Consider the following 121,896-nt stretch of genomic DNA (forward strand, 5'->3'; position numbering starts at 1 on the left):
GACACGGATTGGCCCAGATCCACATCTCTTAATCTTTAGGCCCAGGCATATATCTCTCTTTTGGGCACTTATTTCTTCAGAATTATAGACATGCCCCCATCCCTTCTCTGGGCCCAGGTCCCAACATAGTTAGGGATTGGCTCAGTCCCACACCTCTTCTTCTTTGGGGCCATACCTCTCCAGGTTTAGGGATTGGCCTAGGCCCACATCTCTTCAGGGTTAGGGATTGGCCCAAGGCCTCACCACTTCTTTGGTCCCAGGCCTCCTCAATGTTGGGGATAGGCCAATTCAGGGTAAGGGATAGACCCTTGCCAAAACTCTTCTTTTTTGGGCCCAGGCCTCTTCATGGTTAGGCATAGTCCAAGGCATACATACTTTCTTCCTTGGGCCCAGGTTTTGGATAAAAAAGAAAGAGAAACAGTAGATGTAATGGAAGGTTTGGTGTCTCTGTATGTTATGTTACTATGCTTTTGTTTTAATCTGAAGTGTGAGATTTCAGTTGGGCTATAGTTTGTCCATACCTTTTAATTGTCATGTGTGGGGCATCATCTTTGTCAGTTGCTAATAGCCTTCTTTGTGGGGCACAGACAGGAGTGTGGTCTAGGACTCTGAGTATAAATGAGGTTAAAAAAGAGACAGTGTGATGTTTGATATTGGCATGTGGCTTGTAGCCATTTGGTGAGAAAAAAAGACCAGAGACAGTGTCACAGTTTGGAGCAGACAGACTGAGAGAAATGCTTTGGCATACAACAGCATGGAGGATACTGCTAGCTGTGTCTGCAGGTTTCTATAGAGCCCTAAGATTTCTATAGAGTCCTAAAAGTACTCCTTCACACTAACTATCAGGGAGAAGTAATGGGGTCTGGACCCCCTCTCCCTACTCACCTCTTTTCTCTCTTTGTAGGAGTTAGTGGAAGGGAGGTAGAAGTCTAAGCATGCCACATCAGGGAGAGTTTTTAAAGACTGCTGCAGGGGGCATTCTACCACAGGTGGTGACCCACATGGTTTAGGATAAAATGGGCTAACAAGTGACACCCAGACATGGCTTAACAATGATGGGGAACTTGGTTGTGGAGCTGTAAACAGGAGATGGCAAGTTCTGAAAGAGTGAATGTGAGGTTTCAAGATGTCACTAAAAGGTTTATAGCAGTGGCTGTTGTGTAGTTCTTTCCTATAATGCCCCCAGACAGAATTTTCTGTTGCTGCTTTGTTTTCTTCCTATATTCTGTTTTTTAAAAGATTTAAAGAATGACAGATGAGATAGGAAGACTAGAGGTGTAACAACTCAATTGTGTTGTTATGGAAAGGATTATAGAGCTGGTTGTTCAACGGGAAAGTTTATGGGTAGAGATTGAAGCTCTTGGAAAGCAAAAAGCGCTACTGCAAAACGGGATTTTACCCTCTCTTGCTGCTCTGCACTGCTCCATGAGCCAGGTGTTCAGAGTACCTGCAAGGGGGCAAGAGTCCCGTAAGAACAAGAAGCCCAGCAGGCCAAAACAGCTCTGGAGCCAAGGGCTCCACTAGTGGAAGTGCCTGTGACTACACAGGTAGCATGAGCTTTCCCAGGCTTTGTGCAACATATGCCTGCTAATGATGGTGTTGAGGCTGAGAATGAGATGACATGGAGTCCAATAGAAATGTTAGATCAAAAGCAATTTAAAAAGTCTATCATATGGTATGGAATGCATTCAAATTTGGTTAAACATATGTTAAATAATGAGACTATGAAATATAAACTTATTCCCCAAGACTGGAAAGGGTTGGTGTCAGCTGTGTTAGAAGCTGGTCAGCAATTATAATCATTATTGTGGTGAAAGAATGATGCCATGAAAATAGAACAACAAAATATAACAAGGGGATAAATGTTGGCAAAGATCAACAGCTTGGTGAAGGGCATTATGCTGACTTGTGAGAACAAATCCCATCTGATGAGGTAGTGATTGAACAATGTTGTGTTGCAGCATGAAGAGCATGGCATTTGGTTGAGGAGCCTGGTAAAAGAACCACCTCATTTAATAATTTGCAAGGAAATTATTAGGTTAGAAGCTTCAAGGCTCAAAATTGCAGAATGTTTTTTATTTTTTTAATTTTTTTATTATTATTAATTACACTTTATTCATTTTGTATCCCCCCATAAGCCCCTCCCTCCTCCCCTCACGATCCCATCCTTCCTCCCCTTTCTGCATGCATGCCCCTCCTCAAGTCCACTGATAGGGGAAGTCTTCCTCTCCTTCTTTCTGATTTTAGACTATCAGTTCTCATCAGAAGTGGCTGCATTGTCATCTTCTGTGGCCTGGTAAGGCTGCTCTCAAATCAGGGGGAGGTGATCAAAGAGCAGGCCAATCAGATTATGTCAGAGGCAGTCCCTCTTCACATTACTATGTAACCCACTTGGACACTGAACTGCCATGGGCTACATCTGTGCAGGGGTTCTGGGTTATCTCTATGAATAGTCCTTGGTTGGAGTATGAGTCTCTGTGAAGTTCCCTGTGTTCAAATTTTCTTGTTTTGTTGCTCTCCTTGTGGAGTTCCTGTCCTCTCCAGCTCTTGCTATTTCCCACTTTTTACATAAAATTCCATTGACTCTGCCGACAGTTGGCCATCAGGCTCAGCATCTGCTTTGATAGTCTGCAGGGAAGAGGCTTTCAGAGGCCCTCTGTGGCAGGTTCCTAGGTTGTTTCCTGTTTTCTTCTTCTGGCTTTCAGAGGCCCTCTGTAACAGGTTCGTACGTTGTTTCCTGTTTTCTTCTTCTTCTGATATCCAGTATATACAAAGAACTAAAGAAGATGAACAAGCAGCAAACCAAGTAATCCACTTAAAAAATGGGGAACAGAGCTAAACAGAGAACTCTCTGTAGAGGAATATCAAATGGCAGAATAGCACTTAAAGAAATGATCAACCTCATTAGCATTAGGGATATGCAAATCAAAACAACCCTAATATTTCACCTTACACCCATCAGAATGGCCAAGATCAAAAACTCAAGAGACAACATATGCTGGAGAAGTTGTGGAGAAAGGGGAACCCTTCTCCACTGCTGGTGGGAATGTAAACTTGTACAACCATTCTGGAAATCAATCTGGTGCTTTCTCAGACAACTAGGAATACAGCTTCCTCAAGATCCAGCCATACAACTCCTAGGCATATATCCAAAAGACGCTCAAGTACACAAAAAGGACATTTGCTCAACCATGTTTGTAGCAGCTTTATTTGTAATAGCCAGAAGCTGGAAACAGCCCAGATACCCATCAACTGAAGAATGGATGCAGAAATTGTGGTACATCTATACAATGGAGTATTACTCAGCAATGAAAAATAAGGAAATCATGAAATTTGCAGGTAAATGGTGGGACCTGGAAAGGATCATCCTGAGTGAGTTGTCCCAGAAACAAAAAGACAGACACGGTATATACTCACTCATATAAACATACAACATAGGATAAACCCACTAAAATCGGTACATCTAAACAAACTAAGCAAAAGAGAGGAACCTATCTAAAACCCTCAATCCCCATCCTGAAAGGCAAAGAGGATGGACATCAGAGGCAGAATTTTCTTAACTCAGAAAAATACAGTTATTTCACTCCTAGTGAAGAAGCTGCGTCTGGCTACAATGTTCAATTGCCAGATTCCCCGGAATTTGTAGGCATTGTAAGAAGGGAAAGCATTGGAGTAATGAATATATATCTAAATGGGATTCAGAAGGTCACCTCTTGCCATCATTAAACAGGCAGAGGGGGCTTTCATCTCGAGGCCCAACAGCAAAAAATAGGAGCTGTCCTGCTTTGGTCAGACAGGAGATGATAAGCAGGAGGAAGATCAAAGTGAAAAATTGCTACCCAAGGTCTCTGAGAAGATTTGGGCACAATGACAGATGACAAGCACTCTGCATTGTGGTATGCCAACCACTGGGCAAGATTGTCCCAACTGTTCCACTGCTAGGGCCCGGCCTAAACTGTGGACAAAGCTGTGGACACCTGAAGAGTCATTGTTTCACTTTGCTGAGGATGAGGTGAGGTCAATCTCATTCTTCACTGAAATAGTCTCTCATCCTCTTTCCCTGATGGCTGGACTGCCTCTGCTTTTGGTGCCATGAGACCACAGGAACTAGGAACAGTGCCTAGGTGATGGACTAACTAGTCATCTTTGTCATTTTGATTGGTACATTTATTTAGTTCATATTTTATCCTTCTCAGGTCTTTGATCACATTGACGGCTAAGTTAAGCTATTGGTAGCTTTGCAGCTAAAGAACAGAAAATTAGATCCATTCATTGGATGTTATGCCAGGTTCACGGGACCCTCAGAGACCACCAGGAGACGACTCGATGCAATTGCAAGAGAGCTTTATTACGAGAGCGATTGAACTCGGGACCCAAGTCTCACTGGTGCAGCAGTAGAGAAGTGGGACCCCGAGTTCTAAGTGAACAGAATTTTTAAAGGGAAATTCTGTGAGCAGGGGTTTCCATGGTAGCAAGCAGGGGGGCACAAGCCGTGGCATTACAGAATTGGGTGAAGTTTAGCAGGGCAGGGTGACCTTTTCTGAGGCACACAATCACAATGGCTAAGGCACACAATCACAATGGCTATTTTTCTAAACCATATCTGAAACATTGGGGAGAATTTTCCTATCCGATTCTCAACGAATTCCCAATTATTATTGCCAGGGAGTTTGTCTCTATTTTCTATGAAGCATTTATTCTGTTATATTTCCTGCAGGCTGTTGCTAGGAGAATTAACTTTGTTTTCTGCCAGGTGTACACTCTGTGATATTTCTTGGTACCTGAATTCAGTTCCCAGTCAAAATCTTTATTTCAAAATGGAGTTATATTCTGGCTAATTTAAACTCTTCATGTTCAGTTCTTTAGCTAGTTAGAACTAGTAGAGGTACTAGATCCTTTATTTAGAAAGGCAAACAGGTTTGCCTTGCTCACAGGCTTCATGTTAGTAGTCTGTGTCTTATGGTGAATATCTGGATAGAAAGATATGGAATTTATGTAGGGTCTGAGGATATAGGAGTTTAGGTTGTGAGAATCTAGAGTGTGATGGTCTGGAAAAATGTTTCCAAGTTGGTAAATGCAAGAAAGATTGGAAGGCCTAAGTAGGTGTCTTAAGGTATGTGAATGTGAGTTATAAAGATATAGAAAAGTGATTTAAGGCATATTAGAAATGGGAAATATTTCAGATTTCTCCCTCCTGTCTGCTATGGTTATGCTTGTGTTGCTATAAGATTTCAGTAGTTCAGAGTTTGACATTGAACAACAGAGTTGATAAGTTGTTGGAACTTATTATCCAGTCATAAGCTTGAGCTTTTAATTTCCTTTGGTTGTCTTCTGAGATAGACTTAAAGGTGCATCTCATCATGTTAAAAATATCTGTCTAATGTGTATATCTGACCCAAAAGCCATAGCGTTTACTATGGTATTTTCAATATCTGCTATTTCTGAGATGGACTTTGACATAGCATTTAGGAATGTCTTAAACCTATTCCTTCTAGTTGCTTTGTTAAGGGAAGTTCAAGCGTCCAGGGTTTATCACCAAAGCCCTTAATGCATTTCTGCCTAACTTTCCAGTATGGGGTGGAGGGAGGGGCTAAAGTAGATGCTGAGTGTATAGAAAGTGGCTTAGCTCCACTTGTGGCTGATTACCAACATCTGTGCCCACAGAAAAAGTGTTAATTTCAGACCTTGGACACATATGTTCATAAAAGTTACAAAAAAAAAAAAAACAATTAAGAAGAATTGGTACACATTCTGTTAGATGCAGTTTTATCTGTTACTCTCAGAATATTGTTACATTAGATTTAAAAAAAATATTTCTTTTGTAAACTAAAAATTCATATGAGTTTCAGGAAATCAAAAAGTCATGAGACTTGGATCTGTCATAGCTCAATGGACCCCAGATGAGTCTTCCCCCTGGACTTGGGATTCCTCACTTTTCCCATTTAATAGGAAAAAAAAATTAACTTCTGACTCTAATCTGAATTTGTCCCAGCAGATTTTTCCTGGTTGACTCTATTCCATGATCAGCTACTGACTGCCAGCTGAACTCTGAACCTGCTGGAGGCTGAAGTAAACCAGTCCAGTCAATGTGATGGCTCCATGTTTTTTCATATGGATCAACTAACCAGATGCTTCTTAGGACTGCTCCATTGCCCAGCCTTTGACTGGCATTTCAGCTGTCCTAGCCCCTGATGGCCATCCTCTTGTCAGCACTGAAGCAACTGAAGAAGAGTCTTCAGTCCAAAATCCCACCTAACAGGCTGAAATGCTAAGTCAAAAGGGACTCCCTGGCAGTATTGCAGCCTTTAGAGACACTAAAGAGAAAAGATTCCTTAGGATGGTTTAAATCCTGGCATAATAGTTCTCCTTGGCTTCCTTCCTCTATATCTACCCTGAAGTGACCCCCCTACTCACTTTGATTTTTATCTTTGGGCCTTGTCTTTTAAATCACTTGAAGGCTTTAATAAAGTAATGTTTGGGAGCAAGGCAGTAATGGTAATGAGATCCCATTGTGGAAAGGTAAATCTCCAGGGGTCATATCTGAAAGACTGAAGACTGGGTCTTCAAATGATCATGGGAAGGGGGGAAATGAGAGACCAAAGAATTAAGAGTCAGTGGGTATTGTTTTAAAGTTTAAAGTTCCAGTCACCTGGGTAAAACAAAACAGAAACAAAAACAACTAGATTTAGTGCATTTTCCCCCTCCCACTAATAGAGTTACTAGGAAACCAGCCCATATGACTAGGCCACAACTGTTTGTGGTCTTGGAGCCTAAAGTGGACCAATCATTTCAAAAGTCAATTTCCCTTACCCAATCATGTAATGCCAAAGCATGTAAGTACCTGCATGTAGTTTTGCCCTTTAAAAATCTTGTTCCCCTAGATCGTGGTGCCGCATTTCTAACCTGTTTCCACAGGGGTTTGTGTCCCATGTTTGAACACATATACAATTAAAAATCCTCATGTATTTTCAGTGGAGTCTATTCCTGGTGTTTGGGGGTTTAAGAACTGGGAAAAACATGCTTACCTCCTGGGATTTACCACCATCCAAACAACTGTGACTTTCTGCTCCCAACCTCACAGTGTTGCTGACATGTAGGGCTCAGTGAAGGGTTGTCATCCAGTCATCCATAATGCCCTCCCCAGGCCAGAGCTCAGGCTGATCCAGGCCTGAAACCTCAGTGAATTTCACAAACAAAAACTGAACTGGGTCAACAGAGGCTGGGCTACACCTGCTGCTTCTGTCATGGTAGCTGTGGAAACAGAGGAAGAGGAAGAGGGGCCCTGCTGTCACCTTTAGGTTAGGCAATGTGAAAAGAACACACCAACCTTGCCTAGTGCACTCCTCACCCCTCACCCTAGTGCCAAGCACCAAAGACAATTGCCCAGAGTGACTTCCTTGGTTAATGACAGGTGGGTTGGGGCCATACCCTACATGCTAATGAGGCCTGATGGGGCTTTTGTGTGTCTGTAGGTGTCACCACCTGAATCAAGGTGCTGTCAAGCACTTACACTAGAGATGTGGCCAGTGACAGTCTTCACCTTAGGGCAAGGATGGAGTTGAGGCTCTGCTCTGAATTTGAATCAATTATATATGACATGTTCATTCTCACCACATTTCTCTGAGGACAGAGAGCAGGGTCTGTGGGGGTTACAGTCAAAAGACATGTGACTGGCCCAGTTTTTCACTGGAGATGGCTCACCTTGGAGGCTAAACCCCTGAATCAAATCTTGGTGGCCCACTGTTGTGGGCTGAAACAAGTTTTTTAATTGATCCCAGGAGTGGGATATGGGACTATTTCCAACTGTCCACAGCAGAAACTATTGGTCTGGTGCAGGTTGAGAGGGCTCTTTGCCAGCTGCAGACAGTTTCAATCTGAGGACTGTAGAGATGGAATAAATGCCAGGGCCCAGACAGAGAAGAGAGCTCAGGGAAAGAAGAAGGCTGTTGGTGCTCCCCCTGCTGCTCCTGGATGCTTTGGATGCAGTTGGATGAGATAAGTTGAAGAAATCCTGAAACAAAGATTGGAATGCCCTAAGGAACCCAATGACCCTAACTGGCAGGAAATAGCTAAGGAGAACTCCACCCCCTCTCCCCATTATTATTCTTTCTCTTCTACCTCGTGTTGGGGTGTTGGAAGAGATTGGAGTGAAGGGAGGAAGAGGCATAAGAAACCAAAATAAAATAGTATAAAAAGCTATGCTAAAACCCCTCCTCTTGGATCCAAGTGAGAATCACCTCAAAGCTTCTGAGCAAGTGATGTCCAGTTTGGGCAGAAACTGTGATCTTTTTGCTAGACCCAAAGAGCAGTGACTATCTGGACAAGGAGGCCTGAGCTAACCTTGCTGTTGCTTGTGATCTGCTTTCTGTAGCCTTTGGCTACTGTGCCACTTTTAAAACAAGTACATGTAGCTGTGCAGGGCCTTTAATCCCAACACTAGTGGCGTAGGTAGATCTATGTGAGTTTGAGGCCAACCTGCTCTACAAAGAAAGTCCAGAGCAGCCGGGCTGTTACACAGAGAAATTGTGTCTTGGAAAAAAAAAAAAAAAAAAAAGAACAAAGTAATTAAAACCAAATTCATGTGACCTTGAATAAAATACTCTCCAGAAGTGATGGAGGCTAAGATATATACTGAGATATAAGCCAGGACCCTCCCACAGCCTTGTCTCTTAAGGGCTGCTCCAAATAGCAACTGTTGAAGAGAACATTTATTTGAGTCACATTTTTTTTTCAACTTATCAGATATCTTGTAGACAAAAATGGCAAGAAGTGGTATTTTTCACAGTTATGAAAGTACTTTTGGCTAACAACAACAGCAAAACACCAGGTTTTCATGATGATTGTTCTTTTGTCTTTGATGAAATACACCCAGCCATCTCTCTCTATTTTTTGTGCCCATGTTAGATGCTGTCCTCCTGTCCAGAATAGATAATTTGTGCATCGTAGCTGTGTTTCTGTGGAGTTTACCATTCACTTAGCAATTAGCCTTTTTTTTTTCAATGCAGTTTATTCACGAACCTTGAACAATCATCTGACCCTGGGGAAAGCCAGCCCACAGCTTAAATAGCCTCTGGGTAGCCAACCCTAGCATGCCACGTGGGCAATGCAGATAGGTCCACATACATGGAAGCAGGCCAGATCCTCAGCCTTAGCCAAATGTGGAATTGCTCGTGACAGAGAGAACTCACCATCGGGAAGGTGTAAGGCAGAAACCAGCTCCATCTTTAAGGCATAGCATTCCGCAGCTCTCTACAGTTCCCCCTTTTGGTTTTAGACGCATCAGGCAAGAGTAGAGGTCTGATCTCTGATAGTAGAAATAAATTGGGACTTTGTACCGATGTTCATTTAGGTGTCATCCACCCAAAGAGCATCAGACCCATCTGATACCTTTTTCTCAGAGGCGGGACCTGGGGCATCAACCCGCATGCAATCAGACATGCTCTTCTCTGGGTCCAAAGTGGCTGACCCTGAGTGCAGTGCTTAGCCTTGCATCCTGAGTGTAACATTTTAGCTTTTTATAGTATCCAACCATGCTTGGGGAGAATGTCCTGCTTCAATGGCTGTAAAGGCCTGAATGATCATGGCTGCATCACACTGTTGTGAGACTCTAATCTTGCATATATACCACAGGCAAACCAAGGAGACCAACACCAGATGGCCTGCTAACGCTCCCATGCCTGCCCATTCCTTCAGATGATTCATGGCTGCAGCAATCCATGATGATAATCCTGTGGCTAGTCCTGCGTCCACTCTGGTAGAATTTACTGTGACAGTGGCCACTCTCAGCTGCTCCATCGTAGTATCAAATTCTCCAGTCCAATTACCTAAAATATAGCTAGACAATTGTTTAGACAGATTTGCAGCCCAGGAAAAATTCTCATGTTATATGCTAGTGACTCAAAGTCCAGCATATTTTCATTGACAGCCAAGTTGAGCGATTTGCCATAGGGTATCAATTTGCTCCTGCACGAGGTCAATCCTCTGATTGAACACCATCAAGCTTCCTTTTAGTTGAGCATTAATTCCTTTTACAACTAAGGCATGAGCTACATTGGCTAAATGATTATTCAGGGTCTGAGCAGTCTGTCCAGTATGACTCATGGCTAATGCCCCGGTGGTAGCTCCAACAGCCACCAATGAAATGGCCGTAACAATGGTGGCTGTAGTACCAAGATACCTTTTCTGTATGAAGAGAGTCATAGCGTGAGGGGCATCAATGGGCACAGGCACCCAGCGAGGCATGCGAGTAACCAGGGCATACCTAAATTTACTAGCATTCCAGCATTGGGCATAAAAGCAAGTATCATTACCACAATTACTTGGCTCTATCTGGCTAATAATGCATAAAAATGCGGGATATAAACAAACAGGTGTGGGCTTATAGGAAATATTATGAGAAGCCTTAACCCCCTCATTGGAACATCCTGCATCAGTTATAGAACTAGCAGTGGTGGTGTCCAAGGTCTGAGTAGGTTCAGGAGACCATTGCCCCCGGGGGCAAGACGTGCTCCATGCCAATTGACTAACTCCATGTTTTCCTCCACTTTTGAAAGTCCTTTAAGGTTCTTAAATTATTTTTTCCCTTTATTTTTAAATTTTTCATCAATTACACTTTATTCACTCTGCATCCCCCCATAAGCCCCTCCCTCCTCCCCTCCCAATCAGACCCTCCCTCCTCCCTCTGCTTGCATGCCACTCCCCAAGTCCACTGATAGGGGAGGTTCTCCTCTCCTTTCTGATCTTAGTCCATCAGTTCACATCAAAAGTGGTTGCATTGTCCTCTACTATGGCCTGGTAAGGCTGCTCCCCCCCAGGGGGAGATGAAAAAAGAGCAGGCCAATCAGATTATATCAGAGGCAGTCCCTCTTCACATTGCTATGTAACCCAATTGGACTCTGAACTGCCCTGGGCTACATCTGTGCAGGGGTTCTGGGTTATCTCCATGAATAGTCCTTGGTTGGAGTATGAGTCTCTGGGAAGTTCCCTGTGTTCAAATTTTCTTGTTCTGTTGCTCTCCTTGTGGAGACCCTGTCCTCTCCAGCTCTTACTATTTCCCAGTTCTTACCTAAAATTCCATTCACTCTGCCCAACAGTTGCCCATCAGGCTCAGCATCTGCTTTGATAGTCTGCAGGGCAGAGGCTTTCAGAGGCCCTCTGTGGTAGGTTCCTAGGTTGTTTCCTGTTTTCTTCTTCTTCTGATGTCCATCCTCTTTGCCTTTCCGGATGGGGATTGGACATTTTAGTTAGGGTCCTCTCTCTTGCTTAGTTTCTTTAGATGCACAGGTTTTAGTGGGTTTGTCCTATGTTCTATGTTTATATGAGTGAGTATATACCGTGTGTGTCTTTTTATTTCTGGGACAACTCACATTTTTTTTATGTCAGGGGTCCCTAGGAACATCCAACCTGGACGTCCACTCATGTGCACTCCTGTGTAGCCATAATGTTTGTGTTGTGTCTGGTAGGGTGTCCCTCCTGCTATTACCAACTCCAATATGCAAGGAACAGAGGCCTTGAGCAACCATTATGGATCCAGGGAGTCAGCTCACATCCTTACTCAACCTAGCTAACCCGTGTGTACTCTTCCCTTGCACACAATCTACAACCCCCCCCCCCCGACAAACTCCAGCATTTGTTTCATCAGCCTGTTGACAACTGTCTTCTTGAGAGCTGGGATCCCATCCCTGTGCTGGACTCAATAAGGGGTGAAGAAAAAATGACAGCCCCTTGTCCTCATGGAGCTCACAGTCTAGTTGGGGACTCAAGGTGCACATGAGTACACACAGCACATATACACACACATACAGAAGAGAGAAGCAGAGGAGTAAACAGCACATAACAATCTAGGGAGACACTGTGTGTTAACTTAGGTACTCCTGCAAAGGAGCCTGGGCCTGGAGTCTAGCCCTGGTGAATAAGGGAGGGTTGAGGATGGGGAAGAACAATTCAGAGCAGTACAGGGGAAGGCATGGTCCAGTTACAGTAGGGAAGAGACAAGCTGGGCAATTGCCTGAGGGCCATGGTAAGGGATTCAGTAAGTTAGCCAAGGAAAGGAGGAGCATGGAAGCTCCTGGGGATGGGGGGGCACCTCCCCTTTCTCAGATCTATTTGAATACTTGGTGACCCCAGAATAAGGCATAGGGGTTCAGTAAGAATCAATAACCCCAAATTCATGGGGGATACCGACAGTTAGACCACAGGTCAGGAATCCACAGGTTCCTCTCAAGCCCAGGTAGGGAAGAGCAATCTCTATTCCTAACGAGTGGTTCACTGTAGGGAAGGAGGAGAACATTTGTGGGCTCTCAAATGACCTGCTCTCATGTGAAGATATGAGTCCTTGATCAGCAATGGGCCATGCCTACTTGTACCCCTGCTCATTTAGGGACACACATAACTCCTCTGCTGTCATCTCCCACTGCCTAGACCTACAGGCACCATGTGCTGGGCTCTGTTGCCTCTCTCCCCTCACTGTCCCAGGTAACACCTGCCTGGAGCTGATCACCTGGCCAGCATGTGGCTAATGGCAGCAGGATTCTTTCTCTCTGGGATAGACAGAGAAAATGATTTACCATCCCTTCAGCAGTCCAACCTCCCATTGAGACTCCACAGTGAAGTAGAGCCATGACTAAGCTGAGGGCTCCATCACAAAAAGGAAAACAGGAATCAAGCGCAGGAGCCTTGGAAATGTCTGGGGACGAAAGCCAGGTTCCACAAATCAGGTGTACCTTTAAGACTTCGAAGAAGGGATGGATGGACTAAAAGGGGTTCAGCCTCAGCATTCTTTATCACAAACAAGAGGAGATCAGGAGGAGAGAGACACACTTGTATGGAATAAGGACAGGATGGCACATGAAATCCCAGGGCTGAAGTCTTTAATCTCGAGTCCAGAGGCTCCTGAAACTGCTTGGGATTGTGAAAGCTACACAGGTATGTGAATTCTCCAAGGAGAAGGTCCATAGCCTCCATCAGGTTGTAAAGGGACACTTGCCCGTCAAGTGTTAACTTTTCTAGTTCAGAAAGGGCACGGTGCCCTGGCTCTGGGGACAGTGTGGGAGAACAAGACTTAGGTTTTTCTCACCTGGGTAGACCTTGTCTCCACAGAACCCATGGAACTAGCTAGCCAAACAATGGGAAGACTTAGGCAAAGCCACAGCACTTAGTGGAACCTGGGTGCCCTCTGCATCTGCATGCTGCCCTGCTGGGTTCAGGATGGGAGGGATGAGCCAGGTCTCCTCTCTGAAGAGCCCTTCACTTGCCCCGTGTACTCATGTGCTTGACTTCAGATAATTCTTTTTTTTTATTCATTTGTTTTTATTTTCTCTTTGTGAGTGTTTTGACTCCATGTGTGGATGCGAGCTTTGAAAAAGCCTGGGGCTTACAGAAGCAGGAGAGGTTGGTGGATACCCTGGAACTGGAACTATGACAGTTGTAAGGCTCTCTTAACAAATGAGCCAGCCTTCTAGTCCCAAGTTCAGATGCCTTTTACAATGAAAGCCTAAGCAGAAAACTGGAGTATGAGTCACACCCCTCTCTCCCTGAGACTGTGGCTGAGTGTGGAGACCAGAGCAGTTCCTGTGCACTAACATACAGAGGAAACAGTTTGCAGGGAAAGTCAGGCCTGATGTCTATAAATCTTCCATATTATAGCTTTATCTTTTAAGATGATAGTGGCTATAATTTTGAGTGAGGTAGTGGCTTTGACCAAGAGAAGAAATCTCCCCTTTTAGATGCAAACCATGTTCTAGTCTCTTATTTTTTAAATTTATTCATAATTTTATAAATTACAGTTTATTCACTTTGTATCCCTGCTGTAGCCACCTCCCTCATCTCTTCCCATGCCCATCTCCAAGTCCACTGATAGGGGAGGTCCTCCTCCCCTTCCTTCTGACCCTAGCCTATCAAGTCTCATGGCTGCACTGTCATCCTCTGTGGCCTGGTTAGGCTAATCCCTCATCAGGGGTAGGTGATCAAAGAGTCAGCCACTGAGTTCATGTCAAAGAGAGTTCCTATTCCCATCACTAGGGAACCCATTTGGAAACTGAGCTGCCATTGGCTACATCTGTGCAGATGTTATCTCCATTCATGGTCCTAGGTTGGATTATCAGTCTCAGAAAAGACCCCCGTGCCGAGAATTTTTTGATCTTTTGCTGTCCTTGTAGAGTTCCAGTCCCCTCAAGGTCTTCTTATCTTCCTGTTCTTTCATAAGATTCCCTGAACTCTGCCCAAAGTTTGGCTATGAGTCTCAGCAAACTCAAGTGAGAACACATTTTGGAGAGGATGTGGAGAAAAAGGAATCCTCCTTCATTGCTGGTGGGGATGTAAACTTGTACAACCACTTTGGAAATCTATCTGGTGCTTTCTTAGACAATTAGGAATTCTGCTTCCGAAAGATCCAGCACCATGTGCTCACCAGGTTTACTGCCCTGAAAATCTATGCTCCCCTTAGGCACTCCTCTTCCCCTGTCCCCAGCCCACAGCTAATCCTTTTTTCTGTTTTCATAGTTTTGTCCTTTACAAGCTCAGGACTTGAAGTCTAACAAATCCATACTCTGGACATCCCTGCCCTAGAAAGCCCCATCCCAGAATGAATCCTATACAAAGGCTATGTTTGCCCAGTTCCTTTCTGCCTTCTCACAGGAGCAAAGGCAGCCACTGCTGGTCTCATCCATCCAATAAATTTCTTTTAACACAGGTGCTATTGTAACTGTCTTGTTGGAAGAAGAGAAGGAAAAAGAATCAGAAAAGGAGCAGCACTCAGGCTACAAAACTCCTCAGCTCATAAGGGTTGGGGCAACCCTGTCCTGGGAGCTGCAGTGTCTCTGTTGAGGATGCCTCCTCTCAGAGAGGTTCCTGGGCTCCTGTGCCTCAGGATTCCCTTGGCATACTGTCCTACCTCAGAGCTGGGATACCTTCCCAGGCCTCTGAGTTGTGAGTGTCCTGGACACCCCCATCTGAGTTCATTCCAGGAAGGCCACCACTACCACCACCACCATCACCACTTTTCCCTCTAATACCCAGGTTCATGGACATGCCAGGTAATGAATAGCTAATAACCCACAGCCTAACTCAAGTTGAGATTAATGGTGCACAGAGGTAAGGTAGGAAACAAGATATGATTACTATTGGAGTCAGATACAAGGGAAAGATGATGGCATCCTGCAGGCTAAGGGGCAGCAATAAACCACAATGACAACAGAGAATCAGAGATGGTGAGGCAGAGTGTGAGGTTCAGACATTTGAGCTGAGGAAGAAGCATGTCCACCCTGTTCCTCCTCTCAAGGATAATTGTACCTATGGGAAGATGGGTGTGGGGTGGGGCTGACAGGAGATACATGATTCCTGGGAGGTGTCTCTGAGAAACACTTCTAGCTACTGTTTCTAATGATGCTTGTAACAGGCTGGTAGACAACAAGGCTGGATCAAGCTGGGAGTTAGCAGAGGCCTGGATGCCCTTTGTGATTCTCAGAATGAAGTGAGGTGAGGTGTCTGTGACCTCACAGGGTACATCCCTGCCACAGGAGCAGTTGTGGTCTTAGCCTGAGGACAACTTGGAGTCCACCAAGGAGGGCTGAGATTCATAGCAAGCCCCTGTGTCTGCATAGATGTGGGCCTTTTCCTAGGAAGGACCCTACCTGAAATTCATCAGATGAGTTACACTCTCAGTACCAGCCTCTTCTTCACTGGGGTCTTTGTGAGTTGGGGGGACTAAACATGGTGTGGGACATGAATAAATAGGGACATGATTGTGAGGGAACTGAATTGTGAGGGATGATTCTCAGCATAGGAAGAGCAGGAAACAGCTGGGATCAGAGGTTCCATAGCAGTGGACTGGCCTCTAAAGACCACAGGGAGAGGAATCATTTGATTCCTCTCTGAGGAAGAGAGGCTTCAGAATGATGCCACACAGGTATATATCTGGATTGGGATTCAATGCTATAGTCTAGGTGAGGAAGGATAATAAACTGAGGTTGTCATGTTCACATCTGTCCAGAACACATTGCTTGTCCAGGGAAAATAAACCAAGCACCCTAGCACTGAACTGTGATACTTCAGTCCTGGCCAGTAGCAAATTTTTCATTTCTATTCAGATACCTGATACAATATGGAAATAAACATCACTGTTAGTATCACAGGTAATAGCATGGCAATCCTCTCCCCTCTCATTCTGTACTGACAGACATATTTTCACTTTGTATGTGTGCTCATGGCTGCAGGTCCACATCCATATGTGTGAAAGTGCATCAATGTCACATAACTTCCCCTGCAAATATTTACATGGTTACATGAAAGAGTAATCTATGTTGAGGCTGTGTTAATAAATAATGATCTCACCACAGGTACAGCCTCCCACTTTGCTGTGTGCTCAGCAGAGTGTGGGAAAGCATGTTCGTTCCACACACTACACTCAGGCACATAGGAAGAAGCAGGAGAGAGGTGTGTTCAGGCCTCTGTTGCCTCATAGCATAGCTATTGACAAGGTAAAGGCTGTGATGTTGGTGTGAAGGAACTCTGTGTACAAATGTGGGCTGAAAATCAGAATGAATTGCAGGTGTACAAGAAAGTTTGGGGTGTATCATGGGACAAATACATAGAGATTCCTGGGATGAAGTCCTGATTTAAACTCAGTGTGCTATAGTGGGGAGTGGAGGGTGATAGTGTATGAGGCCCAATGTCCCAAAGTGACATTGAACTGCACCTGTGCTATAGCACAGACAGGTAGAGGATGAAGCTCTGCTGTTGTGCACCAAGACAGGGGCAACTGTCAGCTCTGGCAGCCATAGTGTGCAGGGCAGGTGGGAGATGCTACACAGAGTCCTCCTGCCTGGGGTTCTGGAGAGAGTTAGCTTCTTCCCAGCAGGACTCTTGTATTTGCCCCCTGAGTTGTCCCCAGCATGACTGATGGCAGGCACTCTATAGGACTCTGCACTCTAGCACTCTACGTAACTGTACATTATATACATTTCATTTCTTGTTTGTTTTCTTAGATAAGTTTTCTCTGTGTAGCCATGGCTGCCCTGGAAATCTCTTTGTCCCCTAAATTATTCTCATGCTCAGAGACCCACCTGCTACTGCCTCTCAAGTGCTGCATTTGAAGGTGTGTACAATCACTGAGTACCAACACTCTCCCAAACTCTGTATACTATGAGCAGTCGACCTTAACCAGCACACTCTACACATTTCCATTTAAGTTGTACATTACTTACAGTGCATATATCTAGGTGCAATTGTGTGTGTGTGTGCATGTGTGTACCTTCAGGTACATAGGCACGCTAGGAATAGTAGGAGCAAAACCAGAAATGCTGTGACTCAGTCTCAAGGGAGTTGTTGAGGTGTTCCTTATGTAACACAACAGGAGAGCTTGTAAGAAGCTGAAACCTCAGTGGGCACAAGCAAGTCTGCAGAGTGCCATGTATATACTGTCTCGGGGTGAGGCCACTATACACAAACCATCAAGACAGTCCTGTGGAAGAAACTGTCAAGTGAGTACCTGGTCTAAGACTCAAGGCTGGAGTCCACAGAAAGTTCAAGACCAACTACTTCCACCACCCACCCTCAGCCAACACCTGCATCTCAAAATGAGAGGGAAGTGCTTCCTGGGACCTTCTCCCAGGCTGCCCTACACATGAACTTTCCTGGAAACAGCCATTGACATTCAGCTCACAGACCCTACCCTGCCCAACCATACACACTGATTTCCCTCTCTCTTCATCTAACTTCATCCTTATAACTTCATTAGGAAACAAGCATTAATGTATTTGTGGATGAATCTGTGTGTCCATGTGTGGGAGAGAAATTGTGTCAGGTGTGTTTTTCTAGTAGTCTCCACCTTTACTTGTGAGAATAGGTGACAGCAGCTGAGGCAGAGCCAGCACCTATCACAGGACTCCAGTTTGCAAAGTGGGACAGGATGAAGCTCTCTGTCATGCTGTTCTCCAGGGAATGACATCCTCAGAAGTCACAAGCTACCTCTATAGGGTCAGGGAGGGAAACTTCATGACATCCTACTACCTGGCGAAGCCTACTTCAAGCTGTGTTTAATGGTGGTGAGTGGACAGTGTGCAGACCAAATTTTCAATCATTTTGGTACCCAGAATGCTGCAGATAGTACACTTCATGCCTCATGACAAGAGAAAGTTGCTGATAAACTGAAGAGCAGAAATGATAGATCAAGTCTTAAGTGTTGCTCACTAGAGTGACTATGACCCTTCGCTTTGACCTTGCTTGACCCAAAAGTAAAGTTACTAGGAGGAACAAGAGGACTGGGTGTGAGTCTCTTAATAGGAAATGATCATAAGAGAAGCCTTCAGCTATTGTCCTCAAATACTAGTCCAAAAAGACACTGTGTGCCTGGACAGCCTTTCAGGTTTCCCAAACAGAGATAGCCTTGGCCTCTGTGACCTCAGAAGAAAGTCAATATCATGATTGTGGGTGTGTCCCAGGTATGTAAGCATCAGAGCCTCCTAGAGTGGGCTAGGGCTTGGAGTGGAACCAGGACAAGGTTGGCAGGGATGCCTTTCAGGTAAGTCAGTGCAGAAAAATTCTGTGGGTGAAGAAGTGACTCAAATAAGTGTATGAACTTGTCAAACACCTTTAAAGAAGGGTGAGAACAGCATAGTTCAAGGTCTGAGGGTTTCTAATATACAGGACAGATGTGAACCTGAGAAGAGGGTCAGTGGCAAGGACCACAGCGACTCCCTGGTAGAGCGTGGTCACACATAACTGGAGAAAAGGGACAGCATGCCCACACAGCAGAAAGAGGTCATGTGAAGATGGACACAGCCTCCAGTTCTTTAGCAAGGCATCCTCTAGACATTGGAGGACTAACATCTATTGTTTCTCTAACTAGCTGTGATATTCCATCATGGTATCTCAAAGAAGGAAGGAAATGCCTCATGGTGCTACCTTGTGGAGACTCTCTCATGGGACTCACAACTTAGAATCATCAGTCTTTACACATGTGCCATGGGCCCAACCATCCCATGTACAGTCACATGAGGAATGAGAGGATCTTTCCCAACTTTCTCTCCCCTAAATATTGGATGTATGACTTGTTTCATCTGGACTCTCAGTAGTAAGTGTCTGTGATGCTCTGAGAACATTTGAGATGACAGAAAAGGATAGCCATGTTTTCCTGTATGCACAGCCACAGGTCTAACTGTAGTGGAATGCCACCTGTGGTGCTCTATATTAAAACTCTATTTTATTTGGGTTGTTAGGCCCCTTCCTTCCTTCTTTCAACCAACCAAACTTAAGTAGCAGATAGAAATGTTTCATGTGTAGAGGAGACCAAGACTTCTTATTTTCTCCCAGATATTTAGGGTAAAGGGGTTCATTAAGGGATACGTACCAATCTCTGCCAACCACAGGCACAGCAGTCTCCTTCATGCTGCTGCACCCTGAAGGGTTTCTCTCCCTCTCTCTGCTTCAAACCGCTACAGCATCGCTAGTCTCCAGTTTCTGGTTTCCAGCCTCTGGTCTCTCCAAACTGCTACACTGCACACACCAACACTCAATGCCACACAATGCGACACCCTTTGTTTCTCTGCTGCATATTTATACTCACAGAGTTCTAGACCTTTAAGTCTTACTGTTAACATGGCTTTCCTTTTCCATGAAATTTTGAAGCTTCTTATACATTTCCTATCCGTAACTAGTCAATTTCTTCATTTCCTTGTACTAATGGACCTAGCAAACCTGTGGAAGACAGAATATGAGTAATCAATATTGGATAGTTTCTGCTTCTGATGGCTTGGGGCAATTGCATAAATAACAGTTAACTATGAGTTAGCAGGAACAAATTCATCCATTTCTATATGTAAAACAACTCTGCATATTGAGAGTCAGTAAATATATTAAGAGGTTTAGGAAAATCTAATAATACCATTATATTACATACAATTCTGATTTTTGAAATGAAGAATATGGGATTTTGATTACCTTGCTTATTTTGTGTGATTTATAACCTGCCATTCACATCCTGTTTGCATCAGTATACAATGTTGGTGGCTCTGGAATTGGTGTTCCCTTAACAATACATGGAAGAATCCAATTAGTTATTTTCAGAAACTGTAAATGTTTGCTTTTAGGATATTTGTTATTAATTTCGAACACCTTTACAATACATGGAAAAATTCAATTAGTTGTTTTTATAAACTGTATATGTTTGTTTTTAGACTTCGAGCTGACAGGCCCTTCTGTCTGTTTAATGGTGGCAAGAGGGATGACCTTCTGAATCCCATTTAGATATACACTCATTACTCCAGTGCTTTCCATTCTTACAACGCCAAAAAGTTCCAGGAAATCTGGGCATTTGAACATTGCAGCCAGAATCAGCCTGTTTGCTCTGAGTTAATACTCTTGCTTTTTTGAACTTTGAATTTTCCAGCCTTAAAATTTCCTTGGAAATTGACCAAATTTACCACAATTAAAGTACTGGGCATTTTGATATTTGAGACTTTTAGGTTCAGCTCTCATGTGATATTGGCATGATGTTGCTGAGAGCAATGCCAGTGGTCTGTCTTATCCATTTGTCTATTTGGGCTCAAAGTATAGCCGAACGGAAATCTCACACTTCCGATTAAAAACAAAAGCATAGTTACATAACATACAAGGAAAACAAAGCTTTTAATCATCTAATGTCTCTTTCTTTTATTTTTCCCCAAAATATAGACAATATATGAAGGTGAAATATGTTTACATCTATATGAGGATTCATAAGGATGCAGAACCTCAATCATTAGGAAAAACAAGTATTCTGTCTGAAAGGATGACAGGATGCAAAAATACAAATATAAGAAGCTACATGGGTGAATCTAAGTAAAGAAACAATTTAGGAAAATGAAGAAAAGGGTATGCCTAGAAAAATTTGTGACTTTAAGAAGTGAAGACTTAAAAAAAATGCAGGCATGAAATTATCCACAAAGCTGAAAAACACAGGGCTCTAACAAGAAGAGATGTGGACTTGGCTTTATTACTAATACTAATGAGGCATGGGCTAAGAAGGAAAGATATGGGCCTGGGTCTTTCCCTAACCCTGAAGAGGCCTGGGCCCAAAGGAGAAGAGAGAAGGGCCTGTGCCTGTCCTTAACCCTGAAGAGGCCTGGGCCCAAAAGTGAAGAGACAAGGGCCTGGGCCTATCCCTAATCCTGAAGAAGCCTGGGCCCAAAAGTGAAGAGACAAGGGCCTGGGCCTATCCCTAACCCTGAAGAGGCCTGGGCCCAAAGGGGAAGAGAAATGGGCCAGAGCCTATCCCTAACCTAGAACTGTCTTAGGCCAAAATAAGCCTTGGTATGGACCTCGGGCCTCTCTGAATTTCTGAAGAACCATGGGCTCATTCTTGTTCTTGTTCCAATGAACTGACATCTGGAAACATTTTATCCTCCAAGAAGCAAGACCTTGATAATGACCTGATTATGAACACATGTGTAGTACCATGCATGACCTCCAAGGAAACCTGGCAGCTCCTTGAACACCAAGTAGCCTCATTCTATATTGTCAACAAGGGTGTGCGGGCTGACTCTTTCTATCCTACGCAGGATGCATTTCACCACTAAGGAGGCAGGCCTTAAAGAGACTACCCTCATCTGAATGACCAGTTGAAATGGACAAAACCATGACCCTGACCTGGTGTAAAGCCAGGCATTATCTTTATGTTAATTGATTTTCTTAAACCAACCACAGCCTAATTACTGACCAATTTCATGCAATGTTAACAGAAATCTGGACTCACCATTGATGAGTGCCATCGGACCATGGCCATGAATGCCAATCATTAGTAATCTAGATGATCCTTTTGGTACAGTGTGGTTTGTGGGCTGTACCTGCCATTCTAACAACACAGACAACATTCTCACCTCAAGTGTGTCAAAACAACAGCATGGCTTTTAAGTATTCTGGACCACATATAAACATCAGAGAACATGGGACACTGTGGGAGCAAGGGTGTGTGGGCCGCACCCAGGAAACCCTCTGTGTTCTCTTCTTATCTGGAACACTACAAATGAAGGAAAACAAATTGACCTCAACTCTGACTTAGGTAACACACCACTCCGGAGCGGATGGACACACTTTAACTTCATGAGGTGGATGTCTGAAGAATGACACAAAGACAAAGGCCATAAAGTGACATCAAATGAGTCCTGCCAACTCCTTGTTTACCGAGTCCACAGGGTCCAGCTTAACTTCAATGGTTCTCTTCATCCAACCCAGGAGTTGTGCTCCAGTTTAGAACCACAAGCAGAATACATGGTCTTCATCATGTCTGGACCACAGCAGAGAAACCATGTGGGCAACTTTGGCATGCTGGGTGTGTGGACCCCACCCAGATATGTTATAGGCTCCAGCTGTTTTCAAGAGATCCAAGAGAAGAGATCTTCTCTGTGTTAGTGAACAACAAGATCTCAAAGGAAACTGTAGACAGAACAACCAAATCTGTTGTCTGATGTGTGACATCACCCTCACAGATTTCCAGACTATGGTTCAAACCCTCATGTCCTGACACCTTCGGTACTCATTGTTGACTTTGGTCCTCAACCTGACCTGACCAGAAACATCAAATCATCTGTGGATTAACAAAGTGATGACCCAGACACAACTTCAGTGCAGATGTGTAATGAACAACCCTGAAATCTTCCTCTGAAGCCATGTTTGTGGACAGGCTCACCAACAGAATTGCCAAAGATTCCTTAAGCCCTTGCAGGGCCTACCTAGAAGTGTCCAAATTTATATATCGATTTCTATGCCACTCTTAAAATTTCTGAAGACTTGTAATCTTCTATCATTCTTTCTTGGAAATGTCCTAGCACTGTGTATATAATATAAATATAAGTTTCATATGCTAACATGATCATCCTGAAATGTTTAATTTGGCTCTTTTCCTATGTTTAAAAATGATCCTTTCAATCTTTGAATTACTTAAGAAGAGGCTGAGATGGTTGCTCACAAATATAGGAGGCTCCACGAGTAAGACAAATATCTGTATGCTCAGACCTCATTCTCAAGATCAATGGATCCGCTTGGGGGTTTTATCTTTGCCCTTCTTAAGAAACAACAACAACCAATAGTACAAAGGGTGAAATAGGCAGGAACCCTCATCTACTCTTACATTCACTGAGATAAGATTTCCTTGTTGGATGGGCTGCTATCTACCCCTTCCAGTGCAGATATCAGATGAGCACCAACTTTCAGAGAATGCTGATGAAGGGCTTGGGAGTTAGAGGAGGAGCAGAAGGTTCAATGCATGTCACAGGGCACTGCCTCCACTCCTGGAAAGCAGCTTGCAGACCCTGAATGCAATGCACTTGGACCAGCATCAGAGGGCTGTTGTTTTAAAAACAAGAGTCCCAATCATTAGATTCTACCCCTAAAGACTCAGGAGCCAGATGCTGAGGTAAAAGTCTACTAACCTTGGGAAAGAACCCCACTGACTAGTCATTATCCCAGAAGGAAGAAGCCTTTCTACTCAACTCAAGTCCCAGAGGAAAAAGCCAAAAGCCAAAAGCACCTTCTCCACCTTCTTCTCCATACTGCTTTAAACAGCCTTGAAATCAAAAGGCCCTCTTTTCTGTTAGTCTATGACTGCTGGTTACTGGAATGGAAATTTTGGTTTCTTTGCAATCTCATATTTTTGTTTTAATTAAATGTGTGGGATTTTAGTTGGGCCATAGTGGCCAGCTGCTAAGGGTCTTTCACTTGCTGCCCAGAGAGGGGAGTGTTCCAGGACTCAGTATAAATATGAGGCTGTGAAAGAGAAGAAGTGCTGTTTTTGGTGATGGTCAGTCTGGGCATTTGGCATGGAGCAGTTTGGAGAGACCAGAGGCCAGAGATGGTGTGCTGGTTTGGATCAGACAGAAAGAAACTCTCCAGGGCACAGCAGCATGGAGGTGATTGCTAGCTGTGTCTGTAGTTGACAGAGATAGGTATACAGTCCTAAAAGAAACCCTTGACCCTAAATTGCTGGGAGGAGTAAGGTTGTCTGGGCACCCTCTACCCACTAACACTTTCTCTATCCTACTTAATTTTGGGGTGTTGGTGGAAGAAAGGTAGAGGTCTAAATACCCCAAATAAAGTAGAGTTTTAAAGAGATCTCTACAGGTGGCCTTCTGCTATAGGTGAATTGCTCCAGAGTTAACTTTCTTTAATCCTGCTTAGAGAAAGGTTTTGGATTAAAGGTACATGATAGGGTGAACCACACCACAGCTATCTGTTCATAATAAACAGAAAGTTCTTAGATTAAAGGTGGGTGCCATGCCTGAACCACTCCACACCTGAAAAAAAAAAGGTTTTCACAGTTCACAATCTCAGGGTTCACAATGAAATCCTATAATCCTGAAGCCTCCTCTAGAAGCAGCCAAACTGTCAACAACTTCTCACTTTGGGGTGTGGTCAGTGAGACCCTTTCTATAGTCACTGCCTTGATCTCAGAGTGTGTTCCTGAGTTCAGTACTGCAGATACAGGAGACACTGCTTTATTCAAAACTCTCTGATTTCTGGATCTTAAAATTTTTCTACCCCTCTTCCAGATGGTCTCTGAGACTCATGGATGGTGAAAAATAGTCTCACATATATCCCTGGGGTATATGAGTTGGTTGCTTGAGAAAATCAGAAGAATGACAAACCATTACGAAGTTTCACTAAAAAATTGAGATTCAGGATAAAAATTAACAAAATTGGAGATGAGAATGGGCACATAACCACAGACAGCATGGAAACCCATCGAATCCTAAGACATGGTTTTAAAACCTTTCACCAAATTGGAGAATCTAAAAAGAAATCATTTTCTGGATAAATAGCACTTAACAAAGTAAAATAAAGGCACGTTAAACAGTTGAAATAGACCAATACCTTGTTAGGAAATAGAAGCAGTAAATAAATTTCTCAAAACCTCTCTGAACTCAAATCCATGCTGGTGTACAATTTGATTCCAGAGCAACACAAATCTAGGCAGAAAAACCCTATTTTGAAAAATAGGTTTCTAAACAACAATAACAAAAACTCCAGAAAAGTTTATTTTGGCACAGAAGTCTACTATCCTTTCAAACTGATCATGGCAACACTCCTCAATATATCTCAGAATTAGAAACAGAAGGAACACTGTGCAATTCCTTTTATGAGGCCAAGGTATCAATTTACCCAAACCACAAATATCTCAAACAATGTAAATTACAAAATATTTTCCCATATGAACATAGATGCAAAAGACTCAACATACCTGTCAACTACATCAGAGAATGCATAAAATGGTCATTCACTATGATCAAGTAGGCTTCATCCCTGAGATTAAGGATAGCTCAATAAAAAAAATCAAAACATGGAATCCACTATGTAAGCAAAGCAAAAAAAGGAAAACACATGATCATCTCATCACATTAGATTCAGAAAAGGCCTTTTGACCAAATGCAGCACCTATTCAGGGAATAAGAATTGGGAATTTTAGGGATAAGAGCGATGTACCTCAGCACAATAAACCTTCCCACATGTGTGCACATACACCCCTGTAAAACTCCCCACATGTGTGTGCATTCACAGTAAACGCCCACACTTTTGCACATACACCACATGCACATCACAAACCAAATTCAACTTTTAAATTAGAAAACTTACAACCTGAAGATGTAGTCAGTTGTGTTTACCTGCCATGCAGGAGGCTTCAGTTTAATCCTCAACACTGTCAACCTTCGTCAACCTTTGCATAAAACAGAAATATTACAAATGTTGCCTTCTGGGATGACTTGATGACTGGATGAAATGGAGCAGAGGTTTCCTTTTGACATGAAGATGTTTAAATCTTAGTCCTTTCAGTTTCAAAACCCTAACCTAAACCCAAAGACAAATCAATGATTTTAATAAGATCCTCTCACTGAGCCATTTAAAATTTCCTTAGCCTGCAATGCTTTTTCTTCTTACATCTTTAAAAAAAGCACAATTTTATTGTGCTTCTCCCATGAAGCATGATGTCTTTCCTCACCCTCCTGGTCATATCTCATGCCTCCTCTCCCAGTGACCTTACTGAGGTGGATTGCAGGCCTCTCAACTCAGAGACTGCCCTCTTGACAGTGAGCACATATGCCTACCTGTGCACTGACAGTCAAGAGACACACATGACTTCAATAGATGACTTTCCACTACTCACTAATATGCCATTTTAAAACACACGACTAAGGACTACAATTTGCATCACAAAAATGTGTTGTGATTTCAGAGGGATAAATGACTGAAACAATGTGGGGAAAGTCACATTTTGGGCAAGCCTGAGCTAAATCAAATTAAACCAGCTTTTCTCCTGTCCAACTTTTAAGCACCTTCCCTTTCTGATGCTCAGTCTCAAATCAGCATTCATTATTTTATGTTTAACCAAATGTTTCTGTGTTGTGCATTCCAGGGCACTAGGGTTCATCAAAACACACTGCAGAAGTATTGGTCTAATTCTTTAAGTAATGTGGACACATTAAATGTCATATTCTTGTTCCATTAATTATACAACCTTGCTTTAAGCCTATCTTTAGTACCATTTGTGACAAATCCACTAAACTTACCTTCTACATAAAAACAGCCAAAGGGATAAATGGCTTGAGTATGTGCCTGTTCATCTTCTAAGTATTTTAACCGACACCTAAAATGTTTACATATTTATAGATGTGGTATTTTGAAATAAAAACACATTGTATACCCTCCATTGCATTGATTGCTGGTATACAATATTTATGAAGAACTCAAAAAACTAAACATCGATACACCAAGTAACCCAATAAAAAATGAAGAACAATATAAACATAGAATTAAACAGAGGAATCTCTAATGGCTGAAAAGCAGTTAATGAAATGTTCAATATCCTTAGTTATCGGGAAAACACAAATTATAACAACTGAGATTTCATGTTAAACCCTTCAGGATGTCTACGATCAAGAACTCAAGCCATAGCTCATGCAGGTGGGGATGTGGAACACTGGGAACACTCCCCCTTTGCTGGTGGTTGTGCAAACTTGTAGAACCCCTTTGAAAACGAATGTGGTAGTTTTTTCAGAATTGGTAACAATTAGATCTCACAACCCAGTTCTATCGTTCCTAGACATATATCCAAAGGATGCTCCACCAAACCATAAGGAGACGTGTTCAACTATGTCCAAAACAGCTTTACTTGTAATAGCCCCAAACTGGAAACATCCTAGAAGTTCCTCAACCGAAGAATGAATAAAGAAAAGGTGGTTCATTTCTGCAATGAATACTATTTACCTATTAAGAACAAAAACCACATGGAATTCACAGATAATGAATAGAATTAGAAAAGATGATCCTGAGTGAGGTAACCCAGACCCAGAAAGACAACAGGGTATAAGCTCATAAGCAGATATTAGCCATCAAATATAGGATAATCATGCTACAATTGACAGATCAACAAAGCTAACTAAGAGGACCCAAGGGGGAAGCTTGAATCTCACTCAGAAGAGGAAATAGAATAGACATCAGGAGTAGATAAAGGGCTGAGACCGGGTAGGAAAGGGTTGGGGAGGAGAGCAGGAGGAATTAGGTTTGGGGAGGACAGAGGAAAAGAGTACTGGGTAAGAGAACTGGTGGAACCTGGTGGGTGGCATCTATGGGACAAGCTAGAAAATGGGGACAATGGAAGCACCCTGGAATCTGTGAGGGTGACCCTAGCTAAGACTTCTAGTAATATGGATATGGAACCTGAAATTGCCATCTTCTGTAACCGCACAAGACTTCTAGTAGGGGGAAACCTATCCATGATTTGTCCTGCCTGTTAGATGTGCAGGGGTAAATATGAAGCAGAAATTGAGGGAATGGACAAGGTTGAGACCTATGCTATGAGAAAGAGCCCACCCCTTTCACTATTAATGATATTTGACTTTTTACAGGCAGGCACCTAGCATATCTGTTTTATAAGAGGCTTCACTCAGCAACTGTTGGAAACAGATGCAATGACCCATAGCCAAACATTAGGATGAACTTGGGGAATCCTTAGGAAGAGGAGGAGGAAGGATTGAAGAGCTCAAGGACAGTACAAGAAAACCTACAGAATCAACTAACCTGGGCTCATAGGGGCTCACAGGGACTGAACCTCCTAACAGAGAGCATGTATGGGATAGACCTATCCCCTCTGCACATATGCAGAATTTATGCAGCTGGGTCTTCATGTTGGATTTCTAACAGCTCAAGGATGGTCTGTCTCTCACTGTTGCCTGCCTTGGATCCCTTTCCCCTAACAGGGTTGCTTTGTTTATCCACAATAGCACAAGATGCCCTAGTCCTACTGCAACTTGATATGCCAAGGCTGGTTGATATCAATGTGAAGCCTCCCATTTTCTTGGAAAAAGGGATGATGGAGGATGGGTGAGAATTTTGATGAGAAGGAGGTACTTGGAAGAAAGGAGGGAAGGAAAACTTTGAGTATGATGTAAAAATAATAAAATAATAAATGATTCTGTTGCTCTCCTCTTGGAGCTCCTGTCCTTTTCCCACTTCTTTCATAAGATTCCCTGCACTCTGCCCAAAGATTGGCTATAGGTCTGAGCATCTGCTTTGATACCCTGCAGGGTAGAGACCTTCAGAGTCCCTCTGTGGTAGGCTCCTGTCCTGTTCCCTGTTTTCTCCTCTTCTGATGTCCATCCTCTTTGCCTTTCTGAATGAGGATTTACATCTTACCCAGATGCTCCTACTTGATTAGATACCTCCTTCTTGATTAGTTTCTGTTGTTTTACTGATTTTAGTATGTTTATCCTATATTATATGTCTAATATCCACTTACGAGTGAGTATAGACCCTGTGTGTCTTCCTGTTTCTGGGATACCTCACGCAGGATGATCTTTTCCAGTTCCCACCATTTGCCTGCAGATTTCATGATTTCCTTGTTTTTAATTGCTCCATAAGGAGAGCAACAGAACCAAAAAATCTGGGCACAGGTTTTTTTTTTTTTTTTCTGAGACTGATACCCCAACCCAGGACCATTCATGGAGGTAATCTTGATCCCCTGTCCTGATGTACCCCATGGCACTTTGGTGTCCAAGTGGGTTCCATAGATATGGGACAGTGAATGTCTCTGACATGAACTGATTGGCCTGCTCTTTGATCACCTACTCCTCAGCGGGGTGCAGCCTTACCAGGCCACAGAGCAAGACAATGCAGCCACACCTGATGATATCTGATAGACTGGGATCAGAAGAAAGGGGAGGAAGACCTCTCCTATTTGTGGACTGAGGAAGGGGTATGAATGGGATAGAGGGAGGTGGGATACAAAGTGAGTAAAATGTAATTAATAAAAAAAATAAAAATAAAAAATGAGCCTACATATTTAAAAATTAATAAATGAAGGCAAAAGAAATAAAATACTGAATATATGCTTTAAAAAGGAACATATTGTGTAATGTTTAAATGTAAGTGTATCCCATCAAATATTTATTATTTTTTTCAGCAAACATTCCAAATGCACTTTAAACAAGTTCTGTATAGTTTATAATTAATAAAACCTACAATCATTTGGGAAGAAAGAAACTCAATTGAGAAACTGCCTCAATGCCTATAGACATGCCTGAAGCAGTACTTTCTTAGTTGATGATTGATGTGGGAGGGCACAGCACACTGGGGGTGGTGCCACCCCTATGAAATGGCCCTGGGTTGTAGAAAATGCAAGCTGTGCAAGCCAGTGTGCCACTTTTCTCCATGGTTCCTTCCGCTGCCATGTCCAGGTATAGGCCTTTTAATTAGCCCAACAGGAATAATGACTTAGGCAGGTTGACACAAAGGGCCAGTAACTAGCATCAGACCAATCTCCAACACCTGGGGGTCCCCCCAACCCTGCCCTACATGGTAACCAGAAGCTGACCAGGGGATGCTGGGAGCTCTGTGGTGTGTCTTGTGCTCAGAGTTTCCAGGGAACTGAGTGGAAGGGGGTCTACCGTGAGACATACTGAGTTGTCCTGGGTCTGTCCTGGGCTGTTTACAGACACTCTCTTTCTCAGCAACCTTCCTAATAACTGTCATCCTGTCAAGTGAGAGCCATTTCAGGTTCTGCCTCCTGGAAGCCTCATTGTGTGGGACAAGGTCTCTGGAGAGTAGGACCCAAGCTCTTGTCCACAGAAGATGGCTAGGTCTGTGTGATACTGGTCACCCATGGATCTTCAGTGAGGAACTGTCACAAGGTTCATAGGTCGTATGTGTGACAGTTGGAGAAGGGATCCAAATGATTGCTGGGTAAGCCCCAGTGGAGGCACAGAAGTTCCTCTCACCTGGAAACAAGGGCTGAAAGTTGAGTTTGGACGTCAGGCCAGGGACCCATATGATTCTATGTCTTTCGCCTAGGTCTTTACAGTTCTGAAACTTTCTTCTTCTTTAGGCTTGGCATCCTGCCTAAAGGGACAGGCCCAGGCCCACAACTCTTCTTATTATCCAGGCTTATTCTGTGTTAGGGAAAGACCCAGGCCAACATCTCTATTTTTTAGGCCCAGGCCTCTTGAGGGGTGGTGATAGGCCAAGTGCCACAATTCTTCTCCTTTGGGCCCAGGCCTTTTCAGTGTTAGGATAGGTCCAGGTACACACCTCTTCTACTTTGGGCCTAGGCCACTTTATGGTTAGGGATAGTCTCAGGACCACATCTTTTTTTCTTTAGGCCCGGGCTTCTTGGTTTAGGGAGAGGCTAAGCCCTGAATCTCTTCTTTGCGGCCATGCCTCTTCAGAGTTAAGGATAGGCCCAGGCCAATACCTCTTGTTTGGCCCCAGGCCTCTTCATGGTTAGTGATAGGCCTAGGACTACATCACTTTTTTTTTCTCACATACTTCTTCAAGGATAGGATAGGCCCAGGCATATAACTCTCTTTGGGCACAGACTTCTTCAGGTTTAGGGACAGACCTAGCAACTCATCTCTTCTTTGTGCCCAGGCCTCTTAATTCTTAGAGATAGACCTAGGCCAACATCTCTTCTTCCTTAGGCACAAGCCTCTCCAGGGATAGGGACAGGCCCAGGCCCAGGTACACATCTCTTCAACTTGAGGCCCGGGCCCCTTCAGGTATTGAGAGCCCCAGGCTCTCATCCCTTCATAGCGCCCAGGCCTATTTGGTGTTAGGGATAGGCCTGGCCCTCACCACTTCTTCTTCTTTGGGCCCAGGCCTGTTCAGGGTATGAAATAGGCCCAGGTCCACACACATTCTTCTTTGGTTCTAAGCATCTTTAGAGTTAAGGTTAGGCCAAAGCTAACATCTCCTCTTCGTAGGGCCCAGTTCTCTTCAGGATTATGGAATGGACCAAGCACACAGTTCTACTTTGGACCCAGGCTTCTTCAATGTTAAGAATTAGCCCAATCCCATACCTCTTAATCATGGGCCCAGGCCAATATATGGTTAGGGGTAGGCCCAGGCCCACACCTCTTCTTCTTTGGCCTCAGGCCTCTTCAGGTTTAGGGATAGGCCAGGGCCCACATCTCTTATTCCAGAGGCCCAGGCTTCTTCACAGTTAGAGAGAGGACCAGGCCCATGTCACTTCTTCTTTATTCCCGGGCCCATTCAGGTTTAGAGACAGCTCAAGTTCTCCATTGCTTTTTTGTGCCTAGGACTCTTCAGGGTTTGTGATGGGCCCAGGCCCACACTTCTTCTTTGTGCCTAGGCCTATACAGGGTTATGGATAGGCCCAGGCACACATATCTTCCTCCTTGGGCCCATGACTCTTCAGGGTTACAGATTGGCCCAGATCCATACTTCTTAAACTTTGGGACCAGTCCAATTTAGAGCTAGGGGTAGGCCCAATACCACATCTCTTCTTCCTTGGGCCCTGCTTTCTTCAAGGAAGATAAGCCCAGGAATTTATCTCTCTTTTGGGCACAGATTTCTTCAGGTTTAGGGACATGTCCAGGCCTCCATCCATTCTCTGGGCCCAGGTCTCAACATAGTTAGGAATTGGCTCGGTTCCACAACTCTTCTTTTTGGGGCCCAGGACTCTTCGGGTTTAGGGATTGGTCTAGGCCCACATCTCTTCTTCATTAGGTCCAGGTCTATTCAGGGATAGGGAAAGGCCCAGGGCCTCACCACTTCTTCTTTGGTCACAGGCTTCCTCAGTTGGGGATAGTCCACTCCAGGTTTAGGAATAAGCTCTTGCCAAAACTCTTCTTTTTTGGGCACAGGCTTCTTCAGGGTTAGGGATAGTCCAAGGCATACATCCTTTCGTCCTTTGGCCCAGGTTTTGGAAAAAAAGAAAAAGAGTGAAACAGTAGTTGTAATGGAAGTTTTGGTGTCTTTGTATGTTATGTTACTATACTTTTGTTTTAATCTGAAGTGTGAGATTTCAGTTGGGCTATACTTTTTCCATACCTTTTATATGTCATGGGTAGGGCACCGTCTTTGCCATTTGCTAATAGCCTTCCTTGTGGGCCATAAAAAGGGGCATGGTCTAGGACTCTGAGTATAACTGAGGCTAAAAAAGAGACAGTGCGACATTTAGTATTGGCATGTGGCTTGTAGCCATTTGGTGAGACCAGAGATGGTGTCGCAATTTGGAGCAGACAGACTGAGAAAAATCTTCGGGGCACAGCAGAATGGAAGAGCCTGTAGCTGTGTCTACAGTTGACAAAGATTTCTACAGAGCCCTAAAAGAACTCCTTGATTCTATCAGGGAAAAGTAAAGGGGTCTGGACCCCTGCTCCTCACTAACCTCTCCTCTCTTTTACATAGAGTTGGGGGGTTAGTGGAAGGGAGGTAGAGGCCTAAGCACCCAAAATAAAGTAGAGTTTTGAAAAGACTTGTACAGGTGGCATTTTGTCACAGGTGGTGCCCAACATCATTTAAGATAAAAAGGGCTAACAAGTGACACCCAGACATGGCTTAAGAATAATGGGGAACTTGATAATGGAGCTGTACACAGGAGATGGCAAGTTATGAAAGAGTGAATGTAATGTTTCAAGATGGCACTAAAATTTTATAGCAGTGGCTGATGCCAGGTTCTCTCCTGAAATGTTCCCAGGTGAAATTTTCTGTTGTTGCTTTGTTTTCTTCCTATATTCTGTTTTTTAGAAGATTAAAAAATTACGGATGATATAGGAAGAACAAAGGTGTCATTCAGTTCTCTTGTTCTGGAAAGAATTACAGGCTTGTTGGTTCAATAGGAAAGTTTATGGGTAGAGACTGAAGCTCTTGGAAAGCAAAAAGTGCTACTGAAAAATGGGAGTTTACCCTCTATTGCTGTTCTGCCATGCTCCATGAGGCAGGTGTTCAGAGTACTCCAAGGGGGAAGGGAAGAACTGGAAGCCCAGCAAGCCAAAGAGCTCTGGTCCCAAGGGCTCCACTACAGGAAGTATCTGTGGCTACAAAGGCAGCTTCAGCTTTCCCAGTCTTTGTGCAACATTTGCCTGATAATGATGGTCGTGGGGTTGACAATGACATGACATGGAGTCCAGTAGAAATGTTAAATGAAAAGAAACTTTAAAAGTCTATCATATGGAATGGAATGCATTCATATTTGGTTAAATAAATGTTAAATAACTAGACTATGAAAAATAGACTTATTCACCAAAAGTGGAAAGGGTTGGTTTTAGCTCTATTAAAAGCTGGTCAGTAGATAAAATCATAATTGTGGTGAAGGAATGAAGCCACAGAAATAGAACAAGAAAATGTAAGAAAGGGGACAAATGTTGGTAAAGATCAACTGTTTGTCGAAGGGCATTATGCTGACTTAGGAAAACAATCAAATCTGAAGATGGAGTGATTGAACAATGTCATTTTGCAGCCGTAAGAGCATGGGATATGCTAGAGGAGCCTGGCAAAAGAACCTCCTTTTTTACTAAGGTAATTGAAGGCCATGAAAAAGCCTTTACCAACTTCTTACAGAGATTGGGTTCAGCTTGAAATTGAGCCAAACCAGACCCTGAGACCAGACAGGTGTTGACACAGATCATGGCTTATGAGAATGCAGATACTAAATGTAACAGAGAACTTAGACCATTAAAAGAATGAGGGGCCCAAAGAGACAGATGTTAAGAGAGACCACTGGCATTGCCTCTCAGGAGCATCATGCCAGTATCATAGGACAAGCCTGAGCTAAAAGTCTCCAAAATCAAAATGACTGGTGCTTTAATTGTGGTGAATTTGGTGACTTTGCAAAGAAATCATGAGGCTAGAAGCTTCACTCATAAGGGGAAGAAGCTGCTTCTGGCTACAAAGTTCAATTGCCAGATTCGCTGGAATTTGTAGGTATTGTAAGAAGGGAAAGCATTGGAGTAATGAGTGTATATCTAAATGGCATTCAGAAGGTCACCTCTTGCCACCATTAAACAGTCAGAGGGGCCTGTCAGCTCGAGGCCCCGCAGCAAAATATAGGAGCTCTCCTGCTATGGTCAGCCAGGAGATGACAAGTAGGAAGAAGATCAAAATGGAAAATTGCTGATCTCACCCATGCTGAATCCAGCAGGGCTTTGGTTCTGGGCACAAATACCCTTCTTACCCTTTCAGCAAGATTGGCATGTTACAAAATAACCATTGGTGTTTATGGTCCTTTTCTTTCAGGGACAGAAAGGATGTTCTTGGGAAGAAGTGGATTAACTTCTCAAGGATTTATTGTGCATCCAGTTCTTGTAGATGGGGAGTGTAAGGAAGAATATACAATCATGACATGTAAAACAGGAGGTGCCAATTAATGCAGGGGGTAGAATTGCTCAGCTGTTACTATATCTTTATGTCAAGGGCAAAGTCGATCCCATAGAAAGAACAGGTGCCTTTGGGAATACTTAAAAGACATGTGCTCTGGCATCAGTGGTTAATAGTACAAATGAATGATGTTGAGATGTAAGGTTTGATAGATACAAGAGCTGACATCAAAAGTCTTGGAAACAAGAATGGCCACTTCAGAAGATTTCTACACCATTTATAGGAATTGGTAAATTGTCTCAAGTAAGACAAAGTGTTGTACAGTAGATTAAATGTGTGGGACCAGAATGGCAACCAGGGAATTGAGACCTTATGTGGCTGACATACCCATACATTTGTGGGGAAGAGATCTTTTACAAGAATGGGGTACTCAAATCAATATACCTGTAATCCCAGAGACAGCCAATGCTCAAATAATGGGCGAAATGTTAGAGGCTTCTGTGGAAGGTATTGATATGTGTAATCAAGAACAATCACAGGCTGTGCCCACTGTCCAAGTACAGGACATCACAGGGATTGAGTTTCCAATTTTATAAGAGGGGCCACTGCTGAACTACCAACAGCCTTGCCCCCAAAGTAGTTATCAAACAGACCAGTGTGGCTAGAGCAGTGGCCAATAATGAAAGAAAAGTTACAGATTTTACTCCCATCTTTGTTTAGGGTTACCAGCTATGTTTAGTTCTCTGATTAGTGCTAACTGCAACTTTTGTCCTTCAAGGTTTTTGATGTTCAGTTTTAATGCAATATGGTAGGATCAACAAGATTAGCTAGCCCTTTTATGAACTATTTCTAATTTTGCTTTGATTTTAGTTCAGAAAAAAGAGATTTAAAGTTATGCTAAGGACTGCAGTTGAGTACAAGATTGAGCTTTACCTATTCTCATTGGTTATGGTTTTTTAAGGTTAAGCCTAGGGTGGGTAAGTATGAAGTTTGCCTATGTATATCTACTTGAAATATAGTCCTAAAACATGCATCTAAGGAATAGGCCAGAATTAGAGATTATAGCATTCTGTTTTATAGGATACAATTTAGAGCAGATGATAAAAATAGACAAAGAGTAACTCAAATATGCTGGCCCTTAAACTTGTCAGAGATCTGATGAATATGATACTTTAATATGTTTAAATTTATTGTGACAAAAGATCCCAAAATCCAGGCAGAAGCTACTCCATGGTCTCTGAGAAGATTTGAGCACAACGACAGATGACTGCGTCTCTGGATTGTGGTATGTTAACCACTGGACAAGACTTCCCCAACTAGCCCACTGCTAGGGCCCAGCCTAAACTGTGGACAAAGCTGTGGACAGCTGGAGAGTCATTGTTTCACTTAGCTGAGGACAAGGTGAGGTCAATCTCTTACTCCACAGCAATAGTCTCTCATCCTATGTTTCTGATGGCTGGACTGCCTCTGCTCATGGTGCCATGATAACACAGGAGCCAGGGACATCACCTAGGTGATGGACTAACTAGTCATCTCTCTCATTTCCGTTGGTACATGGATTGGTACATTTATTTAGCTCATAATTTATCCTTCTCAAGTCTCTGATCACACTGATGGCTAAGCTAGCTAATGGTAGCTTTGCAGCTAAAGAACAATTAGATCTACTGTTAGTTCATTGGTCAGTTCATTAGCTAGTTAGAATGAGTAGGGACTAGATCATTTATTTAGAAAGGCAAACAGATTTGCCTTGCTCACAGGCTTCATGTTAGTTGTCTATGTATTATGGTGAATAGCTGGATAGAAAGATATGGAATTTATGTAGGGTCTGAGGATATAGGAGGTTCAGATGTGAGAATCTAGATTGTGTTGACTGATGGTCTGGAAATATGTTTCCAAGTTGGTAAATGCAAGAAAGATTGGTAGGCCTAGGTAGGTGTCTTAAAGATATGTGAATGTGAGTTATAATCATATAAAAAGTGATTTAAGACATATTAAAAATAGAAATTTAAGATTTCTCTCTCCTTCTGCTATTTTTGTGATGGTCTTGCTGTAAGACTTCAAAAGTTCAGAGTTTTCACACTGATCAACAGCGTTCTGAGAAGTTGTTGGAATTTATTATCCAGTCATAAGCTTGTGATTTTAATTTCCTTTGGTTGTCCTCTGAGATAGACTTAAAGGTGCATCTCATCATGCTAAAAACATCTGTGTAATGTGTATTTCTGACCCAAAAGCATAGTATTTACTATGGTATTTCTCATATCTGACATTTCTGAGGTAGACTTTGACATAGTATTTAGGAATATCTTAAGCCTATTCTTTCTAGTTGTTTTGTTAAAGAAAGTCCAAGCATCCACTTTTAGCATCAAAACCATTAATGTATTTCTGCCTAACTTTCCAGGGTGACATGGAGGTGGGTGGCTAAAAGTAGATGCTGAGTGTACAAAAAGTGGCTGAGCCTCATTGGTGGCTGATTACCAACATCTGTGCCCACAGAGAAATTGTTAGTTTCAGACCATGGACACACTTTGTTTATAAAGGTTACAAAAGAAATCGCTAAGAAGAACTGATACTCATTCTGTTGGATCCAGTTTTTCCTGTTACTCCCAGAATGTTCTTATACTAGATTTGCTGATATTTTACTTTTCTGAGGTGTTTAAAAATATATTTCTTTTGCAAACTAAAAATTCATATGAGTTTCAGGAAATCAAAAACTCATGAGACCTGGATCTGCCATAGTTCAAATGGACTACAGATGAGTCTTCCCCTTAGTCGTGGGATTCCTCACTTTTCCCATTTAATAGGAAAAAAATAACTTCTGACTCTAATCTGAATTTGTCCCAGCTGATTTTTACCTGATTGACTCTATTCTGGAATCAGCAACTGACTGCCAGCTGAAAACTGAACTTGCTGGAAGCTGAAGTAATCCAGTCCAGCCAAAGTGATGGCTCCATGTCTCTTCATATGGATCAGCTAACCAGATTCTTCCTAGTACTGCTCCATTGCCCAGCCTTTGACTGATATTTCAGCTTTCCTAGACACTGATGGCAATCCTATTGTCAGCACTGAAGCAACTTAAGAAGGAAAGTCTTCAGTCCAAAATCCCACCTAACAGACTGAAATGCAAAGTCAAAAGGGGTTCCCTGGCATTAGCTATTATCTTGGAAACCTGCTTAGCTGGAGCAGGAAGTAGTACTGCAACTTTTAGAGACACTAGAGAGAAAAGATTCCAGAGGATGGTTTAAATCCTGGCATTATTGTTCTCCTTGGCTTCCTTCCTCTATATCCACACTGAAGGGACACCCTACTCACTTTGATTTTTATCTTTGGGCCTTGTATTTTAAATCACTTGAAGGCTTTAATAAAGTAATGTTTGGGAGCAAGGCAGTAATGGTACTGAGATCCCATTGTGGAAAGTTAAATCTGAAGGACTCCAGGGGTCCTATCTGGAAGACTGAAGATTGGGTCTTCAAATGATAATGGTGAGGGGAGAATGAGAGAGCAGAGAATTAAGAGTCAGTGGGTATTGTTTTATAGTTTAAAGCTCCAGGCACCTGGGTAAAACAAAACAAACAAACAAAAAAAAAACAACTAGATTAAATGCATTTCGCCCCTCCCACTAATACAGTTGCTAGGAAACCAGCCCATATGACTAGGCCACAACTGTTTGTGGTCTTGGAGCCTAAAGTGGACCAATCATTTCAAAAGTCAATTTCCCTTACCCAATCATGTAATGCCAAAGCATGTAGTTTTGCCCTATAAAAATCTTGTTCCCCTAGATCGTGGTGCCGCATTTCTAACCTGTTTCCACGGGGGGTTTTTGTCCAGTGTTCAAACACATATACAATTAAAAATCCTCATGTATTTTCAGTGGAGTCTATTCCTGGTCTTTGGGGGTTTGAGAACTGGGCACAACAAGCTTACCTGCTGGGATTTACCACCATCCAAACAACTATGACTTTCTGCTCCCAACCTCACACAGTGGCTGACATGTAGGGCTCAGTGAAGGGTTGTCATCCAGTCATCCATAATGTCTGACCCAGGCCAGAGCTCAGGCTGAGCCAGGCCTGAAACCCCTGTGAAGCTCACAAACAAAAACTGAACCGGATTAACAGACTGGGCTACAGCTGCTGCTTCTGCCATGGTAGCTGTGGAAACAGAGGAAGAGGAGGAGGGGCCCTGCTCTCACCTTTAGGTTAGGCAATGTGACAAGAACACACCAACCCTGCCTAGTGTGCTCCTCACCCCTGACCCTAGTGCCAAGCACGAAAGGCAATAGCCCAGAGTGACTTCCAACTCCTTGGCTAATGACAGGTAGGTTGGGTCCATACCCTACACACTAATGAGGCTCGATGGGGCTTTGGTGTGTCTGTAGATGTTACCACCTGACATCAAGATGCTGTCAAGCACTTGCACTAGAGATGTGGCCAGTGACAGCCTTCACCCTAGGGCAAGGATGTAGGTGAGGCTGTGCTCTGAATTTGAATCAATTATGTATGACTTGTTCATTCTCACCACATCTCTGTGAAGACAGAGAGCAGGATCTGTGAGGGTTAAAGTCAAAAGAGTTGTGACTGGCCCAGTTTTCCATTGGAGATGGCCCACCTTGGAGGCTAATCCCCTGAATCAAATCTACTTGGTGGCCCACTGTTGTGGCTGTAAACAAGCTTTTGATTTGATCCCAGGACTGGTTCAGACTGTCCACTGAATCAAACTATTTATCTGGTGCAGGCTGAGAGGGCTGATTCTCAGCTGCATACAATTTAAATCTGAAGAATCTGGAGATGGAATAAATGCCAGGGCCCATAGAGAGAAGAGTGCTCAGAGAAAGAAGGCTGCTGGTGCTCCCCTTGCTACTCCTGGTTGCTGTGGATGCAGTTGGATGAAACAAGTTGAAGAAATCCTGAAACAAAGATTGGAATGCCCTAAGGAACCCAATGACCCTAACTGGCAGGAAATAGCTAAAAAAGAAATCCACCCCTCTCCCCATTATTGTTCCTTCTATTCTACCTGGTGTTGGGGTGTTGGAAGAGATTAGCGTGAAGGGAGGAAGAGGCATAAGAAACCAAAATAAAATAGTAATAAAAGTTATGCTAACACCCCACCTCTTGGATGCAAGTGAGAAACACCTCAAAGCTTCTGAGCAGGTGTTGTCCAGTTTTGGCAGAAGCTGGGATCTGTTTGCTAGACCCAAACAGCAATGACTATCTAGACAAACAGGCCTGAGCTAACTCTGCTGTAGTTTGTGATCTATTTCCTGTAGTCTCTGGCTACTATTCCACTTTAAAAACAAGTGCATGTAGCAGCGCAGGGCCTTTAATCCCAGCACTAGGGACACAGGTAGATCTATGTGAGTTTGAGGCCAGCCTGCTCTACAAAGAAAGTCCAGAGCAGCCAGGCTGTTACACAGAGAAATTGTGTCTTTAAAAACAAACAAACAAACAAACAAACAAACAAACAAACCAAAAAAGAACAAAGTAATGAAAACCAAGTTCATGTGACCTTGAATAAAATACTCTCCAGAAGTGATGGAGGCTAATATACAGGCTGAGATATAAGACTCCCACAGCCTTGTCCACTAAGAGCTGCTCCAAATAACAACTTTTGAAGAAAACATGTATTTGAGTCACATTTTTTTTTTATGTCAGGGGTCCCCAGGAACATCCAACCTGGAAGTCCACTCATGTGCAATCCTGTGTAGCTATGATGTGTGTATTGTGTCTGGTAGGGTATCACTCCTGCTCCTACCAACTCCAATATGCAAGGACCAGAGGCCTTGAGCATCCATTATGGATCCAAGGACTCAGCCCACAACCTAACTCAACCTTTCTAATGCATGTGTACTCTCCCCTTGCACACAATCTCCTACCACCCCACCCTACCCCTGACAATCTACAGCATTTGTTTCATCAGCCTGTTGACAACTGTCTTCTTGAGAGCTGGGATCCCAGCCCTGTGCTGGACTCAATAGGGGGTGAAGAAGAAATGACAGCCCCTTCCCGCAGGGAGCTCACAGTCTAGTTGGGGACCCAAGGTGCACATGAATACACACAGCACAGATACACACACATACAGAAGAGAGAAGCACAGGACTAAACAGCACATAACACTCTAGGGAGACACCATGTGTTAACTTGAGTACTCCTACAAAGGAGCCTAGGCTGGGAGCCTATCCCTGGTGAATGAGAGAGGGTTGAGGGTGGGGAAGAACATTTCAGAGCAGTACAGGGGAAGGCATGGTCCAGTTACAGTAGGGAAGAGACAAGCTGGGCAATTACCTGAGGGCCATGGTAAGGGCTTCAGTAAGTTAGCCAAGGAAAGCAGTAATATGGAAGGTGCTGGGGATGGGGAGCACCTCCCTTTTCTCAGATCTCTTTGAGTACTCAGTGACCCCAGAATAAGGCATAGGGGTTCAGTAAGAATCAATAACCCCAACTGCATGGGGGCTACAGACAGTAAGACTCCAGGTCAGTAATCCACAGGTTCCTACCAAGCCCAAGTAGGGAAGATTGCTCTCTTTTCCTAACCAGTGTTTCACAGTAAGGTAAGAGGGAAACATTTCTGGGGTCCCAATGACCTGCTCACATGTGAAGCTATGAATCCTTGATCAGCAGTGGCCAAGACCTACACCCCTACCAGTACCCCTGCTCATTCAGGGACACACACAACTCCTCCGCTGTTGTCTCCCACTGCCTAGACCTACAGGCACCATGTGCTGGGTTCTGTTGCCTCTCTACTCTCACTGTCCCAGATGACACCTGCCTGGAGCTGATCACCTGGCCAGCATGTGGTTAATGGAAGCAGGATTCTTTCACTCTGGGATAGACAGAGAAAAAGATTTACCATCCATTCAGCAATTGAACCTCCCCTTGAAACTCCACAATGAAGTAGAGCCATGACTAAGCTCCATTGTAAAATGTCACAGCCTGGCAGACACAAAAAGGAAAAAGAACCAAGCTCAGGAGCCTTGGAAATATCTGGGGAATGAAGCCAGGTTCCACAAATCAGGTGTACCTTTAAGACTGCGAAGAAGGGATGTATGGACTAAAAGGGGCTCAGCCTCAGCATTCTTTATCACAAACAAGAGGAGACCAGGAGGAGAGAGACACACTTGTATGGAGTAAGGACAGGATGGCACATGAAATCCCAGGGCTGAAGTCTTTAATCTGGAGTCCGGAGACTCCTGAAACTGCTTGGCATTGTGAGAGCTACATGGGTATGTGTGTTCTCCAAGGAGAAGGTCCATAGCCTCCATCAGGTTGTAAAGGGACACTTGCCCCTCAAGTGTTAAACTTTCTAGTTCAGAAAGGGCATGGTGCCCTGGCTTCTGAGGAGAGTGTGGGAGAACCAGGCTTAGGTTTTTCTCACCTGGGTAGACCTTGTTTCCACAGAACCCATGGAGCTAGCTAGCCAAACAATGTTAAGACTTAGGCAAAGCCACAGCACTTAGTGGAACTTGGGTGCCCTCTGCTTCTGCATGCTGCCCTGCTGGGCTCTGGACTTGGAGGGGTGAGCCAGGTCTCCTCACTGAAGAGCCCTTCAGGTGCCCTTTGTACTCCTGTGCTTGACTTCAGTAATTCTTTTTATTCATTTGTTTTTATTTTCTCTGTGTGAGTGTTTTGCCTCCATATGTGGATGTGCCATTTGCCAAGATGAAAAATTCAAGTCACAACACATGCTGGAGAGGTTGTGGAGAAAGGGGAACCCTCCTCCACTGCTGGTGGGAATGTAAACTGGTACAACCTCTTTGGAAATCTATCTGGCGCTTTCTCAGACAATTAGGAATAGTGCTTCCTCAAGACCCAGCTATAATACTGCTAGGTATATACCCAAACTTTGCTCAAGTACACAAAAGGGATACTTGCTCAACCATGTTTATAGCAGCTTTTTGTGTAATAGCCAGAATCTGGAAACAACCCAGATGTCCATCAACTGAGGAATGAATACAGAAATTGTGGAATTTTTACAATTTTTGTGAATACTACTCAGCAATCAAAAAGGAGGAAATAATGAAATTTGCAGGCAAATGGTGGGATCTAGAAAAGTTCATTCTGAGTGAAATATCCAAGAAAGAGAAAGACAAACACGGTATATACTTGCTTATATAGACCTATAGGATATGATAAACATAATGAAATCTATACACATAAAAAAGATAATTAAGAGAACAGACATGGGGTAAGATGATCAATCCTCATTTAGAAAGACAGAGAGGATGTGCATTGAATGTATGACAGGAGTCTACTGAAGGCATCAGGAAGACTCTAACTAGCAGTGTTTTCAAAGCAGATACAAAAACTCATAACCAAACCTTTGGCAGAGTACAGGGAATCATATCAAAGAAGGAGAGTTAGTATGATGGGAAAGGATAGGAGCTCCATAAGAACCAAATATATATGGACACAGGGTCTTTTCTGACACTGTCATTCAACCAAGGACCATATATGGATATAACCTAGAACCTCTGCTCCGATGTAGCCTGTGATAGCTCAGTAACCAATTGGTTTCCCATAGTAAAGGGCACAAGGACTATTTCTAACAGGAACTCAATGGCTGGCTCTTTGACCTCCCCACCCCCCAAGGGAGGAGCAGTCCTGTTAGGCCACAGAGGAGGACTTTGCAGCCAGTCCTGAAGATACCTGATAAAAGAGGATCAGATGAATGGGGAGGAGGTCCCCCCATCAGTGGACTTAGAAAGGGACAGGGTGGAGATGAGGGAGGGAGGGTGGGAGTGGGAGGGAATGGGGGAGCAGGATACAGCTGGGATACACAGTTAATAAAATGTAACTGATAAGAAAAAAATAAAATTAAAAAAAATCAAAATATGAAATCCACTATGTAAGCAAACTGAAAGAACAAAAACATATGATCATCTCATCACATTAGATGCAGAAAAGGCCTTTTGACCAAATGCAGCACCTATTCAGGGAATAAGAATTGGGAATTTTAGGGATAAGAGGGATATACCTCAGCACAATAAACCTTCCCACATGTGTGCACATACACCCCTGTAAAACTCCCCATACTTGTGCACAATACCACATTCACATCAAAAACCAAACTCAACTTTTAAATTACAAAATGTATAACCTGAAGATGTAGTCAGTTCTGCTTACCTGCCATGCAGGAGGCTTCAGTTTAATCCTCAACACTGTCAACCTTCGCATAAAACAGAATTATTACAAATGTTGCCTTCTGGGATGACTTGATGACTGGATGAAATGGAGCAGAGGTTTCCTTTTGACATGAAGATGTTTTAAATCTTAGTCCTTTCAATTTCAAAACTGTAACCTAAACCCAAAGATCAATCAATGATTTTAATAAGATCCTCACACTGAGCTTTTAAAAATTTCCTTATCCTGCAATGCTTTTTCTTCTTACATCTTCAAAAATCATGATTTTATTGTGCTTCTCCCAAGAAGCATGATGTCTTTCCTCACCCTCCTGGTCATATCTCATGCCTCCTCTCCCAGTGACCTTACTGAGGTGGATTGCAGGCCTCTCAACTCAGAGACTGCCCTCTTGACAGTGAGCACATATGCCTACCTGTGCACTGACAGTCAGGAGACACACATGATTTCAATAGATGACTTTCCACTATTCACTAATGTGCCATTTTAAAACACACGACTATGGACTACAATTTGCATCACAAAAATGTGTTGTGATTTCAGAGGGATAAATGACTGAAACAATGTGGGGAAAGTCACATTTTGGGCTAGCCTGAGCTAAATCAAATTAAACCAGCTTTTCTCCTGTGGAACTTTTGAGCACCTTCCCTTTCTGATGCTCAGTCTCAAATCAGCATTCATTATTTCACGTTTAACCAGATGTTTCTGTGCTATGCATTTCAAAGCACAAGTGTTCATCAAAATGAACACTTCAGAAATATTGGACTAATTCTTTAAGTAATGAGGACACATTAAATGTCATATTCTTGTTCCATTAATTATACAACCTTGCTTTAAGCCTATCTTCAGTACCGGTTGTAACAAATCCACTAAACTTACCTTCTACGTAAAAACCGCCAAAGGGATAAATGGCTTGAGTATGTGCCTATATATCTTTTAAGTATTTTACTTGATACCTAAAATGTTTACATATTTATAGATGTCGTATTTTGAAATAAAAACACATTGTATACCCTCCATTGCATTGATTGCTGGTATCCAATATGTATAAAGAACTCAAGAATCTAAACATGGACACACCAAGTAACCCAATTAAAAATGAGGTACAGATCTAAACATAGAATTAAACAGAGGAATCTCTAATGGCTGAGAAGCAGTTAATTAAATGTTCAATATCCTTAGTCATAAGGAAAATGCAAATTATAATAACTGAGATTGCATGTTAAACCCTTCAGAATAGCTAAGATCAAGAACTCAAGCCACAGCTCATGCTGGTGGGGATGTAGAACACTGGGAACACTCTCCCATTGTTGGTGGGAGTGTAAACTTGTACAACCCCTTTGAAAATCAATGTGGTAGTGTTTCAGAATTGGTAACAGTTGTATCTCACAACCCAGTTCTACCACTCCTGGACATATGCCTAAAGGCTGCTCCACCAAACCATAAGGACACGTGCTCAAATATGTTCAAAGCAGCTTTACCTGTAATAGCCCCAAACTGGAAACAACCTAGAAATTCCTCAACCGAAGACTGAATAAAGAAAAGGTGGTGCCTTTATGCAATGAATATTATTCACCTATTAAAAACAAAATCCTCATGGAATTTGCTGATAATGAATAGAACTAGAAAAGATGATCCCTAGTGAGGTAACCCAGAAAGACAATGGGGCATATGCTCATAAGTAGATATTAGACGTCAAATATAGGATAACCATGCTACAACTGACAGACCAACAAACCTAACTAAGTAAGAGGACCCAAGGGGGAAGCTTGAATCTCACTCAGAAGAGGAAATAGAATCAACATCAGGAGTAGATAAAGGGGGGGGGACTGGGTAGGGGAGGGTTGGGGAGGAGAGCAGGAGGAATTAGGTTTGGGGAAAACAGAGGAAAAGAGTACTTGGTAAGAGAACTGGAACCAGTTGGGCGGCATGTATGGGACAAGTTAGAAAACTGGGACAATGGAAGCACCCTGGAATCTCTGAGGGTGACCCTACCTAAGACTCCTCCTAATATGGATATGGAACCTGAAATGGCCATCTTCTGTAACTGCACAAGACTTCTAGTAGGGGGAAACCTATCCATGATTTGTCCTGCCTGTTAGATGTGTGGGGTAAATATGGAGTAGAAATTGAGGGAATGGCCAATTTTGAGATCCATGCTATGAGAAAGAGCCCACCTCTTGTACTATTGGTGATATACGGGCAGGCACCTAGCATATCTGCTTTACAAGAGTCTTCACTCAGCAACTGATGGAAACAGATGCAATGACCCACAGCCAAACATTAGGCTGAGCTTGGGGAATCCTTAGGAAGAGGAGGAGGAAGGATTAAAGAAGCCAAAGAGCTCAAAAACACTACAAGAAAAACCTAGAGAATCAACTAATCTGGGCTCATAGAGTCTCACAGAGACTGAACTACCAAACAGAGAGCATGCATGACACAGACCTAGGCCCTCTGCACATATGTAACAATCATGCATCTGGAACTTCATGTGAGACTCCTAACAGCACAAGGAGGATCTGTCTCTGACTGTTCCCTGCCTTTGGATCCCTTTCCCCTAACAGAGTTGCTTTGTTTATCCACAATTGGAGAAGATGTCCTAGTCCTACTGCAACTTGATATGCCAAGGCTGGTTGATATCCATGTGAAGCCTCCCATTTTCCTTGGATAAAGGGAGGATGGAGGGATGGGTGAGAGGTTTGTTGAGAAGGAGATACTTGGAAGAAAGGAGGGAAGGAAAACTTTGAGTATGATGTAAAAATAATAAAAATAAATAAATGGTTCTGTTGCTCTCCTCTTGGAGCTCCTGTCCTTTTCCCACTTCTTTCATAAGATTCCCTGCACTCTGCCCAAAGTTTAGCTATAGGTCTCAGCATCTCCTTTGATACCCTGCAGGGTAGAGACCTTCAGAAGCCCTCTGCAGTAGGCTCCTGTCCTGTTCCCTGTTTTCTCCTCTTCTGATGTCCATCCTCTTTGCGTTTCTGAATGAGGATTGACATCTTACCCAGATGCTCCTACTTGATTAGATACCTCCTTCTTGATTACTTTCTGTTGTTTTGCTGATTTTAGTATGTTTATCCTATATTATATGTCTAATATCCCCTTATGTGTGAGTATAGACCCTGTGTGTCTTTCTGTTTCTGGGAAACCTCACGCAGGATGATCTTTTCCAGTTCCCACCATTTGCCTGCAGATTTCATGATTTCCTTGTTTTTCATTGCTCCATAAGGAGAGCAACAGAACCAAAAAATCTGGGCACAGGTTTTTTTTTCTGAGACTGATACCCCAACCAAGGACCATTCATGGAGGTAATCTTGATCCCCTGCACTGATGTACCCCATGGCAGTTTGGTGTCCAAGTGGTTTCCATAGATATGGGGATAGTGAATGTCTCTGACATGAACCGACTGTCCTGCTCTTTGATCACCTCCCACTCAGGGAGTGCAGCCTTATCAGGCCACAGAGCAAGACAATGCAGCCACTCCTGATGATATCTGATAGACTGGGATCAGAAGAAAGGGGAGTAAGACCTTTCCTTTTAGTGGACCGGAAAAGAGTATGGGTGGTATAGAGGGAGGGAGGGAGCAACCGGTGGGATACAAAGTGAATAAAATATAATTAATAAAAAAATAAAATAAAATAAAACTAAGCTTACATATTTAAAAAATAAATAAATGTAGGCAGAAGAAATAAAATACTTAATTTATGGTCTAAAAAGGAACATATTGTATAATGTTCATATGTAAGTGTATCCCATCAAATATTTATCATTTTTTTTTCAGTCAAAAGTTCCCAATGCACTTTAAGCAAGTGCTGCATAGTTTTTTATTAATAAAACCTGGAGGCATCTGGGAAGAAAGATCCTCAATTGAGAATCTTTGGGCTTTGTATTTTCAATTGCTTAATGGCTTTCATAAAGAAATGCTTGAGAGCAATACACTAATGGTGCCCAGATCCCATTGTTAAAAGGCACATCTATAGGATAGAAGGGGTCATATCTGGAAGACCCAAGATTGGGTCTTCAAATGATCATGGGAAAGGGGGAAATGAGAGACCAAAAAGATTAAAAATTAGCAGGTACTATTAATTAATGCCTGAAATATGTGGGTGGAGAAGTCTAGTAATGCCCTGAGAGGAAGGACTGCCTTACTGCATTCTTTCCCCATCCACTAGAGATAACAATTGCTAGGAAACTGGCCCATCCCCCTAGGGAGGGACACCAGGTGATTATGGTCTAGGGACCTTCCTATAGCCAATCAATTCAAAATGTAGCATTTTGACCAATATGTTCCAATATGTTACAATAGATGCTTGCCAGGCAGGGATTGCCCTTGCCTTGGACATTCTGGGAGGGACCAGAATCTATATATCACCCAATTAACCTGGGCACAGCACTCTCTTCTCCCACCACTTTGGTGGTGGGGGTGTGTGGACCCAAGCTGCAGCTTGTAATTTACAATAAAAAGGACCTCATGTATTTGGAGCAGGGTCTAGTTATTCCTGGTCTTTTGGCTTGTGAACTGGGCAGAACAGCTACTAGTCCACTTTAAAAGACAAGTACAAGGAGCTGAGCAGGGCCTTTAATCCTAGTACTAGGGAGGCAAGCAAATCTGTGTGGGTTTAAGGCCAGCCTGCTCTACAAAGAAAGTCCAGAGCAGCAGGGCTCTTACACAGAGATAAACCTATCTTGAAAAAAACAAAACAAAAAGAAAGAAAAAGAAAGAAAGAAAGAAAGAAAGAGAGAGAGAGAGAGAGAGAGAGAGAAAGAAAGAAAGAAAGAAAGAAAGAAAGAAAGAAAGAAAGAAAGAAAGAAAGGAAAAAAGAAAGAAAGAAAACCAAGTTCATGTGACCTGGAATAAAACACTCCCCAGAAGTGATGGAGGCTAAGATATAGACTGAGGTACAAGCCAGTATCCTCCCACAGCCTTGTACTTCAAGGACTGCTCCAAATAGCAACTGTTGAAGAGAAAATTTATTTGACTCACAATTCTTTTTGATGTCAGGAGCCCCAGGACCAGCCAACCTGGATGTCCACTTGTCTGCACTCCTGTGTAGCCATGATGTATGTTTTGTGCAGAATGGTGTTCCTCCTGCTCCTACCAACTCCAATATGCAAGGACCAGACGCCTTGAGCATCCATTATGGATCCAAGGAGTCAGCCCACAGCCCAACTCAACCTAGCTAACCCATGTCTACTTTCCCCTTGCACACAATCTCCACCCCCCCCCCCCCAACAACCTCCATCATTTGTTTCATCAGCCTGTTGACAAATGTCTTCTTGAGAGCTGGATCACAGCCCTGTGCTGGACTCAATAGGGGGTGAAGAAGAAATGACAGCCCCTTGTCCTCAGGGAGCTCACAGTCTAGTTGGGGACTCAAGGTGCACATGAGTACACAAAGCACATACACACACACATACAGAAGAGAGAAGCACCAGACTAAACAGCACATAACACTCTAGGGAGACACTGTGTGTCAACTTGTGTATTCCTACAAAAAAGCCTGGGCTAGGAGTCCAGCCCTGGTGAATAAGGGAGGGCTGAGGGTGGGAAAGAACATTTCAGAGCAGTACAGGGGAAGGCATGGTCCAGTTACAGTAGGGAAGATACAAGCTGGGCAATTAGCTGAGGGCCTTGGTAAGGGCTTCAGTAAGTTAGCCAAGGAAAGGAGGAGCATGGAAGCTCCCGGGAATGGGCAGTGACTTCCCTTTCTCAGCTCTCTTTGAGTACTCAGTGACGCCAGAATAAGGCATAGGGGTTCAGTAAGAATCAATAACCCCAACTGAATGGGGGATACAAACAGTAAGACCACAGGTCAGGAATCCACAGGTTTCTACCAAGCCCTGGTAGGGAAGAGCACTGTCTTTTCCTAACCAGCAGTTCGTTCTAGCAAAGGAGGGAAACATTTGTGGTTTCCCAAGTGACCTGTTTACATGTGAAGATATGAGTGTGTTACCTTAAGCCACCCCAAGATTGGATTCTAATGAGTAAAACTGTAGGCCTCGTGTTTTTGTTTTGAAAGCTCTCTGTTCCACAGACACAGTGCTCTCCCAGGCTCATCTCCAAGCTCTGGTTTGCATATTTCCTCCCTCAGTAGTTGGGATCCAGTTTACTGGTGCTGCTTTCTGTTAGAAAGGACTGTCCTCAGCACATGGAGGAGATGGGTGCTGTGTCTCCTGCAGCATGGGTGCAAGTTTCTTGGCATGTCATTTCTCATGGACATCTCTTTGTCATTGTTTTACTCTTGGGTTTTTATTTTTTGTCCTAATGGAGGTTTTTTGTTTGTTTGCTTTGTTTGGTTTGGTTTTGAGATGGGCTTTCTTTGTGTAAAAGCTCTGGCTGTCCTGGAACTAGCTGTGAATTCAGAGATCCACCTGCCTCTACCTCCCTAGTGCCTGTGCCACCAGCACATGGTGCTAGTGGGATTTTAACAGTAGGTTTTTTGTTTTTGTTTTTAAGATATTAACAGTAGTTAAAAGAATATTTTTTGGGCAGACTGTATTTGGGTGGAAGACAGGCAGATGTCCTACCTCAATTTTTTTCTTTCAGTGGCCTTGAAAATGGTGTGTGTGTGTGTGTTGTGGGAAAACTGAATCTCTGCTTTGTCTCATGCATAGCTTCATAATGGAACAAAGATACTCTTAGTAACTTTTTTTGATCTTCGTTAAATTTGTTGGTCTTTTATTATGGTTTCCTTTCTTCCAGTGCTAGATTTTCAAAAAATTAAGTAGAAGGCATCCCCTGGAGTGTGGGAAAGATTCAATTAATATCCACTCTTTTCTGTGTAGAGTGAATCCCTGGATTTCATTGTTTTCTAACTCGATTTTTCCATTCCCAGATAATTCCTCCACCCCCTCCCATATCTCCAGATTGTCTGGATGACACTGATGCTCTGGGCAGTATGCTAATCTCTTGGTACATGAGCGGTTATCATACTGGCTACTATATGGTAAGGATTCCCTGGGAATGTCCTGACATGTTCTGTGAAGGTGTACACTGCTGAGCTTTGCACCTAAAGCCAGCTCTTGAATGACTACAAATGTGGCTTGTTCTATGGAACCTAAAAATTTAAGGCAGCTTTTAAGACTACCTTAAAGTTTAAAAATTGACAGGTTTCATCAGCCCTCCTGAATATGATTGTAGTTAATTTCAAAGGTCTGGTTTTGTTGTTTGTTTGTTTGTTTGTGTTTTTTCAAGACGTGGTTTATCTGTGGGTATTGGGATCACATCCTTGGCCTTGCGCATGCTTCCCAAGCTCTATCACTGAGCTGTACCTCAGCCTGGCCATTTTTTGCAGTTCAGTGTTTAAATCTTGTGTGTAGGTGTAGCTCTTACCTTCCATTGTATATAAATACATAAGTGTTCTGTTCTCCATTCTACAACAACAACATTTGTTGTTGTTGTTTTGTCTTGGTTTTTGTTTTGTTTTTGAGACAGTTTCTCTTTCTAGCCTTGGCTGTCCTGGTCTTTGAAGACCTCAAACTCACAGTGATCCACCAGCCTCTGCCTCCCTGAGTAAAGACATGTGCCACCACACCTGGCTACTCTAGTCTACTATTAATGACTATCTTGTCAATTTGGGGCTGTAAAAATGTTTCTGGGATAGAGAGATGTCATTGCAATCAAGAGCATTGGCTGCTTTTCTAGAAGACCCAATTTCGATTCCTGGTACCCACATGACTGTTCCTAATGTGTATAACTCAAGTTTTGCTAGATCTCATGTCCTCTTCTAGCCTGCACAGGTACTCTGTGTATGGAAGCAAAATACCCATACATATAAAATAAAAATTTTTTAAATTTAAAAAATATGTTGCTATGAATATGCTATTTTTCTAGCACTAAACTGTTCCCAGTCTCCTGGGTTTTTGTTGTTGTTTGTTTGTCTTTGCATAGCGTCTTTCTGTATATTGCAGCTTTTGTACTAGCCTAGACTGGCTTTCATATCACAGTCCTCTTGCTTTGTCTACTAAGCAATCACTAAGTTGAGCTTAAGGGTTATTTTTTTGCTTCATTCTGTTCTTTTTTTTTTTTTTTTTAACGAGAGACCAGGCTAGCCTTGGACTTACAGAGATCTGCCTGCTTCTATCTCCTGGTGCCGGAATTAAAGGCATGGGCTACCACTCCCTACATGAGGCAGGGTTTACTGTAGCCCAGGCTGGCTTTGGACTCACTGTGTAGCTGAAGATGACTTTGAACTCCCAGTCCTACTTCCTCAGCCTCCTGATGCTGGCTCACAAAGCTGCATCACCAGGCTGGGCATCAAACTTGGCCTGAAATGTTTATGCACACTTTTATCTAGTGTGTTCCTTGTTCTTTTAACTTTTTATTTGCATTCTTTACAGGGTTTCAGACAAAATAAAAAGGAAGGATAGAGCTCACCCACAAATTAAGCAGTAAGTCTGTTATTTTCTTGTATAACTCTTAAAGTTTGTGGGAAATGAGTGTTTTGAACATTTACAAATTAATGTTTATGTAAACTATAGGAAAAGTTTTTGTTTTTTGTTTTCTTAGGTTTTTTGGATTTTCACATGTGCGTGTGTCCCTGTGTGTTGGGGTGGGGTTGGTTCATGCCGACATAAGTGGGTGTTGAATCCCCTGGAACTTGAGTTACATGTGGTTGTCAGCTGCTTGTCATGGTGCTGGAATGGAACTCATAGTCTAGAGGAACAGTGAGTGCTCTTAACTGCTGTGTCCTCTCCATCCCCACAAAAGTCTGCCAAAAGTTAGATTAAATATTGAATTATCCCCACATGATCAAATTCTCATGGTGTCAAAGTGTCATCTTCCAAATACTTGCTGGATGGTTTGGTTATGTTGACAAAACAAAGAGTCTTAGGCTGGCCTTGAACTCCAAGCTGCCTGCCTCAGTATCCATAGTGCAAGGATTATACTTTGCACCACTGTACTTGGCTTACCATCTGGTGTAGAGTGTGAAGATAATTGCAGTATCATTGCCCAGTCAGGCTTGGGTGCTTGTGTGTGGGTGTTGGGTGATGGGTGTGATAGGGATTAAAACGAGGTCCTCACATAAAAGTAGTAAGCAAATATTCTGCCACCAGATCCACATGTACTTTTTAGGTTAAACTTTTTGTGTGTGTGGTGGTTTTGTGTACATGAATGTTTATGTTCCATGTGCATGGCTGGTGCCCTTGAGGCTAGAAGAGGGCATTGGATCCTATGATACTTGTTCTAAATGGGTGGTTATAAATTGCCTGGATCTTCCAAGAATAAGAGTAAATGCTGTTAACCACTGAGCCATCTCTCCAGACCCACCTGCTCTTTTGATAAGTAATGCAGTGTGCAGTAGACTGTATTATCTGTTGTCTTAGTTACTGTTCTATTGCTGGGAAGACACACCATGACCAAGGCAACTCATAAAAGAAACCATTTAATTGGGGGCTTGCTTACCATTTTAGAGGATTAGTCCATGATCATCATGGCAGAAAGAAGACAGGTAGGTTTTGTTTTTTTCTTGTTTTTTGTTTCGGTTTGTTTGTCCTTCTTTGTTTTTGTTTTTTGTTCTTTGAGACAGTGTTTCTCTGTGTGTAGCTGTGGTTGTCCTGGAACTCGATTTGTAGACCTTGAACTCCCAGAGATTTGCCTGCCTCTACCTCCCAACAGGTGTTTTTAACAAAATCTCCATCGTTTGGTTTTACCAATGAAGGCTTGGGAGCCAGATGTTGTGGTGAAAGCCTGCTAGATCAGAAAGAGAAAACACCCAGCTGATTTTCCTTCTCAGCAGACATCACTCAAGGGTCTCAAACAACCTCCTTTAAACTAAATGTCCTTCCATTCTACTTCCTGTGCATCTCTATCCATCCACCTGACTACCTCTTACTTTCTGGGATTTTTTCTTAATAATCCTATGATCACTTCCTATCAACTGGTTGCTTGCTCCACCTCTTTACTGTGGTTGACCTTATTTAATTCTATTCACAGTGTTCAAGCAGAAAGCTCTTGGATTAAAGTTGTGTGGCAAGGCTAAGCCACACCACACCACTAGAAACAGGTTTTTCTAGTAAATAACAGAATTTCGGGGTTCACAGTGTAAGCAATTATCCTGCAACAAACAGGCATGGCCCTGGAATGGTAGCTGTTTATATATATATATATATATAATTCTTGTAACTTTCTGGAGGCCCTAAACATTTTAATTCATTTTTAACTTTAGAGACACTTAACATTATAATCCAAGTAACTAATTTCTAGCTTTACTACATGGAAATACATAGTCATAAAAAAGTATTCACCAAAAAATCTGAGCACAGGAGTCTTTCCTGAGACTGATACTCCAACCAAGAACCATGCATGGAGATAAGCTAGAACCCCTGCACAGATGTAGCCCCTGACAGTTCAGTATCCAAGTGGGTTCCATAGTAATAGGAACAGGGACTGTCTCTGACATGAACTGATTGGCCTGCTCTTTAATTACCTTTCCCTGAGGGGGGAGTAACCTTACCACGCCACAGAAGAAGACAGTGCGGCCACTCCTGATGAGACTTAATTGACTCGGACCAGAAGGAAGGAGAGGAAGACCTCCCCTATCAGTGGATTTGGGAAAGGGCATGCGTGCAGAGGGGGGAACAAAGGAGGGATTGGTACGGGAGGGAACCACAGGGGGGATACAAAGTAAATAAAGTATAATTAATGAAGAATTAAATAATATATATATATATATCAAATTAGAAGTAACTTAAATTACAAAATTCATCATTTTCCTGTACTTTCATTTACTCTGACAGCAACATGGTTTGGAAAATTAAAAAACAAAACAAACAAACAAACAAAAAACCAGTTCTATAAGTATTACCTAAAGCTTTTATGTTATTTTTAACATCACTGGGAATTGTTATTCATTGATCTCACACTTCAAGAAACCTGCCAAGATTAACCACAAAATGTGTCAGTTGAAGCTGATATTAAAAGAAGAAAAAATACTCATTATGCTGTTGCAGTCACTGTTTTTAGTTTGTTTGCTTGTTTTTTTTTTTTGTTTTGTTTTTGTTTTTTTCCTGGTTTTATGACACAGGGTTTCTCTGTGTAGTCTTGGCTGTCCTGGAACTCACTTTGTTGGCCAGGCTAGCCTCAAACTCACAGAAATCTGCCTGCCTCTGTCTCCCAAGTGCTGGGAGTAAAGGCCTGTGCCATCATGCCTGGCTCAGTCACTACTTTTTAATGAGGAAAAATAAAAAAGATTTGATAATTTGTAGTATGTTTAAATTCTAGTAGTAAAGATCAAATATAGTACTTCTGAATTTTTAAATCAATATTATGTTTATATTAGCATATTTTATTCTTTGCCTTCTTTTTAAAAATATGATCTGGGACTGACAAGATTGTTTTGGAGGGCAAAGGCCTGATGGTCTGAATTCAGTCCCCAGGGTGGAAGAAAAGAACCAGCTCTTACTGGTTGTCTCTGACTTCCACACTTGTATACATAAGTGCCCATGCAGTTTCTTTTTCTGTATTTTATAACTGACTAGACTTTTCTTTCAAATTCAGGTTCAGCTCTCTCCCTAGGAAATGGTACGTTGGTGTCCCTGGTCCATAAGAACAGAAGTGTCACTGTCATCTTTGTGGACTCTTGTTTGAGTGACGTCATCAGCATTTTTCCATTCTGGGGTCCATGCCTGAATCACCAGTGGAGCATGTTTAGAGCATAAGTGGATTGAGGATCAAACGGGGAGATGTAATGCACGGAAGCCAGTCTGCCGAAACTGTCTGAGCACAGCTGTAGACTGTAACTTTCCTAGTGTGTCAAGATTTTTATTAATGCCTTTAAAAACAAATAAAAGTCCTTTTTAAAAAAGTCTTGACTTTATAACTATTTTCCTTTGGGATATATACAGTGAAATTGAGTCTATTTAAAGATACAGAAAGAAAACTATCCAGACTTATTATTTGGGTAAAAGGTAATTGCAGAAAGTAGAACAAATTGGTATTCCAAGATAAGGGGACAAAAGCTAACTCAAGTCGCAGGGGCTATCCTGACCAGGCAGGAACGAGGGTGTGTTTTGGTTGTGTGTGTGTGTGTTTGTGTGTGTTTTCTGTGGCCCAAATATAAGGTCAGAGAACTACTTGTGAAGTCTTCTCTTTTTCTATGTAGGTGCTAGGGATTAAACTGAGGTCATCTGGTGCCTGGTGTGTTGGAGGTTGGTCTGATGCTTGTGTTTTGATGCTAATTACTGGCCCTCAAGATTTGGATAAACCTATCCTTGTTGTGTAAAGCTGCCTAAGACATTATACCTGATTGGTTGACTAAAGGCCTAAAACCTGGACAGGGCAGAATGGGGTAGCTATGGCTAAGGTTCCCAGGCTTTGGGAAGAGGAAAATCATGGGAAGAACACAGAAAGACAGGAAGAGAGGAGGAAGGAGGATACCAGTATGGGTTAGGGTGGAGAAGGAACCATGTCGGCCAGGAGGAAGGACTCCGGATGATCGGATGGAGAAAACACCAAGATCAAAAATATAAGCCATGTATTTATAAGATTATGGGTGGAAGGTAGCTCAGATAGAAATGGTTAAGGCAGATGGCATTTGATGGGGGCTGGGAAGTGGATTGTGAGGATATTGAGACAGCGTAGGTGAAATATCTGCCTGGCCCAATGTGAGGAAATTATAAAATCTGACAGGTGCCTGTGTCTTATTAATTGTGGTAATGGGTTAAATAATACTGCCTCGATAAATATAGGGCTAATAATAAACATCATGTGGCCCAAACCCCATTTTAGTTACTACAACACAGGCGCCCTTACCTGCTGAGCCACCTTGCCAGCTCTGTTCTTCATTGAAACAGTCTTGTTTTCAGCCTGGCTTGCTTGTGATTCACAAGCCTCCCAAACGCTGGCTTCCCAGGCAGGTGTTACCACACCCTAACAGAGTTCTGTCTTGTAGAAGCCATGCTGTTCTCTCTGCACCTCCCTTTCTCTGTCTGTCCTTCTAGTGTCCCTCTCTCTCCATGATGTTCCTTAATCATGTCTACTTCCTGACCCAGTTGCCCATGCCATTCTCTTCCCATCATGGCCTTGCTGTTCCAGGTACCACCTCCATTATATTCTTATGGTAAGGATTAATGTTTAAGCACTCAGGCTTCTCCCTGGTTTACTCACTTTTGGAGGTTAAATATGATGAGCATTTTATGCTGAAAATGGAGCCCATTGGTAGAGCACACATGCAAGGCACTACGTGTGATCTCCACTACTTTAAAAACAGAATATGGCAAATGCTATCCTTTGCTAAGTCTTGGCTAGGTACACTAAATTAACTAAGCTCCCTCTGTGCCTAGCATGTTAGCTGTCAAGTCAGCATGATTAACTTAATGAATTGTCAATACCTAGTAAGTAGCTTTGCAAAATATGTTCTGTGACTTGAGGTTGTAGAAGAGAACATTACCTTTCTTAACTACTAGCTATTATAGATTCAGCATAACTTAGTTAATTGGGAGTTTAAATTTAATTATTAACATTTCCATTAAACCTAACCAGACGTTGGATATTAACACTAATTTTAACTCCCTTTAGCACCTAATACATTTATTTGAACTGAAGTCATTCATTCAAGCAAATACTCAACATTGTTTAAATGCTGCGAGTTGCTCTTGGTGAAGGATGCATTGAATGTTGGTGTAATGTAGTTCCAGCTACTTGGAAAGCTGAGGTAGAATTTGTTGTTTGGGACCAGCCTGGCCAACATAGCGAGATCACATCTCATACAGTAAAGCAGAGAGAGCAAGGCAGTGGAGATGCTCAGGTGAGTAAAAGCATGGATAATGGTTAGGTAATGGCAGGAGGATCACCAGTGTACTGGCCATCAGCCTAACTCCACACCCAGGCTCTTGAGCGAGTAATACAGGACAAAGACAAAGGGCACGTGGAAATGGCCATATGTGTGCCCATATGTACATGTGCAGTCTCGCCTCTCACAAAGTGGAAATTAGCCTATTGAGGAGTAGTTAGATGTGTTTTGGCTCACAGTTCTGGAGCTTCAGGGGTGATGGTTTTGTCTAGTGTGCTGAGCTTGAATCAGGCATAATATTGCAGGAGGCAACAAGCATGATTAGTGCATACATTGTGTGTATGTGTTCATATTTGGATTCTCAGAAAACCACCAGGATTCAGCGGGAGCTTCATATGTTTTCATTTGTTTATATGTCATGTGCATCAGTGTTTTACCTGCATGTCTGCCTGTGTGAGGGTGTCAGGTTCCCTGGAACAGGAGTTACAGACAGTTACGAGCAACCAACTGGGAATGAACCCCAGTCCTCTGAAGGAGCAGCTAGTGCTCCCAACCGCTGGAGTGTCATCTTGATGACTTTATCCTAAATACCTTCAATACCTAAATACCTCCAGCTGCAAACACAGTAGGTTAAGTTCCCACTCCGAGTAGTTCACAGTGGGGGGTTGCATTTTAACACATGAACATTTGAGGAATACTCAAAACATTTCTAACCCATGGCATGAGAGAACATCCCAGGAAAAGAAAAAGATAACAAACGGCAAAGGCCCTTGTATAAAAAATGCACACACCTTGAGTCCCAGCATTGGGGAGGCAGAGGCAGACAGATCTCTGTGAGTTAGAGGCCAGCCTGGTCTATGGAGCAGGTTCCAGGCCAGCCAGGGCTACACAGAAAAACCCTGTCTCAAAAAAATAAGAATGTGTGTGGAATATTCAAGGACCAGTAAGGAGTGGAAGGAAGGCGAGATTAAGGAGATGGGAATAAGCAGGGCCCAAAGGTCAGGCTATTGTGAAGACAGTTCCACAGCATTTTCCTTGAACTGTGAGCCCCGTGGAGAAGAGTGAGTCAGAGGCAGTACATGATCTGACCTCCACGAGGAACCTCTGGCTGCATGATGATGCACCACAGACTTCACGGAAGTGGGCTACTCATGTGGAACCCACAGTATTTTGTAAGTGAATTGTCAGGATTTGTCAGATTATATGTGGCGTAAGAGAAGAGCTAAGGATAACTTCATGGGTTTCACAAAGCAACTGGAGAAATAAAGCGGGAGTTTTAAGAGATGAAAATGTGCAATAAGAGTACTTTGGTGAAGGGGAGTTAGCTTTGGAGATGTGATATTTCAATGCCTTTTGGAGTCATATCAATAGAGTCTCAGGCTAGAGGTGGAGATGGAGGAGACAGTGTAGACCTGGAACTCAAAGCCATTCAGCTGGATGAGGTGGTCCAGGAAGTGCACTTAACAGAGACAAAGTCAGAAGAACTCAGACCCCCACTTCCCCTGTGGTCAGAGAGGGGAAACAGCAGAGGGCTCAGCTGCAGCTCTCTGAGGAGGAAAGCAGGAGTGATGCCTCAGGGAAGGTGGAGCAGGTGCTTCCTGAGGTCAGTGAGGAACCCCAATAGTAGCTCAGCTGCTAGTAACAGGATAAGATTCGGACTGCAACGAATGTATCAGTGTGTAGGTCTGTGTGATGCTAAAACAGCTGTTGTGGTGGACTGGGAGTTAAAAGCTTGGGGGAGAGGACATAACTGTAGTGGAAGTTTTGGTTTCTTTCAAAACTCAGTTATATAAACATGATTTTGTTTTAACCCCAGGTGTGGGATACCGGGCTGCTTTAGTTTGTCCACAGCTGTTAACTATGATTGTCTCATGCTCTAAGAAGGGCGTCATCTTTGCCAGCTGCAGATAGTTTAATTCTGAGGACTCTGAGAGGGTATAAATGCCAGGGCCCAGAGAGAGATGGGGCTTTGAGAAAGAAGCGGGCAGCTGCTGCCCACTGCTGCTCTTGGTTTGTCCTGCTGCTGCATTTGCTGGACTGCTGGATATTCTGACTACAGATATTGGACGTGCCCCAACAAGCTAAGTCTAAAGAGGTCTACCTCCTCTTTCCCCTCTAACATTTCTCTCTTACCTAGTGCTGGGGAGTTTGAAGGAAGGTAGAGGTATAAGAACCCAAATAAAGTAGATAGCATGAAAACAAAACAAAAACAAAAACAAAAACAAAAACAACCCACCACTGCTTGTGAAGTACCCTTCCAGAGAAAGCTGTTTTCTAGACTTGTTTTCTTTGGTGCTTAATAAAATATTTAATATCTATTTTCATGACTTCACAGTTATTTCTTGTTACTTGTTTCACTTGCGCTCGATGTAAACTATGCTTTGATGTAAAATTGATTTTCTGTTTTTTTTTTTATTAACTTAAAAATAAAGCAGATGTTCTAAGAAGATACAGTGTTCAGAAAGGCAGCCCATTGGATGGGTTCAGGGAGTTGGTATATGGAGTATGTGATCAGAAACACACATTTCAGTAGCTTTGTTTTTTCCTTGTAAGTGCTGAGGAATAAACCAGAACCATTGAATTCTTATTAGAAATCTTTCTTTAAAGGCCTTTGTTTTTGTTTTATGGCTATGGGTGTTTTTCTCTCTCTCTCTCTCTCTCTCTCTCTCTCTCTCTCTCTCTCTCTGTGTGTGTGTGTGTGTGTGTGTGTGTTTGTGTGTGTGTATATACCATGTGCATATGTTTGCTTGGTATTCAGAGAGGCCAGAAAAGAACATTGGATGCCCTGGAACTGGAGTTACAGATGACTGTGAGCTGCCATGTGGGTGCTGGAAATTGAGCCTGGGTCCTCTGCAAGAACCATCTTCCTAGCCCCTGTTTCTTTTGACTTTGCAGTACTATGGGCCTTAGGAACGCCAGACCACAGAGCAGCATCCCTAGTACTTCCTCAATTTTGTTTTGAGACAGTGTCTCTCTAGATGGCCCAGGCTGGCCTGGAACCTCTGCCTCAGCCTACAGAGTAGCTGCGTTACACTCGTGTGCTACTGTACACAGCTTACCTAGGTTTTCCCCATCTGTGCTACTGCATATAATGAGTTCAAGCAGTTACCATGTCATTGCCTATTTCCCAATTCAGCATTCCTGCAGTACAGGCTTCCTGATCTGGACACTGGTCCCGTCAAAGCTGCATGCAGTGTTGTCAGCAGAGGGTGCTGCTGAGACACCGAGGGAGCCAGGGCTTCTGCTAGTTCTGGAGAGGTAGGGAGGACTTTCTTACACTAGTACATTCAGTGACTGCTTTGCAGTCCGCATCTTAAGCGTCCTGTTACCAGCAGCTGAGCTACTAACGGGGTTCCTCACTGGCCTCAGGAAACACCTGCTCTGTCTTCCCTGCGCCGGCTCCATCCGCAGACATCCGGGGCAGCACACATGGCTGGCTGTGCATTGTGAGGCCTCTTGCACCAAATACAGCCCAGCAGATCCCAGGCTGCAGCTCCAGGGTCCCAGTAAGTTCTGGTGTCATGGCTTTGTCCTACAAGGCATTGCTCTAAACACCAGGGTTTCTCACCCGACGGTGAAGAGCTTGAGTGTGGTCAGAGTTACTCCTTTCAAGCCAGTTTCTGTTCATCCCAGTCCTCAGAGCTCACGACTGCATCGCACTTTCCTCAGACTTCCCTATGGTAATGGCGTCATGATTTCGGTCTTCAGTGGACTCTGATATAACATGTAAAACCTTTCTGATTACAAAAGTCTTAACATATCAAATAAGCAGAGAGATCACATCCCCCAGAGGGAGGGTGTGCTATTGTTTTGATGACAAGATACTTTATTTAATTATAAAAATTATGTATGTGAATGGGTGTTTTGTCTGTATGTACATCAATGTGGAGCCTCCATGAGACTGCTGAGAATTGAACCTGAGTTTTCTGGGAGATCTGCCAGTGTTCCTAACTGCTGAGCCTCCAGCCCTAGCTTACTTAAGTTTTATAGTTATTTTCTTATGTTCTCTTTGGCAGTTCTGGAGATTGTGCTTAGGGTCTCAAGAATACTCTGTAGGCACTTTGAACTACACCCCAACCCTAAAGTTTTACTTTAAGTATTAAAGTAACAAGCAATTATAAAACAAAAAAAATACAAAAAGGAGAAAAATAATAATCAAGAATGCCACCTTCCTCAGTCCTCAGAGATAACCAATGCTAATTATTTTTTATGTTCAACCTTTCCAAACCTTATTTCAGAACGCAAAAATAAAAAGCATATATATTTAAGGTGTTTAGGTGTTTTTATATACATTATGTGTTGGAATATGGTCTAAGGATGGGAGTCGTGTGAGAATTCTTGAGTGCTTATGAGAACACTCCAAGAAAACAAGTGTCTTGTGACGTCAGTGTCTTCAAAAGATGGAATTGTTCTTGGAATGTGTTTTTGTGCCCCTCCCAGATGTAGTGAATAGGAGCAGGTTTCCATCAGATTACGCATTGTTTGCTGCTATTCTATTACATGTTTTAAGTATCCTTTGTATGCCTCTCTACCAGCAGTTCTCAACCTTCCCAGTGCTGTGACCCTTCAGTACAGTTCCTCATGTTGTGGTGACCCCAACAATAAAATCATTTTTATTGCTACTTCATAACTATAATTTTGTTACTGTTATGAATCATAAATATTTATGTTTTCTGATGGTCTTGAGTAACTTCTGTGAAGGGGTTGTTTGACCTCCAAGGGGTCAGTACCCACAGGCTGAGAACTGGTGTTCACAGAAAAATGTTTTTGCTACAATGCAGCTTGTCCTTATGATTATATATAGCTTAAACTCATGAGAACTTTACTCAGTACTTTTTTTTTCTTATCTATCAGAGTATAAATTGTCTGATGCTCTGAGTAAAATTGGCCAGTGCATGAGACTTTAGTCTACCTTATTTATTGGTTCTCTTCTTCCAGGTTCACTGCCTCTAGAGAGGCGAAAGTTATGAAATGACAAATAATTATCACAATCAAGTTTAAAATACCCAGAAATTCAGGGTATAAGATTAAAACCTGAAGAGATTATACCCTGAACAGAGTGGATTTCCAGAAAAGTTATAAAGCTATCATAACATATGTAACTCCCCAGAGCCTCTAGAACAAAAGCATCTCTAAGCCCGTATTTTCCCTCATGTTGTCAAAGGAGAGATGGCATTAGCTAGCATGGCCACACCAAGGCTGGTGAACACAAAAAAGCCATGCAAAGACCAGAGCATCTCCTGGAAAGAGGCAGCTGCATCCTGTGGTGAAGTTGACTCATGCTTCATCATGTGTGGGACTAATTCAATACTATAACTGTTTCTAACCTCCATCAAATACTCCTTCCATGCTGTGCTTTTTACACAGATCAGTGTTCTTTCCCCAGCCCCTCCCTTCTGGCTGACCTTGGAAATGGAGGGTTTTCTGTATGAACGTGACTGAAGCTCTAATCTTTAAACATGACTATGTAAGGACTGCCAAGGCACTGTTCATCATAGTTCCATGGAGGTATTCAGGCTTTCAAACAGTTACCAGCCTGGCCATTCTTGTATATGCAATAGTTATGAAACAGTTTGATTTTGATTTAGGTCTAAAATAAGGACTAGTTATGTAACCCAGGGTGAATTCAACCTCTTGATCTCCCTGCCTCAGTCTCCTAAATGCTGGGATTATCCCATAGTCAGTTAATGTTAAATGTATTCAAATATTGGGTTTGTAGAACTGTCGGTAGCCTTCAGCTGCATCCTTCACTTCTGAATGACAGGAGAGAATGGCACTATCCATTTCCAGTGAATAATCAAGCATTTGCACTGAGGGTGTCTTTCTTTCATAGCATTCATCACTTTCATGTCTTCTTCATCCAGGAGCCAGCTGAGCATCCTGAGCCTGGTGAGTCTGGGCAGTCTCATCACACACTGACTCAGCGCCTTGACAGTGGTGGCCTGCACTTGGATTCGTTCTGGGATATGCCTGGAAATGTTCAGCTCTTGCAAGTTTGGCAGGTTGTTGAGGGCTTGAAAGAAGTGTCTATATCCTTCCTCTGTAATTTTGTGATTCATTGAAATGTCTAAGTTCTCAAGGTTTTGGAAGCCTCTGCTGGTTGCTCCCTTGGCTGGAAAGAAAGCAGACAAAATATTCATGAAGACACAATGCTATGAAGACTTGAGTAAAGCTTACAAAGTTATTTGTAACTAACCTCACACCCACCACCAATGAAAATTGCTAATCATATTTTTTTCCAAGACCAGGTCCCACTACACTGCCCTGGGTGTCCTAGAACTCACTTATTTAGCTGAGACCGGTCTAGAACTCACATCTGCCTTCTTCTGCCTTTTGACAGCTGGGATTAAAGGAAATACCACAATGTTTGGCTTTAAATGTGTTTTAAAGATATTTCTTTGAAAGCCCTGAACAGCTGAGAAGTTGATAGGGAACCACCTGGCCAAACTGCAAGGAAGAAGAAGAAATCAGAAGTCAAGAATAGAGCATTTTAGCTGTCTGGGCAATGAGGACTTCTGTTCTGGTTTCAAAGGATGACATACACCAAGGCAGGGCACATAGGAAGAGGTTATAGTACAAGGGACTGAGAAATTGTGGCAACAGTGCCTCCCCTTTTGCAGAGAAGGGTAGGTGCTATTCCAAAAAGCTTGTCTTTTCCTTGTGTCTGTGCTCCAGTGTGCCCAAATGACTCCCTGGTTCCTTAGAGCTCTGGAGGAAATTGGGGCAGGCCAGAGTAAGTTCTTAACCCAAGTCTATGACTGGAAGTGGGGTTTTTGCTAGCAGTGTTTTTTGCTTCAGTTTTAATTGTCACAACCGTGTCCCCTAATTTGGGCAAGTGTTAGGTTTGATTTCACCAAGAATCATGCTATAGCTTGACTTTAAAGACAGAAGCCCTAATGTGTCAGCTGTGCCCTAAGTAGGGCTGTTCAGTGATAGTTGGGATATTTCTCATTGCTTTGAATGATGGGCTTTTCTCAAGAGGGAGAATGTCAGAGGTTATTGCTTCAAAATGTAAGATTCTGGGTCTGAGACCTAATGTAAGAGAAAGGAATGAGGCAAAATATTGATTTATAATAAACAGAGATGAATGAGGCTATACAAAGCTGGGCCCAGCAGCAAATGCCTGTATTCCCCATGCTCTGGAAGGCAGGGGCAGGCAGATCACTGTGAGTTCAAGACCTGCCTGGTCTACAAAGCAAGTCCAGGAGAGCCAAGGCTACACAGAGAAACCCTGTCTTGGAAAACACAAAAAACAAAAGAAAACAAAACAAAACAAACAAACAAAAAAAAAAAACAGAGAAAGAAAGAAGCCATCAAAGCTAATGTTGCCCAGATTTCCTCTGAAGGGGAGAGAAATGAAACTCTTAAGAAAATCATAAATTACTACCCTCCCTCCTTGTTTTTGAGACAAAGTCTTATGTGTACATGTAATATACACACTGTATAGGTGGGCATGATGCCTGGGAAAGCCAGAAGAAGGCATCGGTTGTCTTTATCATATTACATCATTTCCCTTGAGGCAGAGGTTTGTCCCTATACCTGAGCCTTGCATTTACTCAACTAGGCTAAAAGCTAGCAGTCTCCAGAGTCCTAAATCTGGTTCTCATGGTTATAGAGCAATCACTCTTAATCTCGGAGCTATTTCTCCAGCCCCAACCTGATGTCTTAATTCTCCTCCTCAGCCTGTGAGTGCTGCAATTCTAAGGCTGTACTACCACCATGCCTGGCTAAATTACCTTTATTTTATTCTATTCTATTTATTCATTTTTTAGACAGGCTCTTACTATGTGGCTCTGGCTGGCCTGGAACTCACAGAGCAGACCAGGCTGGTCTTCATTTTACAGAGAGTGATCTGCCTTCCTTATACCTTCGGGGAGAGCTGAGATTTCAGGCACATGCCAACACACCTGGTTAAATCACCACTTTAAATATTGGAAAAGTACTTTTTGGAAAAGACAGTCGCTGTGACAGTCCTAAGAGATACCTGTATGTAGACACCTAGATGTCTATATATGTATATAGATCCTTGTGTGTTTATGGAATAACAAACTATGAGTTTGCACACATATTTCCAATTTGTGGTTCTTTCTTTTTGACATTTGAAAAACAACTTAAATTACATTTGGCAGCGGCCAAGCCTCTTCTGGGAATGGTGCGTGAGTGTGATGCTGGCGGCTCCCCTTATTACAAGGCCTGAGGACTTGGGTCTCCACATGACAAGGACCTGAGAGGATATTAGTGCAGAATCTCCTGGCCTTTTCCAAGGGAATGCTTGGTTCACTTTTGCCTTGCATTTGCAAGGCTCAGATCAGGCTATTCTGGTTTGTCTCTGAGGATTGTGGGAGTTTGTTAATGATGATGTGGTTGAGCCAATGTGAGGGCCTGATCTAGGTACATCAGCTATTGTCTGGATGTTCTCTCCACATAGAAACTTGGTTCTGACAACAATTTGCCCACCGACCTGTTCCAAACAATAGCTATGTGATTATCAGAAAGTTAGGAAGGTCTTGATGGATCTCTAGTTCCAAGATGAAATAGGAACACTCAGAGGCAAGCCAAGCAAGGGTGAGGAATTGATTCAGGTTGCTGATTTGCAGAAAGCCCAAGTAAGGGTGGCCTGAGCTGTCTCAGTGTCAGAGTGTGTGAACTGCATCCCTTGATGCAAGTCTTCATTCACCGACTGCACACTTCCTCCTTCAGGTTCTGAACCCACTGGCACTGCACTCCAGCATGTACCTATATGTATTTTGTGTGTGTGTGTGTGTACATACTTGAGAGTGCATATGTGCATGTACTTTGGCATACATGTAGCATAGTATGGGTTTAGGGGTTTAGAGATCAGAGGACAGCTTTTGGAAGTAGGCTCTTTTCCTTTCCATCATTTGGGCCCCAGAGATCCAACTCAGGTCATCAGCCTTGGTGCCAGGCCTTTTACTTGCTGAGCCATCTCCGGCCTTTTTCCTGAAAAAGCTATAATTTTGGCTGACCTCTGTGAGGGAAATCCTGAAATTCACTTTGTGACTGTTTGTGTGTATGTGTGTGCACTCATCTTTAAAAAAGGAAATATAATCCACTCCATTAAGGCTTCATTAACAAGCTGGGCACAGGAATTCAAAGCGTTGCTTCCTTAGCCTGACCAGCATTCTGCTTTAATACTTGTAATTTTCTTTTCCAGCAGTGGGGAAACTTGATGCTCTCAGTGTGAGTTTTACACAGTCAACCTGAGACAGTAGCCTTGAGAGTACCTGATGTTGTCCCTGCTGCTTTACCAGCACCTCCAAGGCCAAAGCAAACACATGAGGCAGCTGCCTCTGAAGAAGGGAAGAGAAAGGGGGGGGATCACCTCTCCTACAAAAGTCTGGGAAGCACTGTGAAGACAGAGCTCTGCACCCCGTATCGCCATTGCCTCCATTTTCCCCATTAGTGCTTCCCATGAAACCATATTATTTTTCTAAACTTTCTTTTGTTTGTTTGTTTTTCAAGACAGGGCTTCCCTATGTAGCCCTGGCTGTCCAGGATCTCACTCTGTAGAATAGTTGGCCTCTAACTCAGAAATCCACGTGCCTCTGCCTCCCAAGTGGTGGAATTAAAGGGATGCATCACCACCACCTGGCCTTCTAACATTTTTTTAACTAAAAAAAAAAAGTATATAAATTGTCTATACTCATCATTGTGCTCAGTATGGTTTATCACAGATTAATTTTCTTAACATAAATAGAAGTTTTTGTGTAGATTCTGAAACCTTTGAAACAGAACAGGTAGAGCACATCTAGAATGGGTGTCCAACAATAGAGGTACACAGTGCCACCATGACCAACTTCTATCCTAAGGTGTCAGTGAGTCTGAGAGTATTGCATTTAATGAGTTTAAGCATGAGGATGCATGAGAGCAATAGTATCTGGCGGTGAGACTAAGTATCACCATGGTGTCCTCCAAAGGACCAACATGGCTGGTGCATGACCTATAAGCACATTCCACAAACCACAGGTTCAATTTTTTTTTAAAGTGTCTGAGCTAAACATATCCAGACGTTTCCCCCTCTTCCTTACTTTAAGAACAACACACTCTGAAAGGCTCTGCCCTGCAGACTATCAAAGCAGATGCTGAGACTTATGGCCAAACTTTGGGCAGAGTGCATGGATTCTTATGAAAGAAGTGGGAAAGAGTAAAATCTGGAGAGGACAGGAACTCCACAAGGAGAGCAACAGAACCAGAAAATCTGAACACAGATTTTCAAGTACCATGCATGGAGATAACCTAGAACCCCTGCACAGATGTAGCCCATGGCTGTTCAGTGTCCAAGTGGGTTCCATAGTAATGGGAACAGGGACTGCTTCTGACATGAACTGATTGGCCTGATCTTTGATCACCTCCCCCTGAGTGGGAAGCACCCTTACCAGGCCACAGAAGAAGACAATGCAGCCAGTCCTGATGAGACCTAACAGACTAGGATCAGAAGGAAGAAAAAGAAACCCTCCCCTACCAGTGAACTTGGGGAGGGGCATGCTTGGAGAAGGGGAAGTAAGGGAGGAATTGGGAGGGGAGGTGGGAGGGAACTAGAGGGGGATACAAAGTAAATAAAGTGTAATTAAAAATAAAATAAAATTAAAATAAAAAAAAGGAAAACACAATGTAACATTTTTTTTTTACATGGCATTATGCATTGTAAGCAATGGAAAAGTTACTTAAAGTATATGAATGTGTGTGGGGTCATGGGAAAACACTGAACCATTTTGTATCATAGAGTAGAGGATGTTCTAGTGTTTACAGCAGCAGCACCTCCTGGACCTAACTGTCATGGAAGTAAAGGAACAACTGTACACACCTTGATTTGTTGTGAGTTCACTGCAGGAGGAGGAAGAGGAGGAGAAGGAGGAAGAGGGGGAGGAAAATAATAAATTAAGAAACGCTTCTATAAACTTACCAAACTTTTCTGATGTTTTCTTATCTGGAAATTTTTGGCAATTAAGATCTAATGTCTTCAGAGAAACAAAATTTGGCAATATGTTGACTATGAAAGGAAAAATAAAATTTATTTGGGTCAAACACATTACCTATGACTCAGAGCAGTACTGTTGAGATAAGGAGTATCTAAAAAGTGATGAAAGGTGATATAATATTCAGAATTACTATGACTAAATCCAAGCACCATCCTTACCTAGTCTGGAGAGATCAGACTCCATAGAAGTTTGGATGGATAACTTCTCCATGTGGTGGAGGTTTGGGAACTCTCCAGGAAGGACTGAAAGCACATCTGCTTTGCCATCTAGTCTCACAGACAGTTCTTTCAGGCCGGGGAACTTGTTCAAGTTAGCAAAGAGTTGATCTGGAAAGCAGCACATAGTTCTCATCACTCAAGGTCCCCAGTGGAAGTTCTCAAGTGTGCTGCAACCTTCAGCCATTTTCATGCTTTCAAGATGAAGTTTATTAGACTTCCTAACACCAGTCTAGGAAGCACATCCAGGAAGATACTGTCAGCTATAGTATCTGCTGATCATAAACTACAGGGAAAGCCCCATACTGGTCTCTAAACTTACGAAATAAATAAAGCTTCTCTCCATCCAACAGCATGGGAACGTCTGACTTTGCGCATGCGAAAAGGGTGCAGTTGGACTCTCACTTCCAATTCATGAAAGCTAACTCAAAGTGAACTAATGACAACTATAACAACTAACACTAGAACTCTTAGAAGAGAACAAGTAATTTTCACAACCTTGGGTTTCACCATGGATCCTTAAATATGACTTACTGACTTACTAGAATATATTTACGATGAAGCAGATGAAAGGGAAAAATAAGACTAAATGAGATTTGCACCTTGTGGGTGGGGAAGTATAATGAAGAAGCCACCATGAAACACAGCGGGGAATTTCCTCAGCAGGTTAAACACGAAGAAGGTGTGGTGGCTCACAGATGTGACCTCAGTGGCTGGGAGACTGAAAAAAGGGGGTTACCATAGCTCAAGGCTAGCCTGTGTTGTATGGTAAGTCCCAGGGAAGCCTAGCCTGTAGAAGGGATCTGTCTCAGAACACTGAACCTCTGTCTCAAATGCCATATGAGCAGGAAATTCCTAAACAAGAGGGGTGTATGGCACAGGAATACGGCTCAGTGAGAAAAAGGACTTGTACCAAGCCTGCCAACCTCATTTTGATCCCTAAGAGCCACAGGGTGGATGGAAGGGAAAAATGGCTTTCCTGAGGTTGTCTCTGCCCCCCTATATGCATGCTCTGACACGGTTCCGTGCCCATGCACACATCTGCAAACACACACACACACACACAGTAAAAAACAAAAAAACATTCAGATATAGACAAGAAAAGCATTCCTAAGCATGTAACACACAGCTAAAGACAAGAACTAGACTAGTTATGATTATGAAATTAAAAAAAAAAACGAACATTTATAGGACTATCAAAACTTCTAAGTAATGATAAACAAATTTAATGAAAGTCAGGTGAAGCCTGTACTGAAAATAACCAAGTATTACCTAATGTTAAACACAACTAATAGGAGATATTTTTCCTAGTTGGTTTCTGTCAACTTGAAACAGGCTAGAGTTATTAGGGAAGAGGATCCTAAATTTGGAAAAAAAATCCCCTAATTTAATGATTGATGAGCAAGGGGCCAACTCAGGGGGGATGGTGGTGCTGCTCTGGGTAGGTGGTCAAGAGTTGAAGAAGAAGGCAGATATGTAAGCAGCCATGGAAAGGAAGCCAGAGTCCTCCCTGGTCTCACCTGTTCCTGCCTCCAGGTTCCTGCTTTCATTCCCTCTGCGACATCCTTCAGGGGTGAACTGTGCTAGCCAGGAGGTGTAAGATGTGATAAACCCTTTCTTCCCCCAAGTCACTTCTGGTCAGAATCTTTTATTACAGCAACGGAAACAGAAGTAAGACTATATTGTTCCTACTTTTTAATTCCTTTTCTGGAGAAGCTAACCCCCCTCCTCCTTCTCGCATCCAGAATGCAGATATCTCTTCAGCAACATCACACACACAGTCCAACATTGACTAATAACAAGCAGTTCAAGTGCCCTTACAACCTCTCAAGCAATGAAACAGGGAAGCTATTCTTGAATTATGTGAAACCCATTCTGTCATTCAGGACCTTCCAATGATCTATGCACTGCCCCAAACAGTGAAAGCATTTAAACTTCTCCTATAAAGGAACATTCATGAAGAGATGAAACTTAAGTTTCATTCATCTAAAACTAAGGATGAGAAAATGGAGACATAAAGTTATTGTGTAATTTAAATGCTGATTTCTGTACACACACCCCCATATCTGGTTGCAACCCTTGTTCTTAGAATCTCCTGTTTCCATGTTGGGTAAACACTGCTTCCCAGTTATCCCCTAGTATGTCAATAAGGTAAATTACACAACAATACTGAGTAGTCATTACTCTATTCTTAACCCTCTAGGCTAGTCTGGCTTCTTCCCTGCGTAAATCATTGACATACTTGCACTTTATGGTATTCTCTGCTCCAGCTGCTCTCGCTTCATGTCTCTTGGACCTTTGCCCATGGCTGGAAATTCCCCACTTCATCCTCTAACTCTTCCCCTCCTGGAGAGCAAGAAGTCCAGCCTTATTCTCTCCTCCACTCAGCTCTTGGCTGTAAGCTGCTTGTAATTTCTCTTTTCTCATAGGCCATGGTTCTATTCGAATAGGTTGGTTAGTCAGCCTTAGCAGGAAGGCCATTGGTGTTGTGTCAGCAGGGTCTCCTCCATATGACCTTGGAGAATCAGCTTGTGCTGTGTTCTGTTTATGAACAACTTGGACAGTTTTACTACCTTTGTCAAGAACATCCCTGATTTTATGGCTTGTCCCTGCAGTTGGAGGAATGGCAATCCATGCTTCTTACTGTTGCTATAGATCCCTCCCCCATAAATTCATGGCTGCATCAGTCATATATGGCCTTAATTTTCCTGTTGGGATTTCTGGCCCTACACATTTAAGACATTTTAGGCTTTGTTTTACCTGCGACAGTGACACAATTCCCAGGAGCTGTGTAGATACAGTTTTAAGTGGCCAAATTGGATACCAGGAGTCTTAGAAAATTATTGTTACATATGCTCCAGGAGACACTAATCCTTCCATCTCAATGATATCTAACTGTAATTCTAATTTTGGCTTTTTATCATTTATAGCATTTGCCAAAATATCTGTATTTTCATCTTTAGTGCCTCTTGTTTTATCCCCTAGGAGCATCTTTATCTCCTTTAAATGGTTTATCTAAGTTTTTAGTAGCCCTGTTTGTCCTATCAGGACTTGAATTTTCTATTTTTTTTTTTTTAGAATAATCCTCTTTTGGTGGGCAGGAAACTAATGGTTCATGTTGTTTTTTTCTGTCAGACCTTGAGTGAAGTCCCTTAGTCAGTTTTCTGAAATTAAGGAATTGCCTTGGATAACCTGCATTCATGAGCCATATAACCATTCCTTACCATCTTTGACAATATCAATTCCTCTAGTCCTATTTCATTAATGCATAAGTGAAGCCTCATCTTTCCACCATGCCAGCCATTGAAATTAAGAGCTAGGCTCTAGAATGGCTGTCATCAAATCTCTCCAGTCTTTTGGAGTTATGCAATTCCGCGTGGCCCAGTTATTAAGTATTTGTTCAACGCATGGTGAGTGTAAGCCACAACTTGTTTTTCCTCCTTAAGCCTTTTAAAATCTTGAGCCTCTATAGATTTCCATCTGAATTCTTCATCATGAGCCATGAGGAGAGAGCAGCTGGAGCAGAGAATGCCATAAGTGCAAGTATCTTGGGGATTTACATGGGGAGAAAGCCAGACTAGCCTAGAAGATTAACAGTAGAGTAACTTCTCAGTACTGTGCTGTAAGCTGCTTTATTAGCCTATCAGGCAACAACTGGGGAGCAGTGTTTACACAATACTGAGGCGGGAGATTCTCAGAACAAAGACTGCAAACAGATGTGGGGAGTATAGAAATCAGAACTTGAATTACACATTAACCTTATGCCTACAAGGAAACAGAATTAGCCAGACTGCTTGTGAAAGCACACTCAGGGATACCTGGTAACTGGTTTGTCCCTGAGACCTCAAAAGACTGCAGGGCAGGCAGGGTGAGAAGCAGCTCCTGTTCTGCTGTGCTGAGCTCCAGCCTGCACACAGAGCACTTGGTGACAGAGGTCTTATTCAGCTCCAGAGCTGGGCGGATGCTTTCAAGAAAGCCACTGCTGTTGGACAAGCAGAGCTCAATATTCTGTGAAGCTGAGAAGACTTCCATTAGGACCCGGAGCAGTGCTTGGTCTGCTGGGCCCATGTCGGCCACTGCAACTTCCAACCTAGGGATCTTGTGTGGCTTGAGTGACAGTTTCCAATAGCCAGTACTGATATTTGGTGGGGCCTGGTGTCGGATATCCACATAGTTCCTCACGATCTCTTCTTTTTCAGCCAAATCTTTCTTGCATTCATTCACGGGTTGAAAGGCAGATGCATAGTCCTGATCTACAGTTGGTGGCTGTAATGTTTCCAAACTTTTTTCTATTAATGACAAATATATTTGCTGTACCCACTTATTTCCATTTATTGAGACCTCAATACTCTTCAATAATAACAGGCTTTCTGGGTGCTCCCAAAAGTACTGTAAATTCAATACTTTTAAAGTCAGTGTTCTTCCCTGAAGAAATCGCAAAATCAATGGAGAACATGCAGAAACTGTGTTGCTTTCATAAGCAAAGTTTAAAGCAATGCTCACTAAATACACTGAAATTAATGAAGAGAAAAGTTTAGGAGATAACTGCCACAATCCTCTAACGGAATCCATCCATAGTGAAGCTTCCGGGTGGAGCTTCATGTAGTCCTCATAGTCAGACATGTTCTCCAGTGACTCTTTCTCATCCACCAACTGAAGCAAATGAGACACAACTTCCTGCCCTGCCTTTGATGAAGGGTGGCTGGAGACATATTTCAAAAAGTTGTTGTAGGTGGTCAGAGCCTTCAAGGGCGAGTTAATTTGTCTCAAATAATGAATTCCCAGGTATTGGTCTCCCTGCCTGTCTGAACCCAGGAGTTCAGTGAGCCTCATGGCAGCAAGAAATTCTTGGAAGAGAGGACTTAAAACCCGGTAGACTGGTCTCGGTCTCTGGGCAGTGAATTTGCTCATCAAGCAGGTGGTCAGGTCTTCATCTTCATCCACTCCAGCCTCTGTGAGGTCATCATTGTTGTACTCAAAGCATGAAGAAAAATGCCCCCTTAAGGCCAGCTGCCCACATGAGGACACAGTGGCCTTGAGGGCCTCAGCTGCAGCTTTGTACTTTAAGGACAGATACTTCATATAGGACGTGAAAAAGGCCACATCATGAAAGGGCTGGTCAGAAGGATTTTGAAACCAGTCAGTACAGACTGCTGCCATGAAGAGAGTTTTGTGAATTCCTCTCAGATGTTCATTCTTTCCAAAGTAATTGAAAAACCTTTGTACACGGATTATATTATGTGAAAAGAACTTCCGTAATACAGAGACAGTATTATAGAAAGGAAAATCTTTGATCTCTAGAATTGTATCCAGACATGGATGGATGGACCTGGCCCTGTTTGTATGGACAGCAATCAATAAGCAGGTTCGTGACAAGTAGTTTTTTGTAATCAGTGTCTCGAGGGCTTGGGGGAGCGATTCCACCCCATTATAGTCATCCAACAGGAACAGCGCCTGGTGTTTTAACTGCTGGATGATGCTGCTCAGGCATGCTTCACCAACACAGCCTCCTGCCTCTAGGAGTTGGGCACAGATGATGCTGGCCAGACCCTGGTCTGGTCTGGTGGAACTAAGGGAGAGGTAGAAGACTAGCTGGAACCTGTTCAACAGGGGACAGCACCCTGATGCCCAAAGAAAAGCTATTTTCTTCAGGAAGGTTGTCTTCCCACTGCCAGCTTCCCCCTCCACACACATGACCGAGCTGAGATTGGCGAAGACCTCGGAGATTGTCAGGGCCCCTTGCACTGGCCTGCTGATGTGCTTTGAAACGATGGACACATAACAGCCAAGCAAGTGGTCAGTACCTTGGCTGGAGCACACCTCTGGCAAATTCATGTGGCAGAAAGTGGCTTTGGTTTAGGCGCCTCGCAGCTGCTCACTCAGACTCTTTGCCTCTCGAAACCACTGGGCTTCCCTCAGAGCCAAGCCTGTGGAGAGAAGGGAGGCAGAGGAAGGTGTATCTTTACATCTCTTTGATTGCTTTGTTTGTCTCCTAAGAGTGGATTAGGACTCTGTTCTCCTTCCCATGACCCCCCTCCATACCCTAAGACCCTCTCAGATCTTTCCATAGCATCAGAATGTGGGGTACTATGTCTAAGGCCTCTCATTTGACAGGGACTTGGATATCCTGGCACCCTAATTTCCCTTTAGGATCTCAGGAGACCAGCCTGCTGCATGATGCCTTAACACTGGCTGCTTTGGATCTGGCATGAGGACTGCTGTTGGTAGTCCTGCATTCACTCTCCAGATGCCATGGGAGCACTGACTCTCTCACCCACAACTCCCTTCACCTCAGTGCTCTCCTCTAGGCGCTCCTCAGACAATTAGAAATATGCTTTCCTGTCCAATGTACAAATACACAGAATCCCATGTGCTTTCATGTTCCTACCAGCCTCGGTGGGATGAACTGGGTCCTCGTGATTGCTTTCACTTGTGATTTCCTTTGAAAGAGAAATTCTTTATTAAATCATAACTGGGTCTTGATTTAAGAGTGGGCATTGTATTATTACTGAGGATCTTCTAAACATCTTCTAAACCTAGCCTGCTCAATTCTGATAAAAGGAAGGCATAGTCCAGGTATGAAAGAATAAATTTCACATGTGTGCAGTAGTCATGTTCCTAGATGGTACATGCATTTTACACACATCTTCTGTATGGGTGAGGACTTTGTGCGTTATCAGAACTGTAATGTATGGTACATGCATTTTACACACATCTTCTGTATGGGTGATGACTTTGTGAGTTATCAGAACTGTAATGTCTAGGACAAGAAGAGTCCTGCAAAGTTCATCTAGCATTCCTCCCTGCTTAGTCATTAGTAACTACATGTTTAATACCATACACAGGGATGGATGCAGACAGATTATTAAACACACACTTTTTTTTTTGAGACAGTGTCAGGTAGTGTAGTTGGTCTGGAATTCCCTATGTAGCCAAGGGTAACGTTGAAGTATTTGTCTGCCTTTCTCCACTTCCCAACTGCTGGTATTATAGCAATGAGCCTACACACACCCTTGGCTTTGATACCATTTTTTTTCCTTTTCTTGAACTCCAAACATCTTACTATACCTCATTTTATTCAGAGCTAAATACGTTTTTATGGAACGTCATATGGTTTTAGGGAACCATATGATATCTGAGTTACATCCTCTGTGCTTACAATGCCACACATCTGACAAAGGGCTGATATCCAAAATTTATAAAGAAGTCAAGAAACTAAACATCAACAAAGCAGATTACACAATTAAAATATGGAGTATGGATCTAAACGAAGAAATCTTGACAGAGGAATCTCTAATGGCTGGGAAGCACTTAAATTTCAACATCCTTAGCCATCAGGGAAATATAAATAAGAATGACTCTGAGATTTCATCTTACACCCTTGAGAATGGCTAAGATCAAAAACTCGGGGAGGGGCAAGATGGCGGCGCCAGGAGGACTATCATTCTGAGCAGCAGCACAGCAGGATCAGCACAGTGAACAGCAATCAGAACTCTCGGCCATAAAACACAGTCATTGTGTTTCCCAGGTGAGAGGATACCCCACGGTGGGGGATTCAATCAGCTTTTAACTCACCCGGCTAAACCGCGGAAGAGATCCCGGTTCCGCCAGATGCTTGGCTGCCGGCCGCCAGCCCCAGCCCCAGCCCAGAGCCACAAGCCAGTGTCTCTGGTCACGGTCCCAGACTGAACCTTGGGCACCACACTATCAGAGACTGGAATTTTCAGTCGAGAGCTAACCCCAGGGTACAGGAAACGATTGGGACCGGCCTTAGGTCACCCAGATATCCCCTGGAAAAGACTCAGGCGGGTTCCACGGGCACCCCAGGAGCCAGCCTGGAGCCAGAGCCGGGGACCCAGGTTCTGGCACAGAGCCCTGCCTGCCTGCGCGCCTGATTCGCCGCCAGAGATAGAAAAGGCGGGTCTGATCTCAGAGCACTCAGCTCACCCCCAACCTGAAAAGGTCCCCGGAAAATTACCCAGCTTAGGGAGCCACTCGGGCTCCCAAAAGCCGCAAAGGCAGACACAGGCAGTTTCTGCGCACCAGACAGCTGGCAGAGACTGAGCAGCCATCACACAGCTGTGCTCCAGGCACAGGCAAATTTCTGTGGCCAGCCAGCTGGCGGACACTGAGCAGTGTGCACCAGGGCAAAAAAAGACACTAGGAGTCCGTGTCTCCAGAGAATCCACGGGGAAGGAAGGAAACTGTACTGATCTAAATCACCCAATCCTTCCCTAGAAAAAGTCTAGCAGTCTAGTGGGGCCGAGGCGCCAGCACTCAGCTGTGCTCCAGACACAAGCACAAACAGTTGAGGCGCGCCTGATGTCCAACTGGGTCACAGCAGCTGATCATTAAATTTGCAACAAGAAACCCAGAAACAGGGCAGCTGCCCTCAGGACTTCCCTGGGTGAGAGGAGAACCCTCTCGACTAACAAAGACCACAGTTACCACTCAGGTCTATATCCCTGAGGTGAGCAACTCCTGAAAAAACACCAGCCATCCAGGGACTATACCCAAAAAGCTGAGAAGACATCCTTCAGGAAAAAACAGCTTTCTGCAAAGGGGATTCTCTCCATCACAGGATCCCCAGGAACCACCAGAAAATAACCCCAAACTCCTAAGATAACACAATGGGTAGAGGCCAGCGTAAAAGCTCAAGCAACAAAAGACAGAGCAATATGGCATCTCCAGAACCCAGTTACCCAGGGGCAAGTAGCCCTGGACACCCCACCATAACTGAAATCCAAGAAGATGACCTAACAAGTATGCTCATGAAGATGATAATAGAGGAAACAAATAAGATTCGTAAAGACATAGAGGAAGATAAACTCAAACAGAATATTGCCATCCGTAAAGAAATAGAGGAAGCTGCAGCCAAACAGTTTATGGCCTTTAGAAAGGAAATGCTTAAAACACTGAATGAAATGATAGAAACAGAGTTGAAGGAACTAAAAGAAAAACAGGAAAGTACAATCAGACAGGTGAAGGAAGTAAACAAAGCAACTCAAGACCTGAAGATAGAATTGGAAAAATTAAAGAAAACACAAATGGAAGAAATAATGGAAAGGAAGAATCTAGGTAAGAAAACAGGAACTACAGAGGTAAGCATAACCAACAGACTAAAAGAGATGGAAGAAAGAATCTCAGGTGTAGAAGATACAATGGAAGAAATCGATGTATCTGTCAAAGAAAATGTTAAATCGGAAAAATTCCTGACACAGACCGTCCAAGAAATGCAAGACAATATGAAAAGACAAAACCAAAGAATAATAGGTATAGAGGAAAAAGAAGACTCCCTTCTCCAAGGCCCAGAAAATATTTTCAACAAAATCATTGAAGAAAATTTCCCCAAGCTAAAGGAGAGGCCAATTAGAATACATGAGGCCTACAGAACACCCAACAAATTTGACCAGAAAAGAAAATCCTCCCGCCACATAATAATCAAAACAGTAAGTATACAGAACAAAGAAAAAATACTAAAAGCTGTAAGGGAAAAAGGCCAAGTAACATATAATGGCAAACCCATTAGAATCACACCTGACTTTTCAAAAGAGACTATGAAAGCCAGAAGGGCCTGGACGGATATCATGCAGACCCTAAGAGAACACAGATGTCAGCCCAGGCTACTATACCCAGCAAAACTCTCAGTCCTCATAGATGGAGAAAACAAGATATTCAATGAAAAAAAAAATTTCAACAATACCTACAAACAAATCCAGCATTACAGAAGACACTGGAAGGGAAAATACAACCCAAGAAAGCTAGCTACATTCAAGAAAACACAGGAAATAAATAACCTCACTTCAGTAAAACAAAAAGCAACCAAGCACACAACCTGATGACCACAGCCAACATCAAAATCAAGAGATCTAACAGCCACTGGTCATTAATCTCTCTCAACATCAATGGACTCAACTCTCCAACAAAAAGACACAGATTAACAGAATGGATACGTAAACAAAACCCAGCAATCTGTTGCATACAAGAAACATACCTAAGACACAAAGATAGACATTACCTGAGGGTAAAGGGTTGGAAGACGACTTTCCAAGCAAACGGACCCAAGAAGCAAGCAGGAGTAGCCATTCTAATATCTGATAAAATAGACTTTCAACCAAAATTAATCAAAAGAGATGGGGAAGGACACTTCATACTCATCAAGGGAAAATTCCACCAGGAAGACATCACAATCCTGAACATCTATGCCCCAAATACAAGGGCACCCACATTTGTGAAAGAAACATTGATAAAATTTAAAGCACATATAGATCCACACACATTAATAGTGGGAGACTTCAACACCCCACTCTCAACAAAGGACAGGTCAACCAAACAGAAATTAAACAAAGAAACAATGTCTCTGACAGAAGTCATGAATCAAATGGACCTAACAGACATTTACAGAACTTTACACCCAAACACAAAAGAATTTACCTTCTTCTCAGCACCTCATGGAACCTTCTCCAAAATAGACGACATAGTGGGTCACAAAGCGAGCCTCAACAGATACAAGAAGATTGAAATAATCCCATGTATCTTGTTGATCACCATGGAATAAAGCTGGACCTCAACAATAACAGAAATAACAAAAAGCCTACACACACATGGAAACTGAACAACTTGTTACTAAATGACAGCTGGGTCAGGGAAGAAATAAAGAAAGAAATTAAAGTCTTTCTAGAAATCAATGAAAATGAAGACACAACATACCCGAACTTGTGAGACACAATGAAAGCAGTGCTAAGAGGAAAGTTCATAGCACTAAGTGCCTTCAAGAAGAAATTCGAGACAGCTCATTCAAGCACCCTAATGGCTCACTTAAAAACCCTAGAAAAAGAAGAAGCAGACACACCAAGAAGGAGTAGACGGCTGGAAATAATCAAACTCAGGGCTGAAATCAATCAATTGGAAACAAATAAAACAATTCAAAGAATCAATGAAACCAAGAGCTGGTTCTTTGAGAAAATCAATAAGATCAACAAACCCTTAGCCAGGCTAACTAAAAGGCAGAGAGACACCACCCAAATCAACAAAATCAGAAATGAAAAGGGGGATATAACTACAGACACTGAGGAAATCCAAACAATCATTAGGACTTACTTCAAAAGTCTATATGCCACAAAATTTGAAAATCTAAATGAAATGGACAATTTTCTTGATCGATTTGACTTACCAAAGCTGAACCAGGACCAGGTAAATCAACTACATAGACCTATATCCCCCAAAGAAATAGAAGCGGTCATCAAAAGTCTCCCATCCAAAAAAAGCCCAGGACCAGATGGCTTCAGCAGAGAATTCTACCAGACCTTCAAAGAAGAGCTAACACCAATTCTCTTCAAACTATTCCACAAAATAGAAACAGAAGGAATATTACCAAATTCATTCTATGAAGCCACAGTCACCTTGGTACCTAAACCTCACAAAGACTCAACAAAGAAAGAGAATTTCCGGCCAATCTCCCTTATGAACATTGATGCAAAAATACTTAATAAAATACTTGCAAACCGAATCCAAGAACACATCAAAGATATTATCCACTATGACCAAGTAGGCTTCATCCCAGGTATGCAGGGGTGGTTCAATATACGGAAATCCATCAATGTGATCCACCATATTAACAAACTGAAAGAAAAAAACCACATGATAATCTCCCTAGATACTGAAAAAGCATTTGACAAAATCCAACATCCATTCATGTTCAAAGTATTGGAGAGATCAGGGATACAAGGCACATATCTAAACATAGTAAAGGCGATATACAGCAAGCCTATAGCCAACATCAAACTGAATGGAGAGACACTTAAAGCAATCCCACTGAAATCAGGGACAAGACAAGGCTGCCCACTCTCTCCATATCTCTTCAACATAGTGTTGGAAGTCCTTGCTAGAGCAATAAGACAGTTGAAGGAGATCAAGGGGATACAAATTGGAAAGGAAGAAGTCAAATTATCACTATTTGCAGATGATATGATAGTATACGTGAGTGACCCCAAAAATTCTACCAGGGAACTCCTACAGCTGATAAACACCTTCAGCAAAGTGGCAGGATACAAAATTAACTCAAAAAAATCAGTAGCCCTCCTGTATACAAAAGACAAAAGGGCTGAGAAAGAAATTAAGGAAACAACACCCTTCACAATAGCCACAAATGACATAAGGTACCTCGGAGTAACCCTAACCAAGGAAGTCAAAGACTTGTATGAAAAAAATTTCAAATCTCTGAAGAAAGAATTAGAAGAAGATATGAGAAGATGGAAAGATCTCCCATGCTCATGGCTTGGTAGGATTAACATAGTAAAAATGGCCATCTTACCAAAAGCAATCTACAGATTCAATGCAATGCCCATCAAATTACCAACACAATTCTTTACAGACCTGGAAAGGAAAATTCTCAACTTCATATGGAATAACAAGAAACCCAGAATTGCTAAAACAATCCTCTACAATAAAAGATCTTCTGGAGGTATCTCCATCCCTGATCTTAAGTTGTACTATAGAGCAACAGTTTTAAAAACTGCATGGTACTGGCATAGAAACAGAATGGTGGATCAATGGAACCGAACAGAGGACCCAGAAATAAACCCACACACTTATGGACACCTGATCTTTGACAAAGACGCCAAAACCATACAATGGAAAAAAGATAGCATCTTCAACAAATGGTGCTGGTCTAATTGGATGTCTACATGTAGAAAAATGAAAATAGATCCATACTTGTCACCCTGCACAAAACTGAAGTCCAAGTGGATCAAAGACCTCAACCTAAAACCAGACACATTAAATCGCCTTGAAAAAAAAGTGGGAAATACCCTAGAACTCATTGGTACAGGGGAAAACTTCCTGAACAGAACACCAACAGCACAGGCTCTAAGAGCAACAACCAATAAATGGGAACTCATGAAACTGAAAAGCTTCTGTAAAGCAAAGGACACCGTCATCAAAACAAAGCGACCACCTAGAGATTGGGAAAGAATCTTCACCAACCCTTTATCTGACAGAGGACTCATATCCAGTATATATAAAGAACTAAAGAAGCTGAAAAGCAGCAAACCAAGTAACCCACTTAAAAAATGGGGAACAGAGCTAAACAGAGAATTCTCTGTAGAGGAATACCGAATGGCAGAGAAGCACTTAAAGAAATGTTCAACCTCACTAGCCATTAGGGAAATGCAAATCAAAACAACCCTGAGATTTCACCTTACACCCATGAGAATGGCCAAGATCAAAATCTCAAGTGACAACACATGCTGGAGAGGTTATGGAGAAAGGGGAACCCTTCTCCACTGCTGGTGGGAATGTAAACTTGTACAACCACTCTGGAAATCAATTTGGCGCTTTCTCAGACAACTAGGAATAGCACTTCCTCAAGATCCAGCCATACCACTACTGGGCATATATCCAAAAGAGGCTCAATTACACAAAAAGGACATTTGCTCAACCATGTTTGTAGCAGCTTTATTTGTAATAGCCAGAAGCTGGAAACAACCCAGATGCCCCTCAACTGAAGAATGGATGCAGAAATTGTGGTACATCTACACAATGGAATATTACTCAGCAATGAAAAATAAGGAAATCATGACATTTGCAGGTAAATGGTGGGATCTGGAAAGGATCATCCTGAGTGAGTTGTCCCAGAAGCAAAAAGACACACATGGTATCTACTCACTCATATAGACATACAACATAGGACAAACCCACTAAAACCTGTGCATCTAAAGAAACTAAGCAAGAGAGAGGACCCTAACTAAAACACCCAATCCCCATCCAGAAAGGCAAAGAGGATGGACATCAGAAGAAGAAGAAAACAGGAAACAACCTAGGAACCTACCACAGAGGGCCTCTGAAAGCCTCTGCCCTTCAGACTATCAAAGCAGATGCTGAGCCTGATGGGCAACTGTTGGGCAGGAGAACGGAATTTTAGGTAAGAAGTGGGAAATAGTAAGAGCTGGAGAGGACAGGGTCTCCACAAGGAGAGCAACAGAACAAGAAAATTTGAACATAGGGAACTTCCCAGAGACTCATACTCCAACCAAGGACTATTCATGGAGATAACCTAGAACCCCTGCACAGTTGTAGCCCAGGGCAGTTCAGAGTCCAATTGGGTTACATAGTAATGTGAAGAGGGACTGCCTCTGACATAATCTGATTGGCCTGCTCTTTGATCACCTCCCTCTGGGGGGGGGGGGGGAGCAGCCTTACCAGGCCACAGTAGAGGACAATACAGCCACTTTTGATGTGAACTGACAGACTAAGATCAGAAAGGAAAGGAGAACCTCCCCTATTAGTGGACTTGGGGAGTGGCATGCAAGCAGAGGGAGGAGGGAGGTTGGGATTGGGAGGAGAGGAGGGAGGGGCTTATGGGGGGATGCAGGATGAATAAAGTGTAATTGATGAAAAATTTAAGAAAAAAGGGAAAAAAATAATTTAAGAACCTTAAATGACTTTCAAAATTGGAGGAAAACATGGAGTTAGTCAATTGGCATGGAGCACGTCTCTCCCCTGGGGGCAATGGTCTCCTGAACCTACTCAGACCTCGGACACCACCACTGCTCGTTCTAGAACTGACGCCGGATGTTCCAATGAGGGGTTAAGGCTTCTCATAATATTTCCTATAAGCCCACACCTGTTTGTCTATATCCCCCATTTTTATTCATTATTAGCCAGATAGAGCCAAGTAATTGTGGTAATGATACTTGCTTTTTTGCCCAATGCTGGAATGCTAGTAAATTTAGGTATGCCCTGGTTATTCGCATGCCTCACTGGGTGCCTGTGCCCATTGATGCCCCTCACGCTATGACTCCCTTCAGACAGAAAAGGGATCTTGGAACTACAGCCACCATTGTTACTACCATCTCATTGACGGCTGTTGGAGCTACCACCAGGGCATTAGCCATGAGTCATACTGGGCAGACTGCTCAGACCCTGAATAATCATTAGGCAATGTAGCTCATGCCTTAGTTGTACATAAAGGAATTAATGCTCAACTAAAAGGAAGCTTGATGGTGTTCAATCAGAGGATTGACCTCTTGCAGGAGCAAATTGATACCCTATGGCAAATCGCTCAACCTGGCTGTCAATGAAAGTATGCTGGACTTTGTGTCACTAGCATACAACATGAGAATTTTTCCTGTGTTGCAAATCTGTCTAAACAATTGTCAAGCTATATTTTAGGTAATTGGACTGGAGAATTCGATACTACGATGGAGCAGCTGAGAGTGGCCATTGTCACAGTAAATTCTACCAGAGTGGACGCAGGACTAGCCACAGGATTATCAACATGGATTGCTGCAGCCATGAATCATCTGAAGGAATGGGCGGGCATGGGAGTGTTAGCAGGCCTTCTGGTGTTGGTCTCCTTGGTTTGCCTGTGGTATATATGCAAGATTAGAGTCTCACAACAGTGTGATGCAGCCATGATCATTCAGGCCTTTACAGCCATTGAAGCAGGACATTCTCCCCAAGCATGGTTGGATACCATAAAAAGCTAAAATGTTACGCTCAGGATGCGAGGCTAAGCACTGCACTCAGGGTCAGCCGCTTTGGACCCAGAGAAGAGCATGTCTGATTGCATGCGGGTTGATGCCCCTGGTCCTGCCTCTGAGAAAAAGGTATCGGACGGGTCTGATGCTCTTTGGGTGGATGACACCTAAATGAACATCTGTACAAAGTCCCAATTTATTTCTAATATCAGAGATCAGACCTCTACTCTTGCCTGATGCGTCTAAAACAAAAAGGGGGAACTGTAGAGAGCTGCGGAATGCTATGCCTTAAAGATGGAGCTGGTTTCCGCCTTCCACCTTCCCGATGGTGAGTGCTCTCTGTCACGAACAATTCCACATTTGGCTAAGGCTGAGGATCTGGCTTGCTTCCATGTATGTGGACCTATCTGCATTGCCCACGTGGCACGCCTGGGTTGGCTACCCAGGGGCTATTTAAGCTGTGGGCTGGCTTTCCCCGGGGTCCAAGGATTGTTCAATGTTCCTGAATAAACTGCATTGGAAAAAAAAAAAAAAAAAAACTCAAGGCACAGCTCATGCTGGTGAGGACGTGGAGCAAGGGAAACATTTCTCCACTGCTGGTGGGAATGCAAACTTATACAGTCACTTTGAAAATCAATTTAGCAGTTTCTCAGAAAACTGGGAATAGATCTACCTCAAGACTCAGCTATACCACACCTGGACATATACCCAAGGATGCTTCATCCTACCACAAGGACACTTTCTCAAGCATGTTCATTGCCTCTTTATTCATAATAGCCAACTGGAAACAACCTAGATGCCTTTTAATGGAAGAATGGCTAAAGAAAATGTGGAATATTTGCATGATGGAGTATTATTAAAAACAATGACAGAATGACATTTGCAGGCAAATGAATGGAACTAGAAAAGACCATCCTGGTAAGATAACCCAGAATGATAAACACGGTATGTTCTCACTTATAAATGGATATTAGCTGTGATGTAAAGGATAACCATGATTCAATCCACAGACCCAAAGAAACTAAGTAACAAGGAGGGCTCAAGTGGGGTTGTGTGACTCTCACAGAGAAGGAGAAATAGAATAGGCATTGTGGGTGGATGGTAGGAGGAGACTGGGTCAGGGCAGAGGTAAGGATGGGGACAGGAAGGATCAGGTGTGGGGAGGATGGAGAGAGTACTGGGGGAGTCAACTGCAATAGGGGGTCTCTCTGGGACAAGCTAGAAACCTAAGACAATAGAACCTCCCAAGAATCTCTGAGGGTGACCGTAGCTAAGACTCCTAGCAATGGGGAACATGGAGCCTGAAGCAGCCATCTCCTGTAACCCGGCAAGACATCCAATGGAGAGATTGGGACACCAACCCAGCCACAAAATCTTCGACCTACAATTTGTCCGACTTACAAGGGGTAAAGATGGAGTAGAAATTGAGGGAGTACCCAACAATGACTGGTCCAGCTTAAGACCCATTCCATGAGAAGGAGCCTACCACTGTCATGATTAATAATATTCTGTTATACTTGCGGACAGGAGCCTAGTATGACTGTCATCAAAGAGGCTTCACCTAGCAACTGATGGAAACAGATGCAAGACCCACAGCCAAACACTGGGTGAAACCTGGGGAACCCTGCAAGAAGAAGGGGAGGAAGGACTGTGGGAACCAGAGGGGTCAAAGACACCACAAGGAAACCTACAGAATCAACTAAACTAGTCCCATGGGGGCTCACAGAGACTGAACCACCAACCAGGCAGCATGCATGGGACTGATCTAGGTCCACTGCATGTACGTAACAGTTGTGTAGCTTAGTCTTCCTGTAGGATTCTTAACAGCAGGAGAAAGGGATGTCTCTGACTATGTTGCCTGCCTTTGGACTCCGTTCCCCTATTTGGACTCCGTTCCCCTATTTGGGCTGCCTTGTCTAGCCTCAACAGAAGAAAATGTGCCTACTATACTTGATATGCCAAGGCGATTGATATCCACAGGAGGCCTCCCATTTTCTGAAGAAGAAAAGAAGAAGAGTGGATAGGGGTGTGGGGGAAGGGCTGGGAGAAGAAGAGGAATGAAAAACTGCAGTCAGGATCTAATTAATTATTTAAAATAAAAATTCCAAATACAAGAGATTTATCAAGGGAACCCAAAATTGCTCTGCTGTTTTGTTTTCCTTTATTTTTCTCTATTGTAATCAGATTAAACTTTTTACATAACTATAGCTCCTCCGTTTAGACCTACTGTAGTTCTTAGCATAACTTTAGCTCTTCTGTTAACAAATGCTGTCTCCTTTAGCATATCAGAAGCCATTTTACTTCCAAGTATCCATTTTGATCATAAGGTAAAACTGAGTTCAAGTTCTCAGGCCTACCTGCCTGAGACCAGGGTCCACTGAGTCAGAGAAGGGGCGGGGCTCATTACCATGGCTTCCAGAAGTGCATGGTGGCTCTCAGGGCCTGGAATCACTTCTGCAGAGGACTTCAGGTTTTGAAGAAATACGCAACTATGCAGAGAAGGTAAACGTCATAAAATAGTTCCATGAGATAAGGATTTGTATTTGCTTTTTTAAAAAAAACATGAAGATCAGGACCAGGTGTGAGGACTGGCTTTAGCTCCGAGGTTTCTTTGGCAAAGAGACGGTTCTATCAACCCACACTAGCCACTTATGTAAAGAGTGAGTGTCTAGTTCAAGACCCGCTGGCGCTTCCTAGTCCTTTATATCTGGAGCGCTAATGTGTTGCCGGTGGCGAGACAGGTGAGAGGCGTTCCTGTGTGCCCAGACACTACCCGAAGAGCCCACCGAGTTTCACAGCACCAATGTTATAATAACAAATCCTCCCCAGCATGTTTCGTATAAGGAAGGAAGTCGGTCGTGGAAGGGGGAGGGTTAAGAAAGAAGGGATGAGGGGGGCCCCAGAAAGAAACAGAGGAGGGAGAAAAAGCAAGAAAGTCAGTGGACTTGGGGAGGGACATGGGAGGAGATTAGGGAGGTAGGAAAGGATTGGGAGAGGAAGAGGGAAGGGGCTACAGCGGGCATACAAAGTGAATAAACTGTAATTTATAAAAATATAAATAAAAAAGAAAGCCAGGGAGAGAGAGAGAGAGAGCAGTAATGGGCAGGTCGTTTATATCTGGTGCATGCCTGGCTTGCACCTGGCAGAGGCAGGTGATGACATCAGAGGTTGCTAAGCAACCTAGTCTAACATTAAGCATGAAGCAGAAAGCAAAGATTTTCAGTGATTCTGTCAGTCTTGTATCCTGAATAACCTTCAGTCTCTGGGTTCCAATAAAAATGCATGTGGTTTGTAAAGTAATGGTGAGGGTATTCAGGGAATGTGTTGGGGTGAGAACAGAGTTAGTGCCTGTCCGTGAAACCAGCTGAAATAATCTTAAAGAATAGAAAATAGTGACACAGCACTGTGGGTGCAGAGGCAAGAGGATAACTAGGGCACACTGGATGCTAGCAGATTCAGAGAGAGACCCTGCTTCAAGGGAACAAGAGGGTGACATAAAGGAGAGGATACTCCCTGTCTCCCTTTGGCCCTATGTAGAACACACAGTGCACACACAAACACACATTACTTAAGTGAACAAGGTAAAAATAAATAAAAGTTTAAAGACTAACTAATGAGAAAACTCTAGAGTCATGGAAAAAGAACAACAAAGGACATTAAAAAATACTAAACAAAGTATACAATTAAGAATTTAGTTAACAGTAATTTTTAACCATATCAACTCTTGTCAAACTGTCAGAAACAAACCCACAAGATCCAAGTGTGCCAACTACATGAAATTCACATAAGATAAAAACATAGATAAACAATAAAATTTGTGTGATAGCCAGAGCTTGGAGATGGCACAGTTGGCAAATGCTTGATGGGCAAACATGGAGACTGGGCTAAGATCTCCAGCACCTGTGTAACAGCGAGGCAATAGGGACAGTGTAATCTTAGTGCCTGAGAAGGAGAGACAGGAAGACCCTAGGGGCTCACTAGCCAGCCAATAAGTCTCATTGGCCAGCTCCAGGTTTAGTGAGAGACCTGTCTCACAAAATAAGTTGGACAGAAATACAGACCTATTTCTGAATACACAGAACATGTTGCTTTCAGGATAGAGAGGAATCAAGCTGGAACTGACTCAGAATTTCCTCCCTGCTGTCTTCCTGTCACAGTACTGGAAGAGGCTTTACAGTCTGCTGGGGGAGGATGGCCACCTGCATTCTACAACATCACCATCATGCGCCAGACAAGATGAGGCCAACTGCTTTTGAATTAGGCTTGAGGCTGCTTCACAGATGCACTAAATGTGGTCAGTCTTGGTGTGGTGGTGCAGGCCTGTAAATCTCAGCACTTGGGTGTCAAAGACAGGTGGATTTCTGGGTCAAAGGCCAGACTGATCTACATAGCAAAGTCAGAACAGAAAGGTCAACATAGTGAGACCCTATTTCAAAAAGACAAAATGAAAGAAAACAAAAACCTAAACTAAACCTGGTCAAAAGCACAATGCCCAGAAAGTCTATAAAAGGTCTTAGCAGAGCAGGGTCTACTAATGCAATCTGGCTTAATGGACATCCTGTCCAATTGTCTTCTAAATATTTATGTTCCTATAGAAAGAATGATTCTGCTTTGAACCTTGGCTAGATAAGCTTTTCACTGCAGCACAGAAAATAATTGATGATCGAGTTCTCAGCTCTTAATGAGGCATCTATATCAACCTCACACAGAGGCTCTGGGGACATCTGGGAAAGAGTGTTTGAACAGCTGTGAAATGCTGCCTGCTGAGCATTATTGACCATCACATTCATGAAACCTCATCTGTGGTTACCTGAATAAGACCACACAAGATCAAGCCAACTTTATCCCAGAACCAGGAGCCTGACTGGCACCTGTTGCCACCTGGGCCATTTTTTCCCTCTTACTGAGTTTGGTCATTTGCTTGCTCAGCTAAGGTTCTCCCTGTGTTGCTGTCATTCATCCATAAGCACTGATCAAAGTGCAGAGCTTTCTGAGCCATGGTTTGGAAGCCTGTTCTTTTTTAAAAAGTATTTTATTCTTTGGAAATCACAGAAATGTGTGCAATGTATGTGAATTATATCAACCCCCAGTGCCTTTCTTCAGTTTCCCCAGACTCCTCGTAAAGTCAGGTCTGCTCCCAGCTTTGTATCCTCTTTTAACTGAATTCAATTAGTGCTGCTCATGTGTGAGTGGACACAGGGCCATCCAGTAGAGGTCGGGAAACCTCAAGGCCCACGGGCTGAAGAAGACTGACTCCAGCAGAAACAAGTGTCAACCAGCTCCCCTCCTACAGGTGGGTCTTGGCTTGGCTGGATTTGGGGCAGGCTTGTATGGATAGGCAACCACAGGAACTGTGAGTTCCTGAGGGAAGGACCCTGCTGTGCACAAAACAAGACAAACCCAAGACAAAGTCCTCTACAGCCTCCTCTTGGGCCCCTCTTCTGCAAAGGCCCTTGAGTTTGGGAGAAGGAAGTGTTCCCTCAGGAATGAGCACACCCTGTCATTTACTGTCTGCACTTTGATCTTGTTGTAAGTCTCTGGAATTCTGTTCTTGTTAAGGTCTGAATTTATGTTTATTCCAGACTCCCATTAGCAACTAAGAGCCCTGGGGTATCCTAGAGAGACACTTGGATGAAAGGATATGGTTGTGATTGCCAGTGATCATTTTATATCTTGTCATTGTCTATCTAAACAAGATCTGGGTGTGGTGGAGCATGCTTGTCATCCAGCACTTGGGATGTGGAGGCAGTAGGATGAGTTTAAGGCCATCCTCCCTAAACACTGAGTTGGAGTCCATCCCGGGTTATCTGACACTGTGCCACAAAGACCTCTCTCCAGCTGCCCTTCCCCAACACAAAGAGTCACTAAGCCAGGTGTTATGATAGCACATGCCTGCTCTTCTGGTATTCATGAGATGGAGGCAAGAACATGGGAGTCCAAGGGAAATCTGAGCTATACTGAAAATCGAGATCCACTACACAGTGAAATATTTTCTTAAATTGCCTTTTTTTTTTTTAAACAGAGGTTCTCTGTGTAGACATGACTGTGCTAGGACTCTCTCTGTAGACATAATAGAACATTGTGTCAAATAATATAAGGGTTGGAACTATAGCTCAGTAGCAATGTGCTTCTTGCTTTTTTGTTCATCTTAGGGGAAAATATGGGCAAACCAAGAGTTTCTGGAGTTTGTCACTGGTTTAGTGTGTAGTTAGCAATCATGACACTCTGGATTCAATCTTTCTCTGTCCCTCTCCTTTTATGTCTGTCTGTCTGTCTGTCTCTCAAACAGACATACAGACACACACACAGCAAATATAGAGCTAAGACAAAAAAGAAACAAAAGACAACTAAAGAAGAGCAGGCAAAGCTGAAGGTTTATGTAGATGTGTATGTGTGTGATTGTGCGTGTGTTTGGTAAAAGGACAATGAACTGAAAATCAGGACTGTTTGCCCCTGAATGAGGAGGACAGCATCAACCAGGACAAGGGACTGGTACGGTGGCCTCTAAGGCACTGAGAGACCTTGACTTCTTGACTTTAGCACTCAGCTCCTAGGCTTTATTGTTGTCCTTTCAACCAGATATGTAATTACAGTAGATACGCATTACATATGCTAGTTTGTAATTATAACAAAACAAAACTTCATCGACACATTATAAAACAAGTTTTAAATATAACTAGATTTCCTCCCTACTTACCATCCCAGGGACTGAGAAGATAGCTCCTGCAGTCTCCACAATTTTCTGCATATTACTTCCAAATTAAAAAAAGAAAAAGGAGAACCTGAAAATGTCTCAGTGGGAGAACAGTCACTACTCCTGAAGAGGACTCAGGTTTGTTTCCCAACACCCATATCAGGCAGTTCACAGCCTCCTGTAACTCAATTCTAGGATATTTGATGCCCTCTTTCTGACCTCTGTGGGAATCAGGTATGCAAGTAGTACACAGAAATACATACAGACAAAACACCCATGCACATAAAGTCAAATACTAAAAAAAAAAATAAATAAATAAAAATAAAAATAAAAAAATAAAGTCAAATACTTTAAAAAGTAAGAGAAAAAGAAAAAAGTGACCACTGTTGTCACTAGTCTTCTAACTTCAAAATTAAATGGAAATATTCTATGTATGTATGATTTATTTATTTATTTAAGTTGAATAAAAGTTTTACTATGTAGCCCTGGGCTGCTCTAAAACATGATTTTAGAAGGAAGAGGATTAAGTGGAGACAGAGGGAGATAAGAGAAGGTAAATGGAAGGATGGTGGTGACATGATTGTCATACACTGTAATATATATATTTTTGTGTGTAAAGGTCATAAATGTACATATATTAAAATGTCATTATTTTATATAATTAACATACACTAACAAAACATTTTTAAAGAATACTTTAAGGACTTGGGATGTTATTTCTATTTTATCTCAAGACCAGATAGTTATTTAAAACTTTACATTTTAAAGTTTAATAATTAGACTTAAATAAATCTAGAACACTTTGAGGTATGCATTAGCTGCACACCAAACACACCTGAGGAGCTGAACACAGACTGCAGAGCATTTCTAAGGCAGAATGAGCTACATAGAGAAATATGTGTGCATATTGACTCAACCTAAATTAAGATTTAACTATGATGTCTAGCTAGACAGAGAGACTCTCATGTGAGGAAAGAAAGGAAGATACATGGATGTATTCTTCTCAGTGGGAACCAGAGAGTGAGCAGACACTACCCACAGATAACAAACATGGACAGTGAGGGAATAACAGATGAAGTGAATTCAAAGTGAAGAGAATTCACTTTGCTCACTTTGGGAAAAACTTGGTGTGGTCTGCTAATGGATCGTCACCTTCCTCCCACTTCTCCATACATCCTCCACAGGAAAAACACCGGACAAGGTCCTTTTTTGCCTAGGAAAAGGATACGGGGTCAGCTCAACCATATGTATACCTGTTAACTCACAAGAATTCGACTCCAGATTTCACTAGTTAAATCCTGCTTGCTCCTCCAGTTGGATTATGTGGCAATACCACACACAGGAGGCAAGAGTTCACACAGGACTCTTAGTCCTTCCGTGGGGTGGTCAGCAAGAGTCGCTGAAGGTTCCTGTGCACCGTGTGCTTTGATGAAACCTGTCCCAAACCATCATCCTGAAAGATTTGCCATCAGGAACTGGAGTAGGAGCTCCGTGAGAGCAGAGATTTCTGTCTGTTCTGGACAATGATGACACATGGGACATTCACAGACAGGCAACCAACAAGCAATTGCTTACGGAGTAAATCGGGAGAATATACTTGTAGCTGGGGCAGGATGGAAGAGCAAACTTAGGAGCCTGTATGCAAGGCAGGTTATGAAGAATCCCTGTCTCTGCTCACATTATTGCCAGCTCTCCTCCCCTAGATATAGGAGCACTTCATCGGTGAAACTCAGGCAAGGCTGGCAAGAGAAGACAATGCAGTAAGACTGGGTGGTGAGTTTTGTGCCAGTGGAATAGGCCTGTAGGATGAAGTGACCTCAGGATCCCCAAGCCCAGAGGCTGAACACCCAGGGAATTATGGAAAACTGAAGATCTTATGAGGCCCCAAAGAGATCTATGACAAATGAAAATAAAGAAAAGTGCAAGTTCGGGATTAGACTACTTGTCAGACACAAAATTCTGACTTGGGTGCTAAAGAGATGCTCAGCATGAAGAGCACTGGCTGCTCTTGCAAAGGAGTCAGGCTTGTTTCCAGCACCACATGCTGGCTCTCGGCAACTATATCTCCAGTTCCAGGATCCAACACCCTGGCTAGCCTCTGAGGGCACCAGGCAGGCCTGTGACACCCATACTTACATTCAGACAACACTCACACCCAGAAATGTAAAAATAAAGGGGGAAAAGCCGACTGTGTAGAAAAGGCCTACTTTGAAGAGAGCCTCAACAGCCACAGGTGACTCGTGGGGCCAGTCCTTAAAAGTGTCCTTCCTCACTTCTTCATTAGCAAAGACGCTGTCATTGCAGTAAGCTTGGAGAAAAGATGTGGGCGAGAAGAGTAGGCTTTGATAACAAAGTTCAAGTGAGTTGTGTGTATAGGTGGGATGATCTTATGATGTGTGCTTGTGTCAGCATAATTAAGGGTGGTTAGAAGAGCAGGAAGAAATAAGAGATACAAGAAAGACCATGTTAGAACTGCTGGGCAAAGACTGGGGTATTCCATTCATTCTATTCATTTCTGTGCATGGTCAGTGTGTTAAAATGTAACTTAAGACTGTCCCCTGGTCATCTAGCATTGGGATAGAGCAATATTGAGAGGAGATTCCTATTTCCAGAATCATTGTGAAGATTTGAGAAAGGTCATTTCCCCTGTGGCTCCCTTAAAAACATTTGTTATAACAGCTTGCTCTTTGAGATGACCACATGTATGGGTGGGGTCTCCATTAGACTTTTTACCTCACCCTGGTCTCTGGACACTGGTACATGTCTTCTCCATGCTGTGAGCATGTGAAAATTAAATTCCCATTACCTTGGTCTGACAAGTTTTTCAAGATGAAAGCCTGCCCGTGTTCACATTTCATCCTAGGATTAGGATTTTTTTCCCTTTGCTTTAAGAATTTCATTGGCACAGAGAATACTATACTTTAATTTAATTAAGAAAAAAACTTAGAGTTTAGAAACATTTTGTATTTTACTTTTGACTTCGTTAAGCCCTGAGATCATAGGGAATAGGTTATAGTGTTTTCCTCAGTGCTCACCAGTGTGCTTTCTGGTTGTGTACTCTGAAGAGCAGGTTGGCACTTCAGACTTTCCTTAGTTTCCTTCTTTATCTCATCATTTTCTTTCACTACATCAGGAAGCTGTCTCAAGACTTACAATTCGGAGTGTTTCATGTGTGTGCAAGTCCGTTTGCATATATGGACTCACATCTGTGGAAGTCTGAGGACAACCTTCCCTGTTTCTCTTTTAACCTGCTCATTTAACAATGACAAGAGTGCGCTGGGCAGCGCTGTAGACTCTTCATTTTGCTAAGGCAGCATTCATGAGCAAGCCTTCTTCTGAGAAACCCATTTCCTATGTCCACAATGTCACCCTTCTTGTAGACTCTTGCTCATGTGGCCAAAGACACAGCTCTGCGTTCCCAAGACCTAGAGAACACTGCTTCTCCTTTTCTCCATAGTGTTTGCTATTTTAACAACTTATTGAAAAATGGTGTTTTCAGTCAGAAGGATGCCGTGTGCGTGCTTGTAAGTATGTATGTATGTATGTGTAGCCAGACATTTGAGTACTTTATTGGGTTCTTTTATCTACCACCGTTCTGCCCCCTTCTTCCACCCTTCCAAACCCCCAACACTAGGTAAAAGAGAAAGAAGGTTACAGGGGAAAGGGGGCTTCAATACTGTTAGAATACTTCCTGCTGGTTAGGGGCATCGATTTCCTTGGAGCAATATTCAATTTCTTCCACTCATCTCTGCACACAACCGCGTGACAAAGAGCAACCAACTCCAAGAGCACCAGCCAGCAACTACCAGCAGCAGCTGCAGCAGCCAGCGCCTCTACCATAGCAGGAGGAGCAGCAGCCACAGCCCCGCTGACAGCTCTAGCATTTCTACACTCACTCAAGAGTCCCCAGAATTCCAAAAGTCTTACACATGCAGAAACTACCTGCAGTTGGCCAAATCACACCCAAGCCAAAGTAGGAGGCAAATCAGAGTCAGCTTCTGGGGACAATCTAAAGCAGCCCCAGATCTCACATCTGCGATTAAAATGAAAACATATTCCTATAACCGTCTGTGTTTTTAAAGAAACCAAAATCCTCACTACATGTATGTGTGAGTGTTTTGCCTACATGTTTGTATGTCTACCACATGTGTGCCTGGAGACCTCTCTGGTGGCCAGAGAGGAAGTCAGATTCCTGTGAGAGGGGGTTGCAGATTGTTGTAAACTGCTACCACTTTAAACTGAACCTGAGTCCTCGGCAAGAACAACAAATACTCTTAACATCTGAGACATCCCTTCACCTTCTGCTTATTTGGGGGGTGGGACACAATGCGTTGCCATGTAGGCTAAGCTAAGCCATCCTTAAACTCATCCTATTTCTGCCTCAGCTTTCTTAGTGCTGGGATCACAGGCATGGAGCTCTACACTTGGCACCAACCTCATGCAGCCCATACTGGCCTCTAACCTGTTACCATAGTCCTACCTGGGCAGAAGTGTCTCCTTACACCTTCCAAGAGCAGGAATTCCAGGGATGAGCAGCCTCAGGCAACCATGGAATTCTTACTGTATTATGATTGTTTTCATCCTGTCTACTATCCCTTCTCCCCACGTACCTGACCTCTGCTGGGGCTGAACTCAGGGCCTATCCTACTTGCTATACAGATGTTCCCCAATCAGCGAGATTCCTAAAACTCAGGTTTTGTTTTCCTGTGGGTGCTGGGATGGAACCTAAGGACTTGCTCATGCTAGGCAAGTGAGCAACACACTCAGGCCTCTTGTCTCATTCAAATGTGGATATTTCTTAACTTCTTAACAGCACACAGAGCCATTTAAGAAAGCAAAACAACCAAAGTCATTCTCTATTACAGAAATCACTTATGAAAATAATTTTTAAAGAAAGATGATGAGGGCTGGAGAGATGGCTCAGTTGTTAAGAGCACTTACTGCTGTTCCAATTGTTCTGAGTTCAACTCCTAAGACCCACAATCAGGCAGCTCACATCACAAATGCCTGTTACTCTGTCTCCAAGGGATCTGACACTCTTGTTTATCTTCCAAAAGCACTTGTATACATGTGGCACACACAACACACACACACACACACACATTCGAGCATGAGAAAGAGAGAGAGAATGAGAACACAAAAAAAGAAACAAGCAAAGCCATTGGAATGTGCTTGAGGTTTTACCTGATACCATGGGTAATTCTCTTCTGACCCAGGAATTCATAAAATGTTCTCCCTGGGGAAAGAAATTCAAGTTACTGCCTGATTGGCTGACTTACAAGATATACCTCTATCTGTGGCCTACAACTTAAGGTCTTCCCAAACTGAAGTGAATTTTCATTCGAGCAGCAGAATTTGAGCAAAGCAGTCCTTTAATTTTGGTTTGATTTCTATTGATCTTGTAAACTTTGATGTAGTGCCAACATCAGTGAAATGGAAGCTTCTCAGGGTCACTCTTACCACAGACCCTGCTCAACCACAGAACTGTAGTTACACCCAGAGGTGTATTTTGACTCATGAGGAACTGAGACATGGGAAGGGAGCCTTGCTCAGAAGAACCTCTCCAATCATGCAGCTCTCCCTCAGAGAAAACTGCACCCCAACTGTCAGCCCATGCCCTCTGCAGGGGCTGCCTCTCAGTAAGTCAGACAATACAGTTTCCTTTGGCTTCAGTTTGAGGTGGGTTCCCACTGCTTGCTACTAGGAAGTCCTTACTAATTATAGAGTGTGAATAACCAGGTTCAGGAGCCAGCTTTGAGTGCCCAGCCTCTGCCATGTACTAGGTCAGAAGATTGAGTCAGACATCCAGATGGAGGAGGCAGGAGGTAGCTAGAGTAGTGGCCTCACTCAGAGGGAAGATGAAGGAGGCAGCGGAAGCAACCCAAAGCCAGCCTGGAAACTAAGTGGTTCCAGCTTCACAAGACAAGAGTTTTGTTTCCTCTCTGCAGAGAGAGGGAGGACAATGAGAAGAGAAAAGAAGAAAAACAAAGAATATTTGGGAAAACAAACAAACAAACAACAACAACAAAACATCACCCTGACGTATCACATCTCGGAAAAAGTTGACATTGTAAATTACCGTTACATGAACAAATCCCTCGTAGCTCTGAATATACTGGGCAATTTCCTCTGAAGATTTCTCGCTTTGAAGAAATTCACATCTACAATTAAAAATATGGTTAAAAACACTTCCAGTATTGTGACGAAGACCGTCTATATCATAAGAAATATTTGCTAAAAACCCATCAAACTGTTGAATTTGATGCTTCAATAAAACTGTCCATTTTTTCCTGAAGTCTTACTCATGAGAATTAACATTGTGTTAGAAACATGTAAATCATATTAATGACAAACTGCCATTATTTAAAATTCCAACCTTGTGCTGCTTTAGTTTTTCATCAACTTGACATATAAGCTAGAGTCATCCAGGAAGAGGGACCCTCCGCTGAGAAAACACCTCCATCACACTGGCTTGTCAACAAGTCTGTGGGGCGTTTTCTTGATTAATGATTGATGTTGAAGGGTCCAGTCTGCTGTGGGCAGAGCCACCCCAGGCAAGTGGTCCTGGGAAGCCTAAGAAAGGAAGCTGGATATGAACCTGGGGCCAAGGGGACAAGCAGTGTCCCTTCATAGTGTCTGTCTGTTCCTGCTTATGTTCCTGCTCTGACACCCCTCAGTGTGGGTTGATCTGGACATGTAAGCCAAGTAAACCCTTTCCTCCCGGGGCTGCTTTTAGTCATGGTGTTTATCAAAGCAACAGAAAGCAGAGCAGGACAATCTTCATATTATTTTAACTTTTAGTTAAAGGCAGGATCTCCCTGTGTTGCAATGGTGATGCCAAACTCTGACCTCAGGCCGTGCTCCCACCTCAGCCTCAACAGTAGCCTACGCTATAGGCACGCACTGCTATACCCCGCTGCTCTCTTCTTGAAACACATATGCGGTAAATCAAAGAGGTTGATTCATAGCAAGCAGAGAGTGGAACACACACTCATACTCTAAATCAATGTAAAAATTCACCAACAATGAAGGGAGCAGGGCGTTTGAATACTAGCTAAGATATTTAATGTTATTCCACTTTATTGTTCATCTTTGTAAGAGACATAACAATTCTGTGGCTCTTTTTTTTTAATCACTATTTAAAGTTATATGCTAAAGGAATAAGAAATGAAACCATGTGTTAGCTGGATTTTGCTTTGACATAACCCGATCATGACCATTCTATGGGGATGGCAGGAAAGAGGTAGATGAAATAGGATCAGGCCAGCTGCTGACAGGTGCTCATTTTATACACTTCTCTGATTTCTTTGAGACTTTCATAATGAAAATTTGAAAACTAGTTAGAAGAATACATCTGTATGTAACAGAAACAAAACATCAGATGCCAAAATCATACCACTAAACACATTATCACAAATAATTAAAGCACACGTCTTTCCTAAGCCCCATCCACTTCCCAGGGGCATATATTCTTTGTTCTCTGGAAGTTGAACTGCCCATCAGCTGTTCCCAGGGTATGTGATCCCTATATGGCTCTCGCTGGCCATTCCAGGCAGGCTTCTCGTCTCCTGCTCCTCCTGACTTCGTCAGCTGCTGGGAGGCAGCCCCCCAGGCAGGGGGAGAACCACAGTTATGAGATTACAGGTGTGTGATACCATATCCAGTGAGAGAGAATTTTCATTTGGTGCATATTTCTCTGAATATGGGAAACCACTTGTAATATTTTAAAGACTGTTCTCGTCTTTTCCATCAATACATCGTTTCCATTCCTGTGCAGATTGATTCATTTGGTAGTTAAGGTAAATCATGAAACTGCTCAACCTGACATATTGTAGTGTTGGGGACAATAAAAAAACAGTAGTAACTGTTGAGAGGGCTGGAGAGCATGTGCTCAATGTACTTGCAGAAGACCTAGGCTCAGCACAGGCACCCACTTTGGGCAGCCACCTGTAACTGCAGCGGTAAGAAAGTCTGACACATCTGACCTCGAGGGTGCCTGCACTAATGCACATCCCCAATGTCCCAAATATTAAAACTGAAGTAAACAATTGGGTCTGGGGATTGTCTCAGCAGGTAAAGTACCTTAGCTTAGGCATGACGCCCTGAGTTAGAATCTGTGTTGCCCATATAAAAGCAGGGACCAGGCCACCATGTCACTAATCCTAACCCAGGAGAGATGGGGACTGATGGATCCCATGTGGCTTGTCTCAAAAGATAAGGTAAAGAATGATGAGAAGGTGGGCTAGGTTAGCATGTGACCTCCACAGGAATGCACAAGGGCACATATGTACACTACACACCAACACACCACACGTATTAACACAGTCTACATGCACCAACATACTACACAGGAAATATGAAAATGAAAAGATAAAAAGCAAAATAACACAAAAGAGAAAAAGGCCATTTAAGTTGATGTGATTCAAGCTTTTCACTATGGGACCAGATTTCCTTGTTTGAAAATTTCTAGGGTGACCCCATATTGAACAGGAGAAAGATCAGAACTCATGTGGTACTCCAACAAGGTTTCTCTTTTATCTCCAGTTTTATTTTGCTAAATATCAAGCAACAGAAACAGAAATAAAAGCTGAAATCTTTATGAAACAAGCGTTTGAAACTTACTTGGGGAACCACTTGGCATGCTCCTTCCAGGGATGGTCTCCTTCTTCCCAGTTTCCCAGGCATCCACTGCAGGAGAAGCACTGCACAGTGTCCCTTTCACCTACAGATGCAGGGAAGCGATGGCACCAGGTGTGTCTTGGAGCTGATCATACTGAACCAGAGCAACACAGACCCCAGCATGCTTGCTCTTCCATGTCCCCTCTGGCTGAATCCCTGGCCACATCCCACTGCCCTAAATGAACCCCCTTCTAAGCTCTGGATGTACATTTCCCAGCCATGGCCATACTCCATAGACTTAGCCCTCAACATGCCAGTTTCTTACACATAGAGGCTGCTCTTTAGCTTTCAGGACCAAAGTGATGGAGAAGTAGGCAAAAGCTAGAACTACCTGGAATAATGCTGTCAGAAGGTCTAAGAGTTAGCTTTGCCATGTCACCTCTATGGAAATAGAGGCACAGTTCTCTAATTCTCTGAGCCTCAGTGAACTCAATTATCAAACACAGGGAAAGGGCAAACTGAGTGAATTAGAATTAGTGTTCAATCCTTGTATAGCATAAGCAGGTACTCAGCACCCACAGATCCTGTTGTAATTGTCATACACATCTGTCCTAACACCTGTGTGTGGCTGAGGCATTTCAAATTGTAGTCTTCTTGAGGATAGTTTGCCTCATGGATGAGAGTTAAATAAGTAAAAACAAACCCTTCCAAAACTATAGAAATTAAATTAATCAAGGAAACATATAAATAGTAATATTTGTGAAATGAGAAGAAAGTGGACTTAAGCTATCTCATAATCCATTTTCAGGTCCTTATGAATGGAGCTAGTGTTTTCTGGAGTCTTCTTATTCTGTTTTCCAGTGCTGGGACTAAACCAATGGCCTTTCACATCCTCAGTTAGGCCTCAAGTAATGAGCTACACCTCAACCTTCAGTTAATATATTTCTAGGCCCACATTTACAGAAATGTGTCCATATTTACAGAAAACCTTTTATTTTATACATATTTGACAAGTTAATAATGCTACACTAAAGTAAATTATAGCGGAAGTAAAATTATTAAAGTTTAATGAACTAGATATATAATATAACAATTAACAAATAAGGAATGATTAACAAGAAGTAGTAAAAGAAGGAGGAGGAAGAAGAGAAGGAGGAGAAAGAAAGAGGAAGAAGAACAACAAGAATAAGAATGTGGATGAGGAGAAGAAAAGAAAACAGAAGGAGGAGAAAAAGGAGGAGGAGACAAAGAAGGAGGAGAACAAGGAGAAAAAAAGAGGAGGAAGAAGAGAAAAATAAAAACAACAAGAAGAACAAGAAGATGAAGAAGTTGAAGACCAAGAACAACAGGGATAAGAACAAGAAGAAAAAGGAGAACAATAAGAAGACCAAGTCCAAGAAGAACAAGAACAAGAACAGAAGAGAAAGAGTAAAAGGGAGGAAGAGAAGGAGGAAGAGAAAAGAAAGGTTGGAGAGATGGTTCAGAGTCCTTCCTCTTGATTAGTTTGGAAACTAAATTTTTACAGAAACACCTCACAAAATGAGACCCAGTTACCTGTAAAGACAAAGCCAGCTGCGGAGAGTACACGTGGCGAGGTCCCATGGGCATAAAAAGGCCACTTCTCAAAGGACTCCAGCCTGGCCTCCTCTTCTTGGTACTGTGCTTTGCCGCTTCTCAGTGTCTTCTCTGGACTCTTCACCCTTATGTCATACTTGCCAATGTTACCGACATCTTTGCCCAACAGGAACTCACATTCTGGATGTAATTTCTTGTGGATTTCTATAGGAAGGTTCTTGAGTCTGGTGCTAAAGAGGATTAAGCTACAGCAAAAGCACTGCACCCCAAGTTTCACCCCGGTATGGTAAAACCCAGCAGCTGCCATGTCCTGAGGCATCCATGATTTGAATGACTCATAGGTCACAAAAGTCTTTAATCTTCTGGCTTCACTGCGCATCTGTGAGTTAAAACCTTTCTTCATCTTCATTCGTTCTTTGTGGTCTTCTTCATGCTGTCTCTTTAAGATCTGAAGTGCGTCCACACCGAGAAGAGCAGAGAACTCAGAGGCCAAATCATCATCAAACTCATAAATTCTCTCCTCGCAGGCTTCTCCCTGGGATGCCATTTTCTAAATGAGACAGGAACGCGGATGATTTTGGTGTCTGCAATACCTTTATTATAAAGGGTTGTGTCTCTGAGCCAGGAAGATGGCTCAGTGGGTAAAGAGGCTTGCCACAGGCCCAATGATTTCAGTTTGTTCCCCAGGACCCACATGGTAGGTAGAAGACCAGCAACTTTTGTATGTTGCCATCTGATCTCCACTTGTGAAAGACAGAAGTTGCTTGAGAAACTATGAAACTTCAATATTCACTCACTCAATCAACAAATATTTGCTAAGCACCTACCTGTGTGTCAAGCAATGGGCTAGGCCTTGAGGACTGGCAGTGAACTAGACACAGAGAGCTGGCTCCATTCATGGAGCCTTGCAAGTGTCCTTCAGTTTGACTGTTTGCTTGTTTTTCTTAGACAGAATCTTGCACTTAAGGGTGAAGCCAACAAGCATAGTAGAGCATTTGGTCTGGGACCCTATTTGGTTTTGCAATAATGTGCTTGGTGTTCCTAAGTCCTTCACCTGTACACACTCTTTCCACACCCCTCCTTCAAGACACAGCTTGTAGCCTCATCTCTGGACAACAGTATAGATTTCCCTGTCCCTAACAGTAATCAACTTTAGTCAGTCTCTAGTCAAGTACATTCCCAATGTATTGGGATAGGAGGACTGGAAAGGCTGATCAAACTGACCTGGATTTGGGTGCAGATGCAGGCAGGCAAAACTGTGTCTTTAATGTTTAAGGAGAATCCTCTATTTTCTATCTTAGGCACATATATACTTAAAATCACACACATTCTATGACATACATGTGACATGCGCAATGACCAAAGACTTGGATAATTCAAATCCGCCAGTCAAAACAGAGGGCCCTTACTTAGCAACCAGCCTTTCCATCTCCTGAGCCCCATAAAAGAAATCCCTAAACAATGATGAGACTCCCTAAACACTCTCACTCACGTGATCAACTATCAGTCTTGAAGGTAAAAGTCTGTGCCACTGTGTCCTTCCAGCTAAGGTTATTTTGTTCTTGTGCAAATCCATGGGGCCCTTTATCTCTGAATCCTTCTATAGGAGGCCAAGAACTTGGAATGATAAACCCAGTGTCTCAGCCTCTTGGATGCTGAGATATGTGTCACCATGCTCAGCTCCACCTCTGAAGTATAAAGACAATGACATAGCTTTACCACGTATGTTAAAGAAAAAATATGCACAATTATGTAGCCTGAGAGTGACAATCTGATAATATCATTCAGTTAAAATTATTCTTGAAGATTTTATTTTTAAGTATGTGTGTATATATTTCAGAAAAGGTGTTGGGCCCCCATAAACTGCAGTTACTGGTAGTTATGAGTGGCTTGGCCTCGGGGTCGTGAGCCAAAATTGGCTCCATTGCAAGGGTAAATCCATTCAACTGTAAGGCCATCTCTCCAGCCTCCAAACACATTGTTTTTGTCATGTTTGCTCTCCAGTCTTAGTGCTTCATGTGATCTCCAGATGCTCCCTGTTTCAGGCATGGTTTTGAGTCTGGGAGGCAGCTGCTGGGGTTCATAGGTTCTTAAAACTCTTTACAATGGGTTGTAGAGAGCATGTGGATAGTGATAGGGTGAAGAGTCCTTATTAAAGGAGAGATACTGATGAGCTCAGAATCAAATAAGACCTGGGCTATGACCTGGCGCCAAGAGAGGATGGAAGTGGCTCAGTATGACATCTGATATGAAATTTGCATAGAACCTTACTGCCCTGATGATTTTACAAAGCTAGCTCTTCATGAACATGCTCCCTTTGTTAATGAAGCCCAGGTGGGGAAGGGCTTCCAGCCTTACACCTTTCTTGTTAATTTCTGGAACCTCTTTCTTCACCCAATTTCCTATTCTTCTGACTCACAATTATTGAAATGACTACAATAGACTATACAGACTATTTTACAGTGTAAAATTGACAAATATTTGCAATGTATTGAATTTTGGCTATGTGTGCTTATAGGAACGAGCCCAAGGCCTTGGCTCTGCTAATCAGTACCCACCACTGAGCAGCAGGCCCAGCCAGCACTGTCATCTGTTTTTGGTTTTGTTTTTGTTTGAGACAGAGTTTCACAGTATAGTCTTCACCATCCTGGAACTCACTCTGTAGACCAAGCTGGCCTCAAAATTACAGAGATCTGCCTGCCTCTGCTTCCTGAATGTTAGGATTATAGGCATGTGCCACCACCATCCTGCTGGTTTTGTTTACATTTTTTGAGACAGGGGCTCACTGTATATCCCAAACTCATCTGGAACACAATATAGAGACCAGGTTAGCATCAAATGTGTGGCTATCTTCCTTTTTCTCCATCTGTAGTGCTGAGCTAACAGGCCTGCATCACCATACCTGTTCTTCCATCATACTTCTCATGAGACCAGAGGATACAAGCTACTCAGGCAGTCTGAGCTCAAGTAACTGGAAAACAAGAAGTTTCCTTGACTGGAAGCCAGAAGTAGCAAGACTGACTTGACACCAAATGTGAAACGATTCCAGGGTCTCAACACTTGAGATGCCAATGCTAGGTAGCCAAATAGAGACTAGCAGCCTTTGATGGAACTGATGGAGCCCTCCCTTACAGCTGGATTTGGACACCAGCTTTCCATCGCAAAGCTGTTTCCTCTTTGATAAAGGAATGAAATCTGAGTTCTACTTCTGGCTCCAGTTAGAGACTCAACATTCTCCACTGTTCCAAAGATTGCAATGTCGCTTATTACTGTGTTCTCCTTTAAGAGTAAATCTAGCTAAGCCTATGAATCACCTGGCTGGGAGTCCACACCAGAGTCACTGGAAGACAAGGTAAAGAAATGGGAGGAATACTTATCTCCTCAGAAAGAAGATACACTTCTCAGAAACCCTCACCCCTATGTAGTGGTTTCCACAGCTAAGCCTCTCCACTTTTCTGAATTCTAAGTTAAAAGTAATAACTTTTCCTCTGCTTTCTATCTCTTTTTCACATACTGATCCAAACTCTATGCATGCTTTTCTTGACACTCTGGACTCCCTTACTCTGCAGACTCCCTACACACTCTCTGTCCAGGTGGTTACTGACCTTGATTGTCAAACCTGCCTGTTTTCTTGGACCCATCTCCAAAGGTATGGCCTTCCCCCCATCTCTTTCCTCCTGGCAGTTACCAAGATTTACACCTTGTCCTTCTTGTTGTTTTTGATCAGACACTAATAAAATGGTCCTCAAGTTTCCTTCTGAGTCCTTTTAATTTGTTGTTGTTACAAGACTCATAATACTTAAAACGAATTCTCGTTTCCTTGGCAACACTTCATATATGAGTATGTGTGTGTGAATGTGAATGTGTATGAGTGTATGAGAAGTGTGAGTGTATATGTGTGTGTGGTGTAAGTGCACACATGCCTCAGAGCTCTTTGGAAGTCAGAGGACTTTTAGAGGTTGTTTCAATTCCTTTCATCTTCCCTCTCTAGTGGAATGCAGGGATCAACACAAGCCATTAGGCTCGTAAGATATGTACTTTTACTCACTGAGCCATCCATCTTGCTCCCCAACTCTTCCATTTTTAAAAATCTGTTCATACATAATTGTTTAATTACTCCCCAAATGTGGATCATTTAAGTCATTGTCCTTCTTCATACATAAAGATGAATTCAATATTCAGTATTCTTGTAATGATATTAATAAATATTTCCAACATTTAAAAAATTTCCCCAGAGTAAATTCCTGAAATAAGAATAGCTGGGTAAACCACATGCATCCTCTTAAGGATTTTGGTGTTTGTCAGGCACTGGCCTTGCTAATGGTCTTCAGAGTTCCTTTTACCTTCAATATGGTCAGGGTCCTGCTTCTTTTCAGGTGGTTTCTTGCAATGGGATTTCACATATCAGAACTCCATGTCTCTCTGTAATAGGAATTAAAATCTGCTTATGAACTGAGAACTGATTTCCCAATAGAAAAGAGTGGTCAGGAGTCTTCATGGATTCCTAGCCCAGCATCCTAGTGGCCATGTGGGTGACCATCAAGAGGCTGTCCTAGGCACAAATAAGTATCTGACACTTCTTTAAACATGAGTTCTGAGACTCCACCACAACCTTTTGGACAATGACTATTTGAAGTTCCCAAAGAATCTGCTTTCATTCAAACCACACATCTAACTCCTCCCCAACATCCACTCCATTCAAGGAGGAAGTTACAAAATTCTCAAACATATGTGATTTCTCAAGGAGCTCAGCCAATATTTGTGCCCCCCCTTCTTTATCTTGTATCTAGAAAATTAACTTAGTAGGCTGGGTTTTTTAAGAGAAATGTAAGTAAATCCTAGGAATTTATGTTAGATCTTGTTTTTCTCAGTTTAACCAGCTAGGCTGGTTAACTGGCACTATCAGTTCATCTTCAGATTGTTGGAATCATATGTACAATGAAACATGGCTGCTCAGCTAAATTAAATTGGAGCCTTACCAATAGAATGTATCAAAGAGAAGAGAGAATATTAGGACTATTCTTATATTGGATATTAGAATATTAGATAAAGTAGAGGAACTGGACCACTCAAGGAAAGAATGCGTAAACTCTCTAAAACTACATGAAAGGAACATGCAGGAACTTTGGAACATCGTGAAAAGACCAAAATCTTCTAATTATAGGCACAGAAGAAGGAAAAGAATCCAAGGCCAGCGGCTGTGCCAACTAGTTTTACGACAACTTGACACAATCTATAGGCATCTGGGAAGAGAGAACCTCAACTGATAAATTGCCTGCATAAAATCAGGCTGTAAGACATTTTCTTAATTATTGATGGACAGGACCAGCCTATTTTGGGTGGTGCCATCCCTGGGATTGGAGTTCTGTAAAAAAACATGCTGAGCAAGCTGTGTGGAGCAAGCCTGTAAGTAGCACCCATCCATGGCTTTTGTATCAACTTCTGCCTCCGGGTTCCTGTCTTGTTTGGGTTCCTGTCCTGACTTCATTCAATGGTAGAATAAAATGAGAAAATGTAATCCAAATAAACCCTTTTCTTCCCAACTTGCTTTTTAGTCATGATGCTTCATCGCAATAATAGAGAGCCTAAGTAAGACACTATTTTAAACTACTGTATGCAGCATAACTATCTCTCATAGCTGAAGGACAAAGAAAAACTTTTCAAAGTATAAACAGGATAAAAGAATTCTTTTCCAGTAAACCAGACCAACAGAGGAGCAATTCTTTGGACTGAAAATTAGCATAGCCAAGCAACTGAAGAAAGTAAACTTTTATAATAATTGAAATAATAATTAAAAAAAGGATTAACACCGTAAACAGCAAAATGACAGCAATGAACATACACTTTCAATAACAACTTTAACATTAATGGCCCTAACTCACTGGTTAGTATTTTTGTCAACTTAATACAAGCTAGAGTCATGTGGGCAAAATGAGCCTCAATTGATAAAATGCCTTCACCAGAGAACATTATAGAGAACATCAGCCAATCGAAACCGAGAGAGCACATGATCTTGGGTGCACGAGCACAACTGATACATCTACAACATGACTTGTGCCCTTAAAGCTCAGGAAATATCTTGGAAGAGGAGGTCAAGAGATTTTAAGATACAAAGGACCAGGAAGTCTGCTGTGAGACTGTGTCTCCTAAAAATGACAGGGAAGCTTCACTCACGATACCTCAACAATCTGGCTGCCTAAACAAGGCCCGGCCAATGACAACACCAGTATATATGCTGGCCTGAAAGGAAGGACTCTCACAGGGTCTTACCCCAGATAAAAAACCTTGGATAACTAAGAAACACTAAGAACACGACAAATAGTATTCCCTGAGATGAGCCCCCAGTTGGTTATCCAATACCAAGTAGTAGGCCCTCAAATCCTGTGCAAACAAGTAACACCAAAAGAACTAGAGAGGTTGCATTTTTATGTTTAGGTACGTACATGCACACACACATATAATACTGTGACAATAACCATTAAGATAAAGAGACCATGGTTTCAAGAGGGAGCCAAGAGAAGTAAGTGTATGATTAGTAGAAGAGGGTGTGCGTGTGTAATTTTAATTAAAAAAAATAAAAAATAGGTGACAAGATGGTGGCGCCATCTTGTCTGAAGAGCAGGACAACATTTTCTGTACAGCGACCAAGAGACTGAACTCTGGGCCCTAAAACAACAGTGATTGTGTTTCCCAGGTGAGAGGAAACCCCCACGGCATGGGAATCAGTCGGGTCCACGCTCAGGCCACCCAGTCAGAACTTGGAAAAGATCCCAGGTCGGGTGGGCACTAGGTCGCCAGACCAGAGCCACACGCCTGCATGTCCTGATCACCTTCCCAGGATCAGTGGGCACAAAAACACCAGAGACTGGGAGTCCCAGTCACGAGAAAACCCCACAGGGAAGGAAGAAAACGGGACTGACTTGGGTCACCCAGTCTTTCCCTGGAAAAAGTCTCGCATACCGGTGGGTACAAGCCGCCATCACTGAACTGGGCTCTAGCGGCGAGCACAGACAGTTGCTGCGTGCCCAGCTCTCCAGCACAGACAGAGCTGTGAGCCCCAGGGCAACAGAGACTGGGAGTCACTGTCAGGAGAAATCCTCACAGGCAACAAAGAAAAGGTGATGGACTTAGGCCACCCAGTATATCCCTGGAAAAGGTCCTGCCGACCAGCCCAACCTAGGGACCTGCTGTGCACCAGATAGTCTGCTGTTACCAGGAGAGCGGTACCCACCTGCCACAGATTACAGCTTGGATATTGGGGCACAAAGCCCCAACCTCAGACCAACAGAAGTGCAGAATCCCCGAGATCAACCCCCAGATACTGCTCCAAGGGGCAACCAGTTATCCCTAACAAAACTGACCAAACCACGGGACACACAGGTTACAGCAGCAGAAACCCAGAAGCAGGGCAGCTGTCTTCAGGACTTCTCTGGGTGAGAAGAGAGTCCTCTCGACTAAAAAGGACCACAGTTACCACTCAGGTCTCTATGCCTGAGGTGAGCAGTGGCAACTCCTGAAAAACACTGACCATCCAGTGACTATACCCAAAAAGCTGAGAAGGCTTCCTTCAGGAAAAACCAGCTTCCTGCCAAGGTGATTCTTTCCACCACAGGATCCAAGGAACCACCAGAAACTAATTCCAAACACCTAAGATAGCCCATTGGGTAGAGGCCAGCATAAAAACTCAACCAACAAAAGACAGAGCAATATGGCATCTCCATAACCCAGTTATCCAGGGGCAAGTAGCTCTGGACACCCCAGCATAATTGAAATTCAAGAAGATGACCTAACATGTATGCTCATGAAGAGTATAACAGAGGAAAAAAATAAAATGCAAAAAGACCTAGAGGAAGATAAACTCAAACAGATTATGGCCATCTGTAAAGAAACAGAGGAAGATAAAAACAAACAGATTATGGCCATCTGTAAAGAAATACAGGAAGTGGCAGCCAAACAGTTTGTGGCCTTTAGAGAGGAAATGCTTAAATCACTGAAAGAAATAAAAGAAACAGAGGATTGTTCAAACAAACAGCTGAAGGAATTGAAGGAAAAACAGGAAAATACAGTCAGACGGATGAAGGAAATCAACAAAATGGCTCAAGATCTGAAGATGGAATTGGAAAAATTAAAGAAACACCAATGGAGGAAAGTGTGGAGAGAAAGAACTTGGGACGAATACAGGAACTACAGAGGTTAACATAACCAATAGACTACAAGAGATGGAAGAAAGAATTTCAGGTGTGTAAGATACAATGGAAGAAATAGATGTATCTGTCAAAGAAAATCTTAAATCTAAAAAATTCCTGACACAGACCGTCCAAGAAATTCAAGACAACATAAAATGACAAAACCTAAGAATAATAGGAATAGAGGAAAAAGAAGATTCCCTGCTCCAAGGCCCAGAAAATATTTTCAACAAAATCATTGAAGAGAATTTCCCCAACTTAAAGGAGAGGCCAATAAGAATATAAGAGGCCTACAGAATACCCAATAAATTAGACCAGAAAAGAAATAATTGAAATTCAAGAAGATGACCTAACATGTATGCTCATGAAGAGTATAACAGAGGAAACAAATAAAATTTAAAAAGACCTAGAGGAAGATAAACTCTAACAGATAATGGTCATCTGTAAAGAAATACAGGAAGTTGCAGCCAAACAGTTTGTGGCCTTTAGAGAGGAAATGCTTAAATCACTGAAATAAATAAAAGAAACAGAGGATTGTTTCCCCAACTTAAAGGAGAGGCCAATAAGAATACAAGAGGCCTACAGAATACCCAATAAATTAGACCAGAAAAGAAAATCCTCCCGCCACATAACAATCAAAACAATAAATATACAGAACAAAGAAAAAATACTAAAAGCTGCAAGGAAAAAAGGCCAAGTAACATATAATGGCAAACCCATTAGAATCACACCTACCTTTTAAACAGAGACTATGAAAGCCAGAAGGGCCTGGACGGATATCATGCAGACCCTAAGAGAACACAGATGTCAGCCCAGGCTAATATACCCAGCAATACTCTCAGTCCTCATAGATGGCGAAAACAAGATATTCAATGACAAAAACAAATTTCAACAATACTTACACACAAATCCAGTGTCACAGAAGACACTAGAAGGGAAAATACAGCCTAAGAAAACTAGCTACTTTCAAGAAAACACAAGAAATAATTAACCTCACTACAGTAAAACAAAAAGCAACCAAGCACACAACCTTATGACCACAGCCAGCATCAATATCAAAGGATCTAACAGCCACTGGTCATTAATCTCTCTCAATATCAATGGACTCAATTCTTCAATAAAAAGACACAGACTAACAGAATGGATGCATAAAGAAAACCCAGCAATCTGTTGCATACAAGAAACACACCTAAGGCACAAAGATAGACATTACCTGAGGGTAAAGGGTTGGAAGACGGCTTTCCAAGCAAATGGACCCAAGAAGCAAGCAGGAGTAGCCATTCTAATATCTGATAAAATAGGCTTTCAACCAAAATTAATAAAAAGAGATGGGGAAAGACACTTCATACTCATCAAGGGAAAATTCCACCAGGAAGACATCACAATCCTGAACATCTATGCCCCAAATACAAGAGCACCCACACTTGTAAAAGAAACATTGATAAAATTTAAAGCACATATAGATCCCCACACATTAATAGTGGGAGACTCAACACCCCAGTCTCAACAAAGGACAGATCAACAAAACAGAAATTAAACAAAGAAACAATGTCTCTAACAGAGGTCATGAATCAAATGGACCTAACAGACATTTACAGAACCTTATACCCAAACACAAAAGAATTTACCTTCTTCTCAGCACCTCATGGAACCTTCTCCAAAATGGACCATATAGTTGGTCACAAAGTGAGCCTCACCAGATACAAGAAGATTGAAATAATCCCTTGTATCCTGTCTGGTCACCATGGAATAAAGCTGGACCTCAATAACAACAGAAATAGCAAAAAGCCTACACACACATGGAAACTGAACAACTTGCTACTAAATGACAGTTGGGTCAGGGAATAAAGAAAGAAATTAAAGTCTTCTTAGAACTCAATGAAAATGAAGACACAACATACCCAAACTTGTGGGACACAATGAAAGCAGTGTTAAGAAATTAAAGTCTTCCTAGGACTCAATGAAAATGAAGACACAACTCACCCAAACTTGTGGGACACAATGAAAGCAGTGCTAAGAGGAAAGCTCACAGCACTAAGTGCCTTCAAGAACAAATTCGAGAGAGCTCATTCAAGCAGCTTAATGGCTCACTTAAAACCCCTAGAAAAAGAAGAAGCAGACACACCAAGAAGGAGCAGACGGCTGGAAATAATCAAACTCAGGGCTGAAATCAATCAATTAGAAACAAATAAAACAATTGAAAGAATCAATGAAACCAAGAGCTGGTTCTTTGAGAAAATCAACAATATAGACAAACCCTTAGCCAAGCTAACTAAAAGGCAGAGAGACACCACCCAAATCAACAAAATCAGAAATGAAAAGGGGGACATAACTACAGACACTGAGGAAATCCAAACAATCATTAGGACTTACTTCAAAAGTCTATATGCCACAAAATTTGAAAATCTAAATGAAATGGACAATTTTCTTGATAAATTTGACTTACCAAAGCTGAATCAGGACCAGGTAAATCAATTAAATAGTCCTATATCCCCCAAAGAAATAGAAGCGGTCATCAAAAGTCTCCCAACCAAAAAAAGCCCAGGACCAGATGACTTCAGCGCAGAATTTTACCAGACCTTCAAAGAAGAGCTAACACCAATTCTCTTTAAACTATTCCACAAAAGAGGAACAGAAGAAACATTACCAAACTCATTCTATGAAGCCACAGTCACCTTGGTACCTAAACCTCACAAAGACTCAACAAAGAAAGAGAACTTCAGGCCAATCTCCCTTATGAACATTGATGCAAAAATACTTAACAAAATACTTGCAAACCGAATCCAAGAACACATCAAAGATATCCACTATGACCAAGTAGGCTTCATCCTAGGTATGCAGGGGTGGTTCAATATACAGAAAACTATCAATGTGATTCACTATATTAACAAACTGAAAAAAAAAAAAACACATAATAATCTCCCTAGATGCTGAAAAAGCATTTGACAAAATCCAACATCCATTCATGTTTAAAGTATTGGAGAGATCAGGGATACAAAGCACATATCTAAACATAGTAAAGGCAATATACAACAAGCCTATAGCCAACATCAAACTAAACAGAGAGAAACTTAAAGCAATCCCACTGAAATCAGGGACAAGACAAGTCTGCCCACTATCTCCATACCTCTTCAACATAGTGCTGGAAGTCCTTGCTAGAGCAATAAGACAGTTGAAGGAGATCAAGGGGATACAGATTGGAAAGGAAGAAGTCAAATTATCACTATTTGCAGATGATATGATAGTATACGTGAGTGACCCCAAAAACTCTACCAGGAAACCCCTACAGCTGATAAACACCTCCAGCAAAGTGGCCGGATACAAAATTAACTCAAAAAAATCAGTAGCACTCCTGTATACAAAAGACAAAAGGGCTGAGAAAGAAATTAGGGAAATAGCACCCTTCACAATAGGCACAAATGACATAAAGTATCTTGGTGTAACCCTAACCAAGCAAGTCAAAGACTTGTATGAAAAAAATTTCAAGTCTCTGAAGAAAGAATTAGAAGAAGATATGAGAAGATGGAAAGATCTCCCATGCTCATGGCTTGGCAGGATTAACATAGTACAAATGGCCATCTTACCAAAAGCAATCTAGGCAGGATTAACATAGTAAAAATGGCCATCTTACCAAAAGCAATCTAGGCAGGATTAACATAGTAAAAATGGCCATCTTACCAAAAGCAATCTACAGATTCAATGCAATTCCCACTTAATTACCAACAAAATTCTTTACAGACCTGGAAAGAAAAATGCTCAACTTCATATGGAATAACAAGAAACCCAGAATTGCTAAAACAATACGCTACAATAAAAGATCTTCTGGAGGTATCTCCATCCCTGATCCTAAGTTGTACTATAGAGCAACAGTTTTAAAAACTGCATGTTACTGGCATAGAAACGGAATGGTGGATCGATGGAACCGAAGAGAGGACCCAGAAATAAACCCACACACTTATGGAAACCTGATCTTTGACAAAGATGTCAAAACCATACAATGGAAAAAAGATAGCATCTTCAACAAATGGTGCTGGTCCAACTGGATGTCTACATGTAGAAAAATGAAAATAGATCCATACTTATCACCCTGCACAAAACTGAAGTCCAAGTGTATCAAAGACCTCAACATAAAATCAGACACATTAAATTGGCTAGAAAAAAAATTGGGAAATACCCTAGAACTCATTGGTACAGGAGAGAACTTCCTGAACAGAACACCAACAATCAATAAATGGGACCTCCTGAAACTGAAAAGCTTCTGTAAAGCAAAGGACACCGTCATCAAAACAAAGTGACTGCCTACAGATTGGGAAAGAATCTTCACCAACCCTTTATCTGACAGAGGACTCATATCCAGTATATATAAAGAACTAAAGAATCTGAAAAACAGCAAACCAAGTAATCCACTTAAAAAGTGGGGAACAGAGCTAAACAGAGAACTCACTGTAGAGGAATATCGAATGGCAGAGAAGCATTTAAAGAAATGCTCAACCTCATTAGCCATTAGGGAAATGCAACTCAAATCAACCTTGAGATTTCACCTTACACCCATCAGAATGGCCAAGATCAAAAACTCAAGTGACAACACATGCTGGAGAGGTTGTGGAGAAAGGGGAACCCTCCTCCACTGCTGGTGGGAATATAAACTTGTACAACCACTCTGGAAATCAATCTGGTGCTTTCTCAGACAACTAGGAATAGCACTTCCTCAAGATCCAGCCATACCACTCCTAGGCATATATCCAAAAGAGGCTCAAGTACACAAAAAGGACATTTGCTCTACCATGTTTGTAGCAGCTTTATTTGTAATAGCCAGAAGCTGGAAACAGCCCAGATGCCCCTCAACTGAAGAATGGATGCAGAAATTGTGGTACATCTATACAATGGAGTATTACTCAGCAATGAAAAATAAGGAAATTATGAAATTTGCAGGTAAATGGTGGGATCTGGAAAGGATCATCCTGAGTGAGTTGTCCCAGAAGCAAAAAGACACACACGGCATATACTCACTCGTATAAACATACAACATAGGATAAACTCACTAAAATCAGTACATCTAAACAAACGAAGCAAAACAGAGGACCCTAACCAAAATGCTCAATCCCCATCCTGAAAGGCAAAGAGGATGGACATCAGAAGAAGAAGAAAACAGGAAACAACCTAGGAACCTGCTACAGAGGGCCTCTGAAAGCCAGAAGAAGAAAACAGGAAACAACCTAGGAACCTACCACAGAGGGCCTCTGAAAGTCTCTGCCCTGAAGACTAGCAAAGCAGATGCCGGCCAACTGTCGGCAGAGTCAATGGAATTTTATGTAAGAAGTGGGAAATAGCAAGAGCTGGAGAGGACAGGAACTCCACAAGGAGAGCAACAGAACAAGAAAATTTGAACACAGGGAACTTCCTAGAGACTCATACTCTAACCAAGGACTATTCATGGAGATATCCTAGAACCCCTGCACAGATGTAGCCCATGGCAGTTCAGTGTCCAAGTGGGTTACATAGTAATGGGAAGAGGGACTGCCTCTGACATAATCTGATTGGCCTGCTCTTTGATCACCTCCCCCTGATTTGAGAGCAGCCTTACCAGGCCACAGAAGATGACAATGCAGCCACTTCTGATGAGAACTGATAGTCTAAGATCAGAAAGAAGGAGAGAAAGACCTCCCCTATCAGTGGACTTGGGGAGCGGCATGCATGCAGAAAGGGGAGGAAGGATGGTATCAGGAGGGGAGGAGGTAGGGGCTTATGGGGGGATACAAAATGAATAAAGTGTAATTAATAATAATAATTAAAAAAATTAGGAAAAAAATAAATAACAATTAAATTCTTAAAAATAACACACTTTCATCATATTAGCCAATAGACAACACTGTGGAGAATTTTCTTTCATTTTAAAGCTTTAGTTAATAAAAAGTTACATCATTCCCAATTTATTTCTAATATCAGAGATCAGACCTCTACTCTTGCCTGATGCGTCTAAAACAAAAAGGGGGAACTGTAGAGAGCTGCGGAATGCTATGCCTTAAAGATGGAGCTGGTTTCCGCCTTCCACCTTCCCGATGGTGAGTGCTCTCTGTCACGAACAACTCCACATTTGGCTAAGGCCGAGGATCTGGCTTGCTTCCATGTATGTGGACCTATCTGCATTGCCCCCGTGGCATGCCTGGGTTGGCTACCCAGAGGCTATTTAAGCTGTGGGCTGGGTCCGAGGATTGTTCAATGTTCCTGAATAAACTGCATTGAAAATAAATAAATAAATAAATAAATAAATAAATAAATAATAAAAAAAAAGTTACATCATTCCCCCAGCTCCCTTTTTTCCTTCTAGTTCCTCCTTAATCTCTCCACCTTTAATCCTTCCCAAACTAATGACTGTTTTTTCTTTGACTGTTGTCATTTCACACACACACAAATACTTAAATACAACATATCTTGTCCATTTATTAATTCTTCAAAAAATGAAGAATCAGGAAAACAAATAACCCAATCAAGAAATGAGCTATAAATCAATAAACAAGAAGTAAAAATAGTCACAAAATATCTTTAAAGGATTCAGCATCCTTAACAGTTAGGAAAATGTAATTCAAAATTGCTTTGGGATTTCATCTTACCCCTGCCAGAATGGGAAAGATCAAAAACATCATTTGCTGGAGAAAATGTTGGGGAAAGGGAGCCATCAGTCAGGACTTCAAACTGGTGCAGCCACTCTGGGAACCAGCGTGGAGAATCCTCAAAAGGCTAAAAATCAACCTACAATTTGACCCAGTTATGCCCCTCCTTAGCATATGTGCCCAAAGGACTCAGCAAGCCACTCCACAGAGACTTGTTCAGCCCCGTTCATGGTTTCTCTAGTTATGATAGCTAGGGAGCAGAAACAGCCTAAATCTCTGTTGGCTGATGGGTGAATAAGGAAAGTGTGGTACACACAGGCAGTGGAACTCTATTCAGCTCTAAAGATGCAAAACAATGAAACCATGAAATCTGCAGATAAACAGTGAAAGCAGAAAATATACTGAATGAGCAGAGTCAAACCCAGAAGGATAAATGCTGCAAGTTCTCTCTTATTTGTGGTCCCCAGTTCTGAACCTTAGATGTGAATCTATAACCTGGAGTAAGTGCAAAACCCAGGCAGGTAGGAAGAGGCCATGGGCAGGGGGAGAGGGGGCTCTAGAGAGGGGGATAGGACACAGATGCTATGAAGAGGGGAAAGGGGAAAATGGAGGGGAGAGAGAGAGAGAGAGAGGAAAGGGAGGGAAAGGGAGGGATGGTGGATAAGTAACTCTAGGGATGTTTGAAAAAGCCATAAGGAAACATTATTTTATGTTTTTAAAACTGCATATATATGTATGTATGTGTATATAATTTAAATTAAGTTATAAAACATGAGGTGATGCTGTTCCAAAGAGTGATAGACTATCTAATAAAAATCCCAGTGCCAGACATGTATAACCTCCCTTTGAGTCTCCCACAAGAATCCCAAAAGCAGGTTATTGCCTTTGTCCTTGGTTTCCTTCTAGAACTTGTAAAAGACCCTACTGCTAAAGATGTCACACACTTTGGACATAGTCCTTGGAGGGATCAGCCTCAAAGAGGTCTGGAAACCTCTTCTTTGACGATTAGCTCTCACGGTATCTGAAGGTGTTATGCAGGCTGCCATGGGAGAAAAGCAATCAGCACTCCTACCCCTCAGAAAAGCCGGGAGCCTCTACAGTGAGGGGCTCATTTACCTCTGTGGCAGGGAAGCTGCCCCTGGGAAATATCAACAATACGCCCACCTAAACAAGACCTGCAGAATGACACAAGCTCGACATGCCAGTGTGGATGGGGGAATGTCACAAGGCCTCCCCACTGTAAGAAGTCTGGGCAGTGAACAGCTGCTGAAAGAGGGACAAGCCCCTGATAAGCTATCCAGTCCCAACTGGTCAGCCCCAAACACATATACATATGAGGAACACTAAATGGACTCAGTAAGGATGTGTGTGTGTATGTGTGTGTGTCATAATTAAAGAAGGAGTCAGGAATTTGGTGGGATCATAGAGGGGTGGGTAGAAATAATGTAAATATAGTTCTCAGATATGAAACTATCAAAAAGTTTTTAAATAGGGCGAAACGAGGAACACCTTTGTGCAAGCATATGACCAATTTACACATTTCAGTGCTCTCAAAGGAATATCAAATCTATTTTTGGGTAGAGGTAGCGCTGTCACACGATGCTTTATCTCCCTCATTCAATTTGGAATTTGCCTACCTAGCTACACTTTTGCAAAAGCTGCTGCAATCTGAAGGTTTTCACTTGTTTGGGGGACAGGGTTTTGCTCTATAGCCCATGCTAGCCTCAAGGCTGACACCATCTTGCTTAGCCTATTGAGTGGTTCGACTAGAAGTATGTGCCACCATACCTGGCCAAGTTGAAAACAAGCAAACTCTTTCACCAGGCAATTTTTATGATGAGTTTGCCCAGCGTAGCAGATAACCACGTTTGACTATCCCTAATAAGATAAAAAGAACTCCTCGTCACTAGCATGTGAAGTGCCCAGCAATGGTCCTTCTGGACTTCTATCAACCCTCAGGCTATTCAACATCTTGTCTAGTTAATTTTGAACTCGTCCCTTGATACACCACACCTTACAGTCTCGTTAGCAATTATGAGACAAAGGTCGTGTTCTTATCTATAGACACAATTACCCTACTCTAGCTTCCTGTTCCTTCCCTTTACAGAAGGAACTGGCCAGGACTTGCCAGCCTAAGGCTGTGCTTGGTGAATTTCCATTTTCACTAGTGCAGCCTGTCATTACTTTTCTGTTGCTGGGATAAAAGCCCTTGACAAAAGCAGCTCACAGAGAATAAGGCTTATTCTGGCTTACAGTTTGAAGATTGCTATTTCATCGTGGCACAGAAGACCAGCCAGTTGGTCACAGTGCATCAGCAGCAAAGAGGCAGAGAAAATGAACAGGAAGTGGCACCAGGTTCTAAAGTCTCAAAGCCATGTTCCCCATGACCCACTTCCTCCACCAGGCTCCGCCTCTTAAAGGTTCCAAAATATATCACCAGCTGGAAACCAAATGCTCAAACACATGAGCTGCGCATGAGGACATTTCACATTCTGACCACATTATAAATCCAGAGACAGTGTCCTCCAGTAACTTCTGTATGTGAATCTCCCTCCCACTCTCCTCCTTGTCATAGTCTTCGCTTTTAATTTTCTAAAATTATTCTACCTACCATGTGTCTGTGCACATGGACCATTTTTTGGTCTATCTTAGGAAGTTACCAGGATCCAATGGGAGCTTCACCTTAATGACCTTCTATAGATCCCACCTCGAAACACAATAAAGTTCCCACTCCTAGACTCTTACAATGAGGATTCCAGTTCAAAACATGACCCCTTACAGAACTATCAAACCATCATGGCACAGCTAATCTTGGTTGTCAGCTTGACTACATCTGGAATCAAATAAAATGCAAGCTCTGGACATTCCCATGAGGGGTTTTCTTAATCAGGTTACTTGAAGGAGGAAGACTTATCCTAATGACAAGGAGCACTCTTTGCTGGCAGCCCAGATAAAGAGATATGGAAGAAGGGAAGTGCTTTGTTCTTGTGCTCATTCTCACAGGCAAGTTCATCTATCTTGCTTCTGTGGCATTCCTTCACTGGTATTAGAGCCAACTTATTCATGAGTAAAATGTAGACTGAAGACCAACCAGCCCTCTCCAGGAATCCTCTAGGACTCCGGTGCCAGACTGGGACTGCTGAGTCATCATCCCACCTTGTAGAGTCAACAACAGCCAGATTCTCAGCCTCACAGTGTGAGACAGCCATTGCTGGATGACCCAGGCTACATTCTGTAAGCCAGTCTCATAAATGCCATGTATTTGGATATATAGATACATTTCCACATCTATTCTATATATCTATCTATGTTTGCATATGTATATCTCTACCTAGACCTATATTTATATATTCTATCAGTTCTGTTCCTTTAGAAAACTCTGCCTAAAACAGAAGGGGGAACTTCCCAGGAAAAGAAAATGACAGCTACAAAAGCTCTGGAACAAGACTATACACAAATATTTTTGTTGCAACACATAAGGAAATCAGTCTCAAACTGACTAGGAAAGTTGCTTCTTTCTAGAGAGCTTTCATAATGCAGTCTGTGTTCAGTTTCACAGGTGTGTCCTGTTTCCATTCCAAGGCATACATAAAAGTGCTCTAAACTGATTTAAATCTAATTGTTAAACTTCATTTTTGTACAATTTTTTATTTCATACAATTTATCCACTTTGGATCCCAGCTATAGTCCCCTCCCTCATCACCTCCCAATCCTGCCCGCCTTCCCTCCCTCATCTCCTCCCATGCCCCTTGCCCAGTCCACTGATAGTGGAGGACCTTCTCCCCTTCCATCTGACCCTAGCTTATCAGGTCTCATCAGGACTGTATTTCACAGTCTTTTGAGGGGGGCTGGAAAAGGCTGCTCTCCCCTCGGGGGGAGGGGATCAAAGAGCCAGCCACTGAGTTCATGTCAGAGACAGTCCCTGTTCCCCTTACTAGTGAACTCACTTGGAGACTGAGCTGCCTCGGGCTACCTCTATGCAGGGGTTCTGGGTTGTCTCCATGCATGGTCCTTGGTTGGAGTATCAGTCTCAGAAAAGATCCCTGTGCCCAGATTTTTTGGTTCTGTTGCTCTCCTTGTGGAGCTCCAGACCTTCCCAGGTCTTTCTGTCTCCCCCTTCTTTCAGAAGATTCCCTGCACTTTGCCTGAATTTTGGCTATAAGTCTCAGCATCTGCTTTGATACCCTGCTGGGTAGAGTCTTTCAAAGACCCTCTGTGGTTAGGCTACTCTCTTGTTCCTTGTTTTCACCTTCCTCTGATGTCTATCTCATTTGCCTTTCTGAATGAAGATTGAGCATCTTACCCAGGGTCCTCCTTTTTGCTTAGCTTTTTTAGGTGTACAGATTTTGGTATGTTTGTCCTGTTTTATACATCTAAAATGCACTTATAAGTGAGTACATACCATGTGTGTCTTTCTGCTTCTGGGATAGGCCACTCAGGATGACCTTCTCTAGTTCCCACCATTTGCCTGCAGATTTTATGATTTCCTTGTTTTTAATTGCTGTTTAATTCCTTGTTTGTAGTTCCATTGTGTAAATGTGCCACAATTTCTGTATCCATTCCTCTGCTGAGGGGCATCTGGGTTGTTTCCAGGTTCTGGCTATTATGAATAAAACTGCTACAAACATGGTTGAGCAAATGTCCTTGTTGTATACGTATCTTTTGTATGTATGCCTAGGAGTGGTATAGCTGGATCTTGAGGAAGTGCTATTCCTAATTGTCTGAGAAAGTGCCAGATTGATTTCCAAAGTGGTTGTACAAGTTTACATTCCCACCAGCAGTGGAGGAGGGTTCCCATTTCTCCACATCCTCTCCTGCATGTCTTGTCACTTGAGTTCTTGATCTTAACCATTCTGATGGGTGTAAGGTGAAATCTTAGGGTCGTTTTGATTTGCATTTGCCTGATGACTCAGGATGTTGAGCATTTCTTTAAGTGTTTCTCTGCCATTCAATATTCCTCTATTGAGAATTCTCTGTTTAGCTCTGTACCCCATTTTTTAATTGGATTAGTCGCTGTTTAACTTCTTGAATTCTTTATATATTCTGGATGTTAGTCCTCTGTCAGATAAAGGGTTGGTGAAGATCCTTTCCCAATCTGTAGACTGTTGTTTTGTTCTGATGACAGTGTCTTTTGCTTTACAGAAATGTTTCAGTTTCATGAGGTCCCATTTATTGATTGTTGCTCTTAGAGCCTGTGCTGCTGATGCTCTGTTTAGGAAGTTATCTCTTGTGCCAACGAGCTCAAGACACTTCTCCCCTTTTTCTTCTGACAGATTTAATGTGTCTGGTTTTATGTTGAGGTCTTTGATCCACTTGGACTTTAGTTTTGTGCAGGGTGATAAGTATGGATCTATTTGCATTTTTTCTACTGTAGATATCCAGTTAGACCTGCACAATTTGTTGAAGATGCTATCTTTTTTCCATTGTATGGTTTTGGCATTTTTGTCAAAGATCAGGTGTCCATAAGTGTGTGGGTTTATTTCTGGGTCTTCTATTCAATTCCACTGATCCTCCAGCCTGTTTCTATTCCCCAGGACCATGCAGTTTTTATTACTGTTGTTCTATATTACAGCTTGAAATCAGGGATGGAGATACCTCCAGAAGATTTTTTATTGTAGAAGATTGATTTAGCGATTCTGGGTTTCTTGTTATTCTATATGAAGTTGAGAATTTTTCTTTCAAGGTCTGTAAAAAATTGTGTTGGTAATTTGATGGGAATTGCATTGAGTCTTTAGATTGTTTTTGGTAAGATGGCCATTTTTACTATGTTAATCCTGCCAAGCAATGAGCATGGGAGATCTTTCCATCTTCTGATATCTTCTTCTATTTCTTTTTTCAGAGACTGGAAGTTTTTTTTTTTTCATACAAATCTTTGACTTGCTTGGTTAAAGTTACACCAAGGTACTTTATGCCTTTGTAGCTATTGTGAAGGGTGTTGTTTCCCTAATTTCTTTCTCAGCCCTTTTGTCTTATGTATACAGGAAGGCTACTGATTTTTTTTTTTTATTTAATTTTGTATCCGGCCACTTTGCTGAAGGTGTTTATCAGCTGTAGGAGTTCCTTGGTAGAATTTTTGGGGTC

At 42.6% G+C, this 121,896-nt stretch overlaps 1 pseudogene; it reads right to left on the reverse strand.

Moving 5' to 3' along the window:
- Positions 1–62,338: 62,338 nt before the first annotated feature.
- LOC132654710 (baculoviral IAP repeat-containing protein 1b-like) lies at positions 62,339–105,426 on the reverse strand (annotated as a pseudogene).
- Positions 105,427–121,896: the final 16,470 nt, after the last annotated feature.

This window comes from Meriones unguiculatus, chromosome 6 (assembly GCF_030254825.1).
Source record: "Meriones unguiculatus strain TT.TT164.6M chromosome 6, Bangor_MerUng_6.1, whole genome shotgun sequence".
Taxonomy (NCBI): domain Eukaryota; kingdom Metazoa; phylum Chordata; class Mammalia; order Rodentia; family Muridae; genus Meriones; species Meriones unguiculatus.